This window comes from Hippichthys cyanospilos, chromosome 3, assembly GCF_059441005.1.
Source record: "Hippichthys cyanospilos isolate Australia breed blue-spotted pipefish chromosome 3, RoL_Hcya_1.0, whole genome shotgun sequence".
In the NCBI taxonomy this organism is placed as follows: Eukaryota; Metazoa; Chordata; class Actinopteri; order Syngnathiformes; family Syngnathidae; genus Hippichthys; species Hippichthys cyanospilos.
In genome coordinates this window covers 8,405,242-8,547,948 of record NC_142371.1, presented here as the reverse complement: position 1 = coordinate 8,547,948, position 142,707 = coordinate 8,405,242, and the positions used below count along the sequence as shown (strand labels likewise).

At 38.7% G+C, this 142,707-nt stretch overlaps 12 protein-coding genes across 17 annotated transcripts in view; 6 read left to right on the top strand and 6 right to left on the bottom strand.

Annotated features, from left to right (window-relative positions):
- mims1a (mitochondrial inner membrane scaffold 1a) overlaps positions 1-1,175 on the bottom strand; it is an 8,723-nt gene extending 7,548 nt beyond the window's left edge. The window contains exon 1 of the mRNA XM_088410704.1: positions 1,035-1,175. The gene's annotated coding sequence lies outside the window, so the exon portion shown is untranslated. The remainder of the gene's footprint in view (positions 1-1,034) is intronic.
- A 10,111-nt stretch (positions 1,176-11,286) lies between these two features.
- On the top strand, positions 11,287-19,467 carry LOC148425677 (melanocortin receptor 5-like). The gene is made up of 5 exons (XM_088410058.1): positions 11,287-11,314; positions 15,421-15,625; positions 15,929-16,035; positions 17,128-17,316; positions 18,897-19,467. The coding sequence occupies exons 2-5, from the start codon at positions 15,464-15,466 to the stop codon at positions 19,465-19,467; spliced, it is 1,029 nt and encodes a 342-aa protein (XP_088266184.1). The 5' UTR covers positions 11,287-11,314; positions 15,421-15,463.
- A 4,024-nt stretch (positions 19,468-23,491) lies between these two features.
- mc2r (melanocortin 2 receptor) lies at positions 23,492-25,026 on the bottom strand. Its single transcript, XM_088409509.1, has 2 exons — positions 24,689-25,026; positions 23,492-24,029 (listed from the first exon to the last, which is right to left on the bottom strand). The coding sequence occupies exons 1-2, from the start codon at positions 25,024-25,026 to the stop codon at positions 23,492-23,494; spliced, it is 876 nt and encodes a 291-aa protein (XP_088265635.1).
- A 5,099-nt stretch (positions 25,027-30,125) lies between these two features.
- On the top strand, positions 30,126-54,967 carry LOC148425675 (palmitoyltransferase ZDHHC3-like). 5 transcript variants are annotated; one of them, XR_015864998.1, is made up of 9 exons: positions 30,126-30,325; positions 31,458-31,868; positions 32,377-32,501; positions 32,686-32,782; positions 33,151-33,232; positions 36,595-36,725; positions 51,870-52,861; positions 54,525-54,685; positions 54,773-54,967. XR_015864998.1 is itself a non-coding variant. In XM_088409624.1 (8 exons), the coding sequence occupies exons 3-8, from the start codon at positions 31,533-31,535 to the stop codon at positions 52,074-52,076; spliced, it is 978 nt and encodes a 325-aa protein (XP_088265750.1). In that variant the 5' UTR covers positions 30,126-30,325; positions 30,645-30,746; positions 31,458-31,532; the 3' UTR covers positions 52,077-53,760. The 5 variants fall into 5 exon arrangements, 3 of the variants coding, with proteins under 3 accessions (XP_088265750.1, XP_088265749.1, XP_088265751.1); XR_015864997.1 differs by lacking the exon at positions 54,525-54,685; XM_088409624.1 differs by lacking the exons at positions 54,525-54,685; positions 54,773-54,967 and adding an exon at positions 30,645-30,746 and having other exon boundaries at positions 51,870-53,760.
- LOC148425674 (transmembrane protein 42-like) lies at positions 54,102-55,731 on the bottom strand. Of its 2 annotated transcripts, XM_088409628.1 has the most exons (4): positions 55,663-55,725; positions 55,508-55,587; positions 55,162-55,308; positions 54,102-54,883 (listed from the first exon to the last, which is right to left on the bottom strand). In XM_088409628.1, the coding sequence occupies exons 1-4, from the start codon at positions 55,670-55,672 to the stop codon at positions 54,743-54,745; spliced, it is 378 nt and encodes a 125-aa protein (XP_088265754.1). In that variant the 5' UTR covers positions 55,673-55,725; the 3' UTR covers positions 54,102-54,742. The 2 variants fall into 2 exon arrangements, with proteins under 2 accessions (XP_088265754.1, XP_088265753.1); XM_088409627.1 differs by having other exon boundaries at positions 55,508-55,731.
- A 247-nt stretch (positions 55,732-55,978) lies between these two features.
- kiaa1143 (KIAA1143 ortholog) lies at positions 55,979-59,047 on the top strand. The gene is made up of 3 exons (XM_088409626.1): positions 55,979-56,251; positions 56,548-56,698; positions 57,257-59,047. The coding sequence occupies exons 1-3, from the start codon at positions 56,138-56,140 to the stop codon at positions 57,463-57,465; spliced, it is 474 nt and encodes a 157-aa protein (XP_088265752.1). The 5' UTR covers positions 55,979-56,137; the 3' UTR covers positions 57,466-59,047.
- A 4,617-nt stretch (positions 59,048-63,664) lies between these two features.
- LOC148425672 (peptidylaminoacyl-L/D-isomerase-like) lies at positions 63,665-66,194 on the top strand. The gene is made up of 2 exons (XM_088409508.1): positions 63,665-63,727; positions 65,475-66,194. The coding sequence occupies exons 1-2, from the start codon at positions 63,665-63,667 to the stop codon at positions 66,192-66,194; spliced, it is 783 nt and encodes a 260-aa protein (XP_088265634.1).
- A 1,177-nt stretch (positions 66,195-67,371) lies between these two features.
- LOC148425671 (IgGFc-binding protein-like) lies at positions 67,372-92,489 on the top strand. Its single transcript, XM_088409507.1, has 32 exons — positions 67,372-67,858; positions 67,967-68,130; positions 69,732-69,908; positions 70,141-70,366; positions 70,461-70,706; positions 70,846-70,947; positions 72,577-72,724; positions 73,467-73,587; positions 74,985-75,314; positions 75,948-76,119; positions 76,630-76,727; positions 77,354-77,484; positions 77,955-78,124; positions 79,508-79,722; positions 79,805-79,999; positions 80,069-80,254; positions 80,358-80,791; positions 82,240-82,358; positions 82,501-82,697; positions 84,510-84,648; positions 84,886-85,068; positions 85,343-85,488; positions 86,193-86,539; positions 87,432-87,655; positions 88,072-88,213; positions 89,703-90,039; positions 90,156-90,272; positions 90,367-90,468; positions 90,922-91,117; positions 91,420-91,683; positions 91,753-91,895; positions 92,010-92,489. The coding sequence occupies exons 1-32, from the start codon at positions 67,372-67,374 to the stop codon at positions 92,229-92,231; spliced, it is 6,480 nt and encodes a 2,159-aa protein (XP_088265633.1). The 3' UTR covers positions 92,232-92,489.
- A 456-nt stretch (positions 92,490-92,945) lies between these two features.
- LOC148425670 (dysbindin-A-like) lies at positions 92,946-101,582 on the bottom strand. The gene is made up of 10 exons (XM_088411988.1): positions 101,431-101,582; positions 99,071-99,130; positions 98,197-98,247; positions 98,057-98,117; positions 96,840-96,972; positions 96,580-96,712; positions 96,334-96,356; positions 95,587-95,733; positions 95,349-95,474; positions 92,946-95,188 (listed from the first exon to the last, which is right to left on the bottom strand). The coding sequence occupies exons 1-10, from the start codon at positions 101,484-101,486 to the stop codon at positions 94,929-94,931; spliced, it is 1,050 nt and encodes a 349-aa protein (XP_088268114.1). The 5' UTR covers positions 101,487-101,582; the 3' UTR covers positions 92,946-94,928.
- A 787-nt stretch (positions 101,583-102,369) lies between these two features.
- Positions 102,370-116,542, bottom strand: LOC148425669 (uncharacterized). Its single transcript, XM_088409359.1, has 8 exons — positions 116,404-116,542; positions 113,829-113,945; positions 111,635-112,280; positions 111,383-111,518; positions 109,252-109,421; positions 107,625-107,762; positions 106,877-107,103; positions 102,370-105,132 (listed from the first exon to the last, which is right to left on the bottom strand). The coding sequence occupies exons 2-8, from the start codon at positions 113,871-113,873 to the stop codon at positions 103,951-103,953; spliced, it is 2,544 nt and encodes an 847-aa protein (XP_088265485.1). The 5' UTR covers positions 113,874-113,945; positions 116,404-116,542; the 3' UTR covers positions 102,370-103,950.
- A 2,556-nt stretch (positions 116,543-119,098) lies between these two features.
- Positions 119,099-124,583, top strand: LOC148425668 (uncharacterized). The gene is made up of 8 exons (XM_088410028.1): positions 119,099-119,642; positions 120,208-120,323; positions 120,842-120,945; positions 121,101-121,275; positions 121,370-121,478; positions 122,256-122,341; positions 123,049-123,119; positions 123,256-124,583. Exons 1-8 carry the CDS (start codon positions 119,181-119,183, stop codon positions 124,410-124,412), a joined length of 2,280 nt encoding a protein of 759 aa, XP_088266154.1. The 5' UTR covers positions 119,099-119,180; the 3' UTR covers positions 124,413-124,583.
- Positions 124,584-125,037: 454 nt separating this feature from the next.
- LOC148425667 (aldehyde dehydrogenase, mitochondrial-like) lies at positions 125,038-141,355 on the bottom strand. Its single transcript, XM_088410029.1, has 13 exons — positions 141,175-141,355; positions 140,624-140,728; positions 135,843-135,983; positions 135,473-135,552; positions 134,068-134,179; positions 132,502-132,630; positions 131,100-131,213; positions 130,444-130,546; positions 130,036-130,220; positions 126,505-126,669; positions 126,149-126,306; positions 125,894-126,008; positions 125,038-125,668 (listed from the first exon to the last, which is right to left on the bottom strand). The coding sequence occupies exons 1-13, from the start codon at positions 141,289-141,291 to the stop codon at positions 125,636-125,638; spliced, it is 1,557 nt and encodes a 518-aa protein (XP_088266155.1). The 5' UTR covers positions 141,292-141,355; the 3' UTR covers positions 125,038-125,635.
- Positions 141,356-142,707: the final 1,352 nt, after the last annotated feature.

Below are 142,707 nucleotides of genomic sequence, written 5' to 3'. Positions count from 1 at the left end.
ATGTAGAATGTAATAATATTAGAGTGGCACTTCTGTCAAGTTTTAGAACCCGCACGTCAAAAAGTTGTCCCACACCTGTATTAGAGCCTCAAACTTGTTCAGGGGCACATGAGTAGAGATAATAGGGTGTGTAGTGGAAGTGTGTGTATCGGAAATAATGCATGTGCTGTAACTTCCTACACAGTCTATTACTTTGCATATACAATTTAAAGTTGTTTTGAGTTGATTCCATTTCTTTTCCTGATTAACTGTTATTTTTTCAGTGTAACAGCAAAGAGATACTTTAAACAGGTACAAGAAGGTAGTCATAATTTTGGTATCGTGACAACATAAACTGGTGTCAAAAACCTTGCCTTCACAAAACGTATAAATAAATCAGGCCTTGCATTAAATTAAAATCAACATAGATTCATATATAAATATATATACACACATTGCGAAATGAAAACAATTGCGTGTGTGTATAATGGAAATGTTCGGTATATACGGTATAAGAAAAAGCCAGAAAATGAAAGGTTAAATCAAATTAATCTCAAATTGATAAACTGAGCCAGATGTTACTCGTCCCACTGATCATACAGCTAAGACATTATTGTGAAGGCAATTTCATCACGTACGCACAGCCCAAAAAAAAAGTATGCGCATAAACAGATATTGCGCATCGTAATGTTTTATGTCCCCAGTTTCAAACCGGAAACCACATTACTCTCTGATTACTAACTTTCCATACCACTAGGAGTTGACATTGATCAGCTTGTGTTTGGAGGACAAGCGAAAGGCTCCGTTAACTTTCCATTAGAAGAAAACGCTGCACAAAACTGAAGGATTTAGGCGTCGTTTGTGTTCTTGCTACATACACTCTCGCAGGGAGGTTTATTCTCAAGGCCGAATCTCAGATTGCGGCCAACTTTGTGTTTTGGCTCTTGGTTAGCACTTAGCTAGCCGCTAATTAGCGATGGAAACATAGGAGATGTCATCCTGTATAGTTCCTCCCCAAAATAAATGCAATTTCAAAATTATCAGCGCTCACTTACGATATAATTACGCGTTGAAGGGTTGAAAAAGCGCTAATCTTGAAGCCTGAAAGCCATGCCAACCTGCCAAGGCACTGTGGCGGTCAAGGACCACATTTCTACAGCAGAGGAAAGTGCACGGCGCACGAATACGTTGCACAACCCGCTGTGCATCACGGGCAACGTAGTTCTCTCAGTCCGCTACACTACCATTTACTTTGTATTATTGTACGCCATGTCATTTTTATGTTTTCAAACGCATGCCAAGAAACAGATTCGAAATCATTCTAAACAATTATCTAACTAATGAAAACAATTCCTCAGGATGTATTGAGTTGTACAGTTGCTGTCTAACGGAACGTTTACATGTCTGCTTTATACAAGGCCTCTGAGAGGCAGTATATCCTAATGTATACTCAAACGCGTATGAAAACAACGGGACTACAACAGATAGACATGTCCTGCAAAGTGCACCCATGTTTGCAGACCACTTCAACTTGATGTGCAGGTGCACAGGTGTTTTGGATGTCTGCACCATCTCAACATTCTGGCCCAGGTACTGACTGGCAGTAGAAGTGGGATGGAAAGGGGGAATTGAAGCACTCCTAAAATATTTGCAAACACCCATAAATAATTTCAGCTTTTATTTGTAATAATAATTAAAAACATGTTTTTTTTTCTCCTGCTCCAATAAAAACAAGAAACACTACTTTTATACAAAACATTTCAAGATACAATATAGGTCATCCCTGCTAAGAAAACTAAGATTCATTCGAAAAATAAAGACAAATAATGTTCAAATCATACAATAACCAACTTTGTAGAAATATACAGAAAGAGTTCAAAATTAGTGAGGGATGTTTTTTTTATATAGTTTAAGAGCTACAAGAGACTTAAAAAAAATCAATGATGAAAACAAGGCAAATGTGAGTCTGTTAAAGGTGTTCATTTATAGAGTCTATGAAATAGAATTGAAAAGGTGTGAATCACTCGCTGTGTCTAAGAAAATATTTATAAACTATATCATTGAAACTATAGTGTGTTCAAAATATAAATCAATTGTAAGTATAAGTAAGATTATGTGAAAGTGTGTAAAATGTTTGTTTGCATATTTTATATTACTTGTATGTTAATACATGTATATATGAAAGTTTTATAAGTTACACTCATAAAATGATTTGAACGCTTTAAGTGGAGCATGCTTTGTTTTGGGGTACTTTATTGGTTATAGAGAATTTACTAGTGGATTACCATTCATCCATCTACACAGGCACAAGAAGAACATACAAGCTCCACAAACACACACACACACACACACGCACACGCACACGTACAGACAGAAAAATACAATAAATGACTCCTTTTGACCTTTAAAAATCTGGAGCATAATATTATAGACGATAGACAAAAAAAAAAAAACAACTTAATTCTAGTGCAATAGTTGAAGAAACCATATCCTTATAGATGTGCCTGAGGTAATAATCTCAGCAAGACATTTAATTCCCAAGTAAGGAGACAAACAGTAATACAGTAGCTCAACCACCACCCATATAAAATCAAAACTCCATGTGACCATTGGGCTTTTTTTTTTGTCTATACGAAATATGTCTTCAGAATATTTCAAGCCCATTTATGCCAATGAAGGGAATGTTTTGTAATCTAGACAACAATAACTACTACTGTGCTCTGGAGTTTATCATCCATCACAAACAGTCCTTGATTAAATATAATAATGCCTCCTGAAGCAAGTACGTAAGAAGCAGATATAGCAAAGGTGAGATCACAAATAGTGAAGCTATACGGGACTCGGCATGCAGATGTCACAGACTGAGGAAACAGGTGAGTCGTGATATTATGTTTCCTGAACATTATATTGTCAGGCAATTTTTCACTCCCCCTTTTAGCTAGCAGAAGTCTAGTCAAAAAATGTATTGGATGAAACCAAAAATGATGCCAAAGGGCCATGAGGTTGAGATTGACAATTCTTGTTCATTGGTAGCCAAACCAGTGTAACCATTGCAAAAAGTTAATCATGTGACCTGGTCAGCCTGCCCACATTGCGGAGGAAAAGATCCATTTTCAGAAGTCAGTTATTTAAACGAGTCCTTCAAAATTGATGAATTTGAAAATGCAAATATGTTTTTTTTACGCTAAAAATAAACTTTATTTTATTTTTTGTTGTTGTGGAAAAAAGGCCTTCCTGGCAAACTAGGCCCTTCAATGATACAGTTAGATATATTTGAAAAAGCATGCCTCAAGAAAGCAAATCATGAAATGAAAAACCTTGTGATCGAGTGTTCATGATGATTCCAGTCATGTGCATGCAAATGGACAACACATCCTGAGAGTATTGCTTCCATTTTATGTCTCAAGTCAGCTGGAAACAAAGGATTTTCCACTGTGACACAATGTTCTTTGAGTACAAGGCTTCCTTTTTTCCAACACTCACAAGGTACATAGTGAACAGTGATTTACAAAAACAGTGTTTTCGATAATATTCTAACTGTAAATGAGTGTAAAAAGTGGCCATAGTTAAATTTCATACTAACGATGTAAAAGGAAATGTTCAATAGAAAAAGACGACGGGGAGGTATACGCTCTAAAAATAGATATCACATTTACCCTGAAAGTTAATCTCGTTATTCATAGTTTTTGGTTTTTGGTGTATATTGGCGATAGGGCCCACCGATGCAAATTGATCATTTTGACCAAGAAATTGGATAAATGAATAAAGTACTCAATAGTCTGGTTCAGGAGGGAGACATGCTAACCAGTCAGCTACCATGCCACATTTATTTGGTTACATAAAATAATACATATATATTATATTCATCCAATTTCTTGGTCAATTTGCATCGCTAATTAGATATAAACAATTAAGCATGGTAAATCTTGAATGTGTTGCCACTGTTTTGGTACACTTGCATTTATGAAGTAGAATAGGAACACAATGATCAAGTGGTAATATGGATTATGTATACAATGCAAATATTCCTTTACATGGTTTCACATATATTTATCACCATAAAAGCATGTAATGTGCCAAATCAGTTTGTCAAGTTAAGCATGCTGCATCCAACCAACATATGTAGTCTTTTTTCAAAATTATAGTCAATTCTCAGGGTTTCTAGTAAGAGGTATATACAGTACTGTATGTGGTTTTGTTATTGGTTGGTTTTGCTTTTTCAAATGTCTAAGTATTTTTTTCCTTTCTTTGCTTGCTGCCAAAAGGCATTAAATGACATGTGTGATCTTTACATGTTGTCAAAATAAACTGGCAGGACAAGGGAAACCTAGCAAAATGTCAGACTTGAAGCCTCTCGCAATTGTTTCCCTTGCAAGTGGCCAGACAGGAAGCAATGTTTTGAGTGATTCAGGACCACCATGAAACTCAAAAAACAACAAAAAACAGCAGCTTGATATACGCCATGGGGAGAGAGTTATAAAACTTCCTAAGGTTGTTTGCTTTTACTGATAATGTAAACAAAAACTTCAGACTGTTTCCTTCAGCATTTATGACTAGGAGAGAAGGTAGAAACTTTGAAGGGGCCCTATCACAAAAAGTTGACTTTGTGGCGCTTCTAACCATGCTAGAACGTTGATTTCTCACCCTAAACACCCCCAGCGTGTTATTTTCATTCATTGGTGAATTTCAAAGCATTCCTTGCTTATTCTGCACTTTCACAATGCCCCTACCCGAGCAGGTAAAAATGACTTCAGAAAAAGCTTATTATGACAGAAGAAATTCATACCTCTCCTACAGTTCCGCCCTTATCCACGTCTTTTAGTTTCATTTTAGTTCCAGAGTTGAGAAGGAGAGACTTTGCACTGAGTGGGCTAAGTAAACAGCAACATTTCTTTTATTACTTGCAATGTTTTACTGTGGAAAATTAGTGAGTAGTCGTGAAAGGAGTTGAAATGCATGTTCATTCAATGTCACTCACCGAACTCACTGGACATTCAATGTCACTCACCAGCGGGCGGAACTTTTGTTATGAATACTAGGTTCCCACAGGGACCGATTTGATAAGTTGAATGGTTCAGTGCGATCTGTAGACACAGTTTTTCATTTTAATGTCTGTAAAACGCCTGTTTTTGGCTCCTTCGTTCACTCTGCAAATCATGTGAGGATAGACATTCAAGATGATGGCTGGATGGATGTTTCGTGACCGGTGGAATTTAACAACAACATAGAGGGGGCACACGGCGAAGAAGTACAGCCTACCAGCGAGACGTTTTGCTTCTGGTTAGAATTGTGAGGAGCATAAAACTCATATTTAAAAGGAAATTAAATTGCCAATGTGCCAAATGTAATTTATATGCAGAAGTGTAAAAACATCATGATCGAGGTCCTTTGACCCTCTTAGTCCTGAAGCGTCAAACTCTAGTCAACCATAGCCTGCAGACTTCTCCAAGTCTTTTTTTGCAAAACACCTGATTCGGATGATCAGGCTAATTTTGAAGTTCCTGCAGAGCTCGCTGATGAACTAATGATTTGAATCGGGTGTGTTGCAAAGAAAGACTCGTAAAACATGAAGGACACAGGCCCTTGTGGACTGGAGTTTGACGGTTCAGGAAGAGTTTAAAGCCATCGAACATTGTTACAGGCATCACAAGCGGGGAGAATTTCAGCAAAAGGATCAGCATAAGAATATTGGTCAAAAGTATTTCAAACTATTGCTAATGAACATGAGGTACTGTAGCTTTACAAGTTAGCATGTGAGGGGAAATGGCTGAGATGATAGAGCTTACTGTATGAAGTTGTCCACAAGTATAACAGACACACCAAATTCCACGGTCATCTAAAAAAGCCAAAAAAAGAGTTATAAAATCCAAAGATTTGCTGATGTCGACTGATGCAAGTAGTTATGGGCTAGGCTCCAACGCCATGAGGAACAGTGGAAACTGGTGGATTATTGTTCCCTGTGCTGTAATTGCTGGCTTTCCAGACATTGGCTCGAGGGAAAATAGATTAAAAGAAGGACATACAGCTAGGATACAGAGCCCATTTTCAGCAATTTCTGCCATAAAATTCACATATTTACTGGTAAGCATTTTTCTCACTGTCATACTGTAAACATGATGCTGGAATAAACAATGCACACTTTCAGTGACTGAAAAAAACACATGCAATTATAATTTCTGAGGGCTGACTTGGAGCAACTTAAAAAAAAAAACAACACTCATGTTCTATCACAAATGATACAATATAACTCATCTAAGTGTTGCTTTTCCTTGCATCAGGGTCATTTTGACACACTATGGCAATTGGTGCAGGCCGCACTGACTGGTTTTAAGGTGTGGTGTCCTTGGTTTTTAACATGGTGGTAAGTGGCATGAGACACCGTAAATCCAGTCCCTGCACATTTGGGAAGAGTTGAATTAAACAAAACATGGCATTTATGCCATTGTTGGCTTCCCCTTATATTATCAGCTCATTTTATTTATTTTCTGAGTAATAACCCTGTTTTACAGTATGTTTGGTTGCCTCTTCCACGAACGTATCAAATTCCATCCAGCCATCCATCCATTCAGCAAGCCATCCATCCAGCCAACCTTTTTCTATGGCCACTTATAGTCACTAGAGACGCTAGCTTGCTGGTGCCACTCTTAGCTGTCAAGGGGCAGTATCCATCACATCAAATTGTGATTTTATTAGTCAGTAAAAATGAACCAGATTAGAATTCCATGAAGTAGAATTTGTACTGTTAAGATAACTACAACCGTTTTTGATATTATACCATAAAACTATTTGCGTGTTTCAAATAATGTGGACTTCATACTGCATTTTCTAAAGAAAAAAATGCCTCAAGGGCAAACAAAACTTTGACATTATCAGATATTGTGAGGAATAACTCAGAAAATATTGTTCTCCCCTTGGCTTTCTTGTGGTTTTGTGAGGTCACAACACAATGAATCTTTTGAAGCAGAAATTTAACATACATTTAATGTATAGAAAAGGGTCTGAATAAGCAGTACAATGTGAGCAATTCACTTACAGTATCTTTCTCAGGGCATTGTCTTTTGTCTTAAGACACTTACCATAAAGAACACAAAATTCTAGCAAGCTAATCTTCAAACCATCATCTCATCAATGTGTCGCTATCAATGTGTTTTATGCACATTAAAAAAATAACAAACAAAATCTTTGTAAGAAGCAGTTGTTGATATCCCAATAACCAGTGATGCAAATACACCAAAATACAGTATATTGAATTAATATCACGATATCATCAAATAATGTCTAGTGGTATTACAGTTTAGAACACACCTTGAATGAAAATACACATCTGGGCTGTGTCCCCCATGTGTTCAGATTTCGCAACCTGCCGCGAGAGACAGAGTTGGACTCATTCAGCTTACCTAAGTTTGAAATGGTCATTGCTTCTCCTTTCAGACAGGGTAGAGTAAAATGACCCAGGCAAGAAAGAGACATTTACCGGGCAGCAACTATGGGATGAGATCTGTTCATTTTAGAACGTTGGTCCAGAAGTACAATGACACATACAGAAGAATGTGCTAGCTGTCAAGCCATTGTATTATCTTCAAACAGCCAAACGTTGTGAGAAAGCCAGACCTATCTTCAAAATAAAATGTGGGGTATCAAGTCATGTATGAAACAAACAGCTTTGGAATGCTTTTATTTTGAAGTTCCCCTTATTTTTTTGGTCCATTCCTAGTACTGTATTTGTGAAGGTAGAATGCAGGGTTTGCGCCACTGTTGCTATTGTGAGACGGAATGAGCTGAGTCCCAGGCAATCATGGTGTTGTCCCACATTTGCATTAAAATCTGGGTAACCATGACTGAGTGTTGTCATTCATTGCCTCCCCCTCCCCCCCCTCCCACCCCACGCCACTTACACCCACACACACATAATACTTGTGTACTTATAATACTTGCACTTTTAAAATATTGCTAAGATTATGATGATAATAATTTGTGAAATGATTTGTGCTATAATTCAGAGGGACTGTCCCACTTTTTTGTCATATTAATGAATTGATTATGATCATTCTATATACAGTAATTGGGTGTTAACCACCTGCACAGCACAATAGACCACATTGTAGGTAGTCTAAAATATGATTTACTTTTTGGAACTATATCAGCAGTTGCTCCGAGGCATAGCAGGTTTATCAAGTTCATGGACACATTAAATTAAATTTGCCAGAACACAAAGCTTAAGATGGGCCTGTTTTTACTGTATGACACACGCTGTACAGTATACTTTCTGTGAATGAATTATCAGTACATATGGGCACAGCAACACTATGTGCACCAAAGAGTGGAAGGTGTAACATAGCCCCAAACACGATAGACTGGGATGCCCAAACATTTATGCAACAGAAAGTGTGCTCAAACTATGGGCCGCCAATGCAGCTCTGCACCACAAGTACCGTATTTCCTGCACTATAAGGCGCACCGGATTATAAAGCGCACCCTCAATTGATGACGTATTTTAAAACCTTTTCCATATATTAGGCGCACCGGTTTATAAGGCGCACCCTCAATTAATGACATATTTTAAAACTTTTTCAATCACAATATAGTAATACTCAATGTAATAACAATAATAACTCAAATAATAACTCTAAACTCTCAATAGCATAATAACTCAAAGACAATATGACCAACCTTGTTTAACACACAAAAGAAACAGGTAAAGCTTACTTTATCAGTTCATTCCCCATCTACGAATCCCAATCTCAATATTGATCCATATATGAGGCGCACCCGATTGTAAGGCGCACCATCAGCTTTTTAAAAAAATTAAGGCTTTTAGTTGCACTCTATAGTGCAAAAAATACGGTAAGTAGAATGCATGCCAATCAGGTGTTATTGACATTAGCTTTCCTCTTCCATGGACACATGAGCCCATAACAGCGCAATATATCTTTACAATGGATTTATTGCCTGACGACATAGCACGACTCGACAAGTGTAACTGAGTTTTGTTGCTTCAATCACTGAGAATATAGGAAGCATGTGGAGCGGGAGAGGCACTGACAGAGGCATGCGCAAATAGCACGATGTCATCACACATTCGTGCACCAGAGCACACCTGCCTACTGTCACCATATTATGCAAAAGGATTCGGGAAAAATTTCTTTCTAACCCTAACAACAGAACCCTAACAAATTAAAGGTATACTGTATGTCAGAGATGGGCAGAACCTTCAGTGATTGGTTAAAAAAAAAAAAAAAAAAAAAAAACGACAGGCCGATGGAACAGTATATTTTTTCCATCATTTTAATCCATCGTAGTAATGGTCACCGCCTATCACTGTCCACCACCACCTGTCTGTCACATCGTGGCATGGCGACGTGAGGCGGTGGAGGGAAAGGGACTCAAAAACGCAGGAGGACGGAGAGGGTTTGCTCAAACAAAAATGCTCTTTTAATAATAAAACAAGGTTGGAAAAGCAGTAGACAAAAACTTGACAAAGTAGCAAAATAAATGAGGAACGGAATATAACTCACGAGACTTAATTGGGACGACGAAGAATGGAGGGCGAGTACAGAGGCACAGGGAACACGAATTGACGAGAAGTACAGTAATCCGACGAAGGCAACAGAGGGACGGTGGTATAAATACATGAAAACTAATTACAGAAAACACACTACAGCTGGACGGGGACAAGAGGCAAGGGAACCGGATTGGCTAACACGTGATGAGCGGGGGTACACGAGATAAAACTAACAAGACTGAGAAAAAGGCAGACGCAGCTAAACCAACACGAATGAGTCAAACGAAATTAACCAAAAACTACTTAAACTAAATCCAAAAACCCGAAAAACCCAGACTGAACGTGACACTGTCATCATCACCACAATGGTTTATCACCTAAATAGTCTAGGCAGCAAACAATCATTTACACAGTCTTGAATAATTAGCTGAGTGGTAGAGCATTAGGATGCAGCAGATACAATTATAAGATAATGTGCCCTTAATATATTGCACTGTGCAACACTTTCTGCTCATTAAAATTGCGAAGCCTGGCTGTGAGGCCAATGTTTGCGCTACGTTTCAGAGTACTGGTTTCAACTAAAATGCATAATGCACACAGTCTTGCTCAGCTCGTTCATTGTAAAGAAGTTAAAAGCAATGTTTACAAAAGTTTTAAAAGATTTTTGTGTTCATTTGCTTTTTAAATATGATTTGAATGAATAAATCGCATGTGCATTTTGGAGAAAAGCATTTGGGATGCCTTTTCAAGGCGACTGTAGTCAAATACCCATTGAGCACATCGCAAAGTAACAATCTTACTCTGATTGCCTCTTACCCAGGAAATTAAAAATAGAAGGTTTTTAAATTCTTTCAAAAGGGCATACACTAGTAAATTACTACCAGATACTATCATTGCTTTTTACTCGTATTGTATATAACAGATGACATGTGATTAGTGGTTTTTCAAGTGGTTAAGAAAATGGATTGTTGGACGAACGGATTCCAGGAATGGCAGGTTGTCTGAAACACAATGATGCTCCCGAGTGGACCTGATTGCTATTCTAGTACCAGGGGAACTGTTTGAGCCATTGTACAGCAAAGATGTTGTTGCTTGCATGCTATGCATTGTAGTTTGGTTTTAGTCTGTTTTGTCAAAGGTTTGCCTACCTTACTACAGGAAATTGAGTGATTGTAAGGAAGTTAAGCCTTTAAGGTTAAGCTTTGGCTCTTGTTTTAGGATGATTGGAGGTTTGATTGTTATTTTCTTGGCCAAGTTTATTTTGGGGGGGAACTTTGAAAGTAATGCGAAAAGTGATGACACGAGTGTGGTAACATTAGAATGATGGACTGACGATTACAGTTTGGGTAAACATCCAAAAACAATGGACCAATGACGGAAAGAGGTCCATGGACCGACAGGACTAAATATCTCACTAGCAAAAAAAAAAAGGAACATGCCCACATCTGCACCTTTTTCACATGAGCATCTGCAGTTAGCTTTAAGCACTGTTGTTTGATCCACGGTGTTATGTCATCTACCAATACTAGCTTAACAGTCGACGCATTGACCACCCCTAATGTAGCACCAAAATCAAGATGCGCCTGTTTTTACACAGCGTGTACAAGTGCCCCACAAACCATTGCGAAGAAGTTGACTCATACTGTACATGATGTCATGAGCTCTCTCCCACTTGATAAACTAACCCTCCCTATCTCTCTTTCTCTCTGAAACCCTCCCAGCAGAGCATCCTCTTATGGTTCGTGAATACTTCTGTCTGATCTTCCACAGAGAAACAAACTGGTTAGTCCTTTAAACCATCAAAGTGTGGACAAGTCACTGCTGCTGCAAAAGGTGAGTCCTTCATCTTTGTGTATCTGTGTACTCAAAATACATATTCACAAGTGTTCATCCATTTGTCTAAACTGATCAGAATCATGTGTGATTGCGATTAGATTTTTATGACTCTGAGTAAACTGATGCATACATAGGGTGCTGTTGAATTCAGTTTCATCTTACAATAGATGTCAAAAAATTAGCAGTGAAATTAATAGTAATTCAGCATCGCAAATGATGCCTCTTTTTCCTGTGGGAGCAGAAGATCAGATGCCGTTTAAAAAAAAAAAATCTGATATCTTTTCTAAAAAAATATTTTCTGTCAGAAAATAATTTTCTGTCAACTTGTTCACAGTTGATTTACTTTAAACCAATGCAAAAATCAAAGTTCATTCTTTTAAGTTCAACCAGTTCTATTTTGCCAAAACTGCAATGTACCACTATGATTGCCGAATTTTTGAATTATTGAATTTTGTAAATTCTATATATTGTTTGATTCTATAATCTGTCCAGTTACCGCATAACCACATGCACCAATATTAAAGGTCTCAGAAAACTCCTGAACAGATTTTATGCTGCCTGCTACCTTTGCTAGTGTCACTCAGAACTGTTGAGGTAAATATTTTGTATAGATGTAAATCATAATTATTTGATGAATTATATAGTGAATGGTCTCCAGAACAGAAGTCTAGAATGTAATCTTAGTGTATAGCTAGTATTTCATTTCGGAGATTTAGGTCAAAAAGGCAGCTTAGTTTGCTAAAACTGGCTTGGATAAATGTCCTCAATGATGGGTGCTTCTGGCATCTGCAGGGCGCTACAGAGATTTCTATGACTGTACTTATCACTCGCAAAAAAGAAAATGCATGCTTGAGAAGTCAGCGGATAACTTTGCAAGCAAACCAAATCTCAAAAAGGTTCTTCAAAAAAATGATAAGCCACAGCAGAGGAGAAAAGAATTGTGATTGCCAAACATTAACATATCGTAACCTTAATTCCTAGGGAGGAGATCTTAATATAATCCTGGTTAAAGCTCGGTCCACACTTTCACTTCAGGAAAGTACAAACACCTAATAATAATGTGTCACTCGTTACTCAAAAACACAAGTGGGAAAGTTGAAATGAATGAAGCAATATTTTTGAGCAAAAACCGTTATTTGTGTTAGACATTTTCATCTTAGTCTGTGAATATCTTGTGTGTTTAGAAAGAAATCAGACAGTATAGGCAAAGAATGTTTCCTGAAAACTGATCTGCAATGAAGAAGAAATCCATCTCAAATGTGCTTAAACCATCACTAAATTGTCTGCGTCACAACAAGTGGTCTTTTTTAATGCAAACCCAAGTGGGATTCCTGACTAATATATAACACTGGGAAATGGATGAATGCATGGATGGTTGTTACTTTGATGACGTACTGAAAGAAGAGAAAACTGACATACTCGTGATTTCTTGTTGACAGTGACATTGCCATTACACACCCTGGATTGGTTGTTGCCAGCCAATTGACGGGCCCATAAAGTAAAGACTAACAACATGTCCACACTCACACTTGAATGAATGGTCGATGTAGAGTCTTTCATCAACCTTGCATGCCTATTTCTGTAATGTGAGCAGATGTTAGTAAATGTCATGAATACTTTTGGTCAATGAATAAATTATCAAGAATAGCAGTTCTTTATTACATAATGCAGGGGGGGGTCATTTTTTTGAGCGTCATTTTTTAAGCGTCTTTTTTATATTAAAAGGAGGAAAAAACACTTTGAAGATTTTTTTATTGGAAAGTGCTATTATGAAATATATCTTGCTGCAGGATCTACTTCATGTCATGAGTTGCAAAAGAGTGTTAATTTGCCTGCAGGGAAGACTCAAGAGTCTCATTACTGAGAAAAAAAATGCGTACACAGAGGCTGTCTTTTACAAGTCGCTGTATCCCGTGGCCATCTTAAGCTTTTCATCTCTCACATCATCCTGAGGAACTGCTAAGTCTAAAGGTTTTGACTTATGACAGAGTTTTTATCACTTTGTCTTCGTACCGTGTCAATAAGTTTCAGCTCAAATGAATCAATCGAAAAGAGAAATGTGTACATGGACATTTCCATTTCTGGCTTTTAACTGTGGTTAAATTTAGCATTTGAGAATCTAACTCCAAACATATCCATTCACAGGGACTTATTCTTGTCCTCAACGGGACAAGCAGAAGAGTCAAACTTGTTTTTAAGCCAGGCGTATTTTTGTCCACAGCTAGTCAGTTTTGACAGTGAAAGAACAATCACAAGACTCATAGGTGTATGCCAAAATTTACAGTTTTGCAAGTACCATGGATTCATAATGGTAAATGAAGTAGACTTATATAGCCTTAGTGCTTCCTACACCACAAGGGACTCAAAGCACTTTACAAAGGCTCACATTCACCCATTCAAGGTCACAGTTGGTTCAAATTTAGTCCAGCAAGGAAACCTAATGTAAAAACAAGCGGCTAATGTTTTGAGTGAAAATTAACATATATAATGATATTAAAATGAATGATCAAATACAGTACTTTAAAACAAGCAAAATCGCACATTATGGGTTCTAGCCTTCCATTTTGAAAATGAAGGATGCAGACAAGGACAACTGTAACAATTTCAGCAGCATGAATTACTGTGCTGTAAAACATTAATATTGTAATAGCAGATGTTATTGCTTTGGCTTCACTGGACGGGGAAGGCCTTGTAAATGCAGCTGGAATTTGCATTTGTACCATGCTACTGTTTTTCCCCTCCGTGCCACACTGACTGACATCTTTCGAGTGTGTTGAAAAGTTTTAACGTTCTGTCAAAAGCGCATCCAAAGCCATTATCTAAGGTAGCTTGAAACTGAACTCCTAAATCTGTTTTATTGCATTTCATTGTTGTTGTTCACCTTCAAAATGAGTTAACAAATAATTTGCTTGCATTGAATCCATAAATGAAGTGGATGATAATTTATTCTTTCAAAAAGAATTGGCGAAAACCCCGCTTAAGTCGATAATATTCTGGAGAACACTGTATATGCTCTGAAGGGAAATTATTGTTTAGCGTCATAATTCTGCAAATGTGTTGGTAGTTTAAAATCAGTCAGATTTCACTTCAGTCTATAAATGATAAAATGTACAAATTGAAAGTGTACATGGAATGACATTTGGCATGTATTGACAGTGCAACACTGTGTTGAACCTTCGTTTACATTGCGGGTCAAATGGGCCCATGTTCAAGTTTTTTTTTTTTAAATGAGGTAGTTTTGAATCAATTAGTTGCAGTCCCAGTTAAGTCTTTACAATTCTTAATCACAATAATCTTATTTTTAATCTCTAACTTTATTCTTTCTGTATGCTGATTAGATCTGATGTATGCAATGTGCATCTTTTGCGTGAGTTTTTGGGGTTGGAATACAAAGGTCAACCACACCCTGGACACTGATTGGTTATTATTGTGGTGGCAGAACATTATGGGCTCCTATTGTGGGTGGGAGGGCAGGTTCAGGAACAGGAAGACATGAAAATGGAAGAGTGTGTGAGAGATGTTGGTCCGATGATTAGTAAATTGAACTTTCAAAAACACCTCACCTGCACCTTTAATAAAGGTAGAGTGATATGCATTTTTGTAAGAGTTTGTTGCCAAAGAAGAAGCTCAAGTTTAGCCAACCACATAAATGCAAAGCACCAAACAGCGACATCAGCCACATACACTAATGCATCAAGCCGTAGCAAAGCATTTTGCCAACGTAAACACAAGAACGTTTGAGCAAGTCTGGAAAGGGCAGGATGGACATTTTTTTATATTATATTTTTTATTCTATTATTCGGCCTCCGCTTCTCCTAAGGGTCTGAACTAAATGCTGCAACCATCTCTTGGAACTAGTCTCAAATTTAGCAGAAAGTACTGGAAAAGGTTCTTCATCTGTTAAAACAAAAGACTGAATGAAGCATCCTTTTTACTCTTGTATATCAATCATTTGATTACAATAACACAAAGTATCTTAACCAAAAAAAAGCTCAGATTGAGTGGTTTTCTCAGGAACCTTTAGGTGAAATTCAATTTGATAAACTGGATTAAAGAATGACAGATTTTAATAAATAATCTCTTTTTTTCAAATTTCTTGACAGCACTAAATAAAATGCCATCCACACTTGAGCGACAGTGATTTGGATGAGAACTCTTACAGGGATGAACGTGTCTATTGCATCCTTCTACAAAGACGAGATGTTTATTGGTAACTCCACTTTGCTAAACATCTCCAACACCAGCCTGCCGAACGAGGAAGGGACAAGCAAACCTGGAGAATGTGAGCAAGTCCACATTGCTTTAGAGGTAAGTCTTGGTGTTATAATATTAGTGTTCATGGTTACTCTTGTTATTTTCACATATTTGTGCAAAAATCACTTAGGTACCACTTACCATTATTGATAACCTTAACGCGTAACGCGTTTGTAGCTTCAGTAGGTAGTGGGCACAGCAACAGAAGCATGCAGTCTTTTTTTCAGGTTATGGAGCAAGCCTCGCAAAATGATGGCATATAGATGTCACATAGCAGGCAGCAATAGTTGATCTGTCATAATTCAATACAAAACTACTATATAAAAGACCAGTATGCGACAATTTTCTGTTTCCTAGGTCTTCCTGACCCTGGGGATCATCTCCTTATTTGAGAACATATTGGTTATTACAGCCATAGTGAAGAACAAGAACCTCCATTCACCCATGTACTTATTTGTCTGTAGGTAAGGATTAAGCTTTACTTCTTAGCACAAAGTCAAACGTTACACAGACCAGCCATACCATCTTGATACAGTGCTAATGTACTAAATAAAAAAAAACACTATTTAGGACTGGCACTGTAGAACACATTAGTTTGATCCGTTTTGTTTAGTAAAAAAAAAAAAAAAAAAACTTTATGCAGTTTACTGCAAAAACAGTAGACATTTGCAAAAACAAGTCGTTGCCTATTAAATAGCATGAATCTGTTTCTTACCATGTTAAAAAACTGCAATAAATATTGTTAGAAATCAACATGGTCAGTGTCTTCAAATATATGAAATATCATAATGAAAATATGTCATTTTTGCCGATTTGTTATTTCAGATATGTCAAATTGGTAACCCTTTGCCTTAAACATAGCCCTAAAAAAAAGTTCTCACGTTCAAAAAGTTTGACGATGCTTCATCGGCATTGACATTTGAAATGGTCAGCCAAAGGAAATCATAAATATGCCTTGAAGCTTGCTAACATGGATTAACACCGGGAGAACCAAAAAGGCACAAAACAACCTTTGTAATGTACCAAATAGAGCATGCAGTTTGTGTACGGCAAGGGCTACATCTGGGAAGCTTGAATTCCCGGAAGATGAATTGTCTGAGAGAAGACCCATTTGAAAACAGTATGAAAAAGAAGTTACAACTGAGGTGTCAAACTCATTTTAGTTTAAGGTCCACATGGAGGAAAATATATTCTCAAGTGGGCAGGGCTGATGAAGTAATGGTATATAACCTAAAAACATTTAGCCAGATCCAGCACACGGGCCGTATGTTTGACTGCACTGAGTTTAAGTGTAGCTCTGGATTTTCTAGCATGACTGTAATATTCCTATGGGAAGATAAGTGACGTCAAAACTGTCCATATGCTTTTTTTTTTCCTCTTTTAAAACGATGATCAATTAGTAATAACTTGATTTTCTTCTAAATGTCTACTTAGTGATTGAGGGACTGCACTTCCATAAAATGAACTGAGTAAACAACCATTTTAATTTTTTTAGTAGAGGAAACATGTATCACTTTCTAAAGAGTTGAATCTAATGAACTTCCTTGGCTTTACAGTTTGGCTGTAGCTGACATGTTAGTGAGTGTGTCCAACTCGTGGGAAACAGTGGTGATTTACCTGCTCAACAACCGACAACTGGTGATGGAGGTGAACTTCGTCAAACACATGGACAACGTTTTTGATTCGATGATCTGTATCTCAGTGGTGGCATCAATGTGCAGTCTCGTGGCCATAGCCGTGGACAGGTAATCACCATCTGAAACTTCTACTTTAGCACACAGAGGAAAATGTACATTCTTGTCAATGTTTGCAGTGCAATGCACATCTGCACTATTCATGTTGCTGTGATACTTTGTCTCTCAGCTGTTCCATCCTCATTCAGTTGATTGTATTTTTAGATGTCATTTATTCCTTTATTTATTTATTTTGCCTTATTTTGTAGCCAAAATTTGAATTTGAACAAGCTTAGATCACATATTCACCACTGCTGCATTTTGATCCATTTCTAGAACTAGACACTCACAAAAAAAAAAAAACACTTGCAAACAGCATCAAGACACTTGTGACAGTCAGTACGCCGCACCACTTAAAGCACATACACAAATCTGCAGTTAGTGTAACACTTGGCATGTCCCACAGGACAGTAATTGCACTTTATGAAACCAGTTTCTTTGAATTATCTTTTAATTTCTTTTATTATGTTCATCATACAATGGAGTGCAATTAGTGGGGTTTTGCTTTGATATATAAGTAAAGTGAGTTATGAGCTTGACAGAATTTTTCAAAGCTGCTGAATTTCTTAAAACCAAATTGTTATGCAGAGGAGCCAGATTCCTATTTAATTGCAGTTAAAATCTCTTCTCAAGTGATTCTATTGGGTTTGTGGCTTTTATGAAGGGTTAAGGGGGGAGGGGGGGATACAATTCATGATTAAAAAAAAAAAAAGCATTAATGAAATTTGTGAAGCAGCACGAAGGGTGCGTGGTTAGACCATGTTTTCCTCCTTGTGACGTTTGAGCACTCCGATTGGCTTTTAGCTAGTGAATAAGCACCCGAGGCAAGAACAGAAAGTCACAAAACAGATAAACAGTAACCGAGGGAAAGCTGTGACAATTTTGCTAAGTTTGGATATCGGCACCCTCCGTATCATGTCTGTCTGGAAGGAGTAGTGAGAAGATGACTTTATGACTACAGTGCAAGAGAGACAGGAATTCATCATGAGTGAGAAAGATAGTGGTGTGGAGTGGTGTGGCAAGTTATACCTCCTTTACTCTCCACATAGAATTGATCTCATAAAGAGCTTAATGGTTGTCTTTCTTCAACAATGAAAAATAATGGCTACCTCCGCTGATGGTATTTTCCATTATTTTCCCAGCGTGACGTGTCAACGTTTGCGCTGACTTCTCAGGGGGTAGGCTACTGGTGTTTGATTAATTGGAATAAAAAAAACGTACATTCAAGCTCATACCGCCAATATTTCTCACCTCAACAGAAATACAATACAATACAATACAATACAATATACTGTAATACACTAATAAAAATATAATGTAAAAAATGTAAACTTCACAAGTTAGGGCGGCACGGTAGATGAGTGTTTAGCATGTCTGCCTCACAGCTCAGAGGTCCCAGGTTCAAATCCAGCTAGCTCCAGACCTCCTTTTCGTAAATTGCATGCTCTACCCGTGCCCCCAGGCACTCAGGCTTACTCCCATGTTCCGAAAAAACTGCTTCTTCAACATTGCATAGTTTTCATTCGAAAAAGGCTTACTTCTCACATCAGTAGTAACATTTTCTTTTTTTCTTTTTTTAATATTATATGCAGGTATATTACAATCTTCTATGCACTGAGATACCACAACATCATGACAGTGAAGCGAGCTGGCTGCATCATTGGTGGAATTTGGACTTTCTCCACAGGCTGCGGGATTATCTTTATCATCTATTCCCATGCCACCTCTGTCATCATTTGCCTTGTCGCCATGTTCTTCAGTATGCTGATTATCATGGCATTCCTTTACAGCCACATGTTTATCCTGGCGCGCTCGCACGTCAAGCGCATTGCTGCTCTTTCCGGTTGCAACACCATCCATCAGCGGACCAGCATGAAAGGCGCCATCACACTGACCATTCTCCTGGGGATCTTCATCGTCTGCTGGGTTCCCTTCTTCCTCCATCTCATCCTTATGATATCCTGTCCAAAGAACCTCTACTGTGGGTGTTTTATGTCCCATTTTAACATGTACCTGATCTTCATCATGTGCAATTCTGTTATTGACCCATTGATCTATGCCTTCAGGAGTCAGGAAATGAGAAAAACCTTTAAGGAGATATTCTGCTGTTTTAATTTAAAACATTGCTGCAATAGCATCTGTGCTCTGGCTGGTAAATGCTGAATAGCAGAAAGTGAGCAGTGAAATGAAATTCAACACTGGACCTATGTAAGAACCCGGCATAAGATTAATTTCTGGACCTTGATTTATGGCACACCACATTTACTGTACACGGCCAAATTAAAACAGCATTTTTAAAGCATTAAACAGTAGAATGAAATGACAATTAAAAAAAAAAAAGATAATTACACAACTCGATAAGTTGAGGTTAGATTGTTTATTTTCTGTGCGAGTTTGGGTAGGGGCAAATGACCACTACAGTGTTATTTTTAAAAAATCCACATGTTGAGATTTTAAAGTTCTCCTTAAATGCACAAACAGTAGCATGTTAACACTGAAAAACACATGCATGAACAAATATTTAACATTTCAAATGAATTCATTGTTGGCACTAAGAAACCACCAAGATCAACTGAGGCAGGGGTCCCCAACCATTGGTCCGCGACCTCGTATAATCCATGGCCGATTTGGGAGTGGGCCACACAATGAAAAATAAATGCAGAGCATATACGTTAACCCCCTCACGGCTCCCACCCTGCTGATTACCTCCAATGGCGACATTAGTAGGGCTGGGTGATAATATGATTACAATCATGAAATTATCTGACCAGCTGTGAGCTGTGCATGATTTCAGTCGCAGTCCAGAATTTCCTTCTTTGGTTTGCAAGCTGAAGTAAACAGAATATACTGGTAAATTAAAAAAAAAAAAAAAAAAAAAGCTGTGAACATAACGTAAGAGTGACAATAATACAAATCGAATGTATAGTTAAACACGCATCTGATGATCAGCCATGATGACTTTGCGCTATCTTCTAAAGATTAAGCTATTTCAACATAATTTTCCATAGGTAGCAACGCCAACCGACAGAGAAAAATAGAAAATTAAACTATTGTGCAGGAATGTCGTCAAAGGCAAGATACAGACCTTTTAAATCATTTGAACAAGTAGCACCCCAGTGATGAAATGGAAAGAATGAAAATGCGAGGGGATTTTGCGCAGCCTGCCCTGGCTAGCTAGCAGTTTAGCCATTACGAAACAGTCATGCCGCCACTTGATCAAAGCAGGAATCAATCGTTTCATCTTAATTTGATCACATTTGCAAGTAGAAATGATGTTAGTTCCAATGGTAGGGTATAACATAAAAAACAAATATATTTTTTTAAATTTTGAGTCACATTCATTAATCCTGGGGAATCCATTTTTAGTATGCCACTGTGTATAGTAAGTCACCTCTGTCGAGGTTGCCGGTCCGCAAAAAGAATATTAATGTCTCAACCAGTCTGTGACCAAGGTACAAAAAGTCCAGATGCTAATACTATTTCCAGAGAAACATAGGAATGTTAACTGTATTAGATCTCAATGTTCACAGTGGTTAGGCTAAATGCTAAGAATCATGCAAACAAGGAATCTTACTGTCACAAGAACCACGGGACATATTGTAAAGACATACATATTATATCTGGGGTCACTGGGTTGTGATGTACTCTCTCTGCAATGTACAAAACTCTATAAATAATGAGTATAACCCAGGGGTGAATGGTCTCTCTTGGCAAGCTGTACATAAGCATCAAAAATGGTGCATCTTGAATTTTTGTGCCAGTGTAAGATTCCCTTAACGTGTTTGAGAATTTGGCACGCTGCATCATGCCGGACATTTTAGCGATCTGAGGGCATTTTCTTCTACACGCCCACAGCGCACATGACAACATTGATGAAAGTTGACCAAATTTGCTAATCTAGCATCAAAAAAAAAACCAACAACAAAAAAAACATGAATAGTAAACACATACATTCATATATACCATTGATCTCAGTACTGAATTTAAAGGGATTGAAAGGAACCACTTCACTTGACTGAAAAGCATTGGCAGTGCTCCCACTCATAATGCTTGTTTCTAACTGTACGTGTCTGCAAAAATATGAGAAAGAAATTTTTACCCATACGAAAAGGTCCAACATGCTTTCTGCAAGTCTTGCGCTGAGCACAAATATATATATATATATATATATATATATATATATATATATATATATATATATATATATATATATATATATATATATATATATATATATATATATATTTTTTTTTTTTTTTTTTTTGCTCAGTAAAATGGATTGGCAGTTTTCAATTACATTAATCATTTTCCGATCAATCTGTAAATGAACACCCCGTTTTCATCTGCGAATTTAATAATTGACAACAGCATTTAACATTGTCTTTACTTTGACCTTTCATACAGTATATTATTTTGTGGAAGAATGTGGAAATAAAATCTATTTAAGAATTTTGACCATTAGTGCATTCGGTACCTTTAGCGGTGATTTAGCCTACTTAATCTACCTCTTAATCCCATCATTATGTCACACCTGTAAGAAAGCATCTAACCACACAATCTGATGTTGTTTGGACTCATTATTTAACTAATTTCAAGACAAATACATCAAAGATTTCAATTAAATACATCGTCGTGTTTTTGTGTGGCTGAACAAGCTTTCCTTTGTCGTTCATGCACCTGTAATACTGCTGATTTAGTGTAAAAACTGTAAATAGTATGCTAAATAAAACTTTTATTATGAAAATGGTTTTTCCTGTGCAACAATATAAACAAAGATCATATAAAACATGATGAATATGTTTGGAGTGGTTTCCTTCCTTGTTATTCATACATCTGTAAGTTTGTCATTCTGCTGATTTTGTGTAAAAACTGTAAATAGGATGCCAAATAAAACTATTTTACCTGTTATGAATGTGTGTTTTTTTTCATGTGTTACAACGGAAACACAAATCATATCAAACAAAATGAATATGTTTTGGGGTTGGATTTTAGATTGAAACAGAAAAAAATGTCTTCAGTTCAGTATTGAAACAGTAAAAGCCTTCTTACTTGAATTTGTCATTGTTTTTTTGTTATTTTTTCCTATTTTCTTGCCCTTCGTATTAGTGTTTTGTTTAGTTTGATTGTGTCCACCTGTCGTTGTGTCATTGTCAACCCGCTCCCCTAAGTTAACCAATCGTCTCTCTCTACCAATTGTCTCTTCTCCAGGTTTTCCTTATCTCATTAGTTTGGTTTGTGTTTAGTTCCCTGCTTTTTCAGTTTGTGTAGGATCATTGTAATATTTACCTGCCTGCCTGTCTTTTGTCTTTGTAGTCGCTTGCTGTTCTGTTTTTTCCACATCCCAGTTCCGTTTGCCTTTTTGTTGAATGGCTTACTGCATGTAGCCCCTGCCTCTGAGCATCCCCGCACTTGGGTCCACAATCCCCAATCGTCGCACCTTTAAGCACTCAAATGGAATTAAAGGAAATTTTATATAAAGAAAAAAGGACAATCGTCAAAATGCATTGTTTATATGAATGATTTTTAAATCAATGAGTATTAAATCAATCAGGATTAAAAAGGAGGGTTTGGCTCCTGGGGTCCTGATTTTTAATGGTGGTACTGGTTGCAAAATGTAGTTAAAGCTTCAGGTCAGGGAATATGCTTGAACATGATTTGATCCCACCCCCAGACCATGTCCAAAGTCAAGCCATGTCAACAGATTCTACAGATTTTGTAGTTATATTTCTAATACACCTACCTTGCAGGTTTATCCAATAGGGAAGAGACCGGAGTACATGGAGAAAACTCAAGCTGGCACAGGGAGAACATGCAAACTAAGAGCAGTAAAGTTGGAGCTGGAAGCAAACACACAGCCCTTGCACTATGAAGTTTTGTTCATCAGTTTTCCACCATACTGCCTAATTTGATCACAAGTCAAAAATGATAGTTTCTTGAATTACTATCTAAGTAATTGTCAAATATCAATTTTATTATTTCTTACACATGACAAATTTAAATTTTGGTACACATGATTACAGGCCACTTAAAATGATATGTGCTTGGAGTTTGACACTTTCTTTACATTCTGAATGATATTTTTTGTCTAATTTCTTTGGTTTATCTCTGAACATTTGCTCATTTTTGCTCAAGGAAAGAAAATAGACAAAGAGGCAGGTAATTAAAGTCGAAATAAGGGATGCCTCTCTCACAAACAAAGAAGCATCTTCCTGAACGTATGCCTAAGCTCAGCACTGCGGAAGGCATAGATAGCAGGATCAATAATGGCATGGCTCATTAGCAGCAATACATGGAATTCGAAGAGTGATCTGTAACATTCACAATAGGGGTCAGTCGGACACACTGTTAATATTATGAGGTGGAGGAAAAACGGCGCCCAGCAAACAACAAATGCCCCGAACAGGATAGTAAGTGTGAGGGCTCCTCTCATACTGCTACCCCACCATCTCAAACGACATTGTTCACCACCACCTGAATTAACAGAAGCAATCTTCCTGGCATGGATACGTGCCAGCATGAACATATAAACGTAGAGGAAGCAGATGACGGTGAAAGAAATCAAAAACAGACAAACAAAGCAGATCATGATGAACTTAAAGTCAAAGAACTTCACCAGGAACATGGCTGACACCCCACATGTTGTCCAGATAATGACTAAACTGGCCCCCGTGCGTCGCATCGTCATGATGTTGTGGTATCGAAGTGCGTGGAATACAGAGACGTATCTGCAACAACAAGCAAAAATGATTGTTTCACCACTGTACTGTAATTCTGCGAACGACTAAGTTATTGAATTAATACCTACTGGAGCTTGACTTCATATTAAAAAAAAAAGACCAATTTAAAAAAATGGTGTTGGAATTTCCCTGAAGTTCATGATATTCAGAATGATGAAAATCACAGCTGTTACTTAAGCGAACTATAATAAAACAAAGGTCAATTGAACATCCAAATTCACATGCTCAAAGGTCGTACAGTGTGGAATTGAACCAACATGGTTTTACAAAACTGTACACTGCTCATAAAATGTATTAATATATATGTGATTAACATGGGACTATAAATAAGAAAAAAGGGGGAAGTAAGGAATGACAGAATGATTCAGAACACAAAGGTAATGTTTTATATATATATATATATATATATATATATATATATATATATATATATATATATATATATATATATATATATATATATATATATATATATATATATATATATATATATATATATATATATATATATATAGCATAATTAGCATTCACAGTAGCTTTCAATTTGATATATATAACTAAAAAAGAGGCAACAGCTTAGCCATTACCTCTCTGTCATTGGCTCACACCATCAAGTTAAAATACAATATTTGTGCATATCCACATACCGGTCTACAGCTATGGCCAGGAAGCTGAAAATGGAACCCACAAAAGACATACAGAGGAGTGAGTCAATCACATCATCAAGCTTGGTCTCAGAGGAACCTTCCTTCTCCAATTGTCCCACATCAGCAAACACAAGCAGGACGTTCTCACAAGTTTTAGTGAGGCTGGCGACAGTGTTGAAGCCTGCTAGGCTGCACATGAAGCAGTACATGGGTGAGTGGAGGTTTCTGTTGTATATGACTGCCACCACAACCAAGAGATTCTCAAGCAGACTAAATACTCCAATGGTGAAGAAGATAGGGAAAGGAACGTTCAACTCCGGGCAGTCTGACTTGTTCATTGAGGTGTTCGGAGTCAGACAAGACACACAGCTATGGTTTGTCTCATTTCTTGTCATCTGTGGAAAGACAAGCAAGTATAGATAAGACAGGCAAATTAGAACAAGCCTTTCCATCCATCCATCCATCCATACATCCATCCATCCATCATAAGGCTCGTCCCTACAAGGGTTTCAGGTAAACTCGACATGAGGGGTTACCAGAGTCAAAATATAAAAACAAAAAAAGATGAATAAACACTTCCTTTCAAAGCAATGAACATTTCGCAATCTTCAGTTTACCATATGTCAAAAGCTGGAACATGCGGACGAAACACATGCAAAGCATGAAAATAGCATACCATCAGTACACATACAGGAAGGCTGAAGTTGTGATTTGGTGTTACACAACAGGCTACCATGCTGCTCTGTCAGATAGAATGAAAAAAAGGTCCAATTTTTGTGGTTCTCTGATGTTCAATGTTTTATTTCTTCATCACTGTTATCTTCCTTCTTTTTCATGTATATCTGGTGGTCTTGTGGTGGATCAAATTGCCGACTATGCATAATGACATACTGTAACGTTTTGCATAGCTTCATCGGGTAGATGATAAATCTTCCTATATTGCATTATTTTGTATAATACCATAGTCAGCATTGTTTAAATGCAAGCTTCAAAAGCAATATTTTTCTAACCAGGCCATTATACTTAAATTAAATTAACAAAATAACTGAAACTAAAATTGAAAAAAATGTTAACAATAAAAAATGATGTTGAAAGCACTAAAAAAAATATAAAGCAAACCATAACTGTAGCAAAGATGCCTTTTGTTTTAGTCTGTATCAATTAATGTTATAAATGAACGTCTGGCAATTATTTAAAAATATTACTTTGATATTACTATTGGGCAATTCAAAAGAAAAAAATTGAACAGTCATTTGAGAATTGCCTATTATTTCCCTATACTCATTGCTTCCTGCGGCTTCTTTTCTGTCCTGCATTTGAAAAATACTCCTTATTAAAAAAAAAAAAAAAAACTTATGAAAAACCTAACTGAAATTAAGCAATCTTAAAAGTAAAAACTTGTGATGGGACGGTACCAATGGTAAGTACATCAGGCTCAAAGTCAAGTCAAAGTCAAAGTCAGGTTTATTGTCAATTTCTTCACATGTGCTTAACATACAAAGGAATCGAAATTGCGTTTCTCACCATCCTCTGCGTTTTACATGTACAATAACAAAGTGCAGGTGCGCAAGACGAGACAATCCTAAAAACTAGATTCTAATTTATAGTAATAATGTAAAGTGCAGTATACTTGATCTACTTTGCCTAGTGTTGCTAAACTAATAACTAAAACTAAAAACTAAATACGAAAAACCAGGTATGGCAAGATTACCCCAAGACAAGACATAAGTTGCAGCATATGACATGACAGTCCAACAGTACGAGACAAAGCAAGACAACTCTGACTGTGGTTGTCCCAGTTGTGTGCATTTGCAGGCTGATACTTAGGTATCTGTAACTGAAATTGAAGCTGATACTATTATTACCTCCTCTCTTTCACAATCACAAAATAGAAATGTCAAATTAGTAGAATAGAAAAATGTCATTAATTGTGTGAAATGTTAGCTATACAGGAAACATAGGTTTTGCTTTTAAATTGTGTCATTGTTTTTGGAGGAAATTTTGTGTAAAAAAAGTATTAGTGGTATCAGTACTTGGTATCAGTTTTGAAGACCACACAAGAGTTGAGTATTCGTCCTCGTAATGGTCTGAACAATGGTAAAAAATACACTCACACACACACACACACACAGACCAGCTCCAAATATAAATGAAAAAATACAAACAAAAAAATCAATATCAAAGAAAAACTAATTACAAAACGTTTGATAATTCTGAGTTAATTACTTGTGTAAATTGACATTTTGTGTAAAAGATAAGAAAGTATGTTGCGTGTAACTTATTGAAAAACAGGCTGAAAAAGCCGAGCTGAATATATATATATATATATATATATATATATATATATATATATATATATATATATATATATATATATTCATTTATTTATGTATTTTTTAACTTACAATGAGAACAGTCAACAAGGGAGGAGGTCATATAAAAGGACTTTCAAAGGATTTCTATTTTGGTCTTAATTTTGATAAACTCCATTATATAACACTAATGTCTGAATGAGCCAGCACAATGGGTGCTCTTTCAAGACTTTCTCCTGAAACTTTATTGAATCCACAGGTAGCATTTATGCACAAAACAACAAGTGCCAATCAATCAAGACGAGACATATTTTCATTCATTTCATTAATTCACTGCACTTTCAGGCAATGAGGTATTTATGATCTGTATTTTGCCATTATAACCTTTTCCCTTACTTTAGTGTAGTATTGTCTCATATTTAACCAGAAGTTGCTCTCTTTTTCTTAGCAGAAACTGAAAAGTTACCTTAATTTCCTATTCCTAAATTTCCTAATGATAATGCACACCCAGAGAGGCGATCAGAGGGTGAAGACTTGGCATTATCTATTCATTGACATTTCTTTTTATATTTTGTCCTGCTAAACTTTAGATGAAGGAATAATGTCAAGTAACAAAAACAATCAAAAACAATTGTTTACAATAACGTTATTATATACCAATTTCTGAATTCATTTTTTTTATTACATTCGTACTTTAAAGTTGAACTCAATTAGACTTGATTGCAATGACACAATCGCTCAATTCTAAATTGTAATATGTATTTTTAACACTAGCATCTTGATTAAATCTTGTAACACAACGTTAATGGAAAAAAGTTATATGATGAAAAACTTACCTTATTCACAAAGATCTTCTTTGACGGTCCTATCCGAAGTAGCTTGTCACCTATCTGAGTATTTCAGCCACGGATGAGTGCTGTGAGCCAAAGATGATCACAGTGTTTGAGTGAATTTGTTTTGGTTTATTTTAGTTTATGTGATGGATGTATGCAATTGTTGTTGTAGCCTTGGAACCCTGCCTCACCAAGGCTGAGGCGCACTGGTTAGAACACAGTTCAGGGACCCGAGTTTAAATCCACCTCGCTCAGGCCTTCCTGTGAGAACTTTGTAGGTTCTCCCCAAGCCTGTGTGGGTTCTCTCCGGGTATAACGACTTCCTCCCACACTCCCAAAAAATGCATGGCAGAAGTATTGGACATACTAAATTATCCTTAGGTATATTGGATGTGTGAATGGTTGCTCGTCCTTGTGTGCCCCGCAATTGGCTGGCAACCCGTTCAGGATGTCCCCCGCCTACTGCCCAAAGTCACCTGGGATAGGCACCAGCAAGCATGCGACCCTTGTGAGAATAAGGGGCTCTGGAAAATAAATGGATGGAATCATGGATGGACGGACGGATGGATGGATGGATGGATGGATGGATGGATGGATGGATGGATGGATGGATGGATGGATGGATGGATGGATGGATGGATGGATGGATGGATGGATGTTTCGAGGAGTCAACTAGTATGTGATGATCAACGGAATCAAAAGAAGAACTGAGTAAAACTAGGGTTGATTAAAAAGAATACTAATGAGGTGTTGGAAACCATAGCTAAGAGAAGATCATTGATATAAATGCAAAGTGCATTGTCCCTCAAAAAATAATTTAAAAAACTATAGGAAGAACAAACTACTGAGATAAAAAAAATTGTGTTTTATAATTCCATGCATTTTATATGCCACCAGTCTAAATTAAGATCACAGAGATTAGCTGAACGGACTATAAGGCCCACTAGACTATAAGGCGCAGGTAATAAAATGAGATATATCCGCTAAAAGATGGTACAAGGAAGTTTATACATTTTTTTAGTCATTTAATTTTTTGTAATTGTCTGCCAACAGCAACATCCTCTCTTTAACAGACCGAACATGCCTTCATGTTTAGTCCTAACATATTTATAGAAAATGGCTGGATGAATGGATATCTGTTAGGGTTAGGGTTAATCAATTCTTCAATAGCATCTTTTTTTTTATCTCGCTTTATTTGATTTTAGTGAACATAAAAACACATTGCACATAATTCATATATACAATCATAAATACATAAATAAAATGATAAGTGCCGTTTACTGTATATAAAAATTCACTCTGATTTACCCCAAATTTTATTCATTCTCTTATTTAATTTAGACATACAATTTTTTTTAGTATATTTTTAAAACTCTTTTGGAGCACAGCCATTGATTCACATCTTTTCAGTTCTATTTCATAGCTGTTCCATAAATTGAAACCTCAAACAAATACACACATTTGCTTGCTTGGTGGCTACCAAAGATATATATATATATATATATATATATATATATATATATATATATATATATATATATATATATATATATATATATATATATATATATATATATATATATAAATGAAATATAATAAATAATAATAATAAATGAAAATGTCTAGAAGAATAGCGACAGCAACATCAAATTTAAAAATAAGTAAAAAAAATAACAAAGAAGTGCAGAAGAAATATATATAATTCATTCAATTCTTAGAACCAGATAAGATCGTCACATATTTGACTCAAAGGAGCATATGAAATTAAAGGTCCAGGGCATAAAAATTCAATTTTTCCATGTTTCAGGCATAACAAAGGTCAAAACGAGACTGACAATACAGTTAGTCATTTTCATGCAATTGACTTTGAGAACCAAAGCAAAAATGAGAGCAGATTTGAGTTTGACATTATCAAGACCCGCAGAGGTCTGCCGGAACAAAGAAATAATCCCTGGCATTTTTGTTTTATACTGGACCTTGTGGAGCGCAACCAACTAGTATATAAGTATGGGCCAATTTTACAAGGGAACGAGAAAAAGAAAAAAACAAACACAAAAAGTGATGTTGAAGACAATGAAGTCGTTTTGGCTCATTTCTTTACCTCTATTTTCTACAAAATTCACTGATTCGAAGCTAAACTAAATGTCCAAGTCAATGGACTGCCTTTGAAGAGCGCATTGCCTCTCCCAAAATGGCTGCCAAGTAGACACGTTAGTTAGCCGGGTTGTCACACTCCAGTTCATTTGGGGCGGCAAAATGGAGTTGAACGTGTTTGCTCAACCACCAAAGAAGAAGAAATCGAACTCAGACGGCCACAGCTATACTTCCTGTGATAGCAGCAAACATGCAATGTCGCTAGTGATGTTCACTCTATAGGTGTGGAAAATGTAAATTACTTCAGCCAACGTAATATGAGAGCAAGCAGATGTTGCTGGCTGTCCGTCGCTTGTCATTTGAAGTCAATACAACTGACATTAAAATGCTAAACAAAAGTAAGTACTCTCTCTCTCTCGTTAGCGTTAGCAACTATTTGGAAACCCATAGATGAAATCGGATTCAGTTAATTTTCTGTTCTTGAATTGAGCGTTGTTTTGTGTCTACCATCCCTGGAAAAGCCGTTGTTTGGTATGTTGTGTTAGGTTTTGAATTAGGGGCACTTACTCGACTCTTCGAAGCCGAGTAGAAATCATACAGCTAATAAAAATTACGAAACATTAGTGTGGTATCTGGTGTTAAGGGAAGGGGGCAGTTTCATTCGTATTTAACACAAGAAGTGAGGTTTCACCATTTCGTGACCTCATGTATTTGCAGATGTCGAAGGCTCAGAGATGTTTGTGTTTACTTTGTAAACTGATGTTGTCCATCGTAAAATGACAGACTTGTGTACACTCCACATTCCAAACATTGGTCTTGGTAAGTTATGGAATCAATTTGTTTAACGTTATCATCATATTTACGCTCTCGCAATGGATAATTCATCCCACATACAATGCAATTTGTGTTACTACATTTGACGCAGTCACCAGAACCAGATCACTCAAAAATGTGTTACTCAAATGTACACAAAACCTTATAAAGGTCTACTACACAGAGGACAGGGGAGTGGGTCAAAATGTTTGTAGCTAGTACCAATTTTAAAGTCAAAACAAGATTTAAAATTTTTTTTTCACAAAGCATATTTTCTTCACCATAACTAGCTGTTCACCATGTCTGTTATCCTCACTTGTCTACATGACTGCTGACAGGCCCAGCATCTCATCATCTACAGTACTGGCATTTATAAAATACTCAGGAACTGTAGGGCAGTGTACTGAGATGCATATTTTTGTTTTTCTGGTCGCATATTTTCTTAAGAATCATATTTAAATTTGTACCATTTTGAACATATCATGTACTGTAAAGCATAAGAGCCTATATCTTGCCTGATCTGAGCTCATGTGTGGTCCCCAAAAAATCTTGCACAATTTATTGAGATCACACATGATGTTGAGTTTGACCTGTGTTTCAATTGTGAGAAGAACATGCCACACACTGTAAAAAAATGTATCCTACATTTATCCCGGGCGAAACAAAAAACTTTCTTGAACAAATAAGTGAAGTTGTGACCCTCTTGCTCCTTCCCAGCATGTGGTGACAATTAGTGGAGCCCAAGGTGCAGCGGGACCAGCAGCAGCAGCAAGTTTCTAGCATAGATGAAGAATGAAGAGCCCAGTGCACAGATGCAGGGACGTGGAGCACAACCGTGGGCAAGCTTGGGCAGGAACCACCTTTTTAGAGACGGAGCACAGAATCCCCATCTCAAAGGATGTCATCACTGCCACATCTGCTTCTGCCATGTGGTTTATTAAGGACGCCTGTGGCATCATTTGCGCTATCATCACGTGGCTGCTGGTTTTGTATGCAGAGTTTGTGGTGCTGTTTGTGATGCTGCTGCCCTCAAAGAATCTGACATACAGCATTGTCAATGGGTCTCTGTTCAATGCGCTGGCCTTTCTTGCCCTAGCCTCACACCTCAGAGCCATGTGCACTGATCCAGTAAGTCATTCACACAGATGCTTAACTCTACTGTGTCTATTTCTTGAAATAGTGCCACTTAAGAGCAATATATTATAACCGGTTGTATGACAAAAATATCAATTTAAATAGGTGCATTATTTTTTTTCTCAATATCCATCGCATTATCATAATATACTTGGCGCTAACCACATGTATAAGGTTTAGCCTTTAACAACAAGGGGTTTGAGCTATCAAAACAAATTTTCCAGTGCACAGTGCTTTTGCACATACTGTAAAATTAACCTTAGATGCCCTAAAATTGCAGAAGAGGATCGCAGTCAATGAAGAAAACACATTTCAGCAGGATTTTCATTTTTATCTCAAACAGACTTTATTCTCTGAATTCTTACTTTCAAGTCAGAATTCTGACTTTAATCTTGAAAGTCTCATTTGTGATGTATTTATCTTTTAAGTGAGAATAAATAGAATCTCTGAGAATGAAGTCAGGAGATTTAGACTGATCTAAAAGGTATCACGTGTTTTCTAGGGAGCGGTGCCGAAAGGCAATGCAACAAAGGAATACATAGAAAGCCTTCAGCTGAAACCAGGCCAGGTGGTCTACAAATGTCCTAAGTGCTGTAGCATCAAGCCTGACCGTGCACACCACTGCAGGTAAAGGACAATGCATATACAAGCTCAAGTACAAATGCAATACATCACAATTCAAGTCTTAATGTCAAACCATAATCAAAGTTTGCCTACTGTATGGTTTATGACAAAATGTTATTGCTTTTAAATATTTATTGAGCATATTGGAAGGTAATTTCTCACACATATCTCTGATTGGCTTTCCTAGTGTTTGCAAACGCTGCATACGGAAGATGGACCACCATTGCCCCTGGGTTAACAACTGTGTCGGAGAGAACAATCAGAAGTACTTTGTGCTGTTCACAGTAAGTTAGCCTTAGTGATGTGTCACATTCATTTTGTTTGATAGTTTGACATTCCTGCTCCTTCTGTCTGCAATAATGCGTGCCATTTTTGACCGATGGTTATAAAATGAGTGTACGCAATCTGTCTTCCGGAGTTTCTATATAAAATGCACGTTGAGACCACTACATAGTTCCAAAGTTAAATAAATGAGATACGGATGGCCCAGCACCGATTTAAGTGTCCCCCCCCCCCCCCCCCCCCCCCCCCATCCTTTAATGTATTGCACTAAGTAGAGGGTATATATAACATTTCCCCTCCTTGTATTCAACTCAATTTTGTTGACTTTAATCTTGTTTTTTTTTTTTGTTGTTGTTTTTTTTTTTTTCAGCTGTACATTGCACTTGTCTCTCTCCATGCTCTATTCATGGTGGTTTTCCATTTTCTCTACTGCTTTGAAGATGATTGGACAAGTAAGTACCGTATGGTTTTTGTTCTATTGTACAGTATTATATGAACAGTAAGGTTTTTGTTTCCCAATTTAACACCATAACCTTATTGTGAAAAGTTGAATCTTCCTGTTTGTTTTGTGCTGGAAAAGCTTGAAAGTCAGTGTGTGCTTAAATTTTGAGATACTGTATGCTTTGCTATTATGGATGGGATTAAACACAAATCCCACGAGAGAAGATGTTTCACAGGATTGAGTCCGCAATAACAAGATCAGATTTTGGCACAAAAAAAGTCAAAGTTTTCCGTTTATTGACCTGACTGAAACAAAATTAACACGCTAGTGTGCATATGTAAACATTAACATGAGAGTCACTTGTTACAGGTTCACTGTCAGCTCCATCTGAGCTAGTTTAAGAAAATGCATGCAGTTTGTGTTAGCTGCGGCAATTAATGTATTTTTTTTTTTGCTTCATTTACAAAACTGTCTTTGTTGTATGTTATTGTTTTACGATTAATTTCCCACACGGTAGTTTACAGTAAAAAGCTTTATTATTTATTATTATTTCTCTATTTGTGTATTTTTTTTTTGGGGGGGGGGCAACTAGAAACACAGAAGACCACAGTATACCTCTGGAAATCCCAAATTAAGGTATTATTGGGTAAAGTGTTTAGTATTGTAAAGTTTGAAATATATCTGGTGTTCCAATTTTTGTGTTTTGTCCTGTATTTGCAAAAGCAGTTTGCTCCAAAACACCCTAGTTAGTTTTAAAGGACGGCACCATTTCAAGCCGGGATTTAGCTTGTTTGCTTAATTCTTTCGAAGGGGTGGAGGGGGGATTCACTCATTTGTGCACTTTACATTGGATCGGGAAAAGAGAGCACTCTATTCTCCAGCCCCTTTTTACTTTTTTTGCGCTGTATGTTCGCTTTGTGACAAAGATTGCCTGACAGAAAGACAAAAAAATGTGTCAATGTAGCAATCAAGTGGCCGATACTCTGCTAAATACTATGCTGCAGTGCCGATATCCTGGCATAGTAACTACAGTTATACATCTGTTAAAAAAGGGAAGCAAATAATGTACCTGCCAGGTATCCCCTTCACCATTCTACAAGACAGGTGAGTGCTCTTGATTGACAACCAAAATACAATTGGATGCTGTTTTTTGTGATCAACCATAGACCGGTGTATTTATTCAGAGTTCCACAAGTACACTTTAAATCAAAATTGTGAGATGTTATACATCGCCCTTCCCATAATGTTTTTTTTTCAATGAGACAAAGTGACAACAGACCCGCAGAGGACACATTAGACTCAGTTTAGTATGTTTAAAACTCACCATCATCAACGGCAACTGTTTTGATTATTATTTTGTTTGGTTGAGCGTGCAAGGGGCAAGCCCAGTCTTTCACGGGAAGCACTCACCCAAAATGTTTGGGTTAAAAAAGAAGAACAAGTTTGTTTTTTTATTTATTCAATTTGATATGTGTCAGTTATTGACATATCTTTGGTAATCACAGGCTTGCAAAGTCCCTCTCGCCTGTGATTGCCGTGTGTCCACTGTATATATTAAAAGCAGTGTAAGCCCTTACTCATTCAATGGAATTAAATTTAGAGTTAAATCTCAAAATCAGTGATAACGCCTTAATATAATAAGGTTAAAGTATTTTATTCTGACCACAGGTGACCGACCTATTAATCTAGAGCCATTTGTTTTTTCCATAGATTTCAATACAATTTATATCTTGGTTTTGGCAAAGTTATTCAGGATGTTAATTTTATACTTGTAAAGTCATTATTCATTTCCTAGAATTTGAATGCTCTCAGGTTACACATTTTAATTTCTTCATTTTGCCAAGTAGCTCTGTGGCCCCTTATCTGAAATGTTATGACTGCAAGTAGAAAATTTGACGAGCAAATTAAATATGCATCCGACTAATTTATTCTATATTAAAATAATGACAAATATTCAAACATATTAATTAAATAAACGGTTTGACTAGTTTGACGTGAATTTTTGTAGTGAGCAAAATACCTACATTTAGGAGCAGTCTGGAGCACTGGCTTTTGGCTGTGTTGTACAAGTAATTTCCACAGGTTACTTATAGACATCTTAAGGTTTTGTCTGAAATTCTCCTCCTTTGGAATGACGCATACCTATAATTTGCTCTACTATGACGAATGTCCTTGCTCCAGATCAAGATAAAGAGCCGCCCAAAGCATGGTTTAAAATTGTTTTCGTGAGGCACAGTGATGCTTTTTATATAATTTACTTTGCTTACCGTTGATGATTTTTGCGTTCATCATAGAACCCTTCCATCCTGCCATCAACAGTGAATATGGATAGTGGAAATTTTCAATCCCAATTTTTCACACAGATAACAGGACTCAACTCCTTTGTAAAAGCATGAAGTCACGCGTCGTGTTGAGGTCTAAACTTTAGACCTTAGACCAGCGGTCGGCAACCTTTAACATTCAAAGAACCATTTTGACCCAGTTTCCACAGAAGGCAACACTGGGAGCCATAAACGCTTTATTACATCTGAATTGAAGGTGTTCCTATTTATTTATACAGTATCTACGTATAAAAAATGATTCTTACGATAGTTATGTTAATTGGGCGAAAGGGAGGGTGGAAGCGGGCGGAATCAGTTGGAATCAGTTGAATGTTAGCAGCCAGAGGACTTGGTTACAGCAGCTTTTGTTAACAAAGGTTGTACCACATTATTTTCATTAAAAGAAGCAAGCAGAAATTCTACATGCCTAGAATTCTGTAAGCCTTGTTTCGAGGTTTTGCTACGTTTTTTTGTTTTGGATTTGACACATTAAGATGTTGTTCTTTTCTGTGAGTAACATGAGTAATAGCAAAATACATGTACACTTTTCAGTGGGTTGTGTAATGAAGAATTGATGTTTCAGGAAATCAAAACTATCACTAACAGCCCCTCTTATCAATGTTATGGTCTTTTTTATTTTAACGCTTTCCCTTATTTTGATCCATATTTTTGAAATACAATGGAAAGGTTGGACATATCATAACAGTTCTAAGTGTGTTGCCCATAGCACAAGCCTATAGTACAGGAGATTTCACCAATGTCCTGTTTGTACTGCATTTTAATGTAAATTGAACTGCAGATATTAATAGTATTTATTCTGTTATTGTGTTTGCCCTTTGTAAGTACTCAAATAAAATTACCAAGTGTCCATCTTAGCCAAAAGAAATACAGCCTCTTTTTTCCTGGTTAGTGGTTCCCTTATCCTGAAGGTTTTGGAACTATAGCATCTGTAGATCCCCTAAAATAGACATCATCATAGAGTCTAGTAAAACCTCATTTGAGCCTTTTGTTGTCCCTCGTGCTTTTCTTTCTTCATATCCTCATTTCCCAGAGTGCAGTTCCTTCTCTCCACCAGCAACAGTCATCCTCCTCATACTCCTGTGCTTTGAGGGCCTCCTCTTCCTCATCTTCACCTCTGTGATGTTCGGTACCCAAGTCCACTCCATCTGTACTGATGAAACTGTAAGTAAGCCATTTAGTTATAAGTAATCCTTTACGCTTCCTCCCTTTATCTACTGCGTCCCTCTCCTTGTTCCCTAGCAAAATGTAATTTCTCTCTGCTGTCTGAAATGTGACCAATTAATCACCAAAGCAACCTGCAATTTATACTGAAACACACAATACTGTATAGAATTCTTGGACATGATCATACCATACTTGACATTGCTTTATCCGGAATTGAAATGGTGCCAGATTTGTTTGTAGTGATTGAATGTATGTTCTTTTTTTTAGTGTGGTGGTGGTTTCTTGAGCCTTTTTTCTATTTAAAATCTTTTCTAATCACTTTGTCATTAATTGGCCCCCGGTTTATGAGATTAATCGGTTCCGTGGTTGGGATCGTCAAGCGAATTCGCCATACGGCGGGCAATCCAAACCTATGTTAATTAGCTAATCCATGTAAAACCCCAAGTAAAAACAAAAATTCAATATACATATTAAAAATTTATATCAAAATAGGATAGTAAGTGCTATTTTTCCTTTGAGTTGACGCTTGTTATGGCCATATTCCCTTGTAAGCCTAGGCTATCTTAGCTTTCTTTGTATTTCTTGATTATCTCCGGCTTTGTTTCCATATTAATCATCTTCTTACTTTTCTCTTTAACATCACTAGCAATCTTTCAAGTTTGAATTAAGCAGTAAAATGCATAATAAATACGATATTGAAATCACTCTCACATGAGATCGAGTCTTAAGAGGGAGGCAAAACAACAAACACAACCAACCCCACAGGCCATGAGAGTTGTTGATGTTAATTGTAAAGCGGGAAAATTGCTTTAAAGAGGGGACGGAAAAAGTCAGTATTCCAAATCATAACGTGGAAAAAACGTAAGCTGGGGAAACTGTAAGCCGGGGGTCCACTGTGTGTGTTTGTGTGTGTGTGTGTGTAAGAGAATAGTTTTTCTACACTCAACAGTCTGTTCTGCAATGAATGCAGTTCAATGTTTGTACTCTGTTTTTACCCGTTAAAACATTCTCCATTCTGCAACGATAATTTCCATCTTCTTGAATAAATCGATGTCATCTCTTCAGTCAGTATTTTTCCCATCAAGAGAAAAATTAAAAAAAAAAAAACATTAGGAATATCCATTTTAAACATAATCAGATTTTTACAAGAACTTTAAATATTTATAAATATTTCGTTTCATCCATATGGAGAGAAAATTGTAATAGTTTTCAATTGTGCCTCTTTGTATTCTGGGAAATAAAACAAAAAAAAAAAAAAAACAGGAAAGTAAATTTTAGCCCGACGACCAGCCAATAGTGTTTCTGGACTGTTGTCTGTAAATGAGATCACAGTCGCTCATAATCTAAGGTTCGCTTTTGAACAAAATTCTAAAATGTGACGCCATAAAATAGAATAGTATGCCTCCAATTTGATTGTACACACGTGTCAATGAAATTGAGGGTGTTGCTCCAATTGGTGTGGTTAATAATATGAGCACTAAATAGAATCAATACTATATAAATGCATATACATATAATAAAGCTAAATTTCTGAAAAGGTGGATGTCCCACGCACGAAATTTCAACATGGTTCAATCGACAGACGTTGACACAGAGGCTTTAAACTAGTTTGCAGAAACTGGATGCTGTCCAGCTGGCTAATCTCATGTTTCTATTTTCCTCAAAAACTCACTGCACTCAAAAATGCAATTTCAATTTGAAGACTTAAAGCCTACTTTAAGGCTTCAGACTGTTAATTCATGTACAATATGTATTTTCTGTTCAAGCTGTAGCATTGTAAAAATAGAATGATAGCTTGTCCCTGCACTTCTACTGTCTTTTGTTGATTGGCAAACAACTTTGATTTCCCTACATTCTTTGCACGTCCTGCGCATGAAAAATGATGTCTGATAAAACAATTTTTTACATGACCTTAGCAATATTGTACCGTTTTTATACTAATATTTTTCCCAATATCATGGCAATAATTTCATTAGAAAATGTGTTGCCAAAGTAGAGGCCCTGAAGTAGCCTTTTGTATATAAAATATGTTTTCCTTTTAAAGCTTTTGTGAGTTCAAGAGTTCAAGGTCACTCCTGAGTAGAAAAACGATTACTTTTCTACAAAGTGTGAAAAAGTATATAAATGAAAAATGTCAAAAACTCAATTTATGAATTATACCCACTCACTGAGTTTTCTTGTTTTCCATGCCCATAGCAACTAAGGACTTGGTAGTAATCAGAATATCATGGGATGATGCCTTGTGATCTCTAAACAATGACGGAGTCTCATCTTTTTAGATGATGACAGAAACTGGTTAATTAGGAATCTCATACTTTTCTTCTTTGGATGCAGCCTACTTCCTCCCCATTGAATTGGGTTATTGTAGGTAATAGGCCACTATCAGATTCTGTCAGTATACCCAAAGGCAAAAATGGCATGGTGTCATGTTACTGCAATATTGCAATCACCGCTCCCAAAAATAAGCGTTTTGTTTACTTCAAATGCTGCTCATGCTGTGAGATAAAGATGATTAAGTGTTGATTGTTGTCACGGCCTTGCTTCCTGGATTAAATTCAAAATAAAAGCATTCCAATGCTGTTGGTCCTTTATAACCCATGTTTTATTTTGAAGCATTGTCTGGCTTCCTTACGACATGCGGCTGCTTGTGGAAATTACAGTAGCTTGACAGGGAGCAGATTCTCAAGCAAGTCTCATTTAACTTGACTGGGTCATCTTGCTGTTCCCTGCGTGAAAGGAGAAGTGTATGACACAGCCCAGATGTGTAATTTAATTATGGATTTTACTAAACTGTGATTACTAAACATTGTTTGGTGATGTCACTGCAAAAGAAGAGACATAAATTTCATGTACAGTATTTTAATGTATTTGCATCTCTGGTTATTGGGACATCAACAATAGCTCCTTACAAAGATTCTGGGATCTACTTTATGTCGGACTCCAAACATTCCTGTTGGGACCCATTGCTTTTCAGTATTTTGAGTCCCAGGGACTTTGGGGGTTTTGTTTTGTTTTTTTTCCCCGCTGAATATAGAATATTTGTTTCATGCTACGCAAAATAAATTCAAAAGAAATTAATAGTACCTTAATGAAAACACCTAGAATGTAATTAAATGCAATCTTTTACATTTGTTTAAACATAGAGTTGTTGAGACGTGTTTTTAAACAGAGCTACAGATGTAACCCTAAATCACTGGTGAAAAACCCAATGTTCCATATGTATAAAATAATTCATTTAAATTTCTTTTCAAAGGGTAACTAATGTAGTTTCTGCAAAATAATAATAATATCCTTTAGGGTAACTGGAAATAAACAAAATGTGTTTGAGTGTAAAACATTTTATATAGATCTCTGGGGTTAAACTAAAGTGAAGTGGAAACAAAGCGCAAGAGACAACACAACGAAAGCGGTTAACCACAAAATTGCAAATGTTTGCAGGCAAGGAAGGGACAAGTCATAAAAGATTATAACCAGAATATGTAGAAGCAAATGCTTAACAGCTATTAGGAGACTGCCTGAGGCGTTGACGTGGTTGTTTAGATGTATCTGTGATAAGGTTTGTGACAGTTTGTGAGGTTTTGTACACACAGTCCAGAGTATAAGCTATGAAGTGCAGGGAACAAACACTTACGAGACATAATAGAAAATATTTACTTGGGATGAAAAAAAGGTGAAGAGCATCGACCTATATTTTTTTATGTTAATGTGGATATTATGCTATGCAAGGGTGTATTTCTAACAATTTTACAGATTATTGGTTCTCAAATAGCAACTTCAAATGGCAAGTTAAATTCCAGCTCGCTCCGGCCCTCCTGTGTGGAGTTTGCATGTTCTCCTCGAGCCCGTGTGGGTTTTCTCCGGGCACTCCAGATTCTTCCCACACTCCATAAACATGCATGGCAGGTGTATTGGCCATACAAAATTGTCCTTAGGTGTGATTGGGTCCGTGAATGGTTTGTCTCTATGTGCCCTGCAATTGGCCCGCAACCAGTTCAGGGTGTCCCCACCACCTACTGCCAAAAGACAGCTTGGATAGGCACCAGCAAGCCAGCGACCCTAGTTTGGATAAGTGCCTGTAGAAAATGGGTGTATGGTTCTCAAGTGGGATTACCTGTGCCCCTTGGGGTCAGTGAAGGCTCATCGGGGTATGTGAGATACTGATAGCTTTTCTGTCGGTTTCAGCAAATCTAATTTAATGCTGTCACAGAAACGCAGTACAGTTCTCTTTTCAAATTAAGAGCAAATTATTGTAACACAAAGCAACTTCTTGCTAATGGTGTGTCTTTGCAAAATGTTGTATGTCTTTTTAAGTTTTATGACAATGCACATTCCCATTAGTGACACAAGTTTTGGCAGACGAGTCAGAAATAAAACTGATGAGGCTTCACTATATATCTTCTGGAGTCGCTGAATATAATATTCCTAGAGACAATACTGCATGTATGAAGGTAGTTTTGCTTGTTTGTTTGTTTGTTTTTCCATCGAAAATGCTTTAGGCTGGTTAGGGGCTGACAAATCATTTCACAGTTTACATCTGAGAAAAAAAAATTGATGAATAATACTATGTAGACAACTATGTAAATGACAAGTTTTCTTCCCTGGCTAAAATTTCATTAATACTCAGTGTATTATTCATATCCATCATTGAAGTACTGCCCCAGATACTGTTCTTTGATTGGGTGGCAAATGCACAAGCTTGTATACATATGCTAGCTTTTAATGCTGCATTGTTTTTAATTGTGGCTTTCATAGCGACGCTTTTCTGTAAATGGAGTTTGCTTTTCAGTTGTTTTTGACGGCTCCATTTTTGGTGTCAGGATGCCATTTCTGTGACAACAGATCATGCCTCAAAAAAGGAGCTTGTAGCACAAATATTAACCCATGTACACAAAATAAACATTTGCGGAATGTTGTCCCTCAACGAGTTAAGTAATTGTTATGCCTTGTGGGAAATGCAATTTATGGTCAGTGAAAGCTATAGACTAATTTGAATACAATCAGGCATTTTCATCTCTCATGCCCAGCGGTGCATTCAAGAGTTCAATTAAAACTTCTACATTATGAATTTCATCATCATTCAGTATCAATCCAATATTGAGACTGACTTATTTCTGTTATGTATGTTTGTGTCTCGTGTATGTTATATAGGTTGGCAGCTCTGAATATCTGATGCCATGTTTGAGTAACTATTGTGGGCTATATATTAGCATTGTGCAAAAAGTCCAAACAAGATATAGTGCAGCCTCAACATCGCAACAAAAAGGACAAAATGTTCCATCGAAATATCACAATCAAAGGGAATGCAAGAGATGACTTTAATGTTCACCTTTTTAGGTTGCCTCGTTCAATATTTACAATGACACGGCAAAAGTTTATTACTCCAACTACAAATTCAGTTTTCAATGGAAAAAAAAATTAAAATATTGAGTTTAGAAATTGGAACCAGAAATGTTGGCTCACTCCCTCTGTCAATTATCCGACTTGGAACTGCGCAACTACCATTGTTTGTTAAAACATGAGTAGGGAACTCGAGTGTTGTTTGTTTCTGCCGTCTCAATGTACCAGGGAAGGTTCCGCTGTCCTATTAATAAATTGCAGCAGAGCACTTGGAGACTTGAATTGCCGTGTGAACATGCAAGTTTGTGGTTAGTGCATCACAAAATGCAGTTCTGTGAATGTTTCGAGATTTTGAAAGATACTTTTTACCGTGTGCAAGGTGCCTGGGGTTAAATACTTTATAAAACCAAAAAGATTGACAGATATATTTGAAGTCTGTTTTTTTCCTTCTCCAAACAAACATACAGCATTATTGTTTACTGTCAGAGTTTAAGGTATACATACAGTACTATAAACCAACTGGGCTGTCAAAGGATAGTAAATCAAGGTCCCAAATAACCACATTTGCGTGTCAAAATTTGCATTTTGCACCTCATAAAGACAGAAGAGAAGAACAGAAGAGCATAAGTGGACGAATTGAAAATTCATAATATAAGTAATGTTAGTTTTGTTTTTTACAATAGTCTTCTTTTTTTATTTTGACTTTTCAGAGCACAATAATTGTTGTCAAAATGACATTGCTAGATGTAATCTTTTTCAACTAATCTAGGTTTGCTAAATAAACATACAATACTATAAGACACAGGTGTCAAACTCAAGGCCCGGGGGCCAGGTCCGGCCCGCCACATCATTTCACGCGGCCCGCGAAACGCCCATTCCAATTCAATATATCACATTTGTAAGTCAATTTGAAATTGTTTGGGAGAAAAAGCAAGCGCTTTTTTTCCCTCACCCTCTCTGTGATTTCAAAACTAGTTGGAAGTGTGACAAATACACCCAAAATGTATTTTATCACAGTCATCTCTGACAGAAACCGTAACTGCAACGTGGCCCTCGATAAGAATGAGTTTGACACCCCAGCTATAAGAGATGCAAAATTTAATTTACCTATGTTTGAAATTACCCCCTTGAAACTGTCTTTAGATGAGAATATACAATTTGCTACGATGCACATTGTGTAAATTAAACAAGTAAAAAACAAGACAAAGAAGTAAAAAACAATGGATTAGATGTAAAAGTTAGTCGGTTCTTCATTCTATAATATCATTTTTTGCTATTAAATAAAACCCTTACTTAATGTCTTCAGACTCAACCTGCCAAAAAATTAAAATATTGCTCAAAATCAAAAGTCAAATATTGCTTGTCCAATGAAGTCATTGACTGGCAAAACTGAGCAAAGAAAAAAAAATGTGCGTTGGAGCCTTGAGGGGGATCAGCTCACTAAATACTGTTGTAATATTTTCCATGTTGTTAGGATTTTTCCAAGACATCATTTTCAGTGTCATTCAGTTCTCAAGTATCATTTCTGTTTGTTTATAGCTCAAGCATTCCTCGTCTTAATCTCCCCATATTTTAGCAGTGTTTTTCATCCACGCTCGACTAATTGCTATTTTGACATCTCTGTCCAAATCGGGCATTGGTCTGTGAGATTTACTGCAGCAAATCACTTGGTCATTCGCTGCAGCGATGCGGAAAGCTTTCACAATTTCAAATGAATACACTTTTTGATTGCTGAATGGGTTTCGGAACACACCAACTGAAGTTTGGTTATGTTTTGTTTTTAGGGCATAGAGCAGTTGAAAAAGGAAGAGAGAAGATGGGCTAAAAAAACTAAGTGGATGAACTTAAGGGCAGTGTTTGGACACCCTTTCTCCTTACTGTGGTTTAGCCCGTTCTCCACCCCTGACCATGGGAAGGCTGAGACATACCAATATGTGGTGTGAGAGGGAAGAATGGGTCTTCGTCGGGATTGGGCCCATCTAAGAGGCTCTGACAGTCTTTAGTGACTGCGGACACCTTCACATCTGCTCAATGTGCTTACTTCATGCCTAATACTTGTTCACACATCACCTTCGAACACTGTTCATCCGTAAAATTTGATTTGCAGCTACTGTAATGTCAAATTTTCTATATAAAGTGCTTCTCTTAAAAGACAACTTGATTAGAAAACGTGAATTGACACTAGGCATGGGACGATATCAGAATCTGACAGTATAATAACCTTGATCAAAAATATCACTGTATTGGGGTGTCATGGTACTGAAATTAAAGCTCTATATCATTTTAAATACTTTTTTGCTAAATAGCCGTTTTACTACTTTATAAAAAGTTATATTTAAAAATATATATAAAACAGCATTTGTTGACAAATTTTACCTAACATTTACCATGCTGTATTAAAATAAATATGTAAAAAAAAATGGTGCTGGCTTGGTGGAAAATATACAACAGTTCACTCCGAACTGTGAGGAGGATGTGCTAACCCATCCTCCTCACAGTTCAGAGTGAACTGTTCAAATCATGTTTGCTCCGGCCTTCCTGTAGGGAGTTTGCATGTTTTCCCCAAGCCAGTGTGGGCTCTCTCCAAGCGTTCCGGCTTCCTCCCACATTCCAAAAACATGCATGGAAGGTGTATTGAGCACTCTAAATTGTCCTTGTCTGATTGGATGCGTGAATGGTTTGTCACTGTGTGCACTGCAATTGGCCGGCAAGCATTTCAGGGTGTCCCCCACCTACTGCCCGAAGACAGCTAGGATAGGCACCAGCAAGCCATCAAACCTAGGGAGGTCAAGCAAATACAGATGGATGGGTGGATGGATGAAAATTCTGGTCCCCACATCCACATACACACTACTTAGCGGATTTCAATTTCTGCTGAGGGAGTTTGGTCCCCGTTTATTGCGAAAACGAGGCAACACTACACGAATTCTTTCTGATCAAATGCATCCAATATAAACTGAAATATGGAGACCTTATATAAAATAAGTTCCAAGTACACAGTAATACAGAGGGCCCCTGGTTTACGAGATTAATGTGTTCGCGGTTGGGATTGCAACACGAATTCGATATATGGCGGACAATCCAATGTTAATTAGGTAATGCTTGTAAAACCCCAGGTATCTTATCCCCAGCTAAATTGGTATCCATATAGTAAGTACTACCTATACATAATATACACGTATACAATTAAATAACATCATAAATAAAAAATATATAAAGGTTTTATTTACCCTTGAACGATGTGATGAGCTTGCTATGGCTATATTCCCTATTGAGGGTAGCCTTGCCTAGGCTAGCCTTCTTGGTATTTCTTGATTATCTCCAGCTTCATTTCCATATAAATCATATATATATATATATATATATATATATATATATATATATATATAATATATATATATATATATATATATATAAACCTCTCTTTAACATCACTAGCAGTCTTGGGACCCATGGCTAACCAATTAAAGTTGAATTAAGCACTGAAATGCACAGAAATACGATATTGTAATCACTCAGACTAGAACAAAGCTTTACCATTATGCCATTTTGAAAAGAGTGACACCGACCAATCGCAGACCAGCAACTTAGTGATTCCGGTACACCGACCAATAGTAGACCAGTATCTTCAGGAATCGTGACGCCGACCAATAGCAGACCAGCATTGTAGTGATGTAAGCAGTGACGCATGTATAGACGTATGAGCGCGGTGTATTTGTGTATTTGACGTATTACGCACGCACATTGACCACCATGTTGGAGGTGTCGTAAGACGAAAGAAATGGCATAAAGAGGGGATAAAAAAAAAAAAACGTTGCGGTCCACATCGCAAGATGAAAGAAACGTAAGGCAGGGAGGTCGTAAACCAGAGTCTACTGTATTTGAAAAAATAAGTATAAATGCACAACAGTAGTTTAAAGAATGTCTGTCTGATTTGAAAGGATGTAGTTTATATTTCAAATCAGTAATTCAACTACTATGTGTATTAATATTCCAATATGGATGATATCATTTGATGTCGACTAGAGTATTTTTGAACCTCACGCAAGCATGCTTGCTCTGTCTGTCTAATTCGCTCGGCCTCTTTCTCGCTCTCAAGTGCACTCACTGCAAGCTCATAAATTACTCACAATGTCGCCTGCTCATTTTTGAAAGCTAAAAACTTCCCAGATAGCCAAGTTTGTTTGTCGGGACGGGGCGAAAAGTTCAATTGACAAAGAGGACTCAAGTATACAGTAATACACAATGAGAGGTGGCTCCGGCTGCACGCTGTAGTTGCCCGTTGAGGCAGACGACGCAGGAAAAAAAAAAGTACCGGTTTTGCCAGGACAATTTTAAATGACTTTAAGCTCTACCACTCCCCAGTGATGTTTAGAAATTCACGCAGGCAAGTCAAGGCAAGGCAAGTATTTGGCACTAAAGTGGCTTTTTGGTTTGGAAAAAAAAAACTGAAATGAACAGAAGAGTGGATTTTTTGCCATGCGTTCCATTGTGTAAGCTTGAAACATTCTGATTATTGTGTCAGATTTCCTTAACAAAGCTGCCATTTGCGGGCTACAGAAGGAGTCTATTCATCAACTGTACTACGGGAACAGCATTTGCTCACGTGTTTAAACTGTGGCCAACCTAAATTGTTCTGCTCTGCTCGCAGGGGAAGTGAGATTGATTCTGATGGCAGATGGGGTGATATATATATATATATATATATTCATATATATATATATATATATATATATATATATTCATATATATATATATATATATATATATATATATATATATATATATATATATATATATATATATATATATATATATAATGTATAGATAGATAAATGTACTCGGGCTGCACAAAATCACAATTATTTATCATGTTTGGTCAAACGTCCATTCATCGCACTTTTTTTTAAACAAGCAGGCTTGATACTTAAAAATAAATAAATAAACTAAAATAAATAATTATGGCAAAAACTTGCTGAGTGCAAACCATTGAAAAAAAATGAAGCGTACTTAGAACCAAGCACTCGCTTCTGTGTACCGTATTTTCTGCACTGTAAGGCACACCAGAGTATAAGGCGCAATAGTAGAAGCAGTCAAACTTTATTAGTAAATTACAAACCAGCTTTCTGACAACTCCATTCACTCCCAAAATGAATAAACAACTGTCTTATGTTTTATTTTATTTCCGTGACAGTTTCTCTTTTAACAGCAAGGTATAACATGCAGTGCAACATTTATATCAGGGAAATTTTCCTCCAGTGCAATCACAAAACAGTAATACTCAAAGTATCGAATCAGCATAATAACTCAATGTCAATATGAGCAACCTTGTTCAACCTTGTTCAACTGTAAACACACAAAAGAAACAGGTAAAGCTTACTTTATCAGTTCATTCCCCATCTACGAATCCCAATTTCAGTATTGAGCCATATATAAGGCGCACCTGATTATAAGGCGCAGCAGCAGCTTTTTTTTTTTAAAAAAAAAAAAAAAGCTTTTAGGTGCGCCTTATAGTGCGGCAAATACGGTACTTGCTAGCCACCGGCCAACATCAATAAGCAATAGTTTGTCTGACATGTTTTCTGCCCAGCACTTCTACGCTGTAAAAAAGTTCCAGCAGTATGCGTTGCGGAAAATCTGGCCAGCGCAGACAACACGCAAAGTAGCGTGGTTGCCGAAAAGACGTCATTTTGACATGTAGAGCTGAGTCCAGCGTGAGCCAAGCTGCGGACGTTCTTGCAGGATTTGCTCGCTTTCTATTTCTTAAGCTTAATGATGTCTTAACCTTACATCAGCCCCCTGGTGGTAGGATGACTGAAAGGGCTTCATTTGACATGTATTGGTAGGCGGCTTTTTAAATGTTAATATCACCGATTTTCATACTAATTATTCGTGGCAACCAACATCGTGATTCAAATTTGATTAATCATGCAGCCCATATATATATATATATATATATATATATATATATATATATATATATATATATATATATATATATATATACACACACACATATATATCATTCTGGAAGATTAAGATTTTAATTAATGAAGAAATAAACCCAGCAAACATTTATTGAAAGGTTGATTAAAATTTATTTAAAAAAGATTTAAAAAAAAAATCCTGTAGAACATATTTGGACAGAAATTATAAATGAAATCGGTTTTAACATAAACCTAACTTTCAATTTATGTCCGTAGCTTGCTTATAGGGATAGTCCTTTTTTGGGGCCATTTTTAGAAGTAAAAAGTCAAATGTTCTGTCTATAAATTTGATAACTAAATTATTTTTCACATTCAAATAATACATTTAAAAACACATTTTTTACTTGATTCTGATGGCAGATGGGGTGAGTATATATATATATATATATATATATATATATATATATATATATATATATATATATATATATATATATATATATATATATATATATATATACTGCCACTTTTGCAAAATCTTGCTTTCATGATTCAGCTTTGATCATTGATTTTTAAAATTATGAAATTGAATCAATTTGATATATTGTCCTTCCCTGTCAGGCTCAAATTCCTCACTGTATATGCATGCTAATTATAGAACCCAGTTTCCACTATGCTTCGTTTCTCTTAGAGAGGGCATGCCTGATTTGGATTGCTTTTTGTGACTTGTCAGGTAATGTTTGGTGGAAAGATGTTAAGTGAACTTTTTTCAGTCCCCCCCCCCACACACACACACACACATTCCAATGCCTTTAACACCTCAACTGTGCACACTTTTTAACTGGTTTCACATTTGTTTAGCTACAGTACTCTGGTGTGGATCAAAGCACGTGGTGTATTTGAATTACATGTTCAGTTCCCTTTTATTTTATCATTGAACCAATGATTGCCCAGTAAAAAGCATGTGCAATTTGATTGGACAGATTTTATTACAGGAGTCAAACTTCAAAGAAGCCTGATGCATGGCATTCTGCTGTAGCTGTATGAATACAAGCCGATATCAGGAAGTGTTCGAAAATGTTTATTTTTGATTCTCCGAAGCAGAGGAGGTTGCGGTTTTGCCAGTGTTTGTCTGTGCCCAGTTTAATTCATCTAGTGAACAGACATCATTCAAGATCATGTGTAGCTTCGCATTCTGAATGACCAAAGGAAAGAAATGATTTCATGTAGATGGTGAGTCAAATCATTGATTCATTGGAAATTGGTAAACATCTGAGACGGCTTTCCATGAAACTTGTCTGTAACCGTAATTTATCACATCATGCCATGAATTGAATTATTCATGTTCTAAATCCAGATAGTCCAAATTAGGATGCTTGGAGGTCACGGTTTAAGGGTGTCCCGTGCCCCACCTTTTTAACAAAGGTTTCCTGGAAATCAGTTCAGTGGATTTGTTAGTTATGCGTGTTGTCATTATGCATAGAAACACGCACACAGGCAAACGTGGGAACCTCCTTTGCACGCTGAATGCATGGTTTGGTTAACACAAAAAAATGTTCAATTTTTCTGCGCTCTCTAAGGGGCTCTGTTATTCTTTTGGTCTATCAAAGTCTAAAGTGTGCTCTATTCCTTTTGTTCTGTTTACTCCCAATCATATGTATGTGCAATTGAGTGAAAACATGGCATGAACGGCTACAATAGTTTAGGTTATGAAACAGCTGGTATCATGTTGAATTATTGCTAAAAATGTTGAGTGAATATTTTTTGGAGCCATTTCTTTGTTACACATCCTGAAGTAATTTCAGCACGTGCAGGGAATAAATGTTTATCACTTGCAATGCAAAAGTTATTTCCAGACCCTTTTTGGGGGGGAGGTGCTTACATTATTTGTTTCGAATCAAATCATTTAATTTTTGCTCCACTTTTTTGACATTCCCAACAGTTTCACATGTCCGATACACTTAGTTTCTAAATTAGTCCCTGTCTTTCATTTTGTTCCCACATGGTTGTGTGTTATGTGCATCACCTTCCCTCCTTCCGATGTTCTCTCCACACTCATGCGTTTACTTTGATAACTGAAGCTCTCTGAAGCAGACATCTCTTTATGGTGACAGGTAAGCTGCGACAAAGTGTACTGTCGCTGTCTCACCACGCGTGTCATATAACCAACGCATGCAGGTTGCACTTAAAGACTGAAAGACAATATGCTCCTTGTGAAATCAATGTTAATTTCAAAAAACTTTTCACAGATGACTTTGCTTCTTGCATTATTGTTTTCTTTCCCTTCAATCGTGTGCATGATCTTGGGCATGTTTCCAAGAAAGTAAAGGCATTTTTATGCAATCCATTAATTCTTAATACAATACTCACCTCTCATAGTATAGATTTGCTCTCAGACTACATTAGAAAAGATCTCCCAGGCTGAGAAGTCCATCCCAGATTATATAGTAACTCATTTAACGTAGTTGGGTCATGTGCTATGTTGATGAATCCATTGTAAACATGTCTTTGCGTGCCAGTATGCTTTTACACCAGGCTGAAAAAAAAAATATTTCCAACCAAGGCTGAAATCTGAGAAATTTGACGATATTAGGTCCCGTTAATTAATTGATTATCAAATAACCATAAATTAATTTGTCTACCAATTAATGGTCAATAATTGCTGCACCTCTTATCTCAACAGCCATCCATCCATTTTTGTGAGCATTTACCTTCATTAGAGGTGCAGAGCTCATCCCAGCTGACTTTAAGGGACACAAGATTGAGACCGTTTTTCATTCAAAAGGAACAAGTTAAATGATTATAAATTTCAAAAACTTCCAAATAACTGTGTTCCTAACAACCAACAGTATGTTTTACATTTAATCGTAAGTCTTGTTATCATTAAATGATATTACATGGGGGGGTGGCACGTCTCTGGAGGCTGTCATATTTGTTATGGACAATGGTAAATGCAGCACCTCCTGCTGTCCATAATGAAAAACTGTCCGATGGTACACGGTTTCCTTTAAGGCGACTAGTGGGTATATTGAACTGGTTATCGGCCAATCGACAAATAATTCTCTCTTAAGTTCACTAGGGCCGTCACAAATATTTCAATGGTGCATTATTCATATTTAATTGCACACACATCCAGTAACTTCTGCGTTTTGACCCCACCTGTTCACAATCTCTGCCCCGCCTGCGATCAATTCCGGTCAGCCAGGTAGACTGCAAAGCGCCCAGTATTATCCGTAGCTCAGAGGTGAGGCAAAGATTGCTGATAAAATGGTTGTAATTTTGCAGTCCAAAAGCTCCCGGAGTACGTACGATGAAATGAGCAGGAATATCACTGATAGCTTGTAAATGAAGACACTGAGCGTGCGCCACAGCCATGTTGTCATATCAAAGCTTTGACAATCAAAGAGAAAAGACTTGTGGAACTTCCCGGTGTAAGAAAACGCGCTGGGACGGAAATGACCAAATACAAAAAATAAATAAATAATGATGAATTAACAATGACTTAAAGCGACTAGTCGACAACGAGAAAACACCAGTCAACTAATTGACATAATCGACAACGTGTATTCATGCATATGCTTAACTTGGGTTTTATATTTACATAACGTGCATAGTTTTGAAATGTGAGGAAGCTGGAGTCCCACAACATAAAACCCTAAATTAGTCATGGAATTTACTACCAAAATGTGTTAGATTAACAGATTGACAGGCTGCAATGAGTATTGTATTAATAATGAAGCATTCTGTTAATTTGCTTTTTGTCTCCATAACCCTAAAGAGCAAACCGCTGTCAGACATTGAGTCCAATTTGCAAATGACTAGCAATCGTGCATGTATACCAAACTTCAGCTCATATGTTAACTTTTGTCCCCCGCAGGGAATCGAACGCTTGAAGGGGGAGAAGGGGAAGTGGGAGAAGGCGCCATGCTGGGAGGCCTTGAAGATGGCGTTCGGTGGCCCGTTTTCGCTGACCTGGTGCAGTCCCTTCTCAGGCGTGAGTTGCAAGAAGAGCCCCGTAGAGCTTGACCCTCTTCCCCAGGGGGACATCATCGAGGAGGATGTAATCGAGATCCCGTTCAACTAGGACGCTCTGTGGACAGCCGTATGCTGGGCTACATTTGATTTCCTCTCATACTGAAATTCACATGAAATATATATTTTATATCTTTAGCTCATTTTGTATATACAGCATTGTAAAAAAAAGTATACGCCCTCTTCCTGTTTTCAGATGTTTTGGATGTCACCTCACAAAAACTACAAAATTATAGAATTACAGATACAATATTTGGGTTGTCGTAAGATAAAAAAAAAAAGGTTTGATGAGCTGAAACCAGATGAGGAGGAAGTACTTTACTGCACATAAAAAAAAAACAACTCGGATATCTTTTGCAGGGCCACTCCTACCTAAAAAAAAAAAAAAAAGTTTTCTCGGGCCTTGGTCATAGCATCACTACTGGATCCGCTGTCTTTCTCAATGCCAGACTTTTTTTTTTTTCTTTTTAAAACTTAAAAGCAAAATATGCAACACATTATCTTTCAAAACAACAGCTTTAAAATCCCACACACCGGCATACAGTATTGAGACTGCAGTCAGTGCTGAAGCTACTGGATCAATTGCTTAATGTCTGTGGGCTCCTCTGAGATCAGTGTTGAGCCAGCCCAAGCACATCAGTATGTTAGGCCTCGCCTTGATGCTAACTTTCATGTCTAACTTGTGTCCTATTTAGTGTGCTGTATTATGCAATACATACACAATTGTGGCCAAAGGTTTTGGCGGTCCATTGAGCGATAGGCTGCTGAGCCAAGCTGCGTACAGCCAGTATCCATAAGTAATTGCTGCCCCCGATAAAGGCCCGTCGGTGCCACGAGGTTAGTAAAACACTACTTATGTCAAATGAAGATCTCAAACCACTTGAGCATACAGTAGTTCCTTGGCTGGTGATTAGATGCAAATACTGTGGTTTCCTCACTTGCTGCTTCAGTCTCATGTTTAATACTCTAAATCAATTCCGTGCTGTTATAAGACTGACTACGTTTGCATAAAAACTATTTTTGTTTGTTTTTTTTTATTTCATCAAGATGATTCCCTTTTACACAGCTGCTACAAAAACACCAAAGATAATACCATCAATGTACCCTCACTGGAAAGGTTGTATCATTCTCATAGTCTTGAGTGGCATTCTTGTGTTTCTGCCATTAATAAATGAAGGGACCTACCCAAGTTTTGGATTAGAAATGATGCATTTTTCAGTGTTTATAACGCCATCACCAGCTTTTAAATGTTATGTTCATATTTTGTTTTTTACCAAAAGAATGTTGTGTAAACGGGAGTTGAACTGTTTTATTTAAAGAGCATTTTCCTGTAGATAACAGAAATGTAAAATGTCCGTTAAAAGGATTAGATTTTGCTGCCACTGTAGTGACTTTAAGTACTAACTTTGCGTATATGAGTGACTACTGTACCACTTATTCCAAAGTAAAAGTTATTTTCTAGAATGTTGCGAGTAAAACTGAAGGGCGTTGGTGGTTTCTGCTACTGTTGGCTTCACTGAAATGGCATCTGTGATAAAGCAGCCTCAAATGAACACCAACAGAAGCACTAATACTCTGAAGCACATTATACTAATTTTGTCATTACCACAGTGCCTTGTCTATCTTTCCTGGCATGCTCAATTTTTGTGTCCAATGTCAAACCTTTATTGTTTTGTGTTGTGTGTAGCGATGGATGCATGAGGGCTTTTAACTCATTAAACGGGTGCTGGAAATCAGTTCAATGTGATTATTTTGGGTTTCAGTTTTCAATTTTATATATATATATATATATATATATATATATATATATATATATATATATATATGTGTGTGTGTGTGTGTGTGTGTGTGTGTGTGTGTGTGAGAAGGTTAAAGTAGTAGGTTAAAGTAGGTTAAGTAGTTGAGTATATTTTAAAAATGTTACATGTGCAGGAAATCCAGAGTACACGTTAGTCAAGTTTCATGTTTTCTGTTGATCAGGAAAAAAAAAATACTCCCAGCTCCAAGTCACTAAGCAGCTCATCTTTTCACATTGTCCTCTAAACTGGAAGAGTATTTAAAGTAGCACAAAATAAAGTGATGTTACAAAAACCTTTAATGTATTGTTGGTATAATGTTATATATTTTTTAAAAAGGCTGTATTTTTTACATCATTGTTACATTGCATATAATTCCAATAAGTAATACACTTTATGAAGAATAAACCTAAATTTTAAAAATGTACAGGTGCAGGATGTAATTTATGTAAGTTTTCAACAATTTTATGTTACTGCATTTAAGACTACATTCTTAAAAGCATGCAAATAATTAGCAAACATATGATGCTTTCTTTGGCACTATCTAACTGCACCATGATATTTTATTTCGCCAAATTATTTTTTTCTTTTGCCAAATGAACCTAAAATGAAATATGACTGTCAACAAAACTTTAAACATTTGAACAACAAAACTGTTTGCTTTAACCCATCCATCCATCTGCTTAACCACTTGTCCTCACAAGGTTTTGCTGTGGGCTTGCTGGTGCCCATCCCAGCTGTCTTTGGGCAGTAGGCCGGGCGCAGTCAATCAGGACACACAGTGACAAACGACCACTCACAAACACACTGATGAGCAATTTGGAAAATGTCTCTTTGGTAGCTCAACTCTATTTTCAGCCTCATGGTGAATGACAATAAAAATATAAATATGCAGGTAATATCAAGTAATAAAATAATACAACTATCTTGTTTTGTCCTTTTCTTGCGGCAGGTCTTGAGGCGTGGATGCATGGAGCACAAGCAGCCCACCCAGTGTCAGAGAGATGCCTACCCACCACAGAACTGGTTGAATCTCTCCAAAAATAAGCTTCCCAAGTATGGCCTGAATGCAAAAAAACAAAAAAACGGGAGAGGGTGTCAAAACATCTCAGAGAGCGGTGGCATGCCCAGTCAGGATTTCATTAAATAAAAATACTTATTTTATCATACAATTGTAATTGTAAAATTGCAACACACTTGATAAGTAGCTCTTAGACTATGTGCCTGCAAAAATGGCAGAGAAATCGCAGATTTCCAAATGTTCCCTTTGGTGTGAGGGCGGCCAGACAGTGACAAGGTTTGTGTATGTGTGGCTCCGCCCCTGTGTCACTGACAGCTTACCGACGCGATAAAGTTGCCAGCAGTAGTTGTGGCAGTAGCTCTGGCCGAAGAAGAGCTGTAGCGAAGAGCTTTGGAAAAGAAGGTCCACATGACAGCATTACAGAGGAACATCAGGCCGACGCAAAGCAGCCGCAAGGGGATGTGCAGCTGCGAACAAGATCATTGGACAGAGAGGACGTCGTCAAGCGATAACAAAGTGAAACTACGAGGCCGCGGTCAGGACGCATTTGCAAACTTTTAGCGCCCAATACAGTTTGATTTCCATTGTCTTCTCATCAGTTTAACGGGGGCAATTTTCCAAAAACACCACTGTACACATTCAAAGACGTGATTCGAGAAGTGTTACCCAAACACAGACAGAAGCTCCATCGTTTTGCGCTCCAGTCGTGCTCTTCAGTCCAGTTTCACATATTTCCTTCAGGTAGTCTGCACCGACAGTTAGTTTAGCCGATAACGAGGCGGCAGCACCCAAACAACCCGCCAGCAATGCGTACATAGTACCCGAAATCATGGCCGGCCGGAACAGGTGAGGCGCTGACGGCGAGCCAAACTTTACAGTGCCGAAGAAGTTGTAAAGCTATATTGTGTGTAAACCGGTACTTCCTCCTTTTTGAACAAAAACTATTTTATAAGTGCATCTAATAAAATAGACAAAAAACGGTTGTGTTTTGGTGTAAGGTAAAAACAATTGGCTGTATAAGTACAAATTAATTTTTGTCATAGTGAGTTCAAATTATTTATAGCACTACTTTGCATGATCTAAAATTAGTTTGAAGGAATAACACCATATCCGGCGTATCTCCTCATGAAAGTGCGTCAGCCAGTAACCTCATTTTGACCAATCGCAGTCGCTCACCAGGGTCATCTGACACGTTGGGCGCATTTTACTGACGTCTGTGTGTTTTTGCGCTTGTTGGAACCATTGAATCGCAACCATTTAGCTGTTTTGCTTGAATTGCTGTTTTATTACGCCGTGATGAATAAGAGCAAAGGTAGTGGCGTGTCCTGGGTGAAACCAGCGGAACCCTCCTTTTTGAAGAAGTTTAAAAATGATGTTGGCTACAAAGAAGGCCCGACTGTTGACACAAAGGTATGTGGTTTATGGGAGTAGAGTTTAGCAGGCGATTTGATTTAGAACATTTTGAACGTGTATAGTTGTAACCCCGCGGTTATTAAATAATTCAGCATAATTCATAAAGTCCATGACTCCATCATTTGTTGCACCCACGAGGAGGCGGCAATCGAACACATTTGTAGTAACCGACACTCACTAGCCATATCTCCTGGTACGCCTTTACATCTCTTCACCTCTCGTGCAAGTCTCACATTCTTGCTTATGCGTAAATGACTGTAAATGTGTGTATACACGTGGCTATTTTCTTGCAGCGTCAGCAGATGCCAACTCCGGATGATGAGAGTGGGAGCGATCGAGAGGATGAATTACCCCAAGTTGTTGTCCTTCAAGATGGAGACCTGACCACAGAGGAAGTTAAGCATATCAAGGACGGAATTAAACCAACCGAAAATTCGGAGAAAAGTAAGGCTCTTTTTTTTAATCGTTTGAAAATTCGTCTGAAATATGTACGTCTCAATAGCCCATTTGGATTTGAGAACACCCGTGACTCATTTTATTTTTAACATCATTTTTTGACTCAGTGAATTGTCAGAGTACAATCTGTATTATTCCAATTTGTATGGTAGAAATAAATACGTCACTTGAGCCAAATCAACTGTTCCAGGGTCAAGCTGTTGTCACCTTTTACGGATTTAAAGGGACAGTGTAGATTTTCATTTAAAAGGAATGTGTAATTTCATCAGTAACTCTAACCTAATTTCTACAACATAAATATTTGTGGAAACACATCATATTTGATATCAGATATAAATGATGATAGTTTGACCTTTTGCATATTTTCTAACATTTTGCTCAGCTAAACAAATTTTCATTGGATGGGATGTTTAACTGGGGGGGGGGGGGTCCTTTTTGATGCTTTTATGTTATTTCACAGGAATTGGTTTATTAGAACAGATATTTTGAAATCTCCCAATTGTTTCTTCATTCATTCAATCTCCAAACATCCCATGTGTCTCACAGGCGACGAGCCACGCGCAGATGGTAAAATCCTCTTCAAGAAACCGGCTAAACGCTCCGCTGACAAATTTCAAGGGATAACTGCCAGCTCCAGCAAGAAGAAGCGGGATGCAGTAGAGAAAGAAGAGAAGAAGGACGTGAATCCTGGGAAGAAAGTGAAAAACAGCAGTCTTTTGTCATTTGGTGGTGATGAGGAGGAAGAGGAAGACTAGTACCGGACTCAGTTTCCGTCCTCGTTTCATCAAATATCATAAACAGGTGTTCTGCAAATCCGCAAGCGCATGAGGGGACTTTTATTATTTTAAATCATTTTGTGGCAGTACTTGCTTGATGTTTAGCCCAACTGTAAACAGTATTTTTTCCCTTCTATTTTTTTTCAATTCAGTCGTTCATTTTGAAAGGCAGCGCCTGCTTAAGACTCATTGTGATTCGGTAGAGGACATAAGACGTTTTTCCAATACCTTTGCAGCCAAAGTAAATTACCAAGACACAATTCGCACATGTGGCTTTAGTATTTTCATTATTGTTAAGGATGTCCAGATCCCAATCATGTCATTAGAAATGGGGACCGATCACATAATTTGCAGCGGACCGGAAACAGGGAGGAAGGATTGGGGAAAATTTGATCTTATTGTACTTTATTTTTTCAGTTTTAAGGGCTAGAAAAGCACGCAGATATTGGCGAAAGAAGATTTGGAAGGCAATTTGGATACTTTTTCTGTCCTTATATCGCAGAGGTTACGAATCAGGACTCAGAACTCTTAGAGCCTCAAAATCTGGTGACTCGGATTCGGGTGCAAAACTAATGTGATCGGGACATCCCTAATTAGTTTGTTTTAAGTTTCATCCATCAATCAGTTTTCATTTGCCGCTTAACCTCATTAGGGTTGCTGGCCTGCTGGTGCCTATCCCAGCTATCTATGAGCTGTAGGCGGGAGACACCATGAACTGTTTGACAGCCAATCGCAGGGCACGCAGAGACAAACAACCATTCACAATCACGTATAAGGACAATTCCGAGCATACAATACACCTTTCATGCATGTTTTGGGGATTTGGGCACGGGCAGAACATGCAAACTACACAGGAAGGCCGGAGCACGGTGGATTAGACCATGGGACTCTGAACTATGATTCAGAAGTTTTAAGTTTCTACTTTCCCCCCAATTTTTTTAAGATGATTATTTTTTTAGTCTGGTTCCTACTTGTATGTATTAAATTACAAAGATGAACAAACAACTTTGGCCAAACACTGTTATGGCTTCCATCACACCTCAATAAGGCATGGAAAAAATATTAGCAATATCTGGACTGAATTGTCAAGTTTCTATTTAACATTTAGCTTTAGACTCATTTTGATGTCCAAGGCTTACATTTACTGAGGAAAGAAATCCGTTACCTGCATTGATGTAATAAGATCATTTTGTGTCCTTGTTCGGTTCCAGCTATCAAAAAAGTGAATCACATCAAACCCTGATCCATAGTCCAAAATGTGATGTACTGATGAGCAAATTTAGATTTGACATAGAATTGAGTCTATTTGGATTGTTTGGTAATTCATCCCCTGCATGTACAGTTTATAGTAGGTCTGTATTTGTTGTATACGGTCATCTTACTGTATTGTACGCATGGTAGGATTTTCATACGTTCAATCATGCATTGAATGTATAAATATTTTCTAGCTTCAAAGGGAAGCTGTAAATGTGTCACTGCATTAGTTTTAATGCAATTGTATATTTTTTATCTATCATTTGATTTTTACGCATCATTAAATGTTTCAATCTAGTTTATGGCAGTTGTGTGTATGTGTGAGTTTTTTCAACAGCTCAGTCATGTAATACAAGTGATCTATCTGCATAATTGTCCCAGATTTTGATTTTGTGTGCAAAGAAACTAGAATGTTCTGCTCCCCCATGCAGTTGGTACCTCTCTTTCCTGCCCGGTTTTATAGTTAACATTTCCAAATGTCTGGTGCTGCAGTTTTGTAATTAGTTGCACACGGTTGTCAACTGGTGGTATACAGTTTTGACTCATTAGCATTACGTACTTACCCAACTAGTGAACTCAAAGAGCACGCTAGTTCACGGACTTTGAACTAGGTATCAATGATATTGAAACAGCCATTTCATGTGGTCCACAGGTCATATTAGGTTATTCCTAATTTTTGAAACATAAATACAGTAAGTGCACTAGTAGAACTACTAGGTTGAACAATTACAGCATAACCGTGTTTTAGAAGTTTTTTACTAGTGCGCTGATTTGTCGATCTTATAACACTCGAACCTTAAGCTGTGAATCAAAAATATTGATTCAATGCTCAAATAGCTTTTGATGGTCTATGGCTCCCTGGGCACTCAAAAGGGGAGCAGCAATAAAGCAAATAGATCACTGGGATGACATACTGTTGACCATCTAAAATTTTACGTGCCTTTTAAATAGAGTGGATATCCTTGTGTACACTATTAATGTACTCACTTACCGCCTCCTTTTGTACATATTGTCTTAAGAGTCTGCATTGCTGCTGTCACATTGGGGTGTAGTCAATGCTGTTTGTTGCTAACACCATTACTGCGTCTTTCTGATTCCTTTTATACAGATGACAGCTAAATTGGAAGAAATTTTTCGGTATCACAAAGAAATAAAAAAATGATGTAAATGAAATGATAACTTCAGGTCAAAGTGGCCATTTTCATATGCGTATATTTTGCTTTTCAATTGTCTTGGTCAACGATGCATGCCATGAAAATGAAGGCAGCAGCTCAAAATAAAACGTAAGTGCATTCCGTTTTATATGCATGGAAATATTTTCATTCATCCAAGGCCGTTTCCCTCTCAGGGCATTGAATCAATCGCAACTGAACTGATCTGCTTGTCTCAAAGGACCTCTCAATGCATCCCCTTTCAACTGAGCATTTTTAATCATTTTATGCACAAGACCTGTTGAAACAGAGCAATCAATCAATATTGGTAGATTGGTAGATTTTTATTTCTGTTCAGAGATGACACATGCTGTAACATGGTTTCTCTATATTATGTTCTGTGGTGAGTGCTTTGTGTCTTAGTGTCTGGGGTTTTCGGTTTCTTTCTGGTCTGTGTTTTTTTTCTGTGTTGTTCGGCTTTTATTGGTCTTTATGTTCTTAGTTTATTTTTCTGTTCCTTTTGTGTCAGTGTCTTGTCATTGTGATTGCGCCCACCTGTCTTTGTTCATCTGCTTCCTTTGTGGTGGCCAATCAGCTCCCTCTTCCGATTGTTTCTTGTCCAGGTGCTCCTTGATGTCTCGTTAATTTGTTGAACTGTCGATGTCAATGGTCTTGCTGTCAACGTAGGATTACTCTGTTGATTTGTGAGCTCCGTGACTTTTGGTGTTGAAGTATTTTGTCAAGTTATTTCCGAGTTTTGGTTTGTTACTTTGTATGCGATGTTGACCTTGTTTTCCTTTCGTTATCTTCTTTTTTTTTCTGAGTGCAGCCTGCCTCCTCGCTTCCCTGCATTTGGGTACACCACCTCACACGCCATGCCTTGTTGAGATCCATTTAATGTTTTTTATTCAGGAGCTGTCGACAAAACTGGAACAGTTCTGCTTTTCAATCTTGTGTCCTGAGGTTTTCAGATTTTGCCAGCCCCACTGTTTGTTCCAATTTTACGTAGGTCATGTCTCAATCTACTTTCTGCTTTCGTGTTGACACATCATGGCAAATAAAAGAACATAGCAAGTTTTTTTCTATCAGCGTGTTCCCAATGTGGGACAATGAGTTGCTGTGATAATGTGTTCTATAAACAAGATTTTGTAAAAAAAAAATCAAATCAACGCTCAATAGCATTGTGGAGAAGCAAAAGAAGGCAAGTATTGTACTTGCTCAAATGAGTTGACTGGAGATGTGTTTGTTCAAACAAGTTGACTGGAGTTGTGTTTGTTGATCACTCACACAGCAGGACATTATAACATCATTAGAAATCCTAATTCAATGAACAAAACAGCAATGACTAGTCTGTGACCACATCGAACATGAAACATTGAAAACAGCAATGTTACAATGGTACATGAAACAATGTTATTTGTCATGTGAACTGAAGTTGCAGGAGAAAGTGATTTTACTCCTATATCACAACACATGGACTAAACCAAAAAAGGTTAGCTCAGGGTGAGTGCATTGACCAGTTTATCAATTTTGATCTGTCATCCAGCACTAGACTGAGTGTATTTGTTATAAATACTTGTGGTTCCCAATGAGAATTAACTACATATTTCATTTTCAGCAAACTTCTAATGTCCCAGTTTTTGCTTTTGAAAATCTTGTCATCCTGGTTCTAACCAAACGTTAAACTCCACCGACAGCATAGTACGTCTTTAAAGTTTCAAGTACATGAAAGTTGTCGAGTCAACGTGTTCTGTGTTATGTCCAGGTAGTCCGGTTTTCTGCTGAGTCCAAAAACATTCATATAAGGTGTATGTGATAGCTATGTGACAGCCCTATGATTGACTGATTATCAGTCGAGGGTGTATGCTACCTGTCAATCACAGAGAGGTGTTACTGTCAGCATGCAAACTTTGCCAACCTTGACTGGTTAAATAATAGTTAAATAAACAGTCTTTATTACCATTGAGTAGTTGTATGTCTCTGTCAGCCAGCCGTATTGCTGTTTTGCTTATCTTTGCGTACAGGATAGAAATTGTTAACACATCGTTTCCTCCCGAAACTGACGGTTGTCTCAGTTGGGAGGGGCTACCTTTTGCCATTTGTATAGGGTTTGGAGTTATTCTATAATTATTTCAAATATCACTTTTCATGTGTGAAAAGTGTCGTTTGTGTTTTCCTTTGTGCAGTGGGTCTGTTCCAACGACGCTCCAGTTGTTTCCTGAGAGACAGCCGGGTACCACGGTTTACCCCCAGCCTCCAGATGTCAATAAAAAAGACTTTTACAGAGGTGGGCAACTTACATTTTTTTGTCTGGTCCGACATTCGTCAGAACCCCGCTCCCTTTAAGTTAACACAGTTACACTGCAATTGAAACATAACACAGTAATATAAGTGTAGCATAAAAACAAAGCCATGTTTATCATCCCACACCTGAGGGAATGCAGGGGACAAGAGTGCAAGTACCAATCATGTCCATCAGATAGCATTATCATGATTTACATGCCTCAAATGATGGATGTCATTTATAACTGCCTGCCCTACAACTATATTTGACGGTTTTATTAACATTTGTCTAAATTTGTCTAAATTTCATCTGTCACATACACTACAAGTAAAACAAAGTATTGCTGTGGTTTAATCTACTTAAAAACTTAAAAACTTATATCTTGCATTTTCTGGCCAAGAGCCAATCAGCGAAAAAATGCAAATTGGTGCAGGCCATTGGTTGCTTGAAAAAGTAACCTCCTGCAGTGGAAACGTATCACAGAATGCTATTATCAGCAGGCAATTTCTTCATGGAAAACATTTAAAAAGAAAAATAACACAAATAAATCCCAACACTTTATTCTAAACATTATTTGTAGCTTTTGGTCAGCGAGACTGTGTACAGTGTGAGTTTTGTGTTTTGAAACCAGGATTAAAAAAGGAACCAACTACAAATACATCTCTGGTAAATTCAGATGTGTTATACTGTGAATGATAAGCAGCAAATTGAACCAACCCTGTATATTCACGCAACTGAACATTTTTCTCCACTCCTTGGTGGTGCTGTAAAGTGACTATTGTCATTGATTGCAGTTTGTAAAATATAGATGAAGCAACATAGCAAATAAGCGTGCAAGTCAGTTGAATTAATTTTAAGTAAGCAAAAAGGGGTCTAGCGACTGATAGACATCTGATGTGATGTCTCTCCCGACGATTACAATGACGGATGAAAATTGTGCTTAAATACTGTTAATTTTCCGTTTTGTTCATTTTTGCATTCCTATCATTCAATGGTGACGGTCTGTTAGTCAGTGCTGACAAAGTGCCCACTTCTGCTCCTTTGTGTTCCCAAGACCCACTTTTTCCGACTAAGGGAACCCGCACAAACTTTGAATTACTCCTTGGAATGTGCGCCATCTATCAAGCCTTTGTTCAGCACTCACTCCATAATTATTGGAGTTGATAAAAAGTTAGATATTTTACCTTAACCCTAATATACCTTAAAAGTAAACACTAAAGGACCATTCCCTGGTGTACCCCGTCTATTGCCCAAAGTCAGATGGATTAGGCGCCACATTACCCACAACCAGAATGGGTAGAGTGTGCTCATCATATTCATCATGACCGGATAGGCTTCGCTTCCACAGAAACATTCCTGTACGGTTGCCACCTTTCCTGTTAATTCCTTATCATAGCGCAACAATAACACACCATTATTCAATATGCTTTTCATTCAGCTGTAACGGCATGTGGCTTTTCTCTGTACACATCTCTGTCGTTCCCTCGCGATGTCTCTAATAAAAGTGTCGCTCTTCCACTTCTCCGGACACGCAGCACATGGCCAACGACAGGTAATGAAGCATCTTCTCTTATACTTTATATGCTGTTCGTGAAGTGTGATGAGGATCAGAATCCCACGTTTCGCACTTATCTTTATTTTCTAAAGCAATCCTAGCCACATAAATGACGAGCTGTTTTCAAAACGAGATAACGGCAGCATTTCAAAAAGATCAGTCTTAGAATGTGAAGGTGTCGGGGACAAATTTTATTCTCTTTGTTGAGTATGTGCAGGCTGAGCCAATTGAATATTTTAACTTGATGAAATTTTTGTAAGGTGTGCATGTTTAAGGTTAACTTTTTATATACGATCTCTTTAAATGGTTTTGTGGTGTTTAGTAATTTCTGCTATAACTTGACAGAATTTGACAATTTCCGTTTGTAGAGAATTACTATATATTACTGATACATGTATACTTTTGTATTACATTATTGCACTGGATTATGCGTGCAACATTTTACAGGCAGACAAGTGAAGGAATTTGCGGATTATTTGATCGAACAAAGTGAGGGATTGCAAACCTTTTTCAAATCGTGTGGCTCCTTAGCGATATGAATGATACACTTCTGAACTGATTAACTTTCTGAAAGTTTCTATCATGATGTTTTTGTTATAGGTTAATTAATGTTAAAACCTTTTATGTGACGACACGATCATGTTAATGAATGTGTTGCTATTATTGATAGTATGGAGTTAAAACATGAGTTGTGAAATGGTTTTGCAGATCGTGATTTTCCTAATATGGTCTCTGTAAATATATTGGATTGTGAAAAAACGCGTGTAGTAAAAAATACTACTCGTGCAACTGATGCATCATTCAACTGCGGTGATTTAGGCAAATAAGTTGCTCGTGAAACTCCCACATTTCCGAATAGCCACACTGCCTGCTCACGATGCATGCTGGAAGCGTCACACCATTCAAATATATCATATCATTTGTTCAACATTAGTAAGCCAGAAATGCAAACTCTCATATACTGTATGTTGAACTCTTTACTCATTTGTTATATTTGATGTTTACATGTCCTACTATTTCTGTTTCATTTCTTAGCCATGGAAATAAATCTTCTCATGTGTTTAGCTGCGGCTACACTATTGCCAGGTATTAATTTGCGTGTCCCGTACAATCGACATGCGCCACGACCTATTTCACACTAACGCTCATGTGCCTCTCCAGTGTGTCATGGGTGTTCAACAGGAAAGGAGTTCATCACAACGTTTCTTCCCAACTTCCAGAAACCTAGCTTCTGGCAAACACTCTTGTTTGGAAACAATCATAAACTCCAAGTGGTTCTAACAGCTATGGGCTCAGCTGCAAATGTCCACATTCAGGTCAGAAATTCTGTGAAATGTTTTTTTTTTCTGTAGGTGATGCAAGGCTGGACTGGCCATCTGGCATATAGGGCAGATGCTCAGTGGGCCAAGCATCTTTTTACTACCTCCTTTTTTTTCTTTTTTACCTCAAGAGACCCATCGACAATTTAGAGGGAGTAGTCCAATGATCCGCTTACAATACAGACAGCAAACCAACCAACTTCAGTGCTATGAGTTGTCAGGAGTCATGTTGGAGTACTAATTTTAAAAAATCTGACTTTACATGCTTACATGCATTTGTTTTTAATGCTAGTCCAGCCCTAACCATTTGTTTGTTGGTTAATCAACAAAATTAGTTTTGTTCTTTAGTCTTGATGCGTGGCTCTAATTTCTAACTCAGCGGTCATTATTCCTCAAACTTTTTCTCAAATGATGTCAACCTGCAGGTGGCTTCGGTGGACTTCTCCATGAAGCTTACCCTGTCTGCAGGTGAAAGCCGCTGGGTTTGTCTGCCAGTCGGAGTAGAGCTGCAGCAGCAACTGGTTACCCAGAATTCAGCGGTTCGGATTTCATCGAGTGCTGAAATCTCTGTGGTCTCTTTTAACCGGCGCCACAAGACAGGAGACGGCACAGTGGTTTCTCCAATAGCGGCGCTTGGTACCGAGTACCTAGTGTTCACACCGAAGGGAGGCTTGCATGGCATGGACAAGCTCCTGGCTATTGTTAATGGCGACAGCCTGAATACCGTCACCATCATACCGAGTGCCGATGTGCAGCTGCGAGGCGGGGCTCATTGGCAAAGTGGGAAGCCGGTGACCTTCACCCTAGCACCTTATGCGTCCTACCTCGTACGGAGTCACTGCACTTGGACGGGCCTCGTTCGATCCAAATTGCCTGTGGCTGTCATAGCCGGCCACCAGTGTCTGGCGTTGGGTTCGGGATGCGAGCATGTGTATGAACAGCTTCCCCCTGTGGCCAGTCTGGGTAAGCACTACATGGTGCCCAGGACAGGCAGCTGCAAGGCCACAAACTGGGCGGTGATTGTAGCGGCTGAAGACAACACGGAGCTGACGCTGTACAAAGGTCATCATTCAGCGGACAAACAGTTGAGTTTCATATTGCCAAAGTTTTATATGCTCCCTAATGTGCCATTTATACTGCAATAAGTCAATGCGCACCAAATTTGAAAATTAGACGTACAGTGAACCCGCGCGATCCAGAGGGGCAAGGGGTCATCTGAATAGGTTTCAACCTTGGTGCTAAAAATAGTAATGTGCCCACAATCCCATGCGGCCGGCCATACTGGTAGGTAACACCCCCTTTTTATATTCCGAGCCCTGGTGTTAATATTTACAATGGTTTGTGCAAGTAACAGTTTTTAACTGACAACAAAGAGACATTTAACAGACAGCGAATATGCCAACAAATTGCATTTGACAGCGAGAGAGAGAGAGAGAGAGAGAGAGAGAGAGAGAAAGCGAGAGAGAGTGGCTCGCTGACCCAAAGCTGCTGCCCAGCGTGATCTATAACCATCTTGGATCAATCAAAACATTACAATAATGCTTTTAAAAACTTACTCTATTTGTGATACTGTAACTCATGTACAGGAGCGTTTAACGCTCTCGATCGTGACTGTTACAGAGTTTGGTTTAGCAAGTGAATACATTAACTCAACAGTGGGAAGAAATCCTGGATCTAACAGCTATCTTTATTTGGAAAAGGCTATCACAATAGAATATTTTCAGCATTGATTATCCACTTCTACAATCAGATACCATTTTTATTTTTTATGAACGTGTATTACAATTGTTTTTCAATTTAATGCTTAATCATTAATGTTTATCTGGTATTAGGGTTAGTTAGTAACCTAACGAACACTAACTAATATCACATAAGAAAAATTAATGTTGTACTCACCAACCTTTTTTTGTTAAAATGATTCAGCCTCTGGCGCAGTTATTTTTTTCTGAAGGAAAATGCTCTGAATAAACAAAAAAAAATAATTGGTCTGTTTTCATGGATGACTCAAAAAGTTAGGGAATTATTACAGTTAGGAGGATAACAAAGTGTTTCAACAATTTTAATTTTAAAAATGGGTTTTACTATTACTTGAAAGGAAATGGGGCCAAGGGCCGATCCGTAGGGGCTGTATTTTCAAAAACTCAAAATTGGAATATTTTCAAAACCAAAGCACCTAGCGACCTAAAACCGAAAATCATCTATATTTTCAGGAGCAATAGCAATGTTATTTTGGGGGGATTTGTTCTCGGGACAAGTGAATTTACTCGGAAATTGAAGGTTGTAGCATTTTGTATGTGGATTGTTTAAAATTTGATGGGCGGGATGTCAAATGTCCTCCAGTTCTGGAATGACCCAAAGGGTTTCTTTACCAACAGGACACTGAAAGCAGCTGGACTTGTCACCTTCCAGAAACTGATCAACAAACATCCGCTCATCGTCAAAAGCGACAAGAAAGTAATGGTTCTTCTCGTTAGTGACAACAAACCGCATGATCCGTTCATGGTGTCACTGACGCCCACCTGCAAGCTGTCAAGCGACTGGGCTGTGGACACGGTGGAAGGGCTGGACAGCACCGTGGCTATTTTGTCGGAAAAGGAGGGATCCTCAAGTGTGAAAGTGTGCGCCAAAGGACGATGCCAGTCGCCTCGGTGGAAGAACTTCCTTTCAGATAAACATTGGGTGTGGTCCGATATAGCGGTGGGCGCCCACAAGAGTCATGTGACAGTGGAAGGTGACACGCGTATGGCTGTCTATGTATATGGTGGCAAACATCGCCATGCGTATGGAACTGCTGGAGTTTGCTCCACAGGTGCCCGCACACAGACTTAAAAACAGATCGATGCACAGTCTAACACAAAATGATCCTCGATATAGAGAATGGCAGAATACTGTACCTGCGGCTTGGTCTGTGTTCTAGGAACCCCCCCGGATCCTCCGCCTGAGGATCCCTGTGAAGATGTCAAATGCCGACAAATGGAACACTGTGTGAATGGCAGATGCGTGCACTCGTCCACAGCAACCTGCCACGCCCTTGGTGACCCCCACTACTTGACATTTGATGGCAGACGTTATGACTTTCAGGTAAGGTTAGGACACTGCCAGCCCTTGACTGGAAACTCTGTACACAAGGTCATTTTCTAATGAACGCGTTTTCTCTCATACACAATGAATTTTTCGACTAGATTTTTGTTTTCTTTGGAAAAACTATTTCGTGCAAGTCTAAGCAGACTTAAGTTTACACTTGGATTGACTATTTTGCTCTCTTCCAACTGTCAATTTTACTCTGTTTGGACTGGAATCAAATAAAGGCTTTTTATGTACTCTGTGTACACTTAAAACAGCGCTTCTCAATTATATTTCGCCAAGCCCCCCTAAAAAAGAGAAAACCGTTCACGCCCCCTTGTCAGAGAAATCTCTAAAGGAAAACAAGGACAAGTCTAGCTGCTAGCCAAGATTGACTTTTCTATACCACGGTACAAGGGAAAAAGCTGGCCAAACGAACTCGTGCGTTGCCGGCACTAATTCACCGCTCAAGCGCCCCTGCCTGGTTTTTATTCATTCTGCAAAGCATTGCACGTTACAAGACATAACAAAAAGAGCCAGTCGGGTGCCACCAACAGCTCGGTCGAGGTCCCAGCTCACACTTTCCTGCGTCAACACCTTTATCTAAGGACTGGGGCGAGATGAACTAGGACTGCATACATGGATAGCAAAGCACACTATTCTAGACAAGAAATAAGCACATAATGATAACAACCGAATATATGATTCCCTTCACACCCCCACCCCCACTCGACACGCTGACTATAAATAAGATTATTACCTATCAAAGTTGTATAAGCATACCCGTATCCCTTTTAACATTAATAAAAGAAAAAAAGCAATATGAATCAACTATCAACAACTGTTTATTATTTTTTACAGTGTTTATACGGGTTATAGCTTAGTCTAAAACAGAAAAAAGTAACCAAGCGCATCAAAGTGCCTGAAACTAGGCATCACCTCAATTCAACGTTTACTACTTATAATACTTTCAACTTTTGGGAGTTTTTAACCATATTAGAATGTTAATTCCTCCCAAAAAACAGTGCTATTTTTCCTCCATTCACGCATCTCTGAACCTTCCTGCTAGTTGTATTTCTGCACTCCCAATTGCAGCCCGTCCCGATCAGAGAAAATGACAGGCTCCTCAAACTTCTCACATTGTACACTGAGACAATGTCATGAAAGGGGCACAGCAGTCGCAGACTTAGAGACAGGATTTATGGTAGTGAATGCAGCTCCATGCTTTTAGGATGCATAAGCCTTCAGAGAAGTCCTTGAAGACCGTGACGGTACTCTACTGCGTTCCACCAAAAATTCTAAATGTTGCCATATGTTGTCTACTGGTGTAGGACACAAACATCAAAAAGAGGCAGGTATGCGCCTTTCTAAGAACAGGATTGCCTACCCCCGCCATAGTAGAATTGTGTGACACATCATCAAGAGCAAACTGGGGGCTTACTATCTTGCTCAACAATGCTGCAGAATTAAAAGCACAACTTTCCACCAAGAACTACTCACGTTTCTCATATCAGAGTGAACTATTGCTCAATGAAACTACCATTAACACAATGTCAGCTTTGTTGACGGTTCATTGGCAATGTTGACATTAGTTTGAGTAACTCTGATGTTTCTTCCAGGGTTCCTGCACATACATTATGGCAAAAGTTGTAGAGAAGGTGCCAGGCCTTTCACCTTTCACTGTAACTACCAAGAATGACCACCGAGGTAACCGGGGAGTTTCCTTTGTGAGGACTGTCACCGTCACTGTTCATGAGCAAACAATTATCATTGGCAGACACAAAAAACATGTCCAGGTAACAATGTACTCTACTAATAGCGTATTTTCAAATCAGATGCACAGTACTGTAAAATTGTCACTATTAATGATTTCTAATATCTGTAATGGTATTCATCACATCTAGACAAAATAAGAGAAGTGACTCTGGCTGTATATTGAAACATATGTAAAAATTCTTATTACACACTTACTAATGTTCTGTTAAAAGATCAAAAGACAAATGCAGCAATGTTCATTTATATTTTTAGGTAAATGGCGAACTGCAGTACTTACCAGTCACCTTATTAGATGGGCGAATCTCCGTGAAGCGTAGTGGAATCTATGCTGTCCTCAAAACTGATTTTGGTCTTACTGTGAAATATGATTGTAACATGAGGCTTTACATCACGGTGCCATCGTCATACTATAAAAATCTTGGAGGCCTTTGTGGAAACTACAATGGAGACAAAACAGATGACCTGCCCGAGCCAAAAGGTGAGGGTTAACTCAAGAGTCCCAAAGTCCGCCATGGTGTCAATACAAATGAAATAAACGATCAATTGTTTGTAAAATGCCCACTTTATTGCAGGGTCCGGACTCTCGGCTGTGCTGAAAATGATCAAAAAGTGGAAAGTGAAAGATCCCGATTTGTTCTGTCATGATAATTGTGGCGGGCGCTGCCCCACATGTTCGCCAGACAAACAGGCCCACTTCCGTCACCCCAAACAATGCGGGATACTTACGCAAAAAGATGGACCGTTTTCGTCTTGCCACAAAGTGGTCAACCCATCTTTATACCTTGACAATTGTGTCTACGATGTCTGTATCAATAAGGGTAAGCAAAAGAAATGCACATTTGACTTTGAATTTGATGACATATTCATAACATTTATAAGGTCAACGCATTTTAATCATTTCATCTCCTGTGCCTTTTTACACATAACTATGTCGATTTGATGGTGTGGGCTTCCAAGGTGCGAGACAGCTTCTCTGTGAGAATCTGAAGAGTTATAACGATGCCTGTCTCTCAGAGGGAGTGAAGGTCAATCCTGAGTGGAGAATGGTCACTAAATGCCGTAAGTCACCAAATAATAATTCAACATTCGTCGTTAAACACAATCTGTTTTGAATGATGCTCGACCTTCGTTTTGTTCTGCTTGCAGAGCAATTTTTCCCATAAGAAATAACAGAAAGACTAGGTGTGTCAAATCAACTGATTCACATAAGAATCAAGATTTTCATGAACTACATACAATTCAGAATTCTTATAAAATGTCCCCAAATCAGTTTTTATCAAATAAAGAAGAAAATTGAAAACAAATCCGCTTCCTGTCAGCTTACGTATAACCACCCCGGATGCGCGCTGCTAAGGAAGAGACAAAAATATCACATCACACGCCAACAGCGTGTTGCAAAGACTAAACTCAAAATAAACTCAGGCAAATACAAGGATACAATGCAATGGCCGTAGTAGGCTTTTATTTTGAAATTGGCCTTTGCGGTGGTGGTTGCTACCAGCTAGCTTCTCTTCTCCTCACGACTCTGTTTTTATTGCCATCACATTACGTCGCACCCTTAATTTTCACGTTAAATTTTGGTATTTTCTATGTTACTGTGTGTAAGACGCTTTGGCAACAATTTGGTGTAAAACTGACCGCGAACCAGAGTTAATCTCATCTTTAGTAAACTATTAATATTTTCTTGTGTTCATATCTGTGTGTTATATTCATCTGTTCCGCGTTAAGTTAAGCGAATTTGAGAATTTTTAGATCACACTGTGAGCGATCAGTGAACGCCTCACAAGTGAATGTGCTAGAAAGTGGTTTTTCCTTTTCCTCACGACGTGGTTTCAGTTCATTTTAGCATAAATACCCGAAGTTGAGGCGCATTCACCAGGTTTGTGATTGTGTGTATTTGCCAAAAGACCCCAATTAATACACACGTCAAACGGATTACCTTTCAGTGTTTGCTAACCAGTGCACTCCTAATTGAATAAGCAGGAGACATCAGGACTTCTTCCCCTCTGTTTTAGTAATAATCCTCTGTATGAATAAAAATGGTCTACGTCTGCCCGCGTTTTTTATTGAAAATAATGCCGTAACAAGCTTAGCTAACACGAGCTGCTGTTAGCTGCAACAGGCACATGCTAACAGCCACCTGATGCTCTCTCGGCTTCAGTCTTCCATTCTAGCAGTTGATATGTCAATTCCTCAAAATGAAGGATAGCGTAGCAGTTGTTGTCCGCAGGCTGCTTTTGTGGAAAAAGCCACTTGCCTTACAATTCAAAACTAAATAATTGTAAAAACAAAAAAAAGTCACTCTAATACCTTCATTTTTCGTTCTGTCTTGTAATAGCACACTGGAATAGATCAAGGCGATTCTTCGCACATGTATAAATTGAAGCAGAAACCATTGTCCATCAAATCATTTTGAATCAAACATCAGTCGATTTGAATGGTGGAACCAAAAATCTGAATCAAATCATGAGAGTCCCACCCCTAGACAATAGCAATATGGAAACCGTTCCATTACCAAATGGTCGCTTTGACAGCAATCACCGAATAATGACTTCACTTGAAAAGTTACATGTACAGTACTGATTTAACCACTTTGGCATTCATTTTATGCAAAATGTTATTTTTATTTTTTAAATAAAAGGATTTCTAACACTTTATCAAATGAGTGCTTTATTCTTCTCTTCTTAGCTCTTTCCTGTCCAGCAGGGAGTCACTATGAGGCATGTGGCTCAGCCTGCCCCGCTTCCTGTGGCTCCATAGGCAACGAAAAGCAGTGCGCTGCGACCTGTGAGGAGGGATGCCAGTGTGATGCCGGACTCGTGCTCAATGGAGACAGGTAGGAGAATGCTGGAAAATCTGAAGCTCGTTGCCAGTATTTATACAATTGATTGCCACATAGTCACTTTTGTTTTGTTTGAAGAATTCATTGGGTTTCACTTTTTTCTCATACATTTCAATGGACATCAATTATAGGCAAACTTGACGAACATTGTCATTCATTTTTAGCTGTCTTATCTTGGTGGGGGTTTTTTTCAATTTATTTTGACTATTTATTTGGGGTAGACGTTATAGTCGAGCCTAAACCGCAAATGCTTTTTTGAATTTGCAAGCTTGGCCGTTCATTCAGATTTTACCCGCATAGGACAAAAATTCAAGCAGTAAAATACAAACTGAAATCACTCACAACGGTGAATGGAGGAGATGCTCGCTTTCGCCAACTTTCGATTCCTGATGTCACCTACTAGGCCAAGCACCTTTAAAACACAAGTCCCTAGCAGTGTGCACATATGCTTAAATAACCTTAATAAAGCAGTTTATTCCTTAACATTCTCTTGTATTATGTTTATATGTTTACATATACATGCTAGTTTTTTTTAAAATGTAACAAAAAAAAAGTAAAAATATTTTCTGGGAAGGGATTATTATAAAATGGTGAATACTGATTGTACATTTTCTGTATATATTATTGTATATATTTTTTGTATTTTGTTGGAACTAATTAAGTTGGTAAGGCAAGTCAAGGGGGGACATTGTACCAGACTTGGAAAGATCAAATACTTTCTTTGTGTTTCTTTCAGGTGTGTTCCTCAGTCTAGCTGTGGTTGCCAGCATCAGGGCAAATATTACCCATCAGACACCACTTTCTGGGCAGACAGCTCTTGCAATACCAAGTGTCATTGCCACAGCGGGAATGTCAAGGTATTGTCTTCTTTATTCAACCCCTGGGGGAAATCTTGACCCAACTCTGGGTTTTTAATGTTTTTGATTCGTAATATCAAAGGACAAGCATACAAAAAAAACACTGTTGTCAAAACATGATGACTTTCAATATGCAACGCTGCCGACCATTTTAAAGGCTTGCAAAAGGGAGGTCGAGAGGTACACTCCATAGGTGTCAAATTTAAAACATGTCTGCCTCAATTACTACCATTCAAAACTGGAAATATTGTCAAGAAAACCCGTTGTTTTACCATGCATTTCTCCGGATTTTTGCATTAATCCTTTGAACATCAACTTACAAACAGGGCGCAATAGAAATTTTTAACACCCCAAAACCACTGGGTGGGTCTAGCGGCCAACTTATGACATTTGCAACCCATTCAATGACTTCCATGATTGGCTTAGCCTGGACTCCCATAATGCAAAAGTCTTCAAAATTCAGAATACTCCAATAATAACATAATAAATATTCCTATTTCAATTTCAAAAATATATAAATACACAGTGTAGTTACTTTTGCTATTATTGCATTTTTTTCAATTTTTGCACATAAGGTCAATGGATAATGGGTAAAAAAAAAAGCTGTATGCATTTCATAGGTTTCCCCCTCCCAAAAAATATACGGTAAAACTCCTCTACAACGCAACCTGCAAGTGCAAAAAATTCCCCAGTGTGAAAAAAAAAATCCTTTCCCTCTTTCTTACTTCCTCATACAATGAAAACTCCCCCTATTGCATAATACAGTTTTTTTTTTCTGCATTGGCGTCACACTGAAATTCACTACAGCAAAAACAAGCCTGCAGGAAAAATCAAGCTAGGTTTATACTTGACGCGCCGGCACGCATTTTGCACCACTTTATACTCGGTGTGGCTTTCCCCCGCAGACAGTCGATATTCTCCCATACTGTAGGTGGCAGTAAATGGACTCTACAGCATACAAATAACACGAGTCTATAATAACACTACTCTGTAACAGAGGCAGAGAATCCTAGTCGATTCAAACGATCTAAACAGACTCTTCACCTCTCCCCAACGTGGTGCTCACCAGGAGTTGTTTACTGTATTAAGATCACAGTATTCCTTTTCAGACGAATCTTAAAAAACGTTTTTATCCGCGAACGTCCATAAGCAATAGTTCGTCCGCCACGTTGTCCGCACGTAAAGACTTTCCGGAAGATACGCGGACAATCTGTTCCACGTGGACTCCGCTCAGAGAAATGTGGTTGCCAAAATAACATCATTTTGACGTTAAAATCCGCGACACCCAGGAGTTAAGGACTTTTTAATGACACAATTTTGAGACGTGATGCTGTACAGTATGCATGACTAATTGTTGCTAGTCTTGTTCATTCACGTTTTCTTGATCTCTGCTGAAGTGTACATCAGTTACCTGCCAGAAGAACGAGCACTGTGCCTTGAAGGAGGGCGTAAGAGACTGCTACCCAGTATCCTATGCCACATGCCAGGCAGTTGGAGACCCCCACTACAGAAGCTTTGACAATCGGCGATTTGATTTCCAAGGCACTTGCGTGTATGTTCTCGCTCAACACGCTGAGGGTTCAAACCAGGGTCTGGTACCCTTCCAGGTGCTTGTCCAAAACGAGAACAGAGGGCGTAATAAGCGTGTGTCATACACCAAGTCTGTCTCCCTTACTGTGTTTGGCCACACGATCAGCATGAGTCGCACCAACAAGGGGAAAATCCTGGTAAGCCTAATGAATGTTCTCACTACTCTTTATCACTTTTCCATGACCCTGATGTATACTTGTGCATACTAATATTTTACTATATGCTTCAATATAATGTCAACTAAAAGGAGTACAACAAGGGTACATTCAGTTTATAATCTGACTGTAAATAATATGTAAATAATTTGACATTCGGTACATACTTTGCAAATTGACACAAGGAACTCTTTGTGAGTTATTGATAATCTGTACAATAATTTCAGCATGCGTGTCAAAAATGTTGGATTACCTTTTTATGAACTGTTTTGACAATTGTGCAGTATTTTGACCATTTTAGCCGAGGCATGCGATGTCACGCTTCTGGTAGTGTGATAACTATGGGTAAGTGGTCATCTCATGTTGAACCTTGACATGCCGTCACCATCTGGGTAAAATTTCAGATGCCTGGTGTCCTCTTTCAAGGCTTTCCCTTTGTTGTGAAATGCCTGTAAAGATCAAAGGATGGATGAAATACTGCACAAGGGTTAAACAATTTGCTTTTATTTTTCAATTTTATTTCTCATTATATATCAATACTGTATGTGTTAAGTCAATTTGTTTAAAGGACATTACAGGCATTTAAAGACCTCATTTGATACGTTCCTCCTGCAGGTTAACAGACGCTCCGTTAATTTACCTTTCGTCTCAGAGGACGGCAAGCTTTCCATCTTCCGTAAAGGTTACTTTGGAATTGTGAAAACAAACTTTGGTTTGACTCTCAAGTTTAACTGGAACAGCCATGTTAGTTTGACCCTACCAAGTTCATACTCTTCTGCTACAACTGGTAAGAACTGTAAATGGGTCTCACTTTTCAATACTATCCAGTACTAGATAAACTTTTTTTTTTCTTTTATGTTGAATGTTTAGTAAAGCTCAACATACTGTAGATAAAGATGTATTGTATCTTATTTCACTATCACCCTTTACATATTTGTTCCAGAGAAGCTTTTCCGGCCTTTTGCACCATGTCATACACTTTTCCATGATTTCCATGTTAAATGCTTTCTGTGATGTTTTTTTTTATTAAATGATTTGATAGGTGATGTGTATTTTTAATATAGTCCGTCTGTGATTAAAGCTTAGATTAGGCGATATTTTAGTCATAGAGCATACTAATTCTGTTTACATAAAATGTCGCAGTATTTTTGTGTACATGTGAAACTGATTGTGGAATATATGTGGCACTTGTGATAATGTAAAGCTGTAGATTTTTATTGACAAATAATAGAATGTAACTAAAGTTTTGGCGTCGTGTAAAAGAGGATTTGTGATTGAAATGTCTGTTTCCCATCAGGATTATGTGGAAATTACAATGGGAAACCTAATGATGACTTGCTACAACCTGACGGCACGCAGGCTAAACATATTAATGCATTTGGCCACAGCTGGAAGGTGTGTATGAGTAGGCCACAGATTTAGCTTAGGAAGTTTATAGTTTTTTTTGTTTGTTTGTTTGTTTGTTTTTTAATGAAGCGCAAGTAATTTAAGGATCACCCCCCCCCCCCCCCCCCCCCCCCAAATACATACACAAGAAATTGCATTTTATACTAGGCACGGGGTTTCTATGTATGAAACGGTATATGAAATGTATGAAAGCATTTCCAACTGACAGTATGGGCATTTTGCACTGCCCTTCCTCTCACTTGATTTATTTCATTTCTTTGGATTTTACAATAACCATTACGTCCAGTGTCATTTGAGGAATTATTCATCGTTTGTCAAACGTGAAGACCTAATCAAGCGATTATCTGCTATTTCCATTATGTCATCCGGCTATCATGACTAAAATCCACAGCGCCGCAAACAGAACTGTGATGGTATGAATAAGTACTGTACTTTATGGAAGAACCGACACAATAGAATCCCTGTGGAAATCTGTTTTAGTTCATCATTATATTAAAACGGACCTTTCTCATACATGCTGAGCAATGTACAATGCATAAATATATGTGGGTATTAAAAAAATAAGGGTTAAGGAGGGCACATCCATTTGACATGTTTTAATTGTATGCGTTCAGGCAGGAGGAAACTCTGGCTGCACAAGTGACTGCCCTGATAATAAATGTCCTGAGTGTGAGCCTGCACTGCTATTACGTTACCAGCAGGGGCGCTACTGTGGAATTATTGCTGACAAATCCGGGCCTTTCAGGTAACATTCTAATTTTTGTAGTCATGTCATTCAAGCCGTACTCTAATTTCTTTGAATTAATTCAGTTCATGGGTACTTGTAAGATTGCCTCCACTTGATTCTATTATAAGTATAAAACTGCACATTAGGATGTGGCAGCTAAGATTAGCTTTAGCAGCAGTGATTTTAGACCGAATGCTAGTCAATGACACGAGATGGACTTTGCTTAAACAGAAATGCGAGTCCCAGTTGAAAAAAGAATGCACGCTAGCTGAAAGAAAAATCATTAAGACATGTACAGTATTGTTCATTTATTCTTGTCCACCACAACAAGGTGATGTACGGTAGTTAGCAAATACAGAAACAAGAAAGGTGAGTTATCATCCTCATTTAGCTTTGGTAACACTCTGCATATTATTGGTGAAAAGAATGATCAATTCAAGGTCATGGATGTTCATTTTCCCATGCGGCCCCTGTCTCTGTCTACACAGCGATTGTCACAACAAACTTGACATCTCAGGCTTCCTCGAAGACTGCGTGTTTGATTTGTGCATGTACCAAGGCCACGCCTCCGCCCTTTGCAACAGTCTTACGGCTTTCAGCACCGCTTGTCAGGAGGCAGGCGCTACAGTGGAGACTTGGAGAACCGAGGAGTTTTGTCGTAAGACCTGCACTCGCGCAAACCCGATTGGTTTAAAAAGGTCGTCAGATTCAGTTGACGCTTTTCAAATGGATGAGATCGGGCAGTACCCAGCTGCAGCAGATTATGATTTACGATTTTTGACCCAAAATGAAAAGATTGAGTTCTTTCTAATCAATCCTTAATGGAGCCCAACCAATTAATCTTCCAATATTAGCGCCTTTAAAATGATCTTTATTGCTGTAAATTTTAAGGGGCCGGACAATAGTTAAATAGTGCTGTCAAGCGATATTAATGATTGAAAGATGAATTAACGAAGCTCTATAATTATTCAAATCTATTCAAATCAAAATTATTCAAATATTTTTAATCTCACATGAGAGTTTTTTTATGACCATCGAAAGGAATTGTGCTGTTTTGTTTTGTCACTCGGCAAGAAATTTAGTTAGCTCGGCAAAGAGCTTTGCTATTGCTTGCTTCATCGGCGTGTGGTTGGCTAAATTTGATCTGCTTCGGTGGTAAGCAGTCTTCTTCCTACAAAGAGTGCTTCTCAAGGTTTCAAGGTTCCTTTATTGTCATTACACCTGCATAAGTACAAAGCAACACAATTTCACTTAACCGGCTCAAACCATCCAAGAAACCTACAGACAATGACTAACGCAGGGAGACAGGACTGTCGGCACTTGCAAAGAAGAATCACAAGACTTGAGCCATGGACTCAACAAAGGGCCCGAGAATTAGCCTACAAACAACCTCGCACACGCCACATTGACGTCACCACAAATTTCAAGACATACACCTCTAGGAGACTGGGAAAGTGGAGATCAAAGTCCGAGCAGTTTTTAAAGTTAAATTTGTCATTCATCGATTTGACAACTCTGACAGGCTCTTCCATTTTCATGACTTCCTTCTTCTTCCGAATTTGCCCTCCAAACCACAACAGGGGCTTGTCAGGTTGCCAAACACAACGACAGCCAATCCGTGTCCACTTAATTGACATTTGTTTCCCAACCACGATAACAAGCACAAGAAGCCTGATGCATCAAATGGATCTAATCAGCATACAGAACGCATAAAGATACAGTAAAAACTAAAAATGAGATTAACGACATTTTCAAATACAACATTTTAACTACGACTGTAATTTGTTTACCTAACACCCCTGATTCTGTTGCCCTCCCTTGTTTCAAATTAAAAATCCCCCCAAAAATCCAACAATGTATTCTGATTTACCTCTGTTGAGAAAAACAAATATAAAAACCAAAGTATTATGAATCAGGCAAATGTTCTACCTGTTATTTGTAATGTTTATTTCTGTTCAATGTTAGGGCTGGAGCCACACTAAAAGCTATTTTATTTTTATTTTTTAAATGATCATCAATGTTGTTTATGTCTCCCTGCCAGCTCCATTATGCGGCCCAAACAGTCACTACGAAGTGTGTGCCCCGACTTGCCAGCTTACGTGCAGCGAACTTACAGCCCCCGAAGGCTGCGATGAGAGCGCCCCCTGCACTGAGGGTTGTGTGTGTGACGATGGATTCATGCTGAGCCACGACAAGTGTGTTCCTCTGACGGAGTGCGGCTGTCAGTATGAAGGACAATATTATCAAAACGGGGAGGTAGTGTCACCACTTTCAATTTGCTGCAACATCAGCACAATATATTGCGGCTGAAGTTTGCCCAACTGTCCTCCTATCTTAGGTTTTCTATCTTGGAGAATCATGCACCAATCAGTGTGTCTGTGGCGATAATGGACAAGTGCAATGTAATCCCAAATTCCGCTGTTCACATCACGAAATGTGCGTTGTGACAGATGGAGTGGCCTCTTGTTCTCCCAAGAGCGTTGCTTCGTGTTCTCTTGTCGGCGCTCGATCACTTCTCTCTTTTGATGGGAAGGTAAAGGAGTCATTTCTTTGTCATCGTTACTGAGTTCTCTTCAAATGATGGCCTCATCTTTTTTCCTAGGCATATCCTCTGTTTGGAAATTGCTTATTCAAGTTTTCAGAGGTGGAGGAGGGAGAACATGTGGCGTCTTATTCAGTGTCGGTTCAACAGCTAACCAACAAAGACGGCTTTGTTTTGCGTTGGGTGGAGCTACAAGTGTATGACGTGGAGATCGCATTGGAGACCGGAAATGTTTGGGAGATTAAGGTATGATTTCATAAAAACATTGCTAATTCAGTCTAATTACTCTGAGTGGGTAGATGATGCTACCTACTACATTCGACTTGCCCTGTGTGTTTGTGCAAGTCAGGTTGATGACATCAGAGTATCCTTACCTGCATCACTGGTAGATGGAAAGGTGCAAGCATATCAGAATGGCATCAACATCATCATAGAAACGGACTTTGATCTAAAGCTGACCTATGACACTGTAGCAGGCGTCATGTTACAAATCCCATCCACCTATCAAGGCTTACCACATGGTCTCTGTGGCAACTACAACGACAAGTCGTCAGATGATGTGCCATTGGAAGGAGGAAAGCCAGCAAACGTCTCAGTTTTCGTCGTAGAAAATGATGATGTCATCTGTGAGACAGGTTGTGAAGGTTCTTCTTGTTCTGACACAAATGGACAAAAGACCCCAGAGGGTGAAAAGGCTTGCGACATCATCAGAGATCGGCAGGGGCCATTTTCGGGGTGCCACGCCACAGTGCCGCCAACGCCCCACTTTGACGCTTGTGTCAGGTTTGGAAATCTGCTAACAACTAAACAACCACCAAAGATGAAAAAAATGCAACTGCGTTCATTACCTTGCTTTACAGTATTCATCTTTCCTCCAGACAGCGCAGCTCAGTTCACAGCTGACAACTTCGATAGCATTTTCACCGTGTGTGTCAGTAGAACACAAACGGCCTAATATTAAATAGCAGCAGGGCAGTTTGTAATTTAATTAAATATTTTGCAATAAATCAGGGCCAGCTCACCCATTGGGTGAAATAAAGACACAGGACAAAGGTGAGCGCCAAAACTAGGGTGTAAATTCACCTCCACTATTATCCATCCATTTTCTCAGCCGCACATCATAAAGGGTCACGGGGTACGTTAGCGCCCATCTTATTTGTCTTCAAATACTAGGCAAGGATACCCTGCTGGTTGTCTACCAATCACAGGGCACACAAAGACAAACGCAAACACACCTGAGGACCATTTAGAGAGTCTAGTTCACTTATTAGCACTTGGAATGTGGGCGGGAACCGATTTGCAAGGAAGAAACCAATGCAGGCACAGGGGCAACATGCAAACTTCACACAGTAAGGCAGGAAACAGAAACGAACCCACAACCTCTGCATGTGAGGCAGACATACTAGCCATTCTTCCACTGTGTTTCCCACTGTATTATTACATTCAAATTAATTATGTCTACAGTATTAACTCAAAATTTCAAGTCGAAAAAAAAAGATGAAAAATTAAAACTAACATGAACAATTCAATTGGCAAAGAGGAGCTAGGGGAACTACAATAGTTTGAAATCATTAGCCCAGGCAAAGCAGTGACTGACACACAGTGTGTCACGATTGTTCATTAATTCTCAAGTGTCTGGACTTCTGTAATCCTGGGCTACTTCACACATGTTTTTTATTGTTTTTTTAGATTCAAAATAATATATATGGATGGATATATTTTGGAAAGACGTGCTGTGAAGGCTTCCTGCATGCCAGACAGACAAATTAACTATAAAAGCACTTGCCACGGGCACTACTCGGACGTCGAACTACAGCAGTACACATATTTACTTCAATCTTAAATTATTATTAACTGTACTGTTGTCCCTTCCTGTTCCCATCCCTTTGGCTGTAGTCTCTCAGAGAGCGTAAGTTATATTAGCGGTGCCCGGAAGTCTAATTAGAGTTGACGCTTGTAGCTGACCAAACATGATAACATTCAGAGTTTACACTTGAAATTCCAATTTATTACGAAAACAATCCAAGTAAGAGATTTACGACGCTCTGCTAGAGGGCTTTTTTCCTCTCTCCATTCGCTCCTAGCAGCATGAGTACATTTCATGCACTCCTACAAGGCACACGATTGGCTTCTTGCACGACCGAGAAAATTTGAGAAAATGTTCCATTTAATAATTATATGTCGGCATATGCCTAAATGCTTATTAAATTTTAAATTCATTTTATTTCAAGGGAGATGTCCTCAGAAGAAAAAGGCCAGGAGGTTCTCTGTCGTCACATTCAGAATTATGTCAGCGCCTGCCAACTAGCCGGCACCAAGATTAGCAGATGGAGGAGTGACACCTTCTGCCGTGAGTCTAACTGTTGAAGCTACAGTATATGTGGCATTTAGGTGTTAATTCTATGTCTGTAACCCTCAAGCATGGTTTCTTTATGATTTTGTCCTATTCTTTTGAATATAATTTCCTCCTGTGGTTTTCTTCACCTTTGTAGCACTGAAGTGTCGATCAGGGAGCCACTATGAGCTGTGCTCCTGCTCATGCTCATCCACCTGCGCCTCTCTGGAGAGCTCCCATCCCTGCCCAGTGTGCCAGGAGGGCTGCCAGTGTGACGATGGGCTCATGGCAGACGGAGACCGTTGCGTGCCTGTGGAGAAATGTGGCTGCGTAGTGGACGGACATTATTATAAGGTCATTTTCAGCAACAAATCATACATTTTCTTATGCCCCTACTTACTCACTTATTGATTACCACAGACAACATAAGACAGAAGAAGCAGACACAAATCAATAAGGTTGTAACTAACTTTGGGTTAGACAGCATAAATCTGATCAGCGCATCCACAGATATTTTGCATTTTTATATGCAATCAGTAATCGAATGTAATGTTATGTTTTATAATTTAAGCGGGCCTTCATGTGATTCCGCAAAATACTACCATACAACAAACACAGTCTTGTTCACTCTAGGGAAGTTGTTGTGCGACCATTGTTAAGTTATTTCAACATATTAAGCCTACACAATAAGTTCCATTTCAATTCAAGAACACGATCCTTTTTTATTCATAGCTTTACAAATAAAAGATTTCAAATAAAAGTAAAGTATCACACACCAGAGCTGTTCATTTCTTCAATAGAAAAGATGCATGTTGATCTTTTATCTGAGCAAACGTGTCAAAAACCCATTTGTCAAGTCCAATATGCCATGATTGAATTCATTTGCAATGGACAGCATACAGTAGCTAGTGCATTTCATCTCTGCTGGCCCATTGTGCTTCTTGTAAATGTCTTGATCCATTTTAGGGTTGAAAAGTATTTTTCTGACTCAGTTGTTGGCATTTAAGTTTAGTGATATTTTCGAGCAGTGGCACAGTTTCAGATAATGCATCCTATAGGTATCATAAATCAACTGCAGCAGACGGCGTTTTGCCAGTATCCACCTCTGAGTGACAGTACAGCATATTTTACTTATACATTCAAATTCAGCACATGGAAATTATTTGCTGAACTTACTGAAAAGTGTGCCGTCCACGAGCTGTGCTGCTCTAAAGTACATAAGGTGCCTTTGCATAATCTCTCCTCCACTTGAGCAAACCGACGTATCACAAGCTTCCTTCATAACTGCTGCAATTTGTTTACCTCCATATCCTCTGCACTGCCTCTTTCTCTTGTCCCAATGTCATGCACGTTTTCTCTCAGTCGAGTCGATCTTTGAATCCCATTGTAGTCCATGTAGTGTCCAGTGATTTTCTAACCACACATGCGGATTGCCATGTACCTGTTGAGCCATTCGGAGTTCAATGTGCAGATTTTGTTGGTTCCTGCTTGAACAATGTTCAAATCCACCAGCTAAACGTTTAATTTCTAATTTTTGCACAAGTGGAAAATTGCTAAATTTAGTCTTTATTAAAGCATCTAAATAATTCATATTGATGAGTTGCTTTTATTGTCCTTTAGTTTATAATGGAAACGGAGCTAGCTTGGTGTCGCTATCCGCCAAAACAGAACAAGTATGTTATGACTTGAGTCTGACATATATCACCTCAGTATTTTAATTGGCTGATTTCGCCCTTAGGGCCACATTGACCGGGCCCCATGGCTATCTACAGAGAGCAGTTAACCACACGCGCATTTCGTTTTTGGTGGCTGCTCACGTAAACAAACGCTCACGAGCTGGCCCTATTTGAGTCGCAGTTAGAGAACTTGCGTATGGCTTTGGCAAAGCCTTTGGATTATGCAAAATGTTTACAACGGAATTGCCTTGGTAGACATAATCATGGATATTATTATTCATCATAAAATATTATTTAGCCATTATTACTCTATAAAGAGAAGACAATTATTATGAGCCTGCATTGTTATCCACTAGCGCCCACTAGTGGGGCCAGGCTCCACAGGACCCAAGTGCAGAGATGCCACTGTGTATTATGTATAATTAATACTGCATATTCCCATGGCCATTGACTACAGGTTATGTTCACTTTTAATACGATCTTTTTACAGTCAGACACCCCAATCTTTAAGGAGGACTGTTCTGAGCACTGCGTCTGCCAGTCTGGGCAGTTCATCTGTAAACCCACAAGTTGCCAGGAGGGGGAGGAGTGTGCCACTAAAAACGGAACTATGGGCTGCTTCTCCACAGGTCAGTCAACAGGCACACAATGGCCAAAGGCTTTATTTTTTTCTACCTAAAAAGTTTGCCTCATTTAAACAGCAAAATGTTTTTGAATGAACTTTTCCTTGAAATGAATCTAATGTACATAATGCTGCTACTCAATCATTTTCCTGTCTCAGAAATGTAAAAAATCCATATGAATTGCTGTTTGATAACTCCATATCCAAATTCTTGTTAACGTTTGCTTATTTTTTTTTTACCCAGATCCCTGTGCTGAGGTTGTGTGCCGGACAAAAGAGCACTGTGAGGTATCAGAAGGTCAAGGAGAGTGTGTTCCTGATACCAATGTTCTGTGCTGGGCTTTTGGTGACCCACACTACACAACATTTGATGGCCGGAGTTACTCCTTTCAGGGAACCTGCACATACATTCTCGTCAATACTACAGGTTTGTAATTTACTTAAACAGATGTATTAACTATGAGTCCGCTATGCTGCACCGTCCTGAAGTGCGGATGATTCTGAATTGCTCGGTGTGTGCGTGAGCCATAATGTTTATAAAGGTATTGGCAGATGAGTTTGGTGTGGGGGAAGAAATACAACCCTTCCGACCAGCCCACCCACAGCCCAGACTAAACCTCAAACACCTTTGGGAAGCAGATATCAATGAACTCTTAATCTCACGAGTGTTAATATTGAACTAAGCATTTCATCCTCGCCAGGTCTTGATCCCTCCCTGCCAGAAGTTACTGTGACAACCAAAAATGAGCTCCGTGGGAACTCAGAAGGCTCCTTTGTGCGTTCGGTCACCGTGGACTTGTTGGGCCACACTGTCTTCATTCCAAGAGATGAAAGAGGCTTTGTATTGGTAGGTCTCATGTCTTAGAGGTAAAATGTAGAGAAAATCCCTGTCAAGTATATTGTTTCTTTTCAGCGCCACTAGGGTCTCAATTTTTCAAAGAGGATCTGCTGAGAACGCAATAGGTGACCACGCTTGACAGGATGATAATGACATCGTCCAAGATTTAATTACCCTGTCCTTCCGCTGTGCTGTGATTCACATTTCTGTCTAAGTTTTGCTGTCCTGCTATGTGTGACTGTATCGGTTGGCTATGTAATTTCCTCCAAACCAGCACAAAACAAATTTGCGTGTAAAACTAAAAGATCAAACGCTGTGCCATCTGTATCTGCTTACCGTATTTTTCCGACTTTAAGCCGCAACTTGTTTGCTCATGATTTGAGCCCTGTGGCTTATATTCCAGTGCGACTTATGTGCTGTTTTGTTTGTTATGTGCTGTTTTGTTTGTTTCTTTTTTGTATGAAATAGAGCTGAAAAGATCTGACTCAATGGCTATATTCAAAGAGAGATTTAAAAATATAATTTTAAAAGGATAAAAATGATGTATGAAATGAATAAGACCTTGAACAAAAGTTTGTGACCTGTAATTTGATATATGAGTGTATATATCAGGGGTGGGGTGTCCAAACCCCGTCCTCAAGGGCTGGTATCCTGTATGTTTCCTAGGTTTCATTATAACCTCTGATCTTGTTCTCAATATTCACTCTTTTTAGGTGGACGGTATTAAGACTGGCCTCCCAGTCTTCTTAGATGGAGGCAGCATTTCTATAACAGAGTCAGGAGTAAGAGGCATCCTCCAAAGTGACATCGGAGTCACCGTCACATTCGACTGGTCTACACTGGTCATGGTTTCCCTCAGTAGCAGCTATTACGGCAACGTGCTTGGGCTCTGTGGCAACTACAACGGCAACAAGGACGATGAGATGATCATTCCCGGAGGCCGCGTTCCTGTCAATGTGACAGACTGGGCGGGAAGATGGAGCTTGCCTGATGGCGATCCATTCTGTTACCATTACTGCGATGGAGTGTGTCCTCAATGCTCTGCGGAGGACCGCACAAGGTATCCCACAGCAGATGACGTCAGATTAGTGAATTGATGACAGTTTTGACACATGTCCAGGCAAACTCCAGTGTATTCTGTGGCAAAAGAAAGTGATGGCTACAAGCAGAAACTTAGCCTATGTGAGGACATTAATCTTGCTCTTATCAGGCCTGTAAGACCAATTTGATCCGGTGTCTATCTTAAATTGTCTTCAAGTAGAGCAAAACTCCTTTTTCAAGGGCCTTCCTCAAATTCGTCGTCATGAGGTGCAATACTGATCTTTCAGGGCCCAGTATCAAAGGGTGTGAGGGCAATAATTATCATTTCTTTATTTCACCCATTGAAATAACTGAGAAAATATTAACAAAATCTATTGGTACAAGGAAAAAAAACTATTATTATTTTTATTATTATTGTTATCATTATTATTATACAATGTGCAATTATTTTTATTATTATAAAAAAACTTCGTTTTTGCCTGCCAAGCCTAACCCTAACATTGTAATGGTTGTATAATAATGTAAAGTAGTTGCAAAAAATTACATACTATATATATGTGTATATATATATATATATATATATATATATATATATATATATATATATGTATATATACTGTATATATATATATATATATATATATATATATATATATATATATACAGTATATATATATATATATATATGTGTGTGTGTGTGTGTGTGTGTGTGTGTGTGTGTGTGTGTATTATGAACTGTATTTTAACTCTGAGTGAGTATATTTGTACAACCATTAATGTGTACAATGTATATTTAATTTATTTTTAATTGATATACTGTAATCCAGTCATTGTTTTTTAACAGTACTACATGGAGTGTCTTTTTTTTTTTTTTATTTTATCATTTTTATGTCTCTTTCTTACTTCTTCAGATACACTGGTCCAGAATTCTGTGGGATCCTTGCCGATGAAAAGGGTCCTTTTTCTCGTTGCCATGGTAGTGTGCCAGTCGAGGAGGCTGTGTCAGACTGCTTGTACGACGTCTGCGTCAATGCAGGACGACATGAGGTACTGTGTGAGTCCTTGAGCAACTACCTTGCTGAGTGCCAGGAAGCTCAAGCTACTGTGTTGCCATGGAGACAACAGGCCAACTGCAGTAAGTTTTTCATATGTACTGTTGAAACTCACTTTTCATCGGGATGGGGATCCGTTGGGCCTGAAAATAGTAAAAATGCGCATACCCTGTAAATGGTAAATTTCGGCAACTGTAGCTGTTAATAGCAGTAAATTTTTTGTTTGTTCATTTACTTTTTAATGACCATTAATTCTTGAATAAGCAGAAATTCAATAAAAAAAAAATCTGTGATAAGAGTTGTAACATTCCTCACCTCCAAGAAAAAAAAGCTACAGACGTACAGTGTAGATTCACACCACAGAAAAGTACTACCGCACTTACTAAACATTACTGTCCTTGTAAAAGATGACTTTTTGACTACAGTATTGTTTCGTTCAAGTTAGCAATGCCGTATTTGTATTGCCACACACATTTTCTCTCTCCCTCTCTGCTTACAGCTATTGAATGTCCAGCAAACAGTCATTATGAGGTGTGTGGCCCAGGTTGTACAGCCAGCTGTGGCGGTCAGCCAGAAATCTGCCACCTGGCCTGCGTTGAGGGCTGTTTCTGTGACCAGGGATACGTTCTCAGTGGAAATGGGTAAATGCAAACATTGTTTCTGGAAACCTCATTTAAAATGTCTTTTGCATTTGTTATAGTTCTTTATAGCAGCACTTCTATTTAAATTAAGCCTAATTGATTTGAGGACTCAAGTAGGGTTCCAACGCAAAATGTTTGCATTTAGGGCTCATCCCAATTTAGGCAGACTACAGACATATTGATAATGGGGCTCATTTAAATCACCCTTTTCCAAAAGCATCAAAGACGAGATTCTCAGCTAAAATATATGGCTGATGATCTTGTGGTGCGAAGTGCGTTAATAGTGAGTTTGTCCTCACTGATATGATCAGAAAACAGTCAATGAGGCTGTAACGCCTTTCCAAGACATTCAGCATCCCTGTTGGCTATGTGATGCTGCTTTGAGGTTTAGGTGCTTTTAGTGTATTTTTTTTGTTTGTTTCCACCAAGTAAAGCAACTTTCCTAGACCATGCCATGTTGGCTAGAAAAGGATTCTTGTTCTAATCACATGCTGATGTCTGAAAAAACCCTCTCAAAAATGATGCATGCCCCACACTCTTTTGTGCATACCTTCTTATAGTGAGTGGCAGGAATATTCAAAATACCTTCATTTCTGTGCATGGGCACATGCAACTTATGTTTCTCTTTATTTCCTGAGAGACAGCGAGGTATTAAGGTCAGTCACACCCAAGCCTACAGATGTCTATTCCACTGGGGAATTAAAAACCAAAACCCTATCCTAACATGCTAACATTGTGATTCACACCAAGGGAACCCACTATCTAGTATCTACCCTTTGTCTTTCTCACCTTTGAAGTCTCAACACTTCCCAAGGCCTGAACTAATCATATGAATCCAAAAATGTTCAGAATCCACTCTCCTCATTGGAGTTAAAAAAAAAAAAGACCAAAAGTTATTCTGTATCATAATATACCTCACGCTCCCGCTTTATCATTACTGTCACCACCACGGCCCTCCATTCTTGCTTGAAGGCTTTTGACCAGAAGAGGGGGACCTCGCTCCTCCCAAGTCCCCCTCTAGACTTTGCCAACTAACGGGCAGTGTTTCAGCCTTATTCGAATCTGGCAGCCAGCTCCTCTTACTAGGCGGCCAGTGGCACAGAATGAATTGAGTCCGGCCAATGGATCTGATTGGCTGTTGCAGTGTGTTCCTGCCTAAGAGGCCCATGTCTGTACCTTGGCAGTCCAGTCCTTTCCTGATTAACGGCTTTGCTAGCCCAGTTTCCATATTGTCTGCCAATGAGAACTCTGTGCTCATTTGTTCATTTTAAGAGGCAGCAGTACCCTTCGATGCAACCTGAACTAGTAACACTATACTCTGTACGTCCTTACTTTTGTCTCCATCTGCCAGTCAATGAGGCTTCAGCGTAGATTTAGTCGAGGCTACGGACAGGCTGACTTGCCGTTGGTGTGATCCGTGCCGAGCCTTTGTGTACTGTAACACAACCACTGCGGCACGTCCTCTGATATCCATTTTGATGTTTGTCAGGTGTGTTGATAAAGAGAAGGGCTGCGGTTGTAACCGTGGCGGCTACTACTACCTGCCGGGAGAGGTGTTCTGGGCGGACTCACAATGCAAAGAACAATGTGTGTGTGATGCTGCCACACAAACGGTACAATGTAAGCCAAAGGGGTGTCGAATTGGAGAACAGTGCCAAGTTGTGGATGGAGTTCAGGACTGTTACCCGATCAGCTTCAAAACTTGCTCTGCACGTGGAGATCCTCATTTTTACTCTTTTGATGGACTCAAGTTTGACTTCCAGGGAAACTGCGTCTACCGCTTGGCCACTGTGTGTAAAAACAGTGACGGTCTTCCACACTTTGAGGTGCAATACATTCATAATAATCATTTATTGTTGTTGAGGATAATAATTTATAGACGTCACCTAACCTGCACCTATTTTTTTCACTCTTGTGGGTCTATGTGCTTTGTGAATCGTAGATAAACCTGGAAAATAACAATCGTGGAAACAAAAGAGTTTCCTATGCCAAGGCGGTGATCGTTAAAGTCTTTGGAAACACATACAAATTCACCACGGAAAACCCATACAAAGTACTGGTAAGGAATATACATCAACACATTTACACGCACACCTAAACACACACACGCACACACGCACAGATTTTAAATTATGCATGCATTTTTGCTGCAGGTGGACGATCTAAAAATCTCTCTGCCCTTCTCATCCAATCAATCAATGGTTCAAGTTTATCGCAGGTATCGGCTGGCTGTCCTTGAGACCGTCTTTTTAAAGGTATTCAAAGCCTTCATGTTTACGACTCACAGTGTTTGTGTGACCAACGTGTGACTTTTGTTAAAAAAAAGAAAAAAAAAGACATACTGCACCTGCAAAAGCTGAAGGTCATTGGGAAACACAAACCTCCACCGAGATATGGTGACTAATTACTGTACTAAAGTTATCTCCTATAGTACTGTACTAAAGTTATCTCCTATAGTACCTAAAAACTTAAAGTAGTGATTACTTCTTAATTCATTTAGTACTTCTTTTAGGCAAACACTTGAAAAAGAAGTCGAAACAAAAAATGTATATATAAGTACCTGAAATTGAATGTCGGGAAAAATGTCTCTGGGATAGAAGGAGTTCATTTATATGACCAAAAGACTCGAAGTGTGTTTGTTTTGATCATGTGTTAGTAAAAAAAACAGCTATAATGTTCCTCCTAAAATGTGTTTTCTGCATGGTTAGGTCTCTTTTGACTTTGCGAGTGCAGTCAGAGTGGAGCTAGCCACTAGTTATCACGGTTTAATGTGCGGACTTTGCGGAAACTTCAATGATAATCCCGCCGATGACTTGACACTGCCCAATGGGACGCCAGCTTCGAACGCCAATGACTTTGGGGTGAACCAATGGGTGGCCGACCTCCCTGGTTGCTCTCGACAATGTAAGATATATCTACTGATATTTGTACTCTGTCGTGTTGCATGTTTTTCTCGAACATTTTTCAAAACACAATTCTGAAACACATAAGCGCATGCGCATAAGCATCTATTTCACTCTGAAGAATATAAATCAGCTTCCACTCCGAAATGAAATGCACCAAACATAACTATACTTAAAAGTTGCTTGTATCCTAAATATTCTCAAAGGTACGTTTGTCATGTGACGGTTACTGCTGCTGAAACAATGTGCAATCATATGCGCCATGTAAAATGAGACTGAAACTGATGTGCTTCTAACTGTCAGGTAAGGATTGTGCCCCGCCCCTCGGTCCTGAAATAACACCACCAAGCTACACGTCAGTCTGTGACATCATCACGGCACAAGATGGGCCCCTGGCTGACTGTATAGGCCGAGTTGATTCCAAGCAGTTCCGTCAAGACTGCATCTATGACATGATGCTGACCGATGGCAAACAGGAAGCTGCTTGCGACATCATCAGCGACTACGTGGAGGAGTGTCAGTTGAAGGGAGGTTGCGTGAGGTCGTGGAGGACAAGGCAACTCTGCTGTAAGTGCCGTATCGCTCTTCGTCATATGGATAGAGAGAGAGAGATATGTGTGTGTGTATGCATTTAAGGGATGCAGTGTCCAGCCAACAGCATGTACAGCATCACAGCCACTGGCTGTCCACTCAGCTGCACCTCTCTATCAGCACCTGTTGAGTGTAAAACTCCACCCAGTGAGGGTTGCATGTGTATCCCTGGTTACTTTTTGAGCCAGGTAAGACAATTTTGCAATTATTAAGTGATGGGAGTTCACTCTTATTAGCATCGAATGTTTAAAATGTGAAAAGTATCGGACATATTTATTCATCGCTCTTGTCTTTTCTCCAAGGATCGTTGCGTCCCACTGTCAGAATGCGGGTGCCGCTTTCGAGGTCACTACATTGAGTCAGGTGAGGAATTCTTCCCGGACTGTCATCAGCTCTGTGCCTGTCAAGGAGGAGTGGTGTCCTGCAAGAGGACACCCTGCAGAAAACCTCGGACGTGCACTGTTCTAGAGGGGTCATTGGGCTGCTATGACATCAAGCAGTTATCCCACCTTGGGAAAAAATGACTTGTTTACTGATCTTAAGCCACCGGTGCTTTTTAAAAATTGCATAATCGTGCTATTCTTATTTGGATGAATAAATAATTCAGTCTTAAATAATGATGTTCATGTTTGACCACTAAATATCACATCGAATGTGAAGCAATTGCATTCCATGCCAATGAAATGGTTAAAAAAGGTTTTGACTACACATACTCTGAAAACTACTTATTTTTAGTTTGATTTTGTTGATCTATCCTTTTCATGTCATCAATATTAAATGATTTTCTGCAGCAGCTGTGTCGTGCTTGTGATGTACACACAAATACTGGTACACAATCTACATTCACGTACCTAAATGTTATCTTTTCACCATCCACCAGCAAGAAAACATTTTAAGGCCAGTCGTCTGCTTTGATTGCTTCGTTTTCTTTCCACATTTGCTCATCTTGGGTTTGTGTGCGTGTTGGTTTTGAAATGGTTGCGAATACAATGGAATTGAACTCATGTGGCATCATTTTAGTGGGTTATCTAGACATGACAGTGGGTATTAATCATGGATTGACAGCTCACAGTCGTACAATATACTACATGTTGACAGCATTGCATACAAGTGCAATAATAAAACTTGAAATGCCATAATACATCACATTTTAAAAGGCAGGATTTTAAATCTTGTTTTTGAATTGGAATGCATGTGCAGGCGTCAGCTGGCGATTTAAAACACAAATGCTCACGCAATACTTAGAAGTCATTTAATTCCTGGTTTACCAGCAGAATGCATACAAAGTGTGCTAGACAAATTGTGCCCCGTTCCAAAAAATGATGAAAGTTGCTGGATAAAACAGCATAAGGTCAAGTAGAAACATTCAGTGCAACCGTCAATGAAGTCCAACATTGCGCATTAGGTCACAGTGCTCTCACAACCCATTGTCACACGAGCGAGATTTGAAGAACAATCTTTATACTTCCCATTAAAGGTTTGGAAGACGGAGAATCAGCCATCTTTTGTCAAGCCAAAATGTGCTTGCTGTCTTTGGTAAACTGTACTGTACATTAAGTCCAATAAATAAAAAGATTCAATGTATTGGCGGCGCAGTGGATAGCTTATTAGCCTCACAATTCTGATCTTGGCGCTTTAAATTCAGGCTCGGGTTCTCTGAGTGTAGTTTGCATGTTCTCCCCTGTGCTTGTATGGGTTTTTGCCAGGAGATCTGGCTTCCTCCCACATCCCCCAAACATGTTTCTTAGCTTGACTGAAAAGTGTAAAAAGGTACATAACGATGGCCAGAATACAATAACCGATAATAATATATAATAGAAATAATATAATAAGAATGACAATAATCTGGGGGAGAAAAAAAAATCAGAAAAGAGGTTTGAAAATGTAGTCATCCGTCACGCAAAATCTAAAAACGTGCACGTACTGTAGGTGGTTTTGTTTTCGGCCATTGGTAATTGTGAAGGTGAGGGTGAATGATTGTCTGTTAGCTGCCGACTATTTTAGGGGGTACCCCACCTTCTGCCCAAAGTCATCTGGGATAGGCCACACTCCTTCGCATCCTTGTGATATTAAGCAGTACAGAAAATGGATGGAAAATTCAATGTCAACGCATGACTATACCATACATTTGTAACATTTGTCTCTAAATAATTCATTCGCTACAAATAACTGGAGTACCGCCAAAGAGTTAACGTGGTCCATAAATACTGAATACACATGTATTAATGAGAGCAATACAATCTAAATAATTATTCATGGCTATAGTTTATTTCTAATGAACTTAAATAGACTATGTATGATAATATTGCTGATATGTTTTTACAAGTTTGACCTCGTGATAAGTGATCAAACGTTTTCAAATTGGTGGAAGATAAATGATATTGTACAGTATTATTTCAAATTGCTCACTGTGGGAAAGACAAGACGGACAACAAAACAAAGCACCTTCGAAAATATCAGGGAAAAAGTCTCCTTGAAGATGCCTTAAAACCATTTCACTTTCGCAGAAAAATTAACGGACCTTCAAATTTAAATATTTATCTTTTAATGTTAAAAAATTGTCAGTCAGAAAATGTTTTCTTAATTCTTTAGTAAAAAGAAAATATTTAACCCTTTTTCTTTTTTGCTTTAGAGACTCATTAACAACACTTGAGCCTCATTCCTAATAATGCTATTTATGTATTCCTATTTGCATTGATATTTGAAACTAAGATTTTTTTTTTTTCCAATCATGACATGAGTATGAGGATTGTCTTGTTTGTGAATTGTCAGCCATGTCAAACCAGCTTAGGGAAAATTCAGTCAAATTGTTAGAATAGTGGGCACAGAAGCAAACAAGGTTAAGGTAAATTTGCAGGAGGAGGAGATTTAAGAATAAAAAAAGAAACATATCCAGGAGGCGCATGTCCACAAAAACAGATTTGGTTCCGTAGTGAAAAACTTTTCGATTGCAGGGAGGTGGTCAGTTTGATATGTTCCACTCAGCTTTAAAGCACAAGCGGGTCCACTGTTGTTTCACACCAGTCCTTACGTTAGTTCTTTTTTTTTTTTTTTTTTAATGGAGCTGTATTTTGCAAAGCAACACAAATTTGATTTGTCTGTTGCATTCTTTTCAGGATTAAAAAAAAAAAAAAAAAAAAGATGTTGTCCCACGTCCGAGTTGGGGGGCAGTAAAAAGTTGTTAAACCCTTGAAGGGCACGGTTGCTAGGTTACCCATAGGTTACCCGCATGGCACGTCCCCTGGAGAGTCACTGTCATCCGAGCTCCTGACTTGGTCGGGATCCTGCAGGCCAACCAGTGTCACGTCCGGATGAACGTCCTCCTCGTCCGACTGCACAACGGGCTCATCGCTGTCCTCACTGAGGCCTTCGTCGTCTTGAACATTTTCAGAGTCCTGCTTTGACGTGTTCTTTTCTAGGTCAGGAACTTGACACAGTGGGCTGCTCAGGGACTCCGAGGAGCCAGACTTGAGGTCTGGACCTGTTTGATTTGAAAAGTACTGTTAATCACACACAACGGGAGAGCTTTCTCACGCTTATCCATTACTGTATCGCACCTTGAAGTCTTTGGCGCTATTGAAATAGCAATATGGTCATTAACATGACAATCAAGGCGATTGCGTTTGCTGACGGTGACTTACCTGAGGTGAGTGACGACCCGGAACTAAAGTCATCCCCGGAGTTCAGGAAATCGTCCAAAGCCTCCTGGTCTGACAGGTTGGTGACCGTCATCTGATCCAGAACAACCACATCTGCTTCCGTTGATTCTTCAGTTTATACGGATAGACACAGCAAGGACGCGGTATATAAAGCAATATGGACGATTACTTTGGGCATATAAAAAGCGGAGAACAACGTGCTCGGTCATTGAACGTTTACCTCTGTGCTGAAGATATCCAGTGGACCGGTAATTCTCCAAGTCTTGGTTAAAGGCTTCCTCAAAGACTTTCTGTCGTTCCCGCAGTTTCTGCTGCCTTGCCTGCTCTATCTTTGCAACTTTCTGAGCGTGTTCCGCGTTCAGCTCCACTACAAACGGAAACACAGCAGTGTACCAACAGCATTAACCCAATGACACTGATGTTTAAAATTCTCTAGTCGCTAAGTAGTACAGTATGTACAATTTGTCTCCTCCGTTTGATCAATCACTGTAGTTGAGATTGTAAGTGTAAGAGCCCACTTTCACGATCCCAAATGAGCCAGGTCAATGCAAAGCTTTACCATTATGAATTATGCTCAGTTTTACTTGAAAAAAAAAATCATTCATTTCAAAAAATTGCAATTTAAAAAAATATTTGGATAAAATGATATCACTATAACAGTGTCAGGCAAAACTGAACTGACCACTTTTCCTTTTTTTTTTTTTTAAATTTGGTAATCGATTTTCGAATATATAGATTGGACCAAAAAGCCTTTGGCCAAAGAACCTGTAATAGCTGCCTCCACATCATAGAAGTCGGTAAACAGGTGTGCCACATACTATTCAAAGGAAGATTTAATCTCCTCGTGGAATATACTCATGCTGTTTTGCTTCATCAGTTCATCAAAAACAATCAATTAATGACTGCAAAATACTGTACAAGGGCAATACATATTGTCTGTCTGGTGACATTAATGCATGCTGCTCACCTTCTAGTGCCTCCAATTCTCGCCTGGAAAAGACAAATCAAAAGGTTTCCGTTAAATAACCACGTTTTGTATGAATCTATCACAATTAATAGAACTTCTACTAATTAGAAATAGACAGTTTGCTCGTTAGGGCAACTTACATAATGTCAACATGGGCTTATCAGATGTACTTAAGTACACGACTTAAAATCGGGACATGATTTGACAAAGCAATAAGCAAGTGAATATTCAACATGGAGAACATACCTCTTTTTTTTCTTGTAGACTTCCAGTTGTTCAATGTGATGCTGCTTGAGCGTCTGTTGTTCACACTGACAACATAATGTCTCTAAAAAGACCAGTCTGCTCTCCATCTCCTCAAAGTCACCTTCCAAATGAGCTGCACGTGAACACATGCAAATGTTAAAACCTTTTCTTTTTTTATCAGACAGTGAGACTGAAAAAGTTACAATTGAAAAATAAAAACTTTCAAATCTTCAATTGTTACAGACAACTGGATGCCGCACCTACTGACGCTGTGATGGCGTCAAGTTCAGCGATGAAAGTTGGCAAGCTTTGCAGTTGTTCCTGCAGTTGTGTCAGTGCTGATCGTCTCTTCTCCCAGTGCGCCGACAGCATTACCACATCCCCGTCAATGGCCTAAAAAAAACACAAAAAAAAAACACAGGAGAGCAAAACTATGTAACACTCTGTAGAGCAGGCATCTTCAAACTCGGTCCTCGACTCGAGGGCCGCCGTCCTGCGTGTTTTCCAGGTTTCTTTCCCTGACACATCTGATTCAAATGATCAGCAAGCTCAGCACAAGCCTGATGATGACCCTGATCATTTGAATCAGGTGTGTTGGAGAAAGAAACCTGGAAAACATGCGGGGCAGCGGCCCTCGAGGACCGACTTTGGAGACCTCTTCTCCACTGTAAGTGCTCATTAATTAAATGTCATTTAATGTCAGTTTACAGAATATTTGATCAAAAAATGAACAGTCGCTACACTTTCTCACACATTGAACACGGCGGCTCCTAGTCTATGTCAGTGGTCCCCAACCACCGGTTCGCAGCCTGGTACTGGTCCGTGGATCTGCTGGTACCGGGCCGCATGGGCCGCACCCGAAATAATGTTTTGGAACTGATTTCGTTTTAACAGTTCATTCATTTGTGCTTTGTTTTTTGGCGGCATCTCTGGCTGCTGTTGATATTACACTTTGTAGTGAGAAATATAGTGTGGTTTGGAGAGCAGTCAGGAGGCAATCTCCCAGTAAGTGCCAATGTTACATTAAAAATATGTTGGTGCTGCTCTTATTTCTAACCTCGCAGGTATGTTCAATCTGTGTTGAAGATGTGTTGGTGCTACTCTCACTTCGAAACACGCACGCATTTTCAATCTGTGTTGATTCAGGCCGAGCCCAAAGTGCATTCAAACCTTAAAAGGCAAACTTAATGTAATCTTAATGTGAAGATTTTGAACGCACATGTCCAACTGATAAACGTTTCAGAAGTTTTTGCACAAGTTGCTGTTCTCTAACGAGGAGCTTAACGACAAAAATCACGGCAGGTATTTTATCCTTGAATTGACCAATAAATGTCCTGGTTGAAATATAGCTGCTGTTTAAACAGTCGTCCTCATCATGCTTTTTACATTTTGACATCATGAGAACCATGACAACACCTAACAATGGATCAACAGTCCCTCGCCATTGTGATGTTTCAAACAGGAAACCGGAACCTACCTCTGCAAGCTGCGCACAGTCTTTTGTTTTTTTGTGGAGCAGAAACCAACTCTCCTCATACCTACAAAAAAAAAATTAATTGTACGGTAGGGAAAATCATTGTGTTTTCGGTCCGTGTAGGTGTGTGTGTGCGTGTGTACCTGCTGAGGATATCCAGTCCAGCACTGAAATGAGGAAGATTTTCTTCGTACCTGAGCAGGAAATAATAGATATGTAAAGGGTTAAGTACGTCATACACCCGCTTGGTATAAAGCAGTGAAGTTTAGAATGTCTGAATAATGGATGTTTGACATCCCAAACACTGATACTGGGAAAAAAAAAAATTGAATGGATAATGGGAAGCTCAGTGATTTTTTTTTTTTTTTTTTTTCTGACACACTAAATCGCTAGGTGGACCAAAATTGTAATTCTCAAAGTGTTTTCACCCCCATCGTTCCACTTGATATATCAGCTTTTATGGGTTTCCAAATTGCGATTATGAATTGAAAATTAGCATAGGTGATGCAAGTCATTGACACGATTTGGCATTCACTAAATACATTTTTCAATTTTTAAGCTAGTGATCGCTTAATAATGAGTACTTGACAGTATTTTAAAGTCTACATGTAGGTGTGGATGAAATAGGTAAATGTACCATTTTTTCTGCCAAAATGTTGGGCGCAACAATAAAGTGGGCTGAATGAAGAAGCACTCGTTTAAGTTTGCTGGCTATGGGCATGGCAAAGTTGGCAGATTGCATAGAATGTGCATTGTGGTAAAATTAGTTGATCGATTTGAGTGGATACATTTGTAGTGGCCCAGTCGCAGGAGTGTCTGATGGCGACACTACAATCACATAGTGTCCCACCATTCTACCTCCTACATCTGAATTCAGGCTATTTGAATGCTGGCACACTGGCCCCTTTTGACATGTTGTTGGAGCTTTTTGATTGTAAATTGGATTCTGTTGCAATGTGGTCATTTCTTTTCCGAGTAATAGGTTGTAGAAAATGACTAAGACTGAATTCAACTGACCTGGACTTCCTCCTGCTGCTGCTTTTGGGTTCCTTTGTTTTGTCGCCAAGTGTTTTCAAGCTGTTGGGTGAAAAAGTAAATAAAGGCTTTTGCATGTCATCCAACACAACTAAAGTCAAAAAGGACTGATTTTAGGATTTTATATTACATTTCATACATTCATCTCAGTTGTTGTAGCTGGTAGTATAATGCAGCAGTCCCCAACCTTTTTATCACCACGGACCGCTCAACGTTTTACATTTATATTGCGGACCACATCATCCTTCTCACTATGTATGTCCTCACTATGTAATATCACCATGTATTTTAGTTTATATTGGTGAGCAGTTCGTCAAGACTGATGGACTGTCCATCCATTTATGATGGATCAACATTTTGTCAACAGAGCACCAAATGACAAAAACATTTTAAAAAACTGACGACTGAGTAGAAGATCTTTTTAGTCCGTCGTTGTAACTGTCATCACTTGTGTCACCTGTCACTATTGCTAATGGCCTGTCACCTCACCCTGGTAAATCTCTACATTTCCAAGAAATGTTTCAAATGCCATATATTTGGCATCATGGAAATATAAACACAGACAGCAAGTATACATACATCCAGGTAAACCTGGCATAAGAATGCAATAAGTACGATTAAAGAGAGAAAGGCCCATTAATGCATTGAGTGAGTAACATTTTCTCTTTTAAAGGAGTCGGAACGGGTGGGAAGTCATTGTTTGCTCTGAGTTTCAGTCATGGTTTCATAAACTGAAATGCATATTGCACACAGTCTTGTGGAACACATTTATTATATAGTCTTAAAAGTAAAAAACAATGCTTAGAATTGAGTATTAAATAGATTTGAGTTTTTTTACTATATAATTTGTATGAATAAATCATTTGCACATATTTGAGCTAAGCCTTCTGGTATGCCTTTCCATTCAAGTAACCAATTTAAAAAAAAAGTAACCAAAACATCGCAAAGTGATGGCTCTTAGCCAGGAAATGCAAAATTTTAGGTTTTTAAATTATCAACCAAAAAGGTATGAGCTGGTAAATTAACCTCTGCAAAACCTTGCTTTTCACTTGTGTATGTCACAGATGACATGTAGTTAAATGTTTAAATTTTATTTTATTTTATTTATTGATTTGTTTGTTTGTTTATTTTGTTTTATTTTTTATTTTGTTTTATGTCACTTAAAATGGTTCAAGTGGTTAAAATGAATGGGTAGAAGGACTGCAGAAGTTAAAAGTATTTAATTCAGTCTGTGTCAATGACACACATTGAAGATAGTGTACATGAATTTTGATGTGTGCATTCCCTAATGGATATGTTTTGCTTATTGCTACCTGTGGCATAAGGAGCACACAATAGTCATTGTACGTTGTGATCACCTGTAATTTATATTGTCTTAGTAACTTACTGTACAGTAACTTACTGTAGTTTAAATGATTCAAGTTAAACTATTAAGTTCAACATTTGCTTTTTGTTTAAGGCCAAGCTATAGAGCGTATGCTTTAAAAGACTTTTTTTCAGAGGTTTGATTATTTTTAGGATGATGAAGGTTTTAGTTTTTTGAGGGGGAGGAAAGGGGGTGTTGATGACGGGAGTGAGCGACAGGCCGACGATTGTCTGAATGACAACTACAATTTTCATCTTGAAAATGGTAAACCAATGACGACGGAAGGGGGGTGTTCCAACAATACTAACGGAAAAGCAAAAAAAAAAAAAAATAGTAAAATGCCCACTTCTTTCAGTATAACGATCAATGCCAGCAACGTATTGAGAGTATCACAAATTAAGGCTCTTCCACTAGATGGCAGAAATTACATTAATGACCCGTGTGTACTTTTTTTTTTTGTTTTGTTTTGTTTTTTTGACGGTGCTCTGACTCAATGAAGGTTGCCCCAATGGTTACATTTGGCCATCTGGCCACTAGAACTGTCATATATATTTGTTACATGTCTTTATTAATATAAGGCAATCGGATTTTTATCGCATTTACCAGCAAACTATGAAGGCTCCATTCAGTTTTTGACCTACTTGACCAGACGTCACATGATCGTCAGCTGAGAGCAATAAACACGAATGGCGCCCAGTGACATTAACGAACCAAATCTTGCGTCTGAAAACGAAAACGCTGATGGACGTAGATGCACCATGTTATTAAGGTTGACTCGTTTTAAGATTTATATTTTAACCTAGTCACGAAACTAAGGTAACGACTGACAGTGACTTTAGTCTACTAGTAGCCAACTTTATCGCGTTTAATGTAATTCGATGTCTGGTCATTTACGTTGCAACTAACACATGCATAGCCAGATCTTACATTCTTGACTGAAAGCATTCGGCGGAATTGCGACATAAATCATACAAACCCCGTCGTTAAATCCTGTTGCACCATATGAAGTCTTTCTCTGAAGTTTTCAAACATGATGCCAATGTGAAGTTGGTCTGCAGGGAGGCTGGCGTCCTATGAAACAGTCCCCGGCTTTACCAACAGTGAGGGATCCTTACAACCCTGTTTTGACAGAACCTCAGTCTTGTCTTCCGGTATTCTTCTTCTTGGGTGGAAGCCTAACCGCCTCCGGAATTCATTACTGCCCCCACTCGGCTTCACGAGTTCACGGCCATTCGTTGTCTGGAGATCACGTGTGACCTTTGCCATTCAGTAGATGTCGAATTGTTTATCCAATACTGTGGCTACGTAATAATTCCAAAATAACATACATTTTGCTTAGTAACTCCAATACAAGTTTTCTAAAGGCAGTGAAACATTGAACAATGAACTAATCTGTACGTCATTCTGTGTAGTAATTGTCTTTTTATTGCCTGTTTTTTAACTCATTTGCATGTAATTTTAATTTAGTTGAAATTTTCTTTTTACTGCCTCGTGGCCAGGGCTCCCTTGAAAAAGAGGCTTTCATTCTCAGTGGGATTTCCTTAATTAAATAAAATAAATGACAAGTACTTTTAACTTGAATTAGATTTTATCCTTGGCTAATATATTTGGCAATTTTCTAGGAACATTATCTTGGAGATTTAAAAGGGAAACGGTTCACGCCAGAATAAGAGGACATTTTACCATTTCTCAGTAAATTTACTTGACCTGCGGCCAAAACTAAATAAATAAATAAAGAATGCTCGAAAAGTTTCAAGGAATAGCTCCTAACTATGCCAATTTCTCTTCTCAAACAAGGACACCGAACATGGGAAGAAGAAAAATAAGCATTCAGGAATAAGCCAATGGTGTGAAAGCATTTCAAATGTACTGACTGTACTTGCATTAATAATCATTGAAAACCCTTCAAAATGAGTACAAGGGAAAATACAAAGACCATTTTTACTCATGAGCACTTCACAACATTTGTCCACTGAACAGATAGGGAAATGTGCAACAGTTAAGAAAAAAAAAGTTATTCAGACAGTCTGGTAGTGCAGCTGCCTTTCCCAAGATGTCTGCTCACAATGACCTAAACTGTACATCACGTCATGTAGCAGGTGCTTTCATGGTCACTTGCAATACCACACAGGAGTCAAAAGGAGGTTTCTAATGTGAGTAAAAAGTGAGTGTCGGAAATGTTTCAGTTGTCATGTCACTAAAGATATGCATACATTTCAAACACTCTTCAATTTGGGCCAGCATGTCTACAAAAAGATCCTGCAGCATTGGCTTGGTTCAGTGCAAGAGGCCAGAGCTTTGGCCGAGTTGTCAAGACACGATCACAAATAGAAGCATCTGACACGTACTGACAAAGTACATTATCATGCTGGGGCAACTTACTCAACCAACCTGGTTCCATTTTTCCATACTCCATGAGGTCATATGGGAGACCTAAAAGGAGAGATGGCTAGATAGAGATGGCTGTGCTGATGGAGCTGCAGAGTATCCCAAGTAAGATTTTTCATGACACCAGTCCCAAAACCTTTCTGACACACCTTACATGTCAATACTTGTGAGGTTACCCTTTAAAATGAGGAGCAGAAAAGTAGTATGATTTTGTTAGGTACAAAATTGGAGATATTACATGGAAGCACCTGAAATATATAGTGATTGTTCACTACATCCAGTTCATAGATAACACAAATATATTGCTCAAATGGTTTTTGCTGTACATGTACATTTAAAAAAAAACACACACACACACACACATTATAACAGACAAGTGTATACATGAACATACAGTATTATGTTACAGTAGTTCCAGTGTTGGTCTTTTAAATACACTCACTGGCCACAAGATTTTGTACACCAGCACCATCTAATATGAGTCAATACAAGAGCTGTATCAAATATTTTGCATTTACAAAGATAATAAAACTGAATGTCAGAAATGTTCCTTTTTTCACTGATTGAATTAGCAGTTACAAGAATTTATCCCCCTACATTGTAGGGCCTACAGTAGCTACATGTACTGTAAATAAAGAACCATCTTTTACGATGCTTTTCTGTAAACTTGAATACAAACTACAATTTTAAACATTCTTTAATAATTGTACTCTATTATAATTCTATTAATTATAGATTGCACCCTTTATTCATTAAAAAAATGACAGAATTAATACTATTTTCATATTACGTAACTATTAGTTAATGGGCAGCATGGCGGGTTAGGTGTGCGCATCTGCCTCACTGCTAAAATCTCAAAAGTTCTAAGGTCAGAATTCAAATATCAGCTCAAGGGTGTAATCCACATGTCATCTAAAGTCAGATAGAATAAGGTCCAGTTCATCCGGGACCCTAACGAGAACAAACGAAGCAGAACGCCCCCCTCCCTTCCTAAGCGGAGCTCATTAGATGCTGTGGGTGTACCGTATTTATTTCCTTGATTTTAAACCTTAATACAGTAAACTGCGTATCTGTAAACATGTTGAACCACGGACGGATCAGGTGTTTGTTAGCGCTTGAGAAGGATTCTAGGACTGCTCCTAGTTTTAACTGTTGAGGTAGTAGATTTGATCTGCCTAAGATGTTTCGTAGAGCCCTTTGAAGTTACAGAGTAGCTACCGTCCTTTGTTGAGTCATCCGTCCAGCCCTTGGAAGAGTCAGTGGCAGAACATTTGGAATCGTCGACAAAGCAGCTGCTGGTTGGTGAAATAAATGTGACAATGTCTTGGCTAGCACCTTTTTTAGTTCCCTTTGGACTGTGTTTGGCAGAATTATTCGCTGGTGGCTTGCTGTGTACGTATGGTGATGTCACTGAGTTGATTAGTGCTTTAGGAACAGTCGTGTGTCCTGCAGCTCTGATAACAGTCCTAGCAACTGTGATCCTTGGAATTGGTTTAGAGATGGGATCCGAACCCATTGTCAAGTTCCTCTTTAGTCGTTTTCCTCTCACATTTCTGCAGGTGACTGGACTGAGGTCAGGTTTGACCTCAAGAGTAGTGATGCTTGCCGCCGAGCTGAAGTTTCCTATATTGACTTTGTCCTGTATGTCCTCAGTAACAAAACTGTCCCTTACAAATTTCAGCTCTCCAATGCACGCATCTTGTATACGTTCTGCGTCAAGGCTACCAGAGTTTAGTACCTTTTGGACAGCATGCTCCACTTGGATATCTTTCTTGAAATTAGCATCCGTCTCACCGTTATAGTAGTCACTATCAAGCTGGACATTCCCATTGGACTGTTGTGTCCTACACTTTTTTAATGGATTGTCGGTAGAGAAATGATTAGGCGGGGCTGGACTAGCGTCTGGTGGCAGACCTCTCCTTCTTCTAGACAATCTCACAGCCCCAGGGGTCTCGCTGAGCTGTCTGGTGGCTAAGTTAGTAGTCAATGGCATTTGAGCTGGTGCCCTGCTTAGATTTCTTCCTGAGTTCTGAAGACCTCTAAGAGTCTTGGGGTTTTTGTAGAACTTACAAACAGTTAGGCATTGATTGTGAGGCAGCTGGTGGTTGCTGTGTTGGGAGAGGTGATTGCTCTTGACTTCTTTTGGTCGGCTTTGGGAGTGGCCCCTCAGTTTACAGCTATTGCTGGGCCTTGGGGATTGCTGGCTGCCCCCCCCTGTCTTAGGCTTCAAGGTTGAAACCGATCTGACAAAGGTGGTGCGATGTTCAGGAACTCTGGCAACCTTGGAAACCTGAAACACGGAAAGATCTTTTGAATACGTTGATACCTGATATGGGTTACTTCAGGACAGGGTTGCAAAATTAATGGCTGCACAATTATGGGAATTAATGAGACATTATAGGTGAACAATTTAAACTGAATTCAAATTGATATTGCGGTGTACAAAAATCCAACTCAAATCTCAAAGGCTGAATTTTGTTCTTTTTTGGAGGGGTGCGGGCACTTTTCCCCTTCTGTCTATCTCTTGTGCAGACATATGCGCACACACTTGCACACCCTTACATCAGGCCACCAAAACATTTCAGACTGTTACCCCAACAATGCAAAGGCAAACAAAATTAAAAACAAAATAGACATTTTGTTGGAGGCAGTCGCTTTTTTTTTTTTTTTTTAAAGGTATTTACTTTCCGTCATACTGTATATAAATATGAAATTGTGGAGAATAGTGGTAGGTAAAACTTTTACATTTGCATTTTAGATGATTTTTTTTCTCACCTTATTTTTGCTCAACACTTAAGCGTTCAAACAGACACTGAGCGTTAAGCCCAGGGGTGTCAAACAAACGGCCAGTGGGACTGATGCAAGATGATTCATAAAAGCATGATGAGCATTAAATAAAAAAAATAAATAAATAAAAATAAAAAGAATTGGACCAAACCCATTAGTCCACTATTTGAGAAGCACTGCTGTATATGAAGTCAATGCTGCAATTGCATAAGATGTCTAAGCCCCTAGCATTTCCAAGCAACCATTAAAGAAATTAAAATGGACCCCCAGTTTATGGCGTCCCAGGTTGCATTTTTTTCACATTACGATGTTGACTACGGCGTTTTTTCTCCCCTCTGCATGCCATTTTTTTCGCATTACGACAAAAACTCCACCTCGAACATGGCGGTCAGTGTGCGTGTGTGACTGCGAGTCGCTCCGCGCTAATACGTCAATACACATGTTTCCACTTACGTCACTATGCTGGTCTGCTATTGGTCAGCCTCACGACTCCCTGAGATACTGGTCTGCTATTGGTCGGCATCACAGAAACACTAAGACGCTGGTTTCCTATTATATCGGCGTCACAGTTTCCAAAATGGCGGAACGTTAAAGTGTTTGACTGTCAGTGGTTACAAAACCGTATTTACAGTATAGTGCTTTTAGTGCTTAATTCAAACATGAATTGGTTAGCCATGTGTCCCAGGATTGCTAGTGATGTTAAAGAGAGAAGTAAGAAGATGATTTATATGGAAAGGGAGCTGGAGATAATCAAGAAATATAAAGAAGGCTAAGCTACCCTAGCCTAGGCTACCCTCACTAGGGAATATGGCCATAACAAGCGTGCGTCACGTCCAAGGTAGGCAAATCCTTTATATATTTTTTTATTTATGGTTATTTAATTGTATGCATGTGTATTATATATAAGTAGTACTCACTATACTATTTTGATACCGATTTTTAATATGTATATACATTTTTACCTGGAGTTTTACATGCATTTGCTGTTTAACATAGGTTTGGATTGCCCGCCGTGCGGCGAATTCGCTTTACGATCCCAACTGCGGAACGGATTAATCTCGTAAACCGGGGGCCCACTGTACTTCCAAGAATATGGATGACAGGGTGACAGACATGATGCCTTTATTATTAACCAATTGAAAGCATCTGAAATTGCGATTTCGGTTAGTCAATGACATATGACTGCCCCATCTCAACACAATCATCTAGACATCTTCCACAAACAGAAATCAAATGAAACAACATACCTTTTTATTCCTTTTGAGCTGTATGGAAAAGTGCCGAGGTCTCAGGTGATGTTTTGTACCTTCATCTCTCCTGCCAGCCTCCATACATTCAGTCTTTATCCTTCGCCCAATCTCCTCCTTCCTCTCTCTCTCCCTTCTCCTTTGTGCCCGGGCAGTTAGTTGGCAGAAGGCACTGCCATCTGCGGAGTCAGAGCCTCTAAAGTGCAGTGACCTACAACCTGGCTGCACTGTAGGGCCACACAAACAAAAAGACAAAATGTCAGGGTGCTAACGAACCTCTAAATAATCACTGACTTTTGGGGATATTATACCAGAATCCAATTTCCTTGCTGACTTTATAAGACAGCTCATTTTCCTGTGAATAATTTGACTTTTTAATTGCATGCTTGTACACAAATAGTCGGGGTCCCCACTATGCCTGCCCATTCATCAACCGTGAACTTAAACAAGCTAGTGCATTTTTGTTCACTAATTATTCCTAAAAATTGTCAGTTGTTACTGTTATTAACTATCAGGATTGTGTCATTCCAAGAACCTCCCCGCAGTTTCCCTTTCTCATGATGGTAAATGACTCTTTACTTAAGGAGAGAATGAAAATGGGCAATAAGGAAAGCTTTTAAAAATGTGTATTGATGCTTAAATTATGTGGAAGGAGTAAAACTATGCCGTTGTTTTTTTTATACTGTCTTGTCTCAAATATTTTTGATTTCCATTTGACCATTGTTATCAATTGAAAGTAAAAGGGCACCTGTCCGTATGATCATGTTTTTCCTGTCAGTGACAGTCTGCGGGCGTGTGGAAAGACTCGAATTCAGATGTCGATCAGTGGTTAGTTCTCCCTCGCGTCCACTCAAAAAGGCCATGTTTCTAGGCAATGCAGCTGAACCTGAGTTCAGGGGGGAAAAAAAAAACAACAAAAAACCCCACTTGTATTAGTCCTGTTTGTGACAGTGCACCAGAGTGCACAGTATAAGTATATAAATGTCATGCGCATACAGTTCGATATGCTGGTCCAGACAAAGAGCAACACATACTCAAAAAGCGTGTATTAAATTCCAGCTTTCATTGTGGTTCGCTAAGCAACAATTAATTCCCATTATTTTTAATGGACGTAGGATTAAATTTCTCAGCATCATTTGTGAAGTCCTAACCCAACAAGGCTGAAAACTATAAGCCTGGAGGAGATGAACTGAAAAGGGGTCAGCTTTCACAACTACGGTAATTAGAAACTGAGAAGATTTCGATATGACTCAATACTGACACAGCAATAAAAATGTACATATTGTATATACAATACCTGTGTTTGAATTGCAATTGTCACTGAATTTAAAAAGGTTCTACTGTCCCACAAAGGAAAATCAATGCTGTGACAAAAACGCATAAGAGGACAAGGCACACAACAAGTAACAAAATAATTAAAAAAAAATATATAAACCCAAGACACAGAATTTTTTTTATTAAATTTTACTTTTACACGATTGCTTACACTCGCTCAGTCCAACTCTAACACTGTACATAAATAGAAAATTACTTTCAGTAATTGTAAAAATAACAACATGCAGATGTACAAATAAACAATAGTGCCATATGTTGCGCACTGTAAGGCGCACCGGATTATAAGGCTCACATTCGATGAATGGCCTTTTTTTTAATTTCATATATAAGGCTCACCGGATTATAAAGCGCACATAGAACAGAAACTACAGTAGTGGCTGCGGTTGCATTATGCGGCACTAAAGGGAATGTATTAAAAACAATCAGCTAAGTTATCATACTTTATCCATAAATTATAAACTTTATTAATAAAATACAAGCATTCTCACAACTGCCACAACCGCTGTTTTATTTAAGTACTATCCGAAGAATGGGGAAAGATATCTCTTGATTACAATAAAAGACTGTTTAGATCAATACCAAAACTAATCAAGAGTTTAAAAGAATATAAGTGTGATTAAGTATTACACTTAAATATTTTAATCAAACTTGGCTGACCAGCGCTCACGGACTTGTATCCAACACGTTGTGATAACACTACAGTTATAAATAGCATTTGATATGATCGATATATTAAGCGCACCGGACTATAAGGCGTACTGTCAGCTTTTGAGAAAATTTATGGATTTGGGGTGCGCTTTATAGTCTGGAAAATAAGGTAACTAAAAACATGAGAAACGTAAATGTTGGATGCCATTAAGTAAATAAATTTGAAGTCTGACCTGTAGCTACACATATCATCATTAGGTTAATCAATATCTGAACAACTAGTGCATAGTATAGTACAGTATAGTTAATTGTTCAATGTCAAAATGTGCCCTTTTGTACTTTTAACACAGAGCAACCAACACATATTGCCAGTTATGACAAAATCCACTTACCTCTGAGGCAGAGAAAAGATAAGAAGTCTTCAGTTTTGGGTCGACGTCTGGTTAAATTAGTGACTACTGCTAGGTTGTGGTTGTGCCTAAATTGACTTGATGATGGTAGCGGTGGACCAGGAGAGCTGGGTGGCGACTGGGCAAACTTTCTTTGTGCTTGCAGCCTTGGCCTACACAAACAAACAAAATCCTTAGACATGAAAGTGTGCTACATGCTGTCCTAATATATATATATATATATATATATATATATATATATATATATATATATATATATATATATATATATGTAAGTCTGATCATATCCTTCTTTTGACGTCTAACATATAATCTGTCTGTCTGCACCTACTTCTAATCCACCAAAATTGCGTCTACACTAAGCATGGGACGATTTCAGATTCTGAAACTATGTTATCATTGAGCAAAAATATCACAGTGTTGCAGTATCAGTGTATTGAAATTATCGTTCTAAAATATATGAAACGTTCCATGAAAGTAGCATGTGATCACAGTTGCACATAACAGGAACGCATGCGTGACAGAAATCATCGATGCGTAACGTGCATGTTTCACCGAGCATTTGCATACATACTCAACTTTCCAACTTTTTTGTTCTGTTTTGTTTTTTTTCTGAAAAGTAGCAAGATGTGCTGTGGCTTGACACACACTTGAATGTGGTCCTCAGCAAGCAGACAAAACAGGTGCGTTTGTAATGGGGTCAAAAATGTACAGTCGTCGCTTATTAAACAAGTATGAAAATAGCATGTGAACGTAGCGCAACTTATTGCTAACAAACAAGCTAGTCGAGAAGCAATCGCTAATCAACCTCTTGCTAGGTGGCGAGACAAACTGCAGGAACAACGCATTGTCTGTGTAATAGTTTTCTTTTCTCCTTTCATGCGCTTAAGCATGCTCGGCTTGGACTGACTGTCCGGGCTGCATATCATATTGGTGAAGGTGTGAACGAGATCGTTTACGTTGTCACTTTACAGCATAGGTGTCGAACTCCAGTCCTCGAGGGCTAGGATGCTGCATATTTTCCGGTTTTCTCTCCCCAGCATGCCTCTTTCAAATGAATAGCTTATTAGCAAGCTCTGCAGGAGCTTGAAAATGATCCTAATCATTTGAATCAGATGTGTTTGAGAAATAAGGTTAGAAAACAAGCAGGAGAGCGGCTCTGACACCTGTGCTCTACAGTGAGGGAGAATTAATCTATGACTTCCTTGAACTAAATAAACTAGGTGCCGATCAAAACGTGCAAACCGTAATTGATGGACTGAATGAAACTTCAAGGACGCAGCCTTGATAAATGTAATGGTCGCTACGCACACAGAGACAGTGCGCTGCTAATGTGGGAGTGACAATGGAAGTGAACATTGAGGAAGACAGTTTTTAATTTAAAAAAAAAACAAAACAAACACTATGTGCACCCTGGAATAAGATAACGTGCAAGCTACGTTACCTGCAGTAGTTTGCTGCAGTAGCAAACTTGCAGTGGTATTGACAAACCAAGAGGTGGACAATGTGATTGGCTATTGCAGCAGGAGGACTCACGTATGATACACAATGAGAGCTGCACACTGCAGTTGCACTTTAAGGCAGACGCATGAAGGGGAAAAAAAAATAAATAAAATAACGTACCGGCCCATGCATAGTGTACACTCTTTGCGCCACAAAATTGTACATCTTCTAGGTAGTTTATTAGACTTTTGAGAACCAAATTAGCGGTTGCAGCTGAGAGGTGAGTCCCGCCACGTTCACCGAAATGCCCAGATGGACGTAGCCTGGCTACCAAATTCAAATGGCTAGACTTCCACTGGCTTGATATTTAAGATGCGCCAGTTTTTCCGACAAGCACAGCCTACTTTCTGTGACCAAATTATTGGTGCATCAGGGGCGTGGCAACTATAAGCGCGCCAGAACACCTAATCTCATGCAACAATGCCCTTAACACAGTAGACTAGACCTGCACTGGCACCAAATTTTCAGTTGCACAACTTAGTCATACCAAGTGCAAGAACGCCTATGCCAAACGTCTATCAATTTAAGGTCCCAAAGGTCAAGTTCTTTGATACACATACACACACAAACAACGGCAAAGAGTTATGAAAAAAACACATAGCTGACCTACCTACTGCTGTGTGGGTCATCTTCATCACAAAGAAGGCTGACACGGTGGCTTTGAGGGCGTCTCTCCAAGGACCAACTACAGTTTGAGTTGCCTGACAGTGATGACGGACACTGGCTGGATCCATTAACCAGGGAACCTAAAACAATTGTTTGAAATGTTAGGATCCAGACAAGACTAAGCAGAATCTGTCACCAACTTCAGTTATAATACCAGTATGAGTCTTGTTTTGAAGTTATTAGGACAGGTACTGACCCCTGATGCCTTTGGGCGAGCGTGACCTCTGCTTTGTGGCTGTGGAAGGAGTCCTCAGGAGTGATCGTACATTCTTGGGTGGCCTACTATTTCCAACTGAGTGCTTGTGCTGGGTACTCTGTGTTTTTTTTGTAGTGTTTGTGTATTTCGAGGGCAACTTGGATGATGAATTAGACATTTTATGTGACCGTAAAGTCCTGGTAGAAACAGAATTATTGTGTGCATGTTCTTGGAAGCTGGTGTGCTGCACAGGTTTTTCGCGAGATGTTTTTGGTTGTGTGTGCATGCGCTGTTCTGTATGAATCTTTTTACTGTTTCGTGAATAGGTATCCTGAGACAAGTTAGATTTTTGCACTTTGCTGCTGTGATCACTATGCTGTTTTGTCTTAGCTTGAGTTTTTTGCAGACCGTGTGTTTTTTTCTGCATATCCTGCAGTCTGTGTGAGACTCTTTGTTGCTGGAGCTTTTGACTTGACTTCTGTGGTTCGTGTGAAAGTGTAGCTTTTGATTCATGTTTGCGTTTGTGCCCGTGTTCGGGTAATTGTCCGTGTGTGGCACGGCGTGTGTCTCTGAATTCCCTGAGCGAGAGGAAAAGAACTTTGCGCACCAGACGCTCTTCGCACCAAGGCATCCCATCACTGATGTCCTACGAAGCAAAAAACAAAAAAGAAAGAAACATCAAAGAGGCTTCTTCATCACAATTAGAAAATACTTGACGGTTGATTTTGATAGCAGCGTTAAGGGAGAAAAGCCAAAGCCAATGTCTTTTCATGGCCAGTGCCATAAACGAATATTTGTCTTCTTTCTTGTATTTTTGTTGCACATTTATCCAACTTATTATACATGTTTAAGGTCCAAATCTAGCTAAAACAAAACAATGGAAATCAAGCAAACAGACCGTTTGCCATATCTAGGTGGAAGGAGTCTTAAGCGCCATTGTGAGAAAATTTCAGTCCACTTCTTCTTTACATAAATGATTTAACTCTGTCATTTTGGAGGGTTTTTGAGCATCAACTGCACGTTTAAGATCATACCACATTATCTCAGATGGATTAAGTCCACTTGGCCAATATTTTGTATTTTATGCCATCTTTTGTGATTTGATGCAATGTCTGATTCACTGATTGATCAATGACAACTGATAGTTTCCGCATATAAACGTATTACATCCGCAGTGTTTCCTCTATGCCCGTTAAACTCTGAAAGGTACTGCAAATTAATTTTGACAGGCTCTAAAAGATTTTGGCATTACCTATCAATAAGTGGTTTAATTACTTTCATTGCTGCACATAAAGTCACTCTGTTGCTTTTGTGGTCATTGTCTGTGTTTGATAATTGGTACAGTAAAGCAATCGCACTCTCAAATGACCGGTACCAGCCATATCAAGGTTTAAGCTTTAGGAATCAATCGAAGTGCATGCATAATAGTCGTCTTGTCAAAGCACACACTTTTTGCTATTTTTGATGTCTCTTTATGCAATTTGGCAAACTCCACTCCTATTGGCAAAGGTTATACATACTGTACAGTAGTTGTCAAGATCTTCAGAGTTTTGGATTATGCTGTGAAAAGACGTTTACAGAAATTGAACTGACCAGAAGCATGGTGAGTGTTTTTTTTTTTTTTTTAAACACTGTATACGAAAAATAAACAAGTGATTTAAAAAGATATGTTGCTAAATCTTGTGATGAGATTAGTGATTGTTTTTTTAAACTGATCTGACATCAGTATCGAGTAAATTCTACTAACTACTGATTACTTATATTGGGTTTTCAGTGGCCTACTACACAGTGGCATGTTGATAAGTTTTGCTTCAAATTCAGAGATATTTGCTCATTTTGTTAGCTAATGTAACCTAAATAAAGACAAAGGCCGATCAGTCGAATGTACATAGGTCAAACTGCAATCACAGTTTTAAGTTTGCATTTATTAACTGCCTGCGTTATTTAAAATTGATCATCATCTCTGGTCTGTTCTTGATTTTGATCTTAATAGACCATACAGTTACGCTTAATACAGTTGCAGCGGTGTGTTTGACTACATTCAGCATCCAAGCTCCAGTACAGTATATACTGTACTGTGAAACAAGATGAGGCTTTATGAAGCTGAAGGTACATTTGAGTAAACATAGACTGTTTTATATACATGAATAACATGTGCCTTTGGAAGTATGCAGTACAAATACATTTTACTTACATATTTTTTTTTGATGATATTCCGTTTGGGTCTGTCTGTACTCATCTTGCAAAGTTGGCATGAATGACAGATTCTTCTCTTGCTTTGCTTATTCTGCCAGAGTAGAAATCTTGTGTCCTGCCAAAAGAAAAATCTATTAGTCTTGCAAAGCTGATATAAAATGAACAACTACAGTCGGCCCCCGGTTTACGAACACCCTCTTTTACGAACATTTCGACTTACGAGCGTGGAGGGCAGAGTTTTTTGTCCCCCACTTACGCACAAACCTTCCGTCTTACGAACAATACAACATGCCGGCCATTGTATTCGTACATTTATTTTCGCTTTGCTACGTCAAGACTTTCCTTGCTGGGGGACGGACCTCGCTCGACAACAAAATGGAGAGGCTTCTTCTATTATGGATCAAAGAGAAGGAAATCGCCGGTGATATGTTTTAGTTTGAGAAAAGTTCTTGTTTAAGAAAATAAATCAATAAATTCTGCGGGTTGGTCTCTGCTCACCTCCATCTCCACTCAGCTCAAGTCACGTCGCCCCAGAGGATAATGTCATTTATCCTTTGTATATCCATGTTAATTAAATTAATTGAACATCCATGTTAATTAAATTAATTGAACAGTAGATTATGGTACTAATTTTAAATATGAGTGTAAATTCGTGATGGTTTTAACTATGATTTCACCACGCATTGCCAGTCAATGTGTACGTACAATTGACCTCACTTTGCTACATCAACGAACTCATCCGCTCACGCATTACAATGTAAAGCTGATATGCTATTGCTCTTACAATGTCACAGTCACTGTTTCAGTCACGGTGTCAGTCACGGAGATGCCGATATGCTATTGGTCGAACGCCTTCATCTAGCTTGATGGCACAGCTGGTCGGGACGGAAGGAAGGAGAGAAAATCAGTCAAAACGGAAGGAAGGGATGTTGTTAAGACTTTGCAAACTTTATCTGTTAGACATGGCTTCTAAAATTGCTAGTGGCGGTAAAGGAAGAAGTAAGAGGATAGAATAGAAATGAAGCAGGAGATGATAAAAAAAAAATACGAAGGAGGCGCACGCATAGTTAACCTTGCTCGTGAGTATGGCCGTAACCGCTCGGCAATCTTCTAAGGGCAAGACTCTCCTTGCCGGGGACGGACCTCGATCGACAACAAAATTGAGAGGCTTCTTCTATTATGGATTAAAGAGAAGGAAATCGCCAGTGATATGTTCTAGTTTGAGAAAAGTTCCCGTTTAAGAAAATAAATAAATAAATTCTGCGGGTTGGTCTCTGCTCCCCTCCGCCTCCACCCAGCTCAAGTCACGTCGCCCCAAAGGTAAATGTCATTTTTCCTTTGTATATGTTATCTTATTTAACTGTACAGTAGATTGTTACTCATTTTTAATATGTGTATAAAGTCGTGATGTTTTTACCTAAGGTTTTTGCACGCGGTGCACGCATTCACTAATTAACATAGGTTTGGATTGCCCGTCATACGAGCAGTTCAAGTTACGAGCGTAGCCGCTGAACGGATTAAGTTCGTAACACGGGGGCCCACTGTATTTAACTACCTACCACGACTTTCATGAGGATAAGTGGTTACGATAATGGATGAATGGTATTTAACTGCCACTCTGCTTCAGCTTTTAACCGTGCTGCCGCTACCCCTGTGGGTGCCCTAAGCTGAAAAGTCATATGAACCCTTCTATTTTATTTTATTTATTTATTTGCCGTCGAACAGTGGAAATTTGAGCATGTCAATTTGCACGTTAATGTTCACTTGACGCAAAGAAAATTGTGAACCCCACAGGCAACGGTGCCCTATGCACTGTGCTTATCCTGGAGCGTGGCGGCCATGTCTTTAAATATAATTCTCTACACTTTTCTTTCTTCATGAATGTGAGAACATACAGTAGTTGAGCACATTTACTGTGGACATTCAAGTGCTGCCATGACAAGATGTTCACGGTGGTCATTCTTTGAGAGTGAAAATATTTCACTAAATTTACTGCGTGACATGTCCATAAAGGGTTGTAAAAAGTGACAGAAAATCCCTGACAAAAACGGAGAATCAATTTGAGTCACGACAACTCTTACCCTACTTTGCAATGATATTACATACATTTAAACAATATGCGTTTAATGACGATTGCAGTGGAATTTGGCAGCGATATCGCAGTCACAACAAACAAGCTATAAACGATGTTAGCAACTACATGTCAACGAACTATCGCGCACTTAACAGATCCAACTGGAGGTCTAATAAGAGGCCTCATACATGGATATGGCGCATTAAACCATTGCGATGGGTTACTTTTGTCGTTTTTGTTGCGCTTGCATTAGGATAACGCAATGCACAGCGTTTCGTCGTCTGCTTTCTCACTAAATCCAGAGACAAATGTGTGTAACGGTAAAAAGAGTCGATGTCGACTTACGCGTCCGTCTATGCAGTAAGCACGACCCGAGTAATCTTACGAAGCAGGATGATAAGGGAAGTGGGTTCAATTGAAGCGAACGAGTGTGGTACATCTGGGCACAGAGTCGTCAAACAAAGCAGGGATGAAACAATGGACCGTCCAGAACACCCACCTCGAACCGGATACCCAGGCTTGCGGTGCTACATCATGAGCCCGGCGCCCACATGGGTTTGTGGTAGTAGCAGACAGACCCTCACGGACAATCCTGGAACAAGACTCATTAGGGGCCCCAGCGAATGTGGCTCGTCCGTGTGAAGGTTCCGCACGCACACGGCCTGGCTGCGCGTGCAGCATCGTGCGCATGTGAAAGGCCACTCTCTTCCGGTCTCCCCTGGTGGGAGTGGCCTCCTCGCACGACCGGGCCCAACGGTTACGTCACTCAGATTCATGGCAACAACTTGCTAAGATTATGCTTACTGTATAGCAGTGCTTCTCAAATAGTGGGGCGAGCCCCCCTGGGGGGGCGTGAGTTGATGCCAGGGTGGGCGTGGATGTTTTTGTCATGTGGAATGTAATTGCAATAAAGTAATAATTGTCATAATTTTCTTTTAGTTTCAGCCACTTTGGTGAACTTGCTTCTTAGTTTTAGACTAAACTGTAACTGTAAATGGGATAAAAATAATTAACGGTTGTTGAACGTTGATACATGTGTGGGTATACTTAAACAATTTTCATCAATAATAATTTTATTTATAGTCAGTGCAGGGGGGGGGTGCAAAAAGTTTTCTCTTTTCTGGGGGGGGGGCTGGCAAAATATAGTTGAGAAACACTGCTGTATAGTAAGGTATTTTTTATTTCCCTTGTCTTGCTATTTTGGTGTATAGCTGAACGTTTTTGTGTTTTGTGTGTTGTTGCCTTTACTTTTAGTCTGCAACAATTTACCCTCACTCTAATAATATTCAATAGATGTAAAAAACAAAGCTTAAAAAAATGGTCAAACCAGAACTTCATCCTAAAAAGTACAGACTGACCTGTTCTTAAGGACAGAAATGAAATGGACTTTCAAGGTCAATGGTAAACAATATTTGTTTTGATATCTGGGGAAAAAATGAAAAAAACTAAATGTCAGCATTGTTTTCAAAGTTTGAAATTGAAAAGACCAATGCGCCTGCACGTGACCTTAGTGGAGATATGCAATGCAGATGATGGATGGATGGATGGATGGATGGATGGATGGATGGATGGGTGGATGGATGGATGGAAGGAATGGATAGAGTGAAAAATTCGGAGCACCACCGCCCGAGCAATGGGTCCAAGGCCCCAGCAAAGTGGCATTCTGGGTAACACTGTTGCGGGCATACCCCCTGGAGGTTAACTTGGCAAAAAAGTGAGTCAAGCTCACCCTTTTAGAACTCATTGACTACCTTTGATGGCTAAATTGGTAAAAATAAATGAAATGTGTAATAAAATAAATGAATTAATCTGTAATGACCTAGGAATAACTCAGAATATGAAATGCATTGTACTCATATCTTAGATGAGTATCAGGTCAAAGATAATCTAAACTGCATATACTGTCATTCTTGAAAGTGAGCAATGGAGAGGCAAATTGTTGTGGTTGTGATGTTGTCAGAGGCTGGAAACGTAGATGTCCACAAAAATTTGGGTGGGATAATTTTTGGCATTATGTACAACTGGAAAAATTGTGTCTTTCCTCTGTTGGTTTGGAAGGGGCGCGGCTATGCAATTGACTAGAGCTGATCGAGGTTGCCATTCCGGACGAATGGCACCTTTAACCCTTGTGCACACTTTGCAAACTATATACATTGCATTTATTTTCCTAATTTTGAAAATTATTTTAAAGGCGTAATAATCAAATTATTTATGATTTTTTTTCCTTCAACCACTCAAATAGTTCAATGGCATCAGTTCCATCCATACATACATCCATTTTCCATAGCCGCTTATCCCCACAGGGGTCGCAGGCTTGCTGGCGCCCATCTCAGCTGGCTCCGGGCAATAGGTGGGGGACACCCTAAGCTGGTTGCCAACCAATCGTTGGGCACACAGAGACGAACGACAATCACGCGCCCAATCACACCTAAGGACAATTTTAGCATGTCCATTTCACCTGCCCTGCATGTTTTTGGGGAGTGGAAGGAAGCCGGAGTGTCCGGAGAGAACCCACGCGGGCTCGGGGAGAATATGCAAACTCCACACAGGAAGGCCGGAGCCAGGTGGATTTGAACCGGGACCTTTGAACTGTGAGGCGAACGTGCTATTCACTGGGCCACCGCCCGTCCATCCATACATATGTAGGTTAAATTTATTAACATAAATGGTATGGTCTGTCTTTGTAGTCTGTGACGTGATGATAACACTCTAAGACGTAGCCATTAACTGGTCTCTATCGCCACCTACTGTCTTTAGGTGAAACAAGTCAACAAATAATTTTCTGTTTGCTGACCGCCGCTCAAAAGAATGTTGCAAAAATCACAGGTAATTGTAATTATAATGGTTTTATATGGTCCAAAATTTGGACAATGATTATTTTTGTACACAAAATCTCGCACGTCCACAGAGAAATGTCAGAATCGTTGCATTTCCCTAGTTATTTTTCCCCCCATCGATTCCTTTATAACATACAAAATGACACCAAAAAATGGAATTCCATAATTTGTAAAATAATGCCACAAGGATTAAACTGGACATTCTTTTTCTTTGAGTATCAGAGTCCTGTTGTTTTAATAGTATAGACCAAAACGCAATCGTATGCGTCCTCTTCCAAAACGTTTTTTTTACAAATCAACGTTGGCCCCTTGCTGCCCGCCCTGGAGTCCAATCAGCGAGAGCGCAGGTGTGCTAATGAAGCCGGCAGATTAGACGTTAGCGTGCGCTCGGCTGTTCGCGGCTCAACTCCGGCCCAGTTGGCTCCTCTTGCTTCAAGTCATGTTGGTGTTTTCGTGGCTCATGTGGATATTTTATTGCAGTCCAGCAGTGGGCGGTCCGGTTCAGCACTTGACTCGGTCAGAGGGAGAAAATCCGCTTGTCCGCGACCAAGCAAGGCGCTCTTACTTCTACCAGCCGCCGGTGTTCTGGCACTCTTCGCAGCCGCTTGTGGCCAAAGAGTTGCTTCGGCCCGCTCCTCGCCAGAGCTCAGTTCCGCCAGAATTGAGCTCGCTGTTGTTCCCCCAGACAGCGCAGTACCCAAGAACGCCACAGGCTCCGCGGACGCGCCCTGTGGAAGTTTGGTGCGGCTCCAATGAGATAGTGGTGCGCGTGGACCGCTATCAGTTACGCGCGTGGCCACAGCCGGCTCTGTACAGTCTGGGCTCGTGCCAGCCAACCGCCGTGTCCCCGCACTTCCTGTTCTTCCACTATGCGCTAACCGACTGTGCCTCCGCATCTCAGGTAAAAACAAGTGGCTCCTCGCAGTCTTATCTTGAAAAACTCCTTTCATGGTCTTTGCGACTAATGGCGATGCATTTGTTGTTGTATTGCTCATGACGTGTTCAGAGCAATACAACGGCTTTCAATGATCTCATTGAATAATTTCGGGTGTGTTGAATTTTTATAACCACTGCATGTGCAAGACATTATTTTCATGTATTATTGTTCAGTGATTAAATACTAAACAATCAAGTCATTTTTTTAAAATACAAAAACCTGTGATTTAAACGGGTGTGTAGACATCTCATAACCACTAAATGTGCAAGTCATGGTTTAATCAAGTTCTAAATTTGGAAGTTTCAAGCAAGCCTTGAAATAGTCAACAAATGTCACGTCCAGTCACACACATTTGTAACTAAATGTGAGGGCTGTGTCACATTGTATACCATGATTGAGCTCCTTTAAGGAAAGGCCTGTAACAGTAGCACTCATTGTAAACATGACATATATTGGTCAAAGTTGCCAGAATGTCATTTGCGCTATTAACCACATCCAACAATGTGGGATTGTAATTCCGATCTTTCAGGTTGTCTCAGGTGGTCAGTTGGTGTATTCCTATGCCCTTTATTACTCTCCACCGCCGCAGGGCTACGTTATTCGTGTTCTACCTTTCAAACTGCCCATCTACTGCTTTTACAACAGGTAACTTTAAACGTATCACGCATGCTCTCTTCTATCTCTAAAAAGAAATAGATTTCTGCTCATTACTGTCAAGTCTGAATTTACTGCATAACCAATTTCCAGTAGTATCTTGAAGTTCCAACAACCCATCAAGTCCAATTTAGACTTTGGCTAACATTCTGTTGAAGATTACATCTGTGCCTGTGTTTTTTTTTTTGTTTGTTTTTTTTAACTGCCGGCGTGAGATGATTTCCAAAACCCATAGGGTGAATTGAATAGATGTCACAATTAGTGATTGTTTAACTTTTTTTTTTAAATCCCAATATAAACAATTACAATGCCAATAGAATGATTCCTTAATTGAAAAGATGGTAAAACAATATGTAGGAATGTTGATGAATAACTGACGGACCGTTACCTAAAACATGAATTTTTACTGTTCTTATGAATTTTAATAAGGACTGTTGTACTACAGTATGACTGTGTGTGTTGTGTGTTAATATGAATGCCCATTTTGTTTGTTTGTTTTTTTACTGTAGGTTTCATTACTCTTACCAAGTTGGCTACACACCCCAGGTTCAGCATACAACCTTTATCAAGAGTCTCACAACTAAGCTGCTTTTCAGCCTCACTGTTTGTAATGGTAAAGTGAAACAACACTTGCAAGAGACTTTCAAATGTGCTGAAGAGAACAAAATGCTATGGCATTCAGCTAATGTACAGGATATTTCATCTGATTTTCATTTGATTTGTTTTATCCTTAGCGACATGAATATGTGTTGTGTGTGTCTTTGCCAGCCCAGTGGGAGCCCCTTTCTCCTGGCCACTCATTTGTCCTGGGGGAGCCGGTGAATTTTGTGGCTCAGGTTGGAAGCCCCTTGCCAGGAGAGAAGCTCTTTGTTGACTCCTGCTTCGTGACACACTCCAAAGACCCAAACAGCATGCCCAAAGTGGATATCATCACTAATTATGGGTGTGTCTCTCGTAAGACCATATGCTTGCCGAATTGTTCTCCAGTTATTGGGTTAAGTTGGATTAAATGAGGTGTGTGTCTCTTGCTTTGGCAGCTGTATGACTGACAGCCGGAGGCAGGCTAGTTCTTCCTACTTCTGGTCAAGGAGTGGTAACATGCTTAAGTTTTCGATCGATGCCTTTCTATTCAGGAACATCTCACAGGTGAGAAACTGAAAAAAAATGTTATCACTTTCTAAATTTGATACATGTGATTCTTACTAAGATTCAAGAGTCAATGAACACATTTTAAAATGACCAACAACTACCTCTCTCTTTTTAGTAATAAGAATGCAAGTCTTTTTTTCCACCATGTGCAATGAAAGAGGAAAAATAGTATCTGCGCACTCTGTCAAGCAAGTTATCGCATATTTACATTGCTATACCACTTTAATTACATATTGCAGAATTTGAATTATGCACAGCAATTTCTTAGAGCTGCACTTATGGTGTTTTATATGTTGTGTTCTAACTAAATTATTATTACATTCATAATCAGGGACTTTTTTTTTTAAGTAAACACAAAGTTACTCTGGGAATGGAACTCATATAGTCATTATATTCAGCAGTGAGCAATATGTGCAGTAAACAGCAGCCATTCTCAAATGGGCCGGGAGTACCTGAAATAACTTTCTTGTGTGTGCGTGTGTGTGTGTGTGTGTGCGTGCGTGCGTGTGTGTGTAATTTTAACAGGGTTTCTGCAGCTATCTGCAAATTTGATTTCATGCTTTTTAATGTCATGGCTGTAGCAGTAGATTGCTTTTCAAATTTACAGCAAATTCATTGGAACATGAAACATTATTGTATTGTGTTATAGTGACTCCTTTGTGACACATAGTATACCTGAAATCATTTCATAGTGTTTGAGATTTTAACAAAGTATTAACATGTCCTTATGTAACTCTGGACTGAGGATTTACCTTAGCTAATGTCTGTGTATAGGTGCTGTACCTTCACTGTTCAATGTCAGTTGGTGTCACCACTTCCCACACATTCAAGTCTTGTAACTACAACCACACTACTGCAAGGTAAATGGTTAAACCAATCGCATGAATGCAATTTAACATATTGGCACACATGCAAGCACACTACAAATGGAATGCTGAAAGAGCGTTGTTCATTCAAATCCCTTTCGGAAAACAAAACCATACTAAGCACTGATTGTAAAAGTAGTAATTATATATTGCTATCCTACCTTGTATTGTTCCCCTTTGTGGGGACATTTGTAGTGAGGTGTAAATTTGCCAAATTAATATTTTCTAAAGATAAAAATGACAATTTATACATACAGTAATTCATTACCTTTACTTTTCTTTCGGGAAATGTGTTTAAAATGTAAGCCAACATTAATTTTAGGTTTCCAAATAGGGCTCCCCTACTTTGCATTTGTGTATTAAGTAAGCAAAAGCCTTAATACGGATAATGGCAGAAACTCGTGGTCTCCCAAGCTTTGGAAAGAAATGATCAGTATGTCTTATAATTACTATATTCATTGTTTTTTCATGTTCCGTACTTTGAATGTTGGCACCAGAAGTTTTGAAAGGAGCCGAATTCATAAATCTCATATTAGCACCCATGGCAAGTAGAACTGGTATTGTACATTTTATTCATAAAGGGCCAGCTCTTTAGTTAACTGAAATAAAGTGAGAGACCTTGGAATTGATATTTTCATTTGTATTTCACGGTATCTGCTGGTGCAATGCTGCAAACAAATGAGGTCGTTTGATCTGTTTAGGTGGGAGGAACTTGATGCGCCACCATCGCTGTGCTCCTGCTGTGATTCCATATGTGGTGACAAGCAGGAGTGTAAGTTCTCTCAATATATGCCACAGTTTGTTGCATTCCTACCCCATATTTTTTTTAAACTCATATTAGCAATATTATCAAAAAGAATGCATTACTGTGACCACTGGACTCATTCATAAAACGTTGGCTTTCTTAGCTGTGAAGAACATAGTTAGCAGTCCTGGCTGGCTCACTCGCCGTTGGGAAGAAAAGTTGTCAAACATGAAGGATTCACCTTTACACTCCATGGAGGAAAAATGGGTCAATGGGGAAGAACAGAGAGGAAAGAGAATTTACTTCAAAAAGCCGGACACTTCTGTGTCGCAGACACAGATGGACCAAATTAAGGCACACGAGTCCAATGGCGAGAAGACTTCAGTGTTCCCGAAGGGAGGGGAAGAGCTGGCAACCATCAGAATGAGTTCAACTGAAAAGGATGCGGAAAGCAAAGCCAGCCAGCGGACAGAACCAACACCGGATGACACAGTTGTCTTGGATCTTAGCAAAGATGACGTGTTTAAGAGTGGAGATGGTTCATCCATTGCTGACAATAATTCTTCGAGCGCTTCATCCAGTACCGCCGCTGTCACTCCGAGAAGTGCTTCTAGGAACATAACTGTCATGACACAAAACTCAAGCGCTAGGGATCTTGGTTCCGTTGAAAACATTTCTTCGGATTACATTCCTATTGCGAAATTGTGTTTGAACGTCGATCAAAGGAGTTGCCTGCCCATGGACGGCCAAGTCACTGTTGGAAGTGGTAACAACACAAGAGATGAGCACACGTATGATATTCAAACCACTGCAGCCAATAACACGAGACTGGAGCTGAGAGCTGAAGAAGAGTCTGGCAGCAGCCAGGATCAAACGGATTCTTCAGAGTTCGGTGATTTCAGTGAATCAGAAGAATCCATTGGCCGACAACTAAAAATAAGACCAGAGCAAGCGGCCTACTATGTTGACAGTAAAGGACTTGATGGTGATATGCTTCAAGGTCGTCAGATCAGAGAATGGGAATCAGACTCATCTGCCAAATTCAGGGACTTGGCGTGCGTCGATGGCTCAGATTGCAATTCTGGAAGTGAAGGCGAAGCACGCCACCGTGGTCAGTTTGCTGTCGCAGCCACGTCACAAAAATTAGAAGAATACTTTGGTGTGTCTCAAGGTTCTCCAAGTTTTGAGGAAGTGCTTGACAAGTCTCATCACTCGGCTGTGATGATAGTCACAAGTAAAGTGCAGGAGAGCGGCCACGCGTCGGCGTCAGATAGGGGGGAGTGGCCCACAGGTGAGGCGCAATTTGGAATCGATGATTGACCAAGTGAATTTAGGCAGACCTTCAAATTGACTGTCTCAGCACCTTCTGGAAAAGCTAACATGGCTAAGAGTTGTCAGGTTTGGTGGTTAAGAATGAAATGACATATCGAAATACCATAATGCCACCTGAGTTGTCTAGTTGTAATCTTCCAATAAACCGCATTACAATTATGCTTTTATTTTGTGTAATTGATTGATTGCCATTTTTGTTGAAAACCTTGTCTTCACCAGAATTGTACTTTGTCCATAAGGGATAGGATGAGACACAATGAGATGAGCTTCCAGTTTTCAAATTAGGATCGATTTTCTTGGCCAGGGAGGCAAGCGAAGACCCTGCAACACTAAAATGACAAGGCAAATGAACGGCCACATGTTGAAATACTTTAGGATACCATACATTGGAGGAAGCATTTTAATAACCGCAAAGAACACTGGGCCGTTGTTTACATCATCTGCCTCAGTTTTGAGGTTGGGTCTTCATTCTGGACTCCACGCTTCCAATGTGGAATTTGTGTTTCTCTCACATTGCAAAAGGGTGCAACGAAATTGACTATGTAGGTATCAATATGAGTGTGAGTGGTTGCTTGTATACATTTGCTCTAGAAGTAAATGAAAGGAAAAAAACTTGTTGCCCAAATTTATTTGCTTCTGTTGAATAGAGACAAGCTGGGAACCCTTGTATAGGGTTGGCACTACATGGCAGATTTTTTACATTCACATGAAATAAACCGCAGATGCTCATAAACAACTTTACAAGCATTGGCACCAAAATGATGATCCTTGTTAAATGAGCCACTTCATTTAGCACATTAGCCCATAATTGTGTACACATTTGCTTCAGTTTAGATTTATGTCAGGTGTTAAATCTGTTTGTGGGCAGGCCATGTGTTTAGATAAACACCTGGTTCTAACCTCAAATAACAGCTTTTATGCATTTGTTTTTATGCTGTGTGACAGGTCTCCAAATTGTGCCATTTGAGAGCAGATAATCAGTGTCTTGATCTATGCGGTGTAAATCAGCCTACCCCTGTATATTTTGGCAAGATGATTAAAAGGTTCAAGCAAACAAAATGCAGCGACTACAATTATTTTATTCATCAAAATGTGGAAAAGTGATCAACTGTAAATAACCGGTTTCAAATGTATCAAAGGTGTAGATTACTGGAACTGTTTACTTCCTTAATTATGAAAAAGAAACTGCAAAACTGTCATCCATCTGTTGTTTACGAATTCTTCTGTGGTACTTTCATGGTCACCTGGCAACACAAGAAAAAGCTGGATTTCAAAATGGAACATATGGTAGTGTATTCATTTAATCTGATTAATTTGAACATTTCTCTTTCAAGTATATGTGACGAATTACAATCTGATGGGGAATAACATTTAGAAAGCCTTCTGCAAGGTGTCACTGTTCAACATTGAATTTAGACAATGAACTTATTTTCTCTACACAAATCACAATTTGCTTCTTAAATGGTTACCGTTTTGACTTCAGTGTAGTTGTCCAGGCCATATTCTCCTAATTCTCTGCCATTCCCTGAAGCCTTGTATCCTCCGAATGGGGCCTGGGCCCCGAACACATCATAACAGTTAATCCTGGAGAATGGAAAAAAAAAAAAAAGGGTCATTCGAAAGGAAATAGGAGTGTTTCAATGCATACAAGATGTTATTGCTCATCCAGAACACGAACACCCACAGTGAGTATAAAATACACAGAGTGAGCGTAGTCCTCCTACCAGACTGTGCCAGCGCGGAGTGCATTAGCGATATAGTTGGCCTTGTCAATGTCTTTGGTGAACACCGCAGCAGCCAGACCATATTTCGAATCATTGGCTCTCTCCACCACCTCCTCAAGTGTCTTGAACTTTAAGATCTGCATTACTGGACCAAAGATCTGCGAATAAAGAAAAAAAAAAAAAACCCAAACATGATGGAATACGTTTTGCTTTTTTCAACTGCAGATTTGTTTAACATTGACAGACGAGTCACTGTTGCTAAGATTAGATAAAGGCATGGTGGACAAGTCTTAAACCCCAAATTCAACACTATCCAATTTCAGTCATAAGGAAAGGGCAAAAATAGTCAGGTGTACCTCTTCTCTGGCAATGGTCATGTTGTCTTGAACGTCTCCAAACACAGTCGGTTGGATGAAGTATCCCTTGTCAGCAGCTACGCCGCCTCCGCACATGAGTTTGGCTCCCTCTTTTTTCCCACTGCTGATGTAACCCAAAATCTTTTTGAACTGCTCCTCATCCACCTGCACAAAAAGCGTCAGCATTATGGAAAATGTGCTTTAATGATTATTTGAGAAATTAAACCAACCAGGTTAATTGTGCCTCCTCATTAAGGCTTGGATTAGGATCACACTGCAGGGCTTAATGCTCAATACATGTTTTATTTTTTCCAAATTAGATTTGTTTTCGTGAGGTCGTTGATATTTTCAAACATGCGAGCTGTATGCAATGTTCTCTCTAATTTTCAATATGTCTGAGCATTCACACAAACTCCCCGAGCAGGCTTTGGACCAAGATGAGCAACTTCAGACATGCACACAGTCAGTCGCCGTGTGCATATCTGATGTTGCTATATCACATAACAGGACCAATACGGGACAAAGATGCATCTATGTTTGACATCACAACTATTTTGGTTCGTTTTCAACAAATATGTTGTTATTATTGCTATTTTTTTTTAATATCTTGAGCAATTAGTGTTTTAGACATGACAGTGTAATGTATATTGCCCTTGTCACCATGGCAATAAACGAGCCACAAGTTGTGAAAAAGAAAAACTCGTACCCAGTTTCACCGCTTCTTCTATTTGCATATACTCCGACAGTCTTTCCATCTGGATGTGTCGCTGCTCATTCGTTTCGCCAGCAAAAGGGGTTAGCATTTGCGGCTCTTAACTCTGCACTGTTGTTAGTTAGCTAACCTGCACAGGGTGTATATGCAGGGAACGCTTCTGTCAATGCGTTTGATTGGATGAATAGTGTAATTGAAACATATCATTGACCGGACAATTGTCACTCGCTGGCACGATGCAAAATGGCACAGAAAACAATATTATTGGTCTAATTAATCAGATGAGGTCTAATATTAGATATTATTTAACAAGTTTATACTGCATTTTGTTTCATGCACAGCATAGATTTTTTTTTTGTGCGCTTAGAATGTGCGAGCAGTGCGAAATAGCGCACGCGCATAGGGCTCAAACTCCAGTCCTCGGCGGCCGCAAACCTGCATGCTTTCGATTCTGCTCTCTGAAACACACCTGATTCAAATGATTACGATCGTTTTCAAGCTCCCGCAGATGAGCTAATAATTTGAAATCAGGTGTGCTTGAGAGAGCAGCATCGAAAACATGCAGGTTTGCAGCCCTCGAAGACTGGAGTTTGAGACCTATGGCTTAGAGGGAACACTGCTGGAAACGTTTTTTTTTTCTTTTAGAAATGCATAGTATGTCTTCTACGAAGCTAAACACCTAGGTGTATGAAATGTAAGGCATGCAAGTCTCAAACCCTTCTCTGTACTCGCATTCAAAGAAGGCCGCTTCCGTAAAACCTCACGGTTGTAAAAGCGCAGAAATTTGAGGTCACAGGACAGCAGATGTAAATTGGCAAAATGAGACTTTATTTGCATTAATGGCAGAATTGCTTGCAAATGTAAAATTATTTTTAAAATACTGTTGGGAGTGATCATTTTTGAGGCACTCTAGGGCCAGTTTGAATAGCAGTCAGGTAACAGCAGATTAGGGCTAGGGTGGGGATGGTGGGGTGGATTGTCATCATTGGAATTTTGGCAGAAGATGGATGCACTGTTATTGTTAAATTAAAATACCATCATTGATCAGACACGGGCCATTGTGCATGATCAATAAATGAAGATTTTTATTATCTTTCACCTGTATCATATTTAATTGCTGAACTTCAAAGGCCATATTATGCACATGAACCTTACCCCTAAAACTAAGAGCCTTTGCAGGAACATAGCATGTTTTACTGATGCCTGTGTTTTACAATCTCATAATAAATCAATATCTGCACCAAGAAATAATAATAAAAAAAACTGTTCCGACTAGTAATTTCATTCACTATTTCTCTCTTTTAATATGTAAAATCATGATGAATAATAACATTTTAAACATAACATTTTATTTAAGATTATCAACATAAACCATAGTTCATAGAAATAATTGCAGCTTGAAATAAAGCTGCAGAAAAGGTCTGAAGTGGAGTTCAAAAAAAGTATCAGCATTTCAAAGCATCAAAGCCAAACCAAAATTTGACAATAATTTACTTATATATTCCTCTACCTTTGGTTTGTTTTCTGTTGGCGGCTTACCTTTCATATGCTGTTGTGAGCTGCGCATATGAAAATAAAAATGTCATTACTTCATGAAGTGATTCTGAACTTCTGGTATGACTTCCATGAGTTCTGCTGACTCCCTCCAGTGGTATTTTTTTTTTTTTACCATATAAATGCAGCACTGATGTGCAAACCATACAGTAATTCTCAAAAGAACAAATATACTTTTAACCTCTGGGGGAAATTTTGACCCAACTCGGGTTTTTAGATGTTTTTGATATGTGATAACAAAGGAAAAGCATACAGAAAAAAACACTAGGCTAAAATATTGCATTGATTGTGAAATTATGTCAGCTTTCAGTATGCCGTCCCTTCTAAATGCTTGCAAATAGAAGGTCGAGAGGTACACCCTGCAGATGTCAAAATTAGGCCATGCTGGGCTCATTTACTGCCATGATTTTTGCATTAATCCTTTCAACGGCAACTCGCGAACAGGGTGCAATAGAAATGTTTGTGTTGAGAGCCCAAAACCACCGGGGTGAGCTAACGGACAACTTATGACTTTTGCAAGCCTTTCAATGACGTCACTGAGTGAAGTTTTAGCCTGACTCCCATAATGCAAAGCTCTTGCTATGCATTGTGGCACTTGTAGTTGACAAAAGGTTTCGATGCAAAAACTAAATGTTGCAACAAAGCTTTTATTTTTCTGCAGGGAAGCGTTTTATTTCATGTAATGCATTACGACAAAAACAACTGTCATGACCCCAGGGGGTTGACTGTATTTGTGTTTTATCTCCATCTGCAGGCGTTTTTAGGTAATTGCACTTATTTTCTGTTGCCGTCAATGCCTCCATGCAAAGCATCACTACAATGCTGGTCTGCTATTGGTTGGCTTCACTTGTTTCAAAATGGCAGAATGGTAAAGCTTTGTTTTATCATGAGTGGTTACCAAACCGTATTTAAAGTGCATTTTACAGCTTAATTCAACCTTGGTCCCAAGATTACTAGATGCAGACACACACACACACACACACACACACACACTGGTTTGAGGGGTTCAAAGTAAAAATGTATTCATATTTGTTGACGTTATGACCCTTTCAAAGTCAGCCCAAGTTGGGTGGTAATCAGGCAAGGTTAGTGAAAAATCCCCGGACATCCAGGGGTAAAGCATACAAAACAGTGAGTTTTGATGGACACTTAATAGACAGTCCTACTATGCTACTGAATAAAAAAAATGTTGAAGAAGTGCTGTTTAAATGTCACCACTGTAATTCCGTTGTGCATATGACACAGTAGTGTTGCGAGTACATTACCTGGGGTCCCTGCTCAGTATTGAAGTCAAAGGGGTTGCCCACCACTCGTCTCTTTGCTCTTTCTGCGCTGCGCTCCACAAACTCATCGTAGATATCTGCTTGGACGTATGTCCGAGAGCCGGCACAACAACACTGGCCTTGGTTGAAAAACAAAGCAAAGTGTGCCTGCTCCACGGCATCCTCCACTGAACAATGAAAATACAAAAAAGGCAATGATTAACTCAAGAAAGAAAGAAAATGAAACCCAAAACCTTTATGAAGTGTCTTGAAAAATTGTCCTGGTTTTGGCTTTGGCCTGCTTTGCTTTATCCATCAGTTTTTAAGGCGGTTTGGTATGTTCCTATTATTAAAAATAAAAAATGTAATTTAAATGCAATCCACAAAGGAATGAGGAAAAGAAAAACCTACTTTTTGCATCCGACATGATGATATTGGGACTCTTTCCTCCAAGCTCTAGAGTGACCTTCTTCAGGTTACTGTTGCCTGAAGCCTGCTGGATGAGATGACCAACCTAACACAAAAAATGTGCGTCAATCTGATATGGAAAGCCAAATCTCTACTTGCATGAATATCATTTTAAATCAGTACTATTACTAAATCAATACTTTTGGCCTGACAATGGGAAATAAATGTGGAAGTTTTGAAGAACATGTGATAAGAAGTGATTCAATATTGCTCTCAGGGATAGATTCCAAAAAGTTTTGCTACCTTTGCAAAAAGCTGTTCTTTTTTTGGGCAGCAATTGGATTTAAGAAAGACTTAGCAGTATAATGCATGGACTTGGACGCAATCTGTCCAGAGTATTATGGCAAAAGTGCTTACTCAACATTTTGAATTGCATCACAGTATCAGTATCACATACTGTAAAACGCTCATTGCAGTTGCCCAATAAGACAGATGACATGAGAGGAAAAAAAAAAATATCGGTTTTGACATATTTGGACAGTTTTAACCAACCGTTACTTTTATATCGGCTCATGTTTATTGGCAAATGAAGAAAATGTCGATTCTTTTTTGGGTGGCTTATTGAGAAGAAGTGGAGATCAAAGACACTTTCTTTCTACCTCTGTTGATCCTGTGAAGGCCACTTTGTCAACATCCATGTGTTTTGCGATGGCAGCTCCAGCTGAGGGCCCCATGCCAGGCACAATATTCACAACACCTTCTGGAAATCCCACCTGTAAAGAAGTTGCTACTGCTCTAGATCAAAATCCAACACAAAATTGGGTGGGATGGTCGTTACGCAATCTTGTTTTACTACTTTATGATGGAACACAACTTTGAATAAAGGGAATAAACATAACCGGTGAGAGACCTACAATTTGCTTGTTATTCACTGAAAGTTTTGAACTTGTTTTCTTTTTCTTTTTTTTTTTTTTATTTTAAAATTCCATTAGGAGAAAGACTGTATATAATCGAATATTAGCTCACAGCTTAAGTCTTTTAACCAATGATAACACAGTCTTGAAACCGAATTAAAACAAAACAAAAAATAAAACTTTACTTTGCCAAACCATATTTACTAGATTGTTTAAACCACCAGGATTGTGTGTTTTATTCCACATACTTCCCCCAATTTAAAGATGGGAATGCTAAATTGACTAAATTGTTCAATTTGAATGTTTTTTTGTGTGTGTGTCTTCCTTGACAACTTTAAGCATCACAGTTACGACATAAACATAAACTAACAAGGTTAGGTTGGTATTTTGTTATTTGGTCATTTGTATACATGTGTGCCTTTATTATGAGTGTTTTTTATTTAAGTTGATTTTTTTTAACTTAAAAAAGGACCACTGTTAGTAGGAATGATGACATTTCTAATGCTTGATATTATAAATATTGACAAACACTGTCAAATTAAAAACAAAAACAAAACAAAAAACAGTTGTGTGCTCCATTCCGTGTTCCGTGCTGCAATAGAGTAAGCTTTCATGTAATATTGCGATAAATATGATAAGGTAACATAAATGCTTCTACTGAATCAATGATATAGACAGTGACAGTGAAGAGGGATATTTGTGTCTTTTTCACCTTTCCTTTTCATTCCATTTCATTGAAGTCCTTATCATTCACTTTATGCTTGTTTGTAAAATCCGATGTAAAGGTTATCCTGTCATTAGAGACTGGCACTGTTCTTTAACAATCAAAGGTCAAATTAGATTGGCTACAATATGTGTTTAGGAACAGGATATTAAAAGAATAAAACACACACACTCACGAATGACAGAGACTATGGAGTTAATACATAAACCAACAATTAATCATAAAGAAATTATTATACTTATCTTAATCAACGAATGACAGAGGCTATGCAGTTAATACATAAACCAACCATAAATCATAAATTAATAATTATACTGTACTTATCTTAACCAATAAAGGACAGCTCACGAGCACTGTGTAATGCCATTGTTCTGCATTGTAGTGAATTTAACAGACTGTGAGGTCAACAATGCAACAAAGTACCTCTTTTATCAAGTTGGCTACGTAGAGTGCGGTGAGCGGCGTCTGCTCAGCCACTTTCATCACCACAGTGTTACCAGTTGCAAGAGCGGGGCCAAGTTTCCACGCCTGCATCAAGAGGGGGAAGTTCCACTGCCGGGTGAAAAGGAAGAGCAAACAGAACTTTACCACTTTGCATGCACTCTCCACGGTTTGATCTCATATAGCAAATATTCCGACTCGGCTGCAAAAACAAAGCCTTTACAGTGAAACTTAAAAGACGACATTTTCACGTGGCGCACCGCAACATTTCTGCACATGCTGCTATCTTTATTCTCTGGGTGGGTTCCCAAATTCTCAGGTTGGGGAAGACGTATCAGGCTTCCACACCTCACAGTTTAGAACATTTTAACTGGACAATATGCGGTGGCGAAAGCGGCACATGGGTGGCAAGAAAATGATAGTAGTGGTGATTTAGCAAGTCAAATATATAATCCACAAATATAGAGAGACATTTAAGATCTCATAAACGGATTGCTTTAAAATACCGCTTAAGTGTGACTTTATCTTGCTTAGTAGGTTTAAATTGAGCAATTGTTCAAGCTATTGCATAAACAGTTAAGAATGGCGAAACATGATTTGACCTTATGCACTGCTGTTGCATTTGCCTTACATCAAGCGAAATTGTATTTCCTTCATTACACTAAAAGACTGAGTCATGACTCTAAAAAAATAGAATATTTAAGGTAAAAAAAAAAAAAAAAAAAAAGACTACACATTCATATGTGTTGAACCACAATGTTTCTACACATGCTCCTGTTTTGATTCTCTGGATGGATAAACAAAGTGTCTGGTTTGCGAATATGAATCAGAGTCCCAGACCTTTCAGCTCAAACACAATTTAAGTTAAAACATGTAATGGCAAAAAAGAGGGTATGAAGCAAAAATGTTCATTTACTGAGACAACTGCACAAAAAAAGTCTAGTCATTAAAAGACTGCGTTTTATCAACATAAGAGTGAGTCATGACTTCATTCTGTGCGGTGAAGCACAGTGCATTGTGACACAGTGGGTCAGAGTAATTAAGATCCCTAATGAAAAACACTGAATTGCCTGTTGACTCACAAACTGTACACCGCATACACTTGTGGAAGTGTGGCACAAGATCCAATAAAATTTTAACGCAATTGATAAAGTTTTAAAGTGGTGGAGGCCGTTATAAAGATTTGTGAGAAGTCTAAAGTCTAAAGTTTTAGTGGATGAAATATATTACTGAGTTAAAGGAATCTCTCACTTCCATGCATGGAAATTGGATGTACTGTATATGCCCCTTCTGCGTGTAAAACGGGCCAGCACACCCAAAAAAAGTTACACAATTTGGAAACTCTCAAATGACACCACTGAGTAGACAAAGTTTGCATATTTCGGAAATTTGATTTAGAAATACACTGTGAACAACTTGAACAAGAAACAGAATACACAATATATGAAACACAATATGTTCTACTTTGGAGCTTCCATACAGAACATGTAGCCTTTTTTGTGTAAACTAAATTTAAACTGCAATTCTTGCCATATGTAAAACACTTACCGGTATGATTTGTCCACAGACTCCAATGGGTTCATGTCTGGTGTAGCAGAAATAATCTCCATCAATGGGGATGGTTTTGCCCTCCCATTTGTCTGCCCAGCCTGCGTAGTATCTGAGAACAAATCGAGTGCATCAAACCAGGGGGACTTCCTTGTTATGCTGGTAAATTTAATGCTCAAATGGGCAAAGGTGGTGAAACCTGGTAGGGTGTGATTGGAATGGTCAACTCAACCAAAACTTAAGTTGTGCTTTGGTATTGGACTTCTGTTTGTCACAGGTTGTCCGTACCGCCACTATAATGATGGGACTTTTGGCTTTTTCAAAAGGGAACCACTAAAAAGAGCCATTCAAAAGACAACTATGTCTAGTCATTGACACATAACACATGTAATATGTATTACGTACCATATGATCATATGGCCACGATCTTCTTCTTTCTAAATTGTCTGCTTCGATTGTTTGACAAGAAATGTAACGGCATTTAGAACATCCAACATGTCAATATGTTAACAGGATGTATGGCTCTTGGCAAATTAGCAAGCCTCGTTAAATTCCCTTGCCAATGATGCCTGTTTAGTGAAGATTGGTGCAATAGACCCTAAATTATACTGGTTCAAATGAAGGCTGCACCCCCCTTTTTGTAACAAATTTCAAAAGCCTTAGCTCCAAAATCTCTGGTCTGATTTGACCACCACAATCAACAAAGACAACAACTTTAATTAAAACCAGACTCGGCTTGGTTAAATCCACCGGGTGATTCGGCATCGGATGACCCTATGCAGGGACTAAGGACCTGTATCAGGCGATTTCGGGTTGCGCCATCACTATCAACTGGTATACCAAGGTTCAATAAAGATCTGTGGACTTGGTTAAAATTTGCAAGACCTTTCGGGTGATTTGCATGAAATGACCCTTTAACCGGTGCCATATTTATGGCTGCAATGCCGACAGTAATTTGGATTTGTTTACAGGGCAGCGCCAAGGCTGCTCTGTTACAAATTCTAGTCATAACTTTTATGGACAGCATTGGGAGGTGTAGGCTACACATTGAGGATGTCCAGTTAGATAGACTCAATTTCACATTTCTGCTGTTTGATGTGATTACATTGGCCAGTTGAGATGTTCTTTGCATCTGGACCGGTTGTTTATTTTGGTTGCTTGCCTGCCGCCTGAGAACACCTCTGGATCCCACTGTGGTTTTGCAACCACTAGGGTCCGGGCTTCTCTGAAACTGCCCAAGAAAAAGTCTAGGTGGAAGGATACTTCCAATATGGGCTCATATGAAATACTGTATCCTACTAAAAACAAACACAGGGGGCCAAAGGTGACAAGAAACCAACAACATTTTGAAATGTCAAAACACACTTGGCAAATGAATACCAGCGCAGAGTTATGCGTGTGTTACCTGAGACATTTGACCACATTGGGCAGATCCACTGTGTAGGAAATGACATATGGCTTCCCATTGTCAAGGGTCTCCAGTTCCTATGGAAACAATACTACAATATCAAAGTCAAATATGTACAGTTGGTTTAGGATCCACAATAACCTGCTTTTACAACATTGTACAAACATGCTTAGAAACTTGATTAATCTGTGTTTATAAAGGCATTATATTGTGTAGCCATCTTTTTCAGTGTACATGTGGCAACAAAGACTTGACTGGTTTGTAAGCCTTAATAGTTACACATAAACCAATGCCAAGATTGTAGAGCAGGCTTATGTAACTAGCAATCAAGTCAAACAAAGCAGGTTTGGCAGTCATTGGAACCAACCGCAAGGTAAGCAGAATCTCTCTCGATTGCGTCGGCCAATCGGCTGAGAAGCAGGCCTCGGTGGGAGGCGTCCATCCGTCTCCATGGCGACCCCAACCGGAAGGCATCACGTGCTGCTTTCACTGCCTTGTCAACATCCACCTGGAAATAGATAAACACATTTTTTTTTTTTAATATCACTTTTGGAACAACTGGAAAAGTGATGGTTACAATTGGCAAGAACAGAGAAAATTCCAATTTTGCTCTTCAAATAATCAGAGGAAAGAAACTGAGCCTTGCTTGAGAACCAATAACCATTGAGAAATTTGGCAAACCAGACCTCCCACAAGACCTATGCTGCATTATTATTTATTTTGTTCACATTCCTGGGCTAAGGCTATAACTTGATGCCCACCATCAAAATGTATGTAAGGTAAAATAAAACCACATTATAGTCAGGAATATTTACCAAGATGTGCAAATGTTACAAACATTTACAGTTGTCCTTTTAAACCAATCAGCGCTTCAGTCTATATAGCCAAACGCAAAGTCTGTGGAGGGCTGCTAGCCTACCCGACATGACCTCAGGCGGAAATCACAATCTTGTGAAAGGGAGTTGCACGCACGCAGCCTGCATAGAAGTCAGGCGGGTGAAACAAAACACTGTCAGTGACGACCAGTCTGAACAAGTATAACAAAAGAAAATAGCTTCTGTATACAATGGCAGCGCAAGCTCAAGCTTTTTATATTTTTGGCTTTTGTCTCTCTTTGGAAAAAGTCCTCTTCATATAAGAGTATCATTTTAGGCTAGTCTGGAACTGACTGCCGTAGGAAGGTGCAAAAATTGAGTGCCTTGTGGTGAAAAAGAAACTGTATGTAAAAAAATAAATAAATAAAAGCAAGGCTGGAGCAACTACAATATATTGAAAGGTTTTCTTAATGTTTTGGCCCCACTGTACTGAAAGTAGTACATTCTTGCCTAGTTCCCCATGAAGTATTTATGTATGCGGCCATGTAAAGGCAACCCAGTCTGGATTTTTAAAATACTGTAAGATATTTATTCATCCCACAAGAGGGAAATTTGAAGAAGAGAGCAACAAAGACATGCCATACATTGCCTATAAAACTCCCGGTCCTGACAATTATCTTTACATTACTAGAAATATGGGGGGGGGGGGGGGGGGGGGGGGGGTAATCAAAGACCGTAATCCCCAAAATATAAGAGTCTATAGGACACACCAATAATTTTGGGGTCAAATTGAGGTATTTTCTATGTTACCATTCATAAGACACATCAACACTTTAGAAACAACGTAAAAACTGTTGCAAAACAGAATGAATCTCATCTTCATAAACTCTTCATCATTTCTTGTGTTACTATATATTTGTTGCGGGTTATGTTACAGTAAGTGTGTTTCATGTTTTGCACAATTTTCCATCTAATACACATTCACTGTTTTCCAGAAACGTTTTTAGTCAAATAAATCAATGAAAAGAGGAACTTGATCCCCTACTAGACACGTGCTTCACCCTTCACTAATATTTGAAAAAGGTGCTCAAAGGGCCTAGAGGACCATTGGGCTTGCAAGAGATGAGTGGATTGGGTGTGGCGTGGCTCTAAGTGACAGCAGCAGGTACACTGTACTGATATTCCAACTTCAACTGGAAAGGAGCGTGTACAAGGCAGTTCCACTCCATCATTTTCACCTAGTGATATTGAGAGTCTCTGCTCATCCAATAAGAGGACGAGTAGCAAATTGTGGTGATCCCAGTGTTTAACCGAAAGATGGTGCCACACAGACAGCTTTCACCTCAAATTAAAATTTCCACATGCACTAAAATGCCAAAATAATGATGTGCAGTGACAGTAATGACATCATTAGTAGATACTTGTTTATACAATTTATAAGCAGAAGTCAATTTGGAGTTCAGCACAACTTTAACCCCTGCGCGTCCAGGGATTTTTCACTAGCCCGGCCTTAATGTCATCCAACTTGGGCTGACTTTTATGTACAAAAATTGTAAAAATGCGATAATAGCAAAAATATCCACGCTGTAAATTTATATATTTCTAAAATTGAAATAGTAATAATTGTTATGTCATAGTGAGTGTTGTGACTCTTGAAGACTTTTGCACTATAGGAGTCCAGGCTAAGCCAACCATTGAAGTCATTGAAAGGCTTGCAAATGTTGTAAATTGGTCGCTAACCCCACCTGGTGGTTTTGGGAAGTCACCATAAACATTTCTATAGGGCCCCGTTTGCGAGTTGCTGCTGTAAGAATCACTGCAAACAAAACGGGAGAAATGGATGATAAAACATTGGGTTTTCAATATGTCCAAATTTGACAATACTTCCACTTTTGAATGGCAGTGAATGAGCACGTTATGGGCTAAAATTGCCACCTATAGGATGTGCCACTCAACCTCCTGTTTGCAAGCATTTAGAAGGGACAGCAGCGTGGCAAGTTGAAGGTTGTCATGTTTTGACAATCTATGCAATATTTTAGCCTCCTAGTGTTTTTTGTATGCTTTTCCTTTGATATTACACACCAAAACATCAAAAAGCCTGACCTGGGTTGTCATTTGCCTCAGGTGTAAAGCTGTTCCTATCCAGTTTGAAATGCAGACCACAAACTTTGTAAACAACATTAGCCACAAAAGCTGACCATTAGCCGAGGTCCAAGTTCCCTGCAGCTCGCTTTTTATTTAAATTGCGAGAATGGCAGGTATAAATGTTTTGGTATTTGAAACCTGCGACCAAAGAGAAAGTCAAGTTGCTTTTTGTTTTTTGTGATTTACAGACATGTTAAGAGTCCTCAGTGGAATAGTTGCTTGCTGTGGTATGTAAACATGACATACTTAAGAATAAAAAGTCAAGCCCTGCATAGCTTCCGAGCACACGTAGCTTTTTGACGGGGGCAGGGACCAAGCCCAACTGCAAATACTAGTATAAAACAACAAATAATTGATGCACCCCCTATTTTTATTCAAATAATCGCCTATATTAGTACAACCCCAATTCCAATAAAGTTGGACTTGCTGTAAAATGCAAATAAAAATCATTTTCAACTTATGTTCAATTGAATACACTGCAAAGACAAAATATTTAATGTTCAAACTGGAAAACCTTCCACAGTTCATGTTTACATATGATGATATACAGGTTGTTATATTCAAATATTTTTGGGCGTAACGTTAAATCCTTCCATAAGGGAGATATATAAAGTGTGTACAAAATAAAAAGGCCCAGAAAATGTTTTGTTAAATATTGAGTTGGATTTTACACTGCACAATGAAGTATGATAAATAATATTTTTTTCGAGGCTTGTATAGAGACTACATACTGTATAAATCGTTGAAAAAAACTTGTGTATAAAAACTTGTTGGTAAAATATAGAAAACCGAGGGCAGACCATGTTTTTGTATTTCCTACTCCTTTTGAACATGTTAATCATACAAACTAGATGAAAATAATATATGTTTTGGTTTTTTTAGATCTTCTAATGTGTTAATAATAAATCAATATCATTGCATGGATGAACCCGATGAAGCAAGGGAAGAATAGCACGCGTACAGCTGAATATTACAACATTAAAACAGTTAACTGTACCAGAAGTAGTCTGTGCACAATAGATCATTTACAACATGAATGAAACACAATAAGCCAAAGAATATCAGTAGGCATTTCCTAAAGTCTTTCTGATCATTTTCTTCTGGCCAGTTCACTACGACAGAATCATGATACCTTGAAATTATGGCTTTTAGACTACTGAAGCCTTCAGTGACCCATTTCAGATTTTTTTGCCCCTATCTGACCCGTGTCTCATCGTTTAATGGCAAAATGAAATATAAATAAAAATATGCACACACACAAAAAAAAATAAAAAAATATTTTTGCATGAATTTAATATTAATCTTTCTCTAAATAATACATTTTGCAGCTGTCTTAATTTCTGGTTGTATAATAGCAAGTATATGCTAAGTGGTCGACACACCTCCTTGAATAACTGGATTTTCCTGCTGGCATAATTTTGGTTGTCTTCGAAAAACTACTTCTTTGTTAGTACACATGTGATTAGACGTGATTGTTCGCTGGGAAGCATATTTTGAAACTAACTAAAAAAAAAAGTTTAAGATCCAAGGCTCGTTGGAACCTCAATACTACTACAATCTGCACTCCCACATTTGTAATGCATGCATGGCACAAAAATAGAGTATGAGTTATAAACTAATAGTTGTAACTTTTCATAAAGATTTGAAATTAATGTTGTCTGTGTGATTTAATTTTGATCCTTTTTGTATCTACATTTTATTCAATTGTGGACTAAAATTCTATGCACCGAATGACACTGCTAGGCATGCCAAATGCCTAGCAAGAGTGACCTAAAGTAAATTGAACTGATTGAATGAATAAGAGCTGACGACTTAGACATGCCCAAACAATTCATTCTTGCACTAAAAGGAAAAAGTACAACATCCAGTTTTTCTTTGGGAAACGGTTATACAGATTTTATGTTTTTGTTTTTATTGAAAAAACATCGTGCGATTGACAAGGAAAACGTGAATTGCCCTGGCCAGCGTTGCTAAATTATAATCCAAGGAGAGGAAGTTTGTGAGAAATAAAGTGAGAGGGTGAATATCTGAGAAGTTGCTGGTTCCACTTTTTGTCTGCGTGCACCATTGTCCTTCTAGCCTTAAGGCCCCCAGTGAGTCTAGTGTTACTGTTACATCTCAAATTCTTATTTTCTAGTTTTGGTTCGTGGCAGGATAGGAGCTCAATGAAAGCTTTGTGTTTGGTTACCTCACTGGCTTCAGCCACATGACAGATGACCTCCCCTGTTGCTGGGTTTACAGTAGGAAAAGTTTTCCCACTTGCTGCATCTTTCCACTCGTTGTTGATGAACAGCTACAAGCATAAGACGTAGGAATGAGAAATGAGCTGCAATACAATGCGACAGAAAATATAACTTTTGAATAGGTCTTCTTCATTTTCCAGGTGTATACTACTACTGTCGGTAAAAACAAACAAATAGATAAATAAATACTCAAATGATAGTTAAATCACTTCTCGGTCAGCGGTTGGATTTTGCAACGTGGAGATACTAGATTAGAGCGTTATACGACGTGCGAAAACTTGACGCCACCAACTAACTAACTTAAGGCCCTGTTTTTATTTTCCTGACTCTTTCGCTCTATGATTACATAAATCGTGATTTGCAGGTGGCGCCCTCCTTTGATTTTCTAGCGGTTTAACAGCTGTCCCTGCTCGGGTTTGCATTCAAAGTTCACTGCCATACGCACTTACACGAGTAGCTGCCAAAAACCGAACTATTCGACAGAAACTAAAAGTACCTTATTAAAGTGGACCTCGGGTTGGGTGCTGGGTGCAGGAATCGCTGCGGCGGAGTATTTACACGCCGACAAAACGTTGACCCGTGGAAGGGTTCGAGAAATCACAGCACGGAGCATTTCAGAATACCTCCGCCACCACTAGGGTTCTTTATCAAACCAATGTGCGCAATTGTGCACTGCATTGGAGAGTTCCTCTAATCCTTTTCTCTCCGCCCAATCCTACGTCATCGTTCCTTGACCAATAGAAACAGACGCATACATAAACTGGCTCAAAAAGAGTACTGTGTGAGATTTGACAGTTTTTCATTATCATTCATTTACCATTGTTTGAAGCTTTAATAAACATGGAGACGTGCAACCCCCTGTGTAATATAATTTAATGATAACTAGACCCATGATTATGTTTAAAACATACTGTTGGACGTTAAGAACACATTTATTTGCAATTTTCTGACATGTACAATCATGTAATTGATTCCTTTTTAATGAAAAACGGTCTAACAGTGTCCCTTTAAGAGTTCAATTGTATGCCAGCGCCACCGTCATATTCCATCCATCCATTTTCTAAAGCTGCTTATCCTCACAAGGGTCGCGGGCTTTCCTGGAACCTATTCTAACAGGCTCCGGGCAGTAGGCGGGGGACACAATGAACTGGTTGCCAGCCAATCGCAGGGCAGACAGGGACAAAAACCATTCACGCGCCCAATTCGAACTCGGGTCCCTTTAACTACCGCCGAGCCGCCCCGTTGTCATATTGAATGTGGTCATTTGTAGCCTTCGGTGCTGTTCATTAGATGCCAGGTCCCTATGTACCATCGGTTTTAAACTCAAACCCAGATTTTGGGGGATTAAAATTGTACATTGACTTTTGCATTTTGCCAATATAACATCATTCTGCGTGTAAAATCTACCTGCTAATGTTGTGATAGAGACTATAAACTTCCATATGTACACAACATTGCAATTTGTCACTGTATAAAAAACCCTGAACTAAGAAGCATTTCCGATTTGAATGAATCCTTTTTCAAACCTTTATTCAACCAGGAAAAGATCCATTAAGATTTACATCTCTTTTGAAAGTTTGTCCTAGAGAAGAATTACAAAAATTGATAACAAAAGCAGTAATGACCACAGCAATAACAGTTTCAGTAACATTAGACCATTAATTACAAGAACAGCTGGTGACAAGGAGTTTGGAAGTAGCATGCTTGAAATGAACAAAAGGGATGAGAGAACCTTGGTTCTAACATTTCTCATAATATCCTGTTTTCCCAAAGTTAGAGGGGCTCAGAAAGTATGGGAATGCCCCCTGCCTCCCGCCCATCCATTTTGTTCAGTCTCTATTTCATTGGTAGGCGTAAATCATAATGCCAAAATAAGTAATTCAAATGTAAACCTAATATTAAATATTTAATATCAATATTTAAATTGTATTACATCGGTGTCTGCTCACGCATGTATGTGTTGAGTGTCATTCACACTGTGAGTTCTATTTGCAATAGTTTGTAATTGCTTCTCAATTATATTTTGCGA

Bases quoted from the DNA above. Each gene is read 5' to 3' on its own strand.
- LOC148425677 (XM_088410058.1), top strand. From the start codon at position 15,464: ATGAGAACTCTTACAGGGATGAACGTGTCTATTGCATCCTTCTACAAA. The intron at 16,036-17,127 runs GTAAGGATTAAG...TTGGCTTTACAG, and splicing joins ATGTACTTATTTGTCTGTAG to TTTGGCTGTAGCTGACATGT. The intron at 17,317-18,896 runs GTAATCACCATC...TATTATATGCAG, and splicing joins GTGGCCATAGCCGTGGACAG to GTATATTACAATCTTCTATG.
- mc2r (XM_088409509.1), bottom strand. From the start codon at position 25,026: ATGAACAAGTCAGACTGCCCGGAGTTGAACGTTCCTTTCCCTATCTTC. The intron at 24,030-24,688 runs GTATGTGGATAT...TTGTTGTTGCAG, and splicing joins CTGGCCATAGCTGTAGACCG to ATACGTCTCTGTATTCCACG.
- LOC148425675 (XM_088409623.1), top strand. From the start codon at position 31,533: ATGAAGAGCCCAGTGCACAGATGCAGGGACGTGGAGCACAACCGTGGG. The intron at 31,869-32,376 runs GTAAGTCATTCA...CGTGTTTTCTAG, and splicing joins GAGCCATGTGCACTGATCCA to GGAGCGGTGCCGAAAGGCAA. The intron at 33,233-36,594 runs GTAAGTACCGTA...CTCATTTCCCAG, and splicing joins CTTTGAAGATGATTGGACAA to AGTGCAGTTCCTTCTCTCCA.
- LOC148425674 (XM_088409627.1), bottom strand. From the start codon at position 55,672: ATGATTTCGGGTACTATGTACGCATTGCTGGCGGGTTGTTTGGGTGCT. The intron at 55,309-55,507 runs GTAACACTTCTC...TCTTGTTCGCAG, and splicing joins GAGCTTCTGTCTGTGTTTGG to CTGCACATCCCCTTGCGGCT. The intron at 54,884-55,161 runs GTAAGCTGTCAG...TTTTGCATTCAG, and splicing joins CTGGCAACTTTATCGCGTCG to GCCATACTTGGGAAGCTTAT.
- kiaa1143 (XM_088409626.1), top strand. From the start codon at position 56,138: ATGAATAAGAGCAAAGGTAGTGGCGTGTCCTGGGTGAAACCAGCGGAA. The intron at 56,252-56,547 runs GTATGTGGTTTA...ATTTTCTTGCAG, and splicing joins GCCCGACTGTTGACACAAAG to CGTCAGCAGATGCCAACTCC. The intron at 56,699-57,256 runs GTAAGGCTCTTT...TGTGTCTCACAG, and splicing joins AACCGAAAATTCGGAGAAAA to GCGACGAGCCACGCGCAGAT.
- LOC148425672 (XM_088409508.1), top strand. From the start codon at position 63,665: ATGTCTCTAATAAAAGTGTCGCTCTTCCACTTCTCCGGACACGCAGCA. The intron at 63,728-65,474 runs GTAATGAAGCAT...GTCAACCTGCAG, and splicing joins CAGCACATGGCCAACGACAG to GTGGCTTCGGTGGACTTCTC.
- LOC148425671 (XM_088409507.1), top strand. From the start codon at position 67,372: ATGTCAAATGTCCTCCAGTTCTGGAATGACCCAAAGGGTTTCTTTACC. The intron at 69,909-70,140 runs GTAACAATGTAC...TTATATTTTTAG, and splicing joins GACACAAAAAACATGTCCAG to GTAAATGGCGAACTGCAGTA. The intron at 77,485-77,954 runs GTAACATTCTAA...CTGTCTACACAG, and splicing joins GACAAATCCGGGCCTTTCAG to CGATTGTCACAACAAACTTG.
- LOC148425670 (XM_088411988.1), bottom strand. From the start codon at position 101,486: ATGTTTGAAAACTTCAGAGAAAGACTTCATATGGTGCAACAGGATTTA. The intron at 98,118-98,196 runs GTACACACGCAC...TTTTTTTTGTAG, and splicing joins GGACTGGATATCCTCAGCAG to GTATGAGGAGAGTTGGTTTC. The intron at 95,734-96,333 runs GTGAGCAGCATG...TTCCGTTTGTAG, and splicing joins AGAATTGGAGGCACTAGAAG to TGGAGCTGAACGCGGAACAC.
- LOC148425669 (XM_088409359.1), bottom strand. From the start codon at position 113,873: ATGAGTACAGACAGACCCAAACGGAATATCATCAAAAAAAAATAT. The intron at 107,763-109,251 runs GTAAGTGGATTT...CCCTGAACTCAG, and splicing joins ATCTTTTCTCTGCCTCAGAG to GTTCAGCTGCATTGCCTAGA. The intron at 105,133-106,876 runs GTATGTTGTTTC...TCCGTGTTTCAG, and splicing joins AGCTCAAAAGGAATAAAAAG to GTTTCCAAGGTTGCCAGAGT.
- LOC148425668 (XM_088410028.1), top strand. From the start codon at position 119,181: ATGTTGGTGTTTTCGTGGCTCATGTGGATATTTTATTGCAGTCCAGCA. The intron at 120,946-121,100 runs GTAAAGTGAAAC...TGTCTTTGCCAG, and splicing joins CAGCCTCACTGTTTGTAATG to CCCAGTGGGAGCCCCTTTCT. The intron at 121,276-121,369 runs GTGTGTCTCTCG...TTGCTTTGGCAG, and splicing joins GATATCATCACTAATTATGG to CTGTATGACTGACAGCCGGA.
- LOC148425667 (XM_088410029.1), bottom strand. From the start codon at position 141,291: ATGCTCCGTGCTGTGATTTCTCGAACCCTTCCACGGGTCAACGTTTTG. The intron at 132,631-134,067 runs GTAAGTGTTTTA...TTCACCCGGCAG, and splicing joins TCTGTGGACAAATCATACCG to TGGAACTTCCCCCTCTTGAT. The intron at 130,547-131,099 runs GTAGAAAGAAAG...TTTTTGTGTTAG, and splicing joins CCTTCACAGGATCAACAGAG to GTTGGTCATCTCATCCAGCA.